At 41.9% G+C, this 144,179-nt stretch overlaps 1 protein-coding gene across 3 annotated transcripts; it reads right to left on the bottom strand.

Annotated features, from left to right (window-relative positions):
- Positions 1–54,528: 54,528 nt before the first annotated feature.
- On the bottom strand, positions 54,529–126,522 carry LOC124596277 (very-long-chain (3R)-3-hydroxyacyl-CoA dehydratase 2). 3 transcript variants are annotated; one of them, XM_047135356.1, is made up of 6 exons: positions 126,378–126,522; positions 125,797–126,005; positions 125,603–125,720; positions 86,219–86,448; positions 81,072–81,250; positions 54,529–54,754 (listed from the first exon to the last, which is right to left on the bottom strand). In XM_047135356.1, exons 2-6 carry the CDS (start codon positions 125,886–125,888, stop codon positions 54,675–54,677), a joined length of 699 nt encoding a protein of 232 aa, XP_046991312.1. In that variant the 5' UTR covers positions 125,889–126,005; positions 126,378–126,522; the 3' UTR covers positions 54,529–54,674. The 3 variants fall into 3 exon arrangements, with proteins under 3 accessions (XP_046991312.1, XP_046991313.1, XP_046991311.1); XM_047135357.1 differs by lacking the exon at positions 126,378–126,522 and adding an exon at positions 126,091–126,320; XM_047135355.1 differs by lacking the exon at positions 126,378–126,522 and having other exon boundaries at positions 125,797–126,320.
- Between the last annotated feature and the right edge of the window lie 17,657 nt (positions 126,523–144,179).

Below are 144,179 nucleotides of genomic sequence, written 5' to 3'. Positions count from 1 at the left end.
TTTCCCACAGTAAATCCTCGTCTATATCCAGGTCATTCCAGAAAAAACCATCCGGCTTTGATCCTAAATCCGGTTTATCTGGCGGCTTTTTCAGCCTCTGTTCACATACAGTTTTAATTTCAACACGTTTGTCCTGAGGCTTAGTCTGTAGCGTCGCCTCCAATACCGAAACCTTTTCCTGTAACTCGTCAACTAGTGAGTGTTGCTTTGCTATCAATTCACTAATTGTCACCTTCGTTGATTCCTCTTTAATCAGATTGATCTCATCTGCCAATCTACCTGGAGACATGTGCCCAGTAGTATCTGCAATTACTTCCTCTGGATCTGCGCAACCCACACTGCTACCGTCTGACCGCATAACGTCAGCTCTAACCTCATACACGCTGAAATCTATGTGCTTTTCTACCAATTGTGTCCGGCTATCACTAAAATTTTCGTAATCTTTCCCCTTAATACTCTCGCAATGTTTAAGCTGGAGGTTTGCGTCGGATGGGTCGGCTACTTCTACCACTATAACTTTCGGTAAAGTCTGCCGGTTAGGGCCAGAACTTTCCGTTACTCCTTCAACATCTAACTCCTGCGGGACGAAACACGACGCATCTTGCTCGTGCTCCCCATTAACATCAACTATTTCTAGTAAAGTCCGCCGGTTAGGGCCAGAACTTTCTATCACTTCACAATCACTATCTTCCTGCGGGACGAGACGCGGCAAATCCTGCCCGCGCTCCCCATAAACACTTCTCCCGTACAGGCCCCTATAATCTCTTAGTTCGTCGTATAAGCGACCGAACTGCCTTAACCAGACCTCATCCCTCTCTTCATCTCCTCGCTCGATGACGGACGTTTTATCCGACATCTGATCTTCTCTCAACAATTGCGAATCATTCTTAAACTCAATCTCCAGTTCCGCTGTGGGTATTACAGCTGGCACCTTATAATCGATTTCCGGAACACTACTTAAATTGTTCTCACTGACAGTGAATGTACCTTCTACTGCCGTGTATACAGCTGATCTACTACTTGTGGGCGCACTCCTTTCTCTTAACACTGGCACACTCTCCCGCCGTTGATTATTCCACACGGAATTTTCATACCGACGACACCTGGGTTTTCTCCTGCTATTGGGCCGCCAAAATTTCTCCACGCCCGGTCGGCCCCTCACCGGCGCGGCTAATGGTTTCCCTGTCTCGTCCCAGCAGATACGCTCCCCGGATGCTGCTGAGGCGGCTGATCACACCCTCTGGCGTTATTACTATTCTGTGAAGCCCGTATCACGTTAGTATGATACTGGTTTCCGTCATTCCTGTTATTATTTGCATTGTACCGATTGTTATTACGGTCCGAACCATTATTGTTATTGCTGCCATGGTTGCGGTATGCATTATTCCCATGGTTATCGTTGGTGTGGTTGCTGTGGTACCCGTTGTTGTTACCACGGCCTCTACCACTGTCGCGATTATTGCGCCAATTGTCCTCGTCCTCCACTCTTTCCAGGAAATCATTTATTGTCCTGTAATTGCTTCCTACGTTGCGTTTCGTATCATCTGGAAGCTTTTTGTAGAGTTCCCAGACTATTTCGGATTCCGTGCGGCGATCACGCAAATATTCCAACTTGCGGATCCAGCCCTCACAAAACTCCCTAATCGAACCGCGCGAATTCGCATGGAAAGGCCTCGATACGACAAATTCGCGCCAGACACTTTGCTGTTTTTGCTCTGACCAGTATTCAGCCAGAAACAAATTTTTAAATTCGTCAAAAGTCAGGTTCGCAATGTTGAGGTTTAGGCCCCAACGCTTGGCATCACCAGCCAACACATCAATAACCGCATTAATTTTTCTCTCATTAGTCCATGATCTGGGTAAAACTCTTTCACAATTTTTAATGAAATCCGTCGGGTGTATACCGCCTTTTTTCAAGGGGTCGAACCGCTCCTCTTTCGTCAACAACTCCGAACTATGTGCACAGATTGGCACATAGCTCCGTTTTTCGTCAAGTTTCCTTTCTAATTCCGACACCCTCGTAATCACTTGGCAAGTGGTTGTCGCAAGCGTTTCCACTTCCCTCTTTTTCTCTTCGCAGGTGTTAGCCTGCTTCGTCACTTTGGTATCTACTTCGGATACTAAAGCCTTTAAAGTTTCCACCTTCTGTTGATCCTCTTTTCTCACTAACTGAATTAGTTCCGTCACCTTATTCTCGATGATCGGAGCAACTGCGTCTCCTACACTTTTCTCGATTCTGCTAATTTCGGAATCAAAACGAGTATTTATGCTCGCAATTTCCGCCTGAACGCCTATCATTTCCTGTTTAAGGTTACCGATTTCGGTATTAATCACGACAATATCGTCTTTGATTTTATCAACTTTTGTGTTAACAACTTCAACATTGTTGTTAACAACATTAATAGCTTTGTTCTGATTGTCTAGCATTCGTTCAATTTTTTCAGACTGAGCTACTTGCTTGGCAGCCTGAGCTGCTTGCTCGGCAGCCTGAGCTTTTTGCTTGGCAGCCTGATCTTTAATTTCTGCCGATTGACTCTTGATTTCGTTAATCAAAACATTCAATAAATCAGTTAAATTCCCGGAAACCACCGGTTTTACTTCCGTAGCGGCTTCCTCTTTCATTGTCCCCCCGTATTCGTCATCAAGGGATTCAGATTTGATTTTCACTTCCGATTTCGAAACATTTTCTAAAGTCTGGAATTCCATTTCTGCTCTTTGTTGCGTTTCGGCGGTCGCATCTTTCATGCTAGCCGCCTGCCCCGGAACAATGGGTACCGCTGTGCGCGTTTCCCACTGTTCGACCGATTGTTCCGTATCCAAGTCTACCAAATTTTTGCAATTGTTGCCTTCACTCATTTTAATATTTTTCAATATAAATGCAAAATCTCAACTCTAATTAGGATTCCTTACACGAATATTGTCGCTGACGTATCGACCATTTCGTAACCAGTACTTTGTTACGAGATTTGCACAATGCAAAATTCGTGTCCAGAACAACCTCAAATTTGAAGATTGTCCTGTCAACTAGCCACACGACATTTCCATTTACCAGGTCGCCACGTGTAACCTCCCCCCTCACTTATCGACCTTAATGACAGTGAAAAATTAAACCGCGTGTACCTAATGGAAATTTGGGAAAAGCAATCGTCACCGAAGTTAATCTATCGGTAAAGAGGGAGGAAAGGGTTACATCTAAATGAAAGGAAAAATGCAAATGAAACTGGTGGAAATTAATTTTGAAAAGGGGTAAAGTTAATAAAGAAAGTAAATGTGCGGCCGTTACGTTAACAATTAACTAGCGGTAATTAGATATTTGAGATTTGGGGGAAATCACGGTCGCCAGTCCTAAGGACAATTACTGAAAAAGAAAGGTTATTACACATATAATTAACACTAGAAGCGTGGCAACTGAAGGTTGACACGTGTAGTGTGAAAACTGAAAGTTTGTCAGAAGTAATAAATTTCGCTACACTCTGACTTAATTTAGCAAAAGAATTAATAAAACCGGAAAATCGAAAGTTAATTTAGTGACTGAAGTTGATAGTGAGCTTTCTTTCTGAAGCACATCGAAATCCAGTAAAATACGGTTAGTCTTGGACTACCTCAACAATCATTTCAAAAGCAACTTGACTCTACGCAATTTAGAAACAAGAGATTTAACTTTGAACTTGAATTAAATGATTCTGAACTATTAACAATAGTAAAATTTAGTACGTACCAAGCTGAGCTGCAGTCACAGGTAAGCTAAAATATGCTAACAAAACTCGCACTCTAAATTTGTGCTCGTGTAACCTAAATATTGTAGCCAGCTACTGAACTTTGAAATTAAAGCAGTGAAATCTAATTATATTATTTTAATGCTGGCGTTTGAATTTCAACGACACTCGGGTTCATTTCGGAAAAGGAAGGGACCCTGCTTGGCAATGCAATTGGGACAATGAGCAACAAAGGTTCATGCTAAGTTGCTGTAATTTTGCGAGGCAAATGGAACAATTTGAAAAGCTGAGGTCTGCCATACAGTTCTGAAACTTTACGTGCTTTTAGTCTTCCTTGTTGGTTGATTGAAGGTTTGAAGCCGTCGATCGAGGAGGTGGCGACAGTCACTCATTGTCGGCCGTCGCTGTTGCAGAAGCTGGATGTTGGCGCGCCTTCTTCTCGACACGGTCACCAGGCGAAACGGGCTCTTGATGTGCGCCAGCTAATGCTTCCCGTCCGCGACACCATGTCAGAAACTATCATCGCGAGTCGAGCGCAATTGCATGCTGCCAAACCCCGAAAGCGCGGCAACTCGCGGGAGCGTCACACAACACCTGCTCCACTCGCTACTCCCGCCAGACTCTCTCTGTTCTCGCCCGCGCTTCACGCGGCAGAGTTAACACTACCAAAGATCCTACACACTTTGATTCGTCACACGACCTATCGACGTAATCGTTCGATAGCAGTTTTCCCTAGGCAAGACCCAGCGTAAAAATACAAATAATATTTACGAAACAAACCAATTATACATCGACATGAGTGCATAAATATATATATACAAACAGTAAAACAATTACAATATATAAAGAGACAGAAATGTCATATCTTGAGGTAACAAAACAAGGAAAAAAAATAATAGTACAATAGATGGAAATAGGAGTATATGCATTTCCGGCGTTACAGGCTCCATCGGTCGATTGGTCACCCTGCTCTGTATGTGGATGATTTCTGCATTTGGGTTAGTTCCTCTTCGATGGCCTCTGCAGAGCGGCAGCTCCAGGGTGCTTTATGGTGTGCCTCTGCGTGGACCCTCTCCCACAGATTTCAATTCTCTCCTTTAAAATCACAGGTGGTCCACTTCTGTCGCCCTAATATGGTCCACCACAATCTGGAGCTCTACATCAATGCACAACGATTACCTGTGATCCCACAGTTTCATTTCCTGGGTCTTCTTTTTGACAACAAGCTCACTTGGCGCCTCATATCAGACTTCTGAAGATAGGATGTCTCTGTAAAGTCAATGACCTTCGCTTCCTTGCCCTCACCTCTTGGGGTGCAGATCGTTCCACTCTTCTCTGCCTTTAACAGGCTTTAGTGCTGTCTCACCTTGGACTATGGTTGTCAAGTTTATGGTTCAGCTGCTCCTTCCACAGTGCGCCTCCTAAATCCGGTCCACCATCGTGGTATCCGTTTGGCCACCAGTGCCTTCCCTACTAGCCCTGTCGATAGTCTCCTGGTTGAAGCTGGGATCCCCTCTTTCTGTTCTGCGGTCCCAGCTTTTGGTTTCTTATGCAATTGCTATCCGCTCCTCTCCCACTCATCCTTCCTGTTCTCTCCTGTTCCCAGACTAAGGATGTTGTCCACCTGATTCCTGCCCTCGGGCAGATTTACCAGTCGGACTCCACCTTGCGTGTCTTCACCATGATTTTCAGCTTCCTCCTTTGTCCTGTCTTCCACATTACCTCCCCCCCCTCCCCCTTCCGCCCTCCCGCCCCACCCCCTGTTGGTTAGTTCCTCGGCCCCAGATTTGGATGGATCTCTGTTGAGGTCCGAAAGATTCCGTTCCCCCGATGGTGTTCCATTGTTTTTTCTGCAGAATTTTACAGGAGTTTCAGGATGCTGTTGTTTTTTACACCGGTGGCTCTAAATCTGCTGTTCATGTGGTCTATGCCTTCACGTCCTTTGTTGGTATGGAAAATCATCTCCTGCCAACTGCATGTGGGGTGTTTACTGCAGAATTGATGGCAATTTCCCAGGCCCTTACCTTTACTAAACAGTGCCAACTCAACCGCATTTTGTTATGTACAGACTCAATGAGTGGCCTTCAGGCTATTGACCGGTGTTTTTCCCGCCATTCCTTGGTCTCGGCCATCCATGACCATCTTGCTGATCTTCACCATGCTGCTTGCTCTGTTGACTTCCGTTGGGTCCCTGGCCATGTTGGTATCCCAGGTAATGAGCTTGCTGATCGTTTGGCTGGGGGAGCAGTCACTTACCCCCACCCCCTTTCTCTGTAACCCCTCCTGCAGTTGATTTACGGCTTCATATAAAATCCCACTTCACACAATCATAGGCCAACTCTTGGGGGCTACCTCCCTGTCTAATAAACTTCGTGTGATTAAGGTGACATCTGTCCTGTGGTGTTCTTCCTTCTGCCTCTCCTGAAAGGACTCGACCACCCTGTGTCGCCTCCGCATCAGCCATACCAAGCTGACCCATGGTTTTCTTTTGTGTAATGACCCACCCCCACATTGTGGTTGTGAAGCCTTCCAGTCAGTAGCCCACATTTTGGTGGAATGTCCCCTTCTTTTGGCTCTGCGTACTAAATACAGACTTCCCCGCACTTTACCTTTAATGTTGGCAGATGATTCCCAGATGGTTGAACTGGTTCTCTGTTTCCTCTCTGAAAGTGGTTTTTATTTTCAGTTCTAAGGTTTTTAATCTTCCTCTGGAGTAGGGACAGGGCGGTGAGGGTTGTGGTATCTCCCACTGCAAGCTGTGTTTGGAGATTCCTGACTCCCCTACCTGACCAAGATCCTTTTTTCTCTCCCTTTTACTCTGTTTTTATCGCTTTTTAGATTTGGTTAGTCTCCTTTTATAATATGCACTGTTACATTCTAGCAGTTGCATTCTTTTGAATAGCAGGTGGTCTTGCCTGTACTGCATCAGAAGTGGGATATTTACTGCCTTGGGGGTGCCTACTTGCTGACTTCCCTCCTTTTGTTTTCACCATTCACAACATGGCTGCACTTTTATGTTTTTTAGCCTTTTACCTTTTATTGTTATGACTCTTCTGAGATGTAACTCTGTCCGAATGGACCACCTTTGAAACAAGGGATTGATGACCTTTCTGTTTGGTCCCTTCAACCCCAATCAACCAACCAACCCTTCACCACCTTGGCTTCCTGAATCGGCCCATGTTAACCATGGCCTCCATTCACTTCCTAAGGACACTACTCAAGCCTCTCTATCGCCTTCGGTTTCACGACCTTTGCATGGAACTTTGCAATAGTACCTTTGTGTACACTGATGGGTCTTGGACTGACCGTGGTGTCGGGTGTCCTTCAATGATGGTGCCCGTGTCTTTTGATATCGGCTTCCAGCATACTCCTCAGTATTTACAGCCGAGCTCTTTGCCTTGTATCAGGACACAAAGTACATCCAACAACACAGCCTTTTCAGTTGTGTCCTCTGCTTAGATACTCTCAGCGCCCTTTAAAGTCTTATGTGTGCTGTACACCACCCATTCCCTTTGTGCAATGGGTCCAGGAAAACTGTCACTTGCTCACTCTTGGTGGAGCCACTGTGATGTTTCTGTGGGTTCCTGGTCATTTCGGTCTACCAGGAAATGAGGCTGCAGTCCTCGTACCTCAGCCCACTCTTTCCTATATTCCCTCCAGTGATCTGCGTGTTCCCATCTGCCAGGAGGTGGTGTCCCTTTGGCATCAAGACTGGTCATCCCTTCATGGGAATTAGCTCTGGCTTATTAAGCCTCTCCCAGTGGCTTGGATGACCACCTCTCAGCCCTCCCTCTGGAAGGAGATTGGGTATTGGGCATTGCCTTTTTAGCCATCGTAACTTGCTAAGTGGCACATCCCCACCAGTTTGTACACATTGCGCCCAAGTTTTAACTCCTGATGGAATGAACATTTTTTTAACAATTTACGTTCCCAATTGAGTTTGCTGTCTGAGCTATTGGCGGTTTTAGCAAATGATGCACGGGCTGTAGACAGTGTTTTACTTTTTATCCACCAAAGCAATATGGTGAAGACCATATAATTTTTAGTCTTCGACCTCCTTTTCTGTATGGTATCTTTATTAACCCCTTCTCCGCATCCCTGTTTTTTGCTGTCTTCTCTTCTGTCAATTGGGACTGACGTACAGTCGTTTTTTGACTCCTTCCTGTTTCGCGTCTGATAGTTTTGCTTGGCCATGTATGACCCCAGTTGTTCTTGTGCCCCAAAGCAAAGAAAAACAAAACCAACCACTACTACCACCACCACCACCACCACCACCAGCAAAACAAAACAAAACAAAACAACCACCACCACCACCACCACCACCACCACCTACTCCAGTCTGGTCACAAACATCACCTATCCCACCAAAGAGAGGGCTACCTATGAAACCAGTCATATGATCTATAAGCTAAGCTGCTACCACTGTGCTGAATTCTACATGGGCATGACAACCAGCAAGCTGTCTGTCCGCACGAATGGCCACTGACAAACTGTTGCCAAAGAACAAGTGGACCACCCTGTTGCTGAGCACACTGCCCAACACAGTGTTCATTTTAGTGACTGCTTCACAGCCTGGGCCATCTGGATCCTTCCCACCAACACCAGCTTTTCAGATGGGAACTCTCCCTGCAATATATCCTGTAAATCTCCTAGCCTCAACTTCCGTTAGTCATTGTCCTTACTCAAAGCCCCTTCCCTGTCCCTATTCCAGCACGGCACAGTCCTCTATTGCACAAATGCACCCAGTCTGTTCACTTCTGTTTTTATGCTAGCCCCCTCCCCCCTTTCTCTCCCCTGCCCTCTGTCTAACCTTCTGACTGCACCTAGCTAGCCTACCCTCTTTCCACCTCATCCATCAAGCTCCCACTAGTATCGCTTCACTGTTCACACCCGTACCTTGCTATCACTCCCCCACCTCACCCCCCGCCTTACCCACAACTGGTTGCCTTTCCCATCATGTGTTGCTCCTCATAGTCTGCCGCCCGCAGCTCGTGGTCTCGTGATCGCGTTCTTGCCTCCCAAGCATTGGGTCCTGGGTTCGATTCTCAGCAGGGTCAGGGATTTTCACCTGCCTCGAGATGACTGGGTGTTTGTATTGTCCTCATCATTCATGAAAGTGGCAAAATTGGACCAAGCAAAGGTTGGGAAACTGTACAGGCACTGATGACCACGAATAATAATAATAATAAAAATAATAATAATAATCGTTGTCGTCGTAGTAGTAGTAGTAGTAGTAGTAGTCTGGCTTCAGTTGCTAGATTACGCCTAAAAAAAATTCCTTGAAAGTGGGTATAACATCTGACAGTTGGCAACACAAACCAAAATATTCCATTAAAACAACTGCTCAGTTCCTAGTGCTGTAAAACGTGGAAAACAAAGACCCCAAGTGGCAAGTATAAGAAGAGGAACAGCACCAAAAATGGAACAGAATCATGGCATGTAGAAAATCGTCTACGCAACCTGTAAGTATGATTTAAAATTTTATTTATTTATTTATATCCCATAAATCCAATACTGCGAGGCATTTGCGTGGATGTAGGATGTGTCAGAGTTCTTACAAATAATACAAAGGAATACATAAAAGTACCTCTTGCAAGAGGATATCTGGTATAAGAGAAAATACACATTAATAGGTATAGAAAAAATTACATAAATACATGGTAGATCTTAATAGCTAAATGAAAGACACAGTAATGTTAGCAGTGATTGTGTGTATCGTAATGTACAATAGCACATCAAATTAGTGAATGAAAAAATCAATTACAGTTTACTCTACTGAAATATTCTTCTACTGAATAGAAGGAATTGTCTAACAAATACTGTTTGAGCTGTTGTTTGGGAAGCTCGTGGATAAGTAATTTCAGTGATAGTGGGAGAACACTGAACACCTTGCAGCTCATGTAATGGACTTCTTTTTGTACAATAGTAAGGTTTTTTGATTCATAATGGAGGTCCATCTTCCTCCTGGTATTGGGGGTATAGTATGAATCATTGGTTTTGTACAATTCTCCATTTTTACCAATGAAAAATAACAGGGAGTAGATATATTGGCATGCAGTTGTCAGTATCCCTAATTTTCTGAAAAGGTTCCTTCAAAAATGCCTAGGCTGGACTCCACTCATTATCCTAATAACTCTCTTTTGGGCAATGAATATTTTTTTGGATAGTGGCTGATTACCCCAGAAAACTATGCCATACAGCAATAATGCATGGAAATAGCTAAAATAAGCAGTTTTTGTGGTGTCTCAGTCACATACAGTGGAAATAATACAAACAGCGAATGTTGCTGAGCTGAGTTTTTTGTGGAGATGTAAAATATATTCAGACCATTTTAGACTGTTGTCAATGTGTACACCCAGAAAATTGGTTGATTCAACTTGTAGTACCTCACTACCATTCAATGTAATACTTAATTGATCCTCAACTTTTTTCCTTACTTGGAAATGCACAAACTTGGTCTTATTAACATTTAGTGATAGCCCATTATTTACAAACCAATTACATATTTCACTAAGGACAATATTGGCCGATTCCTCAAGATTGAGGTTGGGAGTTTTGTTGATGAGGATAGAGGTGTCATCAGAAAAAAGAGTAAAGTGAGTTTTAAAGCTAGTATGCAAGGGAAGGTCATTGATCAAGATGAGGAAGAGAAGGGGGCCAAGTACAGAGCCCTGAGGAACACCACAACCAATAGAGCCCCAGTTAGATGACACAGAGTACCCCTCAGAGTCATTCAAAATGACCTTCTGCTTTCTTCCAGCTAGGTAGTATTTAATCCATGAGCCAACTGAGCCACTTATACCATAATATTCAGCATTTGCTAAGAGGATTTCATGATTAACACTATCAAAGGCCTTAGAAAGGTCACAGAAGATACCAACAGGAGATAATTTATTATTAAAAGACTCTAACATTTGATGGGTGAAGGAAAAAATAGCTTGTTCTGTTGATACACCCTGTTGAAATCCGAACTGGCTACTGTTTAATACCTCATAATGCATGAGGTGTTCAATAAGTCTTTTCTGAACCAATTTCTCAAGAATTTTAGAAAAGGTTGTTAAAAGGGAGATAGGCCGATAGTTGGTAACATCGGTTTTATCACCTTTTTTAGAGAGAGGTTTGACAATAGCATACTTTAGCTCTCAGGAACAATCCCATGCTGGATGGATTCATTGAATATGTTGCACAGTATTTTGCTTATCGGCTTATAGCACTCCTTCAGTAATCTTGAAGAGATACCATCTATGCCAACAGAATTCTTGCTCTTCATCTCTCTAATTATATTCTCAATTTCATGTACTGTGACAGGAGACACTTTAATCAGCTTGTTTTTTTTTTTTTTATTTTATTAATTGCTTTTTGAAGGAATAACATGGCTTCATTAACAGAACATGTTTTTCCAGTTTGTACTGTTGATGCCAGAAAGTGGTTGTTAAAAATATCAGTGATTATTTCAACAGTGTCATGAATGGTATCATTTGTTTTAATTTCTATTGTGTTTTCTGCAGCAGGGATTTTACCTATTTCCTTCTTGTTATGCCCCACATGGTTTTAATTTTGTTATTAGAGACATCAATTTCTGCTTTTATAGAAATACTCTTTGCCCATCTTAGAACTTTTTATTACTACATCATAGAAAAAAAAACAACCACCAGAACTGTTAATAACCTATAGGTAAACTGTCCCAAAATGAGAACTAAACAGGAAAAAAAATTTAACATATTCCAGGCCACTGAAAATGTCTTACAGAGAATAAAGACGAAACGTGTATGGCATGAAAATTGTTTCATTCATTTGTAGTTGGACAATTCAGAATTATCAATATACTGTAACATTACACGTAACTGAGTAAGACAGGACTAAAAAAGTTGAAGATGTTAAGTTTAGTGGTTTCCTAGTAAGACCAGAGAAAAAAATTTGTAATTGTATGCAGCTTCAGTTCACTATATTTTGAGATAAAATTTACACAAACATCAATTTTACATCTACTAAGGGCAAGAACAAGGGGTTTTCATATTTAATGAGGCTTTTAGTCAAAACTGCACAAATACTGCAGTTCTGGTGGCTTTTGTAGTCTACTTAAAGGCTGTTTACCTGCTTTATGGACCACAGATGCACCTTGTATCAATGTTTCCATCTTAACTTAATCTATATTGATGTGGTCCATTGTAAACATTTATTGTTTCACTGTGGATAGAAATACTATCATAAATGCAGACAAGACTTTTGATGGGATTCAAAGACCTCTCAGAACAATGATAACAATGTATATGTTTCAGCAGTTATTTACAGCTGCATTTGTCATCTATTGCAACCCACTTTCTTTTCCATCTAAGTATTTTATGAGAGCTTTCTTGCATGGCCTCTGCAAATTCTCCTCTCCATAGCGTTCCATCTACATTACATGCATACTCTACAACATGGTGACCATAAGGTTCGTGGGCAAGGGTACCTTGTACCAACTAGTCATTTCCTTTCCGCTCGCAAATGGACTGAATGCCTATGTATAAGCCCTAATTTCTCTTACTTTGTCTTCACATCCTTGACAGCAGTAGAAACATTCTGCAAATGCCAGTATCTAAATTTTCTTCATAGTATCGTCTTTCCTCTAGGGAGTCCCACTTGAGTTCATGTAGTATTGTACTAGTGTTCTATACCTAATCTCCTCTGTGGATTAGCCACACATTTCTAAAATTCTCCCAACAAACCAAAGTTGGTCATTTGTATTCCCTACTACTGTCCTTAAACACTCCTTCCATTTCATTTTGCTCTGCAATGATACACCTAAATATTTAACCAGTGTAACTGTGTTGTGCAGCACACCACTAATACTGTAGTAGAACATTATGGGATTGTTTTTCATATTCATCTGCATTAACTTACATTTTGGGCAAAATGTCATTCATCACAGCAAATAGTTCTAAGTCATCCTATATACTTCTGCAGTCACTCTATCCCACCAAGGAAGTTCACCACTCTTCGGTGGGTTCATGCTTGGATACCACAGGGCCCCAGCCTTTGCAGCATCTTTTCCCTTCCATGCTGCATGTCTATCCTCTTGCTATCCACTTCCCCCTCACTTGGGGAACATGTCTGGGATGTTATTGGGAATGTTCTGCATTGTCTGTTGCTGATGTAAGAACAGCCTCACCTTTGTTTTTCACTCCCTTTTCCTTTCCTGTTTCCCTTTTCCTCTCATTCCTCTGCTTGGGTGTTTGAGGTTCCTCTTTTTCATCTTCCTCTCTGTGTGCTCGTGAAGGCTGACCCACACATCTGCCGCATAACAGGTGACTGGGTAATGGGTACTTCCCAGCCTGAGGTTGACAGGTAGGTTTCGTACATACCCACAGTACAGGCCATGCCCAGGAATGGGTGATTGTCTGAGCTGCAACCTTCCCAAATTGTCGATTGGTCCCTCTGTCAGGTGTCTGGCAGGTGTGACCTGAGGTGTGAACAATCACATAAGGCCGATGCACACCCTTGTGAAGGGCTCCCCCGGTTGGAAGGAGCGTGCCATCAGAGATGCTGGCAATCATGGGGGATTTCCTCGCAATGAGTCACTCATCTTCACAATAAACATCTACAAAACATAAACATAATGAGGCTAATGGTTCAAAGACCCTTCCTCCTGCACCATGGTTCCTCATGTCTCACATACTAAGGGCAAGAACAAGGGGTTTTCATATTTAATGAGGCTTTTAGTCAAAACTGCACAAATACTGCAGTTCTGGTGGCTTTTGTAGTCTACTTAAAGGCTGTTTACCTGCTTTATGGACCACAGCCATGGTAAATCCGTTTATTATTCAGAAAGGTGTTGATGCAATTGTCGGCCCTGTGAAAGCCTGCTCTTGTTTACAGAATGGCACTTTGCTTTTGGAGACTACTTCTGATTCTTAAGCACAACAACTGCTTGCTGCCTTGCTTCTCCATGGCTACCCTGTTCGTGTTGAGGCTCATAGAACTTTGAATTCTTCCCTTGGTGTAATTTACACCAGTCTGCCCGATGGTCTAACAGACGCCAAAATCCAATCTTACTTCTCTGATCAGGATGTCATTGCCGTCCATTATGTAATGAAAAAGGTAGATTCCTCCTTAGTGCCCACCCGCAATCTTTTCCTTGCCTTTGATAAAGTGGTGCTGCCGTCAAATATCAAAGCAGGCTTCGAAATTACCACAATCTGGCCGTACATTCTGAACCCAGAGTGCTGCTGCCATTCTCATTGTTTCAACCACACCCAGCCAAATGTGTAACCTATGGTAGGGATGCACTCAAGGGTGATTGTCTGCCTCCTCCTCCCCACTGTATGAACTGTAATGGCAGCCATGCCTCTGCCTCTTGGGATTGTCCCATGTATCTTGATGAGCGGGCTGTCCAATAGATCCAGGTAAAAGAAAAAGTGTCTTACCCAGTCGCTCACAAGTTGCTGGCTAGTGACAAACCCTGTGTTCTACCATCTGGCACCTATAGGTCTGTTCTTGTTACCCTCACTCCTGGAAGGACATGGCCATGTAGACATGTAACCTCAAATTCAGTTCTGAGGTTGTGAAACCAACCCGTGTCAAGGTAGCATCACCAACCCCCTGTCCAGCTATGCAACAACTCATCACTCTCGCCTCAAGGGGCGAAGCCACAACCTACACAACTGATAGGCTGGAAAGGATGGAAGGAGTACTCCCGTGTACACTTCTTCTGTCTCTCCAGCCAAACAACACCCAAGTCTTCCTCTAACAGAAAAGGCTTGAAGAAGTCCACTAAAGGCAAATGGTCTTATCCTTTGCCAATTCGAAGATCCTCTTCAATGGTGTCACCACATGGTACCTTAGCCTGGCCGGCCTCTGTATCACCAATGCGCACCACCAACAGTTTTTCAGCGTTGGACTCCACAGACCAACCACACAAGCAAGCCGATGCTTCTGTGGAACCCATGGAGCACGATCCTCCTGCTTCTATGCCCTGTAGCAGCAAGTCTTCACATTCTGTCACTCGACAGCTGCCGAGGTGACATACCTTCATCTCTTCCTCATCACAACCCTCCTCGAATGGAATGTTTGTGGCCTTCTGTTCCACAAAGAGGATTTATGGCTGCTTTTAGCATCACAGCATCCCCTTGTACTCTGCCATCAGGAAACAAAATGGCACTCTCATGACTGCTTTGAGCTTTCACATTACTTAGTGACTCGTTTTGACCTTCCCCTTGAGGTTAGCATGCTGCTCATATGGAATGACATTCATAGTAAACCCATCTCCCTGCCTACCTATCTTCAAGCTGTTGCAGTTTGCCTTTTCCTTCTCCACCTGACATTTCCCTCTGTTATTCCATGTCACCAGGGCAGACTTCCTTCAACTTATTGGTCAGCTAACTCCCCCCAGTTTTGCTACTCGGTGACTTCAATGTGCATCATCTCTTTTGGGGTTCTTCCAGGACCTTTCAGAGAGGTGCCCTCTTGGCTTACCTTCATAACCAACTGAACCTCTTCTGCCTTAACACTGGAGCACCCACTTTCCTTTCCGACTCCTCACACACCTATTCCCATTTGGACCTATCCTTTTGCACTGTCCAGCATCTTGAGTGGTCTGTTCTTTCAGGCACCTACTCAAGTGACCATTCCCAGTTTGCAGACACCTACCTGATCCTCATGCATGCCCAAATGGTAACTTACTAATGCTGGCTGGCAGCTTTACTCCTCCCTGGCAACCTTCAAACAACAAGATATCCGCAGTTGTGATGTCCAGGTGGAATATCTCACCAACGTTATCCTTACTGCTGCAGAATGTTCCATTCCTCATACTTTCTTTTCACTATGTCATGTCCTATCCCCTTGGTGGACTGCGGCACACCAAGATGCAATTTGCCCATGGAGACGTGCTCTCCGCGTTTTTAACTGTCAACCTACGATGGAAAACTGCATTAATTATGAACAGATGGGTGCAAAGTGTCGTCGCGTTCTTCGGGATAGCAAAAGAGCTAGTTGGATTTCATTCACTAGTTATTTCAACAGTTCCACCCCTTCCTTTGTCGTGTGGGCCAACCTCCGGTGGCTCTCTGGGACCATGATCCATTCCCCAATTTCCGGCCATACAGTAGCAGACAATGTTATCTTGGATCCTATTGCTATCTCCAACACCTTGGGCCACCATTTTGGGGAAGTTTCAAACTCTTCCAAATATCACTCTGCCTTCCTCTATTGGAAATGAGTGGAGGAGGCTCAGGTGATACCCTTCTTTTCTCCAAATCGTGAATGCTACAATGCCATCTTTACTAAGAGGGAGCTCAATCATGCTCTCAGTTAATCCCGATCCTCTACCCCAGCACCAGACACAATCTACATTCAGATGTTGCAGCACCTTTCTCTTGCGGGCAAGCACTTTCCACTTAACCCATACAACCACATCTGGGCTGAGGGCACATTTCCCGGACACTGGTGTGAAGCCACTGTCACACCCATACCTAAGCCTGGTAAGGACAAAACATTCCTTCTAGCTACCGCCCCATCTCTCTCACCAGCTGCATTTGCAAGGTGATGGAATGTATGATTCATGCTCGGCTGGCATGGTGGCTCAAGTCTCACAATTTACTGATGAATGCAGACTGTGGTTTTCAAGTATGACGTTCTGCAGTTTATCATCTCGTTACTTTGTCCACCCATGTCATGAATGGTTTTCTGTGGAAATCCCAGACAGTGGCCGTGTTTTTCGACTCAGAGAAGGCCTAAGACACCTGCTGGATAACAGGTATCCTCCATTCTCTTTACACATGGGACTTCCGTGACCTTCTGCCCTGTTTCCTTGAGGCATTTTTAAAAGATCGAGTTTTCAAGGTGCATGTGGGTTCTGCCTTGTCAGACACCTTTATCCAGGAAAACGGTGTGCCTCAGGGTTCCATCCTGAGTGTCGTCCTCTCTGCTATCACCATTAACCCTATCATGGCCTGTTTTCAGCCAGGCATCTCCGGCTTTCTTTTTGTTGATGATTTTGCCATTTATTGCAGTTCTCCATGGACCTGTATCACTGAGCGGCAGCTTTAGTGATGTCTTGATCACTTTTACTCCTGGAGCATCATCAGTGGCTTCAGTTTTTCCACTCACAAAACCGTCACTATGAATTTATGACTATGCAGTTTGTTGAAACTATGAAATTCCTGGGGCTCATGCTTGATAGGAAACACACTTGGTCCTCCCTTGTATCTTACCTGGCAGCCCGTTGTATGCAGTTCTGCTACGTCCTACGTGTCGTTAATGGTACTTCCTGGGATGCCAATTGAACCACCCTCCTCCATTTGTACCAGTCGCTTGTCTGTTCGAAACTCCGCTATGGGTGTTTTGTATATGCATCTGCACACCCATCCCTCTTGTGCCGTCTCAACACCATCCACCATCATGCATCCGTTTGGCCACTGGTGCATTTTACACCAGCCCAGTTGACATTCTGTATGCTGAATCTGCTGAACAACCATTGTCCTACCACCCTGACTTTCTCCTCAGCAGGTATGCATGCTGTTTGTCTGCCATGTGTGGCCACCCATCCTATGCCTCCTTCTTTGATGATTCATTTGATCATCGGTATGGGGCTCTTCACTCTTCTCTGTTATCTCCTGGAGTCCACTTTTGGCACTTGCTACAGTGGCTTACCTTCACACTACGTGCAGCTTTCCCAGTGGGTGTGAAGTCTTCACCACCTTGGCTTTGTGAGGCAGCACAAGTTAACCTTGGCCTTCATTCACTTCCTTCGCATGGAACTTCGTGATAGTACCTCTGTATACACTGATGGCTCTTGGACTGACCATGGGGTAAGGTGTGCCTTTTTCATTGGGACCCGTGTCTCTCAATATTGGCTTCCAGAACATTCCTCAGTATTTGCAGCTGAGCTCTTCGCCTTGTATCAGGCCACAAAGTACATCCAACAACATAGCCTTTTCAGATGTATCTTCTGGTCAGACTCAATCAGTGCCCTTCAAAGTCTGTGTGTGCTGTACTCCGCCCATCCCTTAGTGCAGCAGGTCCAGGAAAACTGTCACTTGCTCACTCTTGGTGGAGCTAGTGTGATGTTTCTGTGGGTTCCTGGTCAAGTCGGTCTGCCAGACAATGAGGCTGCTGACGCTGCTGCCAAGGCTGATGTCCTCTTACCTCAGCCCACAAGTATGTATATTCCCTCTGATGATGTGTTGTAGTCTGTCAGGAGGTGGTGCCATTTGGCATCACCAATGGTCCTCCCTTCATGGGAATAAGCTCCAGCTTATTAAGCCTGTCCCAGCAGCTTGGATGACCTCCTCTTGGTCCTCCCAGTTGGAGGAGGTTATTTTAACTCGGTTTTGCATTGGACACTATCTTTTTAGCCACTTTTATTTGCCAAGTGGCAGTACCCCACCACTTTGTACACATTGTGCTCAAGTTTTAACTGTCCACCACTTCCTGGTGAAATGCCCATTTTTTAACCCTTTATGTTCCCACTTGAATTTGCCGTCTGATTTGTCTGCCGTCTGATTTGTCTGCCGTCTGATTTGTCTGCCGTCTGATTTGTCTGCCGTCTGATTTGTCTGCCGTCTGATTTGTCTGCCATTTTAGCAAATGATGTGTGGGCTGTCGACCGCATTTTACTTTTTATCCGCCAAAGAAATATGGTGAAGGCCATTTAATTTTTAGTTTTGGACCTCTGTTTCTGTATGGTGTCTTTTTTAGCCGTTTTTCCATGTGCCTGTTTTTGGCTGTCTTCTATTATTTCATCTGGGACTGACGTCTAGTCATTCTCTGTCTCCTATTTGTCTTCGTGTTCTATAGTTTTGACTTGGGCATGTATGACCCCAGTTGTTTTTTGTGCCCTATAGCAAAACAAAAACAAAAACAAACTGTAACTCTATGATGATGCTTTCCCATTTCCTATGGTGTCATTACCAAACAGTTGCAGACTGTTGCTCACCCCATCTGTTAGAGCATTTATGTATACAGAGGAGAATGAAATCAGGAATTATCAGGATCAGTGAAATGACATGGAAGGACTAGAGTGCTTTGACCAACATCATTTATTGTTTCTACAGAAAACATTAATGTTTTTAAATAACAGGCCCCCTTCAAGGAAAAAAGTAAGAAAATTCAGAGTTAATTTGCCATCTTCAGTTTATAGTTATGGAGGTGTTCAAAATGGTCAGTGACACAGTCATTGAATTACAATAATAATGGTGTCAAACAAAGTTCAAGAAAATAAGACTTTAATATTGGCCTTTAAAAAAATTGAGTAAACCAGCCCATAAAAATGATTAAAACTGAGTTCTAGATAAATTTCTTCAGGCAAGCTCAAATCAGACATTAGGATGACTCCAAAAGGATAAATATTAACTAGTTAACAAGAGATAACAATTGGCCTGTATGGCTTACCTATAATGTTTATACCTAATAATTTACACAACATAGAACAATAATAACATTAAGGGAAAATTTCCTATATGAAACCTGTTAATCAAAGGCCTCTTGTCTGACAGCAAAATTTCATTTACAGTGCAAGTCAGATAACATAAGATGCTCAGCTTGGGCCCAGTCAGTCAGGAGACATGATTGCAAACAAATAGCAAGCCACACTAGCAAATGCTCGAGAGCCAGGCCCACATGGCAGCTTAGTAGGTGCTGTTAATGGACACCGAACATATACGTTTCACTGTATTACACTGCAAGTGAAAGTTATTGTTTAACCATGATTGCACTTACAGAGCCTTTCTAATAAGTTTGTACACCATAGGAAATAAGCTTCACTAAAAATGTAAGGTGTAAATGAGAACTACTTAAAGGGAGCTGTAAATTATTCCAGGAAGGAATATAAATCAAAACTTGGCTGGATAACAGTAATACCAGAGAGCCCACCAGCTTCTAAAATATAATGAAGACAAATATTAGAATTCAGAAACATTTTGTTCTCTTGCATAAAACAGTTCAAAAATACAAAATTAAAAAAAAAACACACACAGGTAATTCGTAGGCCCCTGGTATAATTATGCGTGAAAGCTGGACACATTACATAACTTTACCTACATTAACCATGCCAGATTTTTAGCGAGAGAACTGCCCACAACATTAACACAAGTTACTTCAAAATCGCAGGGCACTAAACTGGTCCTAGAATCGCATGGTCAAATAACAAAGGAGTGCATGACAACTCAATGAATATAAATACCAAGATCTGCTCAAACAGCCTGCGAAGTGGGAAATCTGTGCACACAGCTGAACAACTAGCAAGGCATAAGCATACCAAGATTTTTGTTGCCTACCCAGTCCTGACAAAGAAGAGTGAGTGATGACCAGGGAAAGATGTCATACCCATTAGCACCAGGTGTCTGTTGCACCAAGCATTGCTGCTGGCCCCAGCTCCACACTGCACAAAGACTCTATAAACACCTGCACTGCGCTGTTCGAAGTCACCCCCTGATACCACTCCAGTAGTCATTTGTGAACCCTAGCTGGGGCAGCGATAACTGAACAAGGGAGTAATCCATGCCGCCTGGTGAGATCAGATGCCAGCAGAGGCTACTGAAAGGAGAGGGTGAAATGAGCTGCCACAGCTCAGAAGAGTGGTCCTATCACACTTCCTTGGAGCACTACTGATGATACTCTTCTCTCTTACTTATACCACTGATGACAACTTGGTTACTGTCGTTGTGGTCTTCAGTCCAGAGACTGGTTTGAAGCAGCTCTCCATGCTACTCTATCCTGTGCAAGCTTCTTCATCTCCAAGTACCTACTGCAACCTACATTCTTCTGAATCTACTTCGTGTATTCAGCTCTTAGTCTCCCTCTACTATTTTTAACCTCCACACTGCCCTCCAATACAATATTGGCAATCTCTTGACACCTCAGAACATGTCCTATCAACTGATCCCTTCTTCGAGTCAAGTTGTGCCACAAATTTTTCTTCTCCTCACATCCATTCAGTACCTCCTCATTAGTTACGTGATCTACCCATCACCTGCATAGCCTACCCGATTACAGAGAGAAAAAGAACGAATTCTGTGTACATTTACATTCACCAATTTACGATGTCAATGGCACAATTCCATCCAGTTCTCCTTCACTATAATCAGAATCGGCACCAAAACTGACGACGACGACGACGACGACGACGACGACGACGACGACGCACTTCGTCGTCGTCGTCGTCGTCGTCGTCGTCATCATCAAAAGAAATCATTAATTGTTGATTTTCATTTATAATGCTATCTATAGTCTGTGCTTCTCTTATCAGTCTAGCAAAATGGTCTACTTTTTTCCTCCATGAAGTAGCGTCTACAGTAGCAAGACCTTCACGTAGCGGTCTTTCTACTTCTGTTATAGTAAAAGTCTTGTTGTTACTTCTAATGTATGCCTTGACTTCACTCCAAACCAATTCAGTGATAAGGTGGTAGCCTAATTACCAAGTGACCCTGTTCACTTGCAATTTCATCTACAATGTATTTAGGTGTCACAGGCTTATTTTGTTTCATGAGCGAGTATAACAGCAGCTTTATCATGCTCATGCCCGCAACAATGTCTCTTGCCTGCAACCACTGCATCATAGTTTTTTTTATGGTCACTAGTGGTCAGAGTTTTATTTAAAATCACAGAATGGTATGGTGCATTGTCCATCACAAAAACTGTCAGAACCCTAATCTGGAGCAATAAATTTTTAAACCACTGTAGAAACCATGGGTGGTCCATATCCTCATGATAGTCACCAGTTTTTTTCGATCAAAAAACTAGAAGTCCTTCAGGTACAAAGCTGTTTGAAGATCCTGCATGGGCAACAATCGGGGTCCTCTTCCTGTTGGCTGATGACTGCTGCTATTCGGAGTATCATCTGTCCAACATTTCTCAACTGATTCTCCAGCATTGACCCAGTTTTCGTCTAACCATATGACTGAGTGTATGACCTTTCCTTAAATTTTGTGTAAGAAAAAGGTACAACCTGCAACGACATGAGCTTTTTCTAGTAGCAGTTTTCGTTCATCTAACTTTTTAAAATGGAAACTCATGCTTTTTAATAACATCTTAGATGAAGTTCCCCCCCCCCCCCCCCCCTCTCCCGAGAAAAGTTCACTTTCTTTTAAAGAAATTAGCAACTTTGCTATTGCGGGGTATTGTTTCCTTTTATAGTATCCGTATATGTGCTGACGAATTGCATCAGACTGGAAAAAATGAATATCTGTAACAGGATGAGGCTGCTTTTTTTTTTCTTGCCTGGAGTACTTATTAAAAATACACTGTTTCTTCCCAGGGCTTCTTCCACACTGTTTACTTCACTGTCTTTTAAGTCTTGAAGTAGCACCCCTTTCCTTATAATTGTTCTTTCACAGAGTCCTAGAGTTTTCGAGGTACACTCTAAAACTTTACCAGCAGGAATCAATGCATGCCCATGAAAAGAAACAAATTCTTTTTCTTGCTCATAAAACTCTCACATCCTCTGAAGCAATTCCAAAACCTGACTATTTCATGGCACTCCACGGTGCAACGGATTGTTGCTTCATGAATGACATTGTTTTGGTGACATTGTCGAGGCGGCAACACAACAGGCAGCGTTCGCGCACTAACATACAATGTTTGCATGGAAGCCGGCAACGTGGTAGCATCGACGCCGGAACCAGCTTTTGTTCAGTGCTGTTATTGGTTCAGAAGATGCGGTGCCTCCCACTCCTCACTTGTTTGTTAGTTATACTACCAGCTCTATGGCGCTTGTGGAGTGACCTGGAAGTGACATGCTTCAGTGGCCCAGGTATAGTGAAAGAAAGTTCAATCACTCAATCTGCTGTTTTGACACAAAAGGCAGGTTGATAGTTATCAGTGCAGAGGCTTGGGCATAACGCAGAGCAAAATGTTTGGCTGCAGCATCTCAGTTAGTGAAAACAGCATTGTTCGATATACCAAGAACACCTGCAGAGGACTGGTACCCACAGAGGTGTTTGATCTTCACTCAAATCTACGAAGGAGGCGTACGTGGTCGAATGGTTGAAACATACCATTCCCAGCCTCTTGATCCCATAATTTTAAGCAGCACACCTATGCACAGAGCCATTTGAAGGCAGTTAGGTGCTAAATTAATGGGTGCCACTTAGGGCATTGGAGAGCTCGCCTAAGATCTCTAATGGCCTTGGTGATTTCCAACATCCACCACAGTGTTGTCTTCCGATGGAGGGATCACGAAGAATAGGGGACTGCTAAGTCAATGCCAATAGAATGGCGCTGTTGCATTCTGGACAGCCTTGTCAATGCCTTCATTTAGTGGGGAGCTCAGATCGCAGTGCAGGTGAAAGTGTTCCAGTCGGCATTGTGGAGAGCCCATGTAGGCACGTGTCCTGGGGAGTGTGACTGAGGGAGGGACAGGAAGATTGGGAACTGATCGCTACCACACGGGTCATCATGGTCCCTCTGGTGGATGTATGAGAGAAGACCAGTGCTGCAAATGGAAAGGTCAATGGCTGAATAAGTTACATGTGCCACACCAAAGTGTGCAGAGGCCCCAGTATTCAAGAGACAGAGGTCGAGATCTGTCAGTAAGTTTTCAATGTCTACCACGGCAGTGCTTGTGGTTCCAGCCCACTAAGGGTTATGGGCATTGAAGCTGCCGTACATTAGGAATGGTAGCATGAGCTGAGAATCCGATGCAGGCAATAAGTTCTGAGGCACTTCACCATCAGGAGGAAGATAAACATTACAGATGGTAAAATCCTGAAATTCTGTTACCTGAACAGCCACAGCTGTTGTTCAGGGAAACCCTCTCAGTTATCCAAACCCCTAAAGAAAAGAAAGATAACAAGAAGTCTTCCAAGACAAAGGAAAGTTGTAGTTAGTTATACACAAGTTCGGGACATATGTGAAAACTCCACCTGATACCCTATTATAAATAGTATGATTCTTAAAATATCCCTACTAGCCACAAAAGCAGGGGTCTGCGTTGCTGGAAACCAAGTTTCCTGAAGGGCAATGCAGAAAGCAGGGGAGGAGCTTAAGAGACATCATAGCCCAGGCTGGAGGTAGAAAAAACCACAACTGCACTGGAGGATCGTGGTGTTGGTATATTGTGAGGGCGTTAAGGGACAAAGGAGGCAGGTTACATCCCAGGGTCACCTGCTGCCTCTTGTTGAGAGAGTACAGCATGAAGACGCACAGGTTCTGAGACATGTATGCTGCGATCTGGAGCCTCAGGGACCACCAGGATCACCGCCATGGCCACAGAAGCAGAACACATGTGGGTCACAGGAATTTCCTTTGTCTTGGAAGACTTCTTATTATCTTTCTTTTCTTTAGGGGTTTGGATAACTGAGAGGGTTTCCCTGAACAAGTTCAGGGACTGAACCCCTACAACCAGCAGCCTGTGGCTCCTGGTATCCAGTTGCTGACTGGCAGAAACCTTGGAGAGGTGTGTCCCGAGGGACACTGTACTGGCATGAGAAGCCGGATGGTGGTGATGCATCTCTGGCTGCAGGATGGTGATTGGTGACCCCTGTGGGTGGGTAGCCATTGCCCACAAAGTGGGTTGGTTGGGTTGTTTGGGGGAAGAGACCAAACAGCGAGGTCTTCGGTCTCATCGGATTAGGGAAGGATGGGGAAGGAAGTCGGCCATGTCCTTTCAGAGGAACCATCCCAGCATTTGCCTGGAGAGATTTAGGGAAATCATGGAAAAACCTGAATCAGGGTGGCCGGACGCAGGATTGAACCGTCGTCCTCCCGAATGCGAGTCCACCCAAAATGGGCACGGAGGGAGAGCCCTCAACCATCATGGGAACAGGCATGGTTGAGCAGCTCTGAGGCCTCACTGTAGGGTGAATAATGGAGCAGCACCAACAGCACAGGGGGCAACATCATCATAGCTGCATCGTACAACATTGTCATGTGTGCAATATGTTGATGCTTGTACTAGTTCTTGGCCCTTTAGTGTGTCAATCTGTCAGAAGTCTTGTACTTATTTCTCCTTCTGAGAGAAAGTGTAATCTGATGAGCAAGGAGGATGGTGCTCTCTACATTTGATGCAGAAGTGGGGAGGAGCCCAAGGAATGTTTGGGTGCAACAGTCAACTGCAATCCCTACGAACTGAGCTGGCATTGCAAGGAAATGACATGTGCCTGAATTTCACACAAATTGAAGGAGGAGGCAGACGACGACAAAATATGATTTACAGTTTCACATCACATCGGTATACGATCACCTTGACCCTTCCAGTCCACGAATTGCTCTCAGTGGCCAAGATGAAGGCCCCAGTAGCAAACCTATTGTTCTTTGGCCCTCTTGTGGACAAGACAGATGAAGTGTACACTCCAAGTTGGATTGTAGCTCATCATCAGACTGCAAGAGGAAGTCACAAGGGAAAAATGATGCCCTGAACCATGTTTAGACTATTAAGTGGAGTGACGTTCACTGGAATGTTGTCTAGCTTGTCACCAGCAAGCAACAACTGTAACTGGGCAGGGGATGCTGTTTTAATCAAAACTGACCCGCTCTTCATTTTGGATATGGCTGCAACTTTCCCAAACTTGAGGCCTCTATTGTCTCTACAATTGTGGCTAAAAAAAGAATCCCCATCTGCCCTTATACAAACCAGGTATTTGGGAGACTATTTCTCTGCTTGTTGCTTAGCCTGACATTCCTCCCACAGTGTAACCAGGGAAGGAAACATTTTGGGGTTGTATCTCTGCATTGAACAAGTTCTTTCCTTCTTAAGAGACTGCTGGAGCCATATGACCACCAGCGGGAGAAAGCTTCATCTGTTTCATATGCAAGTCATCCGCCACAGTGCCATCCACTCTGAATGACGGCTCTCCGCATGGGCACCATCCAGCCTCAGCAACAGCTACCTGGCCAGTAATCCATTGCTTGGAGTCCCCATGCCCAGTCACAATGGGCACACATGGGGAGGAATCAGCTCATCCCTGCATGGTCAGGGTCTACTATCGTGCAGGTACTTTATGACCACCCCACAATGGGGTGGCTACTGTGCTGGGTTATGGGTGCATTATCTTACTGGAAAGGCACAAAGGTGGAACAAACAGCACACTGAATGACCTTCCCTGTGTGATCCACACTTCTGAAAAATTTAGAAAAGTGATGACAAGTCAAACCCAGCAATGGGGACCATGTATTTATTAATGAAAAGGTGTAAAGAGCACTGAAAATTAAATGGAAATCCAGGATCCTTAATCAAATCCAGGTCCATGCAGGTACTACACCAGAAGACCATTCACTAGAAAGGCAGAAAGGAAAGGGATGGTGGAAGTATGGGCTTGCAGCACAGAGATGGGGCCCTGTGGTAGCCAAGCATGCACTCACAAAACAGTTGAGCCCCCTGGGGGCTAATAGGCAGATTTAGCTGCAATAAAATACAGTGCACTTAGTTTCATATGTGGAATCCTGTTAATAGCAACATTTAATGTTCTTCCAATAGTAGCATGATTAGTGGAGCTAAACAAACTCAATGGGGGTGAAGGGAATGGTAAGCTCTCACATAAGGCACAAATTCACAACCTCCTGTAGCAGATGACAGTAGTTATCTTTACTATTAGAATATTGTCCAGTCAGTACTTGGGACAAACTTTCATTTTTTACATCAAACAGGACACTTTTTGGACAGTTTGGTACTAGCAGGGGACATTTTAAGCATACAAATTAATGTGAGAGTTGCAACTGATGCAATGTTTGCTCATCATTCTAAGAAAAATGATCATATTTTGTGTTTTTTTCAGAATATCAGATTCATGGACTCGTTTCAGTCACAGGATGTGACCATGTTTCTGATCCTTTGTATATGGTGGCTTTGTACTGTAACAATTAAAAGTACCACCTTTTGGCAAGAACTCGCTGAATTTCAACTCTGAACAGCCCTTCTTTCTGCTGAGATTTGTCACTAAACATGACTTAGGCACATTCACTACTTCCAATACTGCAGTGAGATTTTATCAGATATTACAGGTGAGCTGCAACAACAGTTATATAAAAGACAAAAAATTAATAACAGGGAGGACTTAGTTTTAAACCTTGCCTTACTTACGAGAAGTAGCTACAGTACTGTCAGTATATGAGAATGTATTCGGTCAGTTGTTCCTGTAGCAGAAGGCATTTCATATTAACTGAGAAAATGGTGACAAGATGAGAGTAAAGAAGCTCTCTGTACTTGCCAAAAAGCAGAGGGGCCCAAAAGAACTACTAAGCATGACTTTGGACAGGAAGAATTTTGCAGTGTGGGAGAGTATTAGTGGATGTTAGCATATTCATGGCTCTGCCACCTCCTTCTGTCAAAGTCTTGATAAAGTTTTGAAGAGGCATAGCAAAGCCTGTTTTATTTTAAATTTTGTCATTTCTTTAAGATTTTTTTGTCCACAAATAATGGTGTGGTTCCCACACCTCTCAAGCCATGACAATTCTGGACATGGATTTGTGGCCCTCATCTAAATAAGAAAAAGGCCAAATTTTCATTTTTCTTTCAATTTTAAAAAAAAATAGCACAAGAAGATTGCAGAGAATGAGGTACAGAAAAAATGTTGGAAAAAAGTATATGATCATAGGAGTTGAAAAGAAAGAATTAAAAACCAAGATGGAAATAATTAAAAAGACAGCCTCTTAATTGGGTGTCACATACAGAGCTGATGCAAGGGCTGTTCAAACTAAAATATGGAAAGAAAATGTCGTAACCAAGCAGCTGCATTAAGTATTCTGAAATGACAAAACCTCAAGTTACAATGAAGGAAACTGTGTGAGATTTTTGTAGAAAACACTGTGCTACATGTGGCACAACACTGCCAAAGAAAATATGTTTGTTTGCATGGCCATCTTCTGCAGCAGCTGTTAACATAGGTTATCTGTCTTTAGCTGACTGCAGTGTGATTAAAAAGAATTACACCAGATGCATTTTGCTTGTATTGACAAAGCACCTTCCGTGGTTATTGGTGTTTCTTTACATACTCTGCTCCTTCCCTTCTTAATAGCAGTGGCTGGTGTTAGTGCAGAATGAAAAACAGTTAAGAAATTCAATTGTAAATAATGCAGCACAGGAAATACTGCAGAATGTCAGAAACTGTCAAGAGCAGATGTGAAATGAAGCCTGTCAACATCAACCACTGCTAGCAAGAAGGGAAGGAGCAGATTATGTAAAGAAAGACCAATAACCACAGAAGATGCTTTGCAAATAAAAGCGAAATGCATCTGGTGTAATTCTTTTTAATTAGAATACAGTCAGCTAAAGACAATTAACCTGTAGTAACAACTGAGGAAAATTTTGGAAAACCACAGTCATGGGCAGGGAGAGGAATGAAGACATCAAATGAAGGATGCAAATAGATTCAGTATTTCTGCAGTGGAGAGAACAGAATTGATAAGAATGGTACGGTTATACATGATGTGTATGTGGTAACACAATACTTCGTATAATGTGGACATGGTGGCTTCATGGAAAGCAGAACAGAGGTACACCTCAAGTAAAGGAACCTATTAATTTGTCCTCAAATGGAAACAAAAGAAAAATTGGGAGTAGGAATTAAAATTCATGGAGAAGAAATAAACACTGAGATTTGCCGATGAAATTGTAATTTTGTCAGATAGCAGAGGACCTGGAAGAGCAGTTCAATGGAATGGACAGTTTCTTGAAATGAGGATATAAGATGAACATCAAGAAGATCAAAATGAGGATAATGGAATGTAGTCACATTAAATCAGATAATGCTGTGGGAATTAGATTAGGAAATGAGACACTTAAATTACTAGATGAGTTTTGCTATTTGTGGAGCAAAAAACTGATGATGGTCGAAGTAGAGAGGATTTAAAATGCAGACTGGCAATGGCAAGGAAAGCATTTCTGAAAAAGAGAAATTTGTTAACATCGAGTGTAGATTTAAGTGTCAGGAAGTATTTTCTGAAAGTATTTGTATGGAGTGTAGCCCTCTGTGAAAGTGAAACACGGATGATAAATTTCTTTCTATGAGTGTGGATAGTGTGCTATTTGGTATGCTTACATTTACATTATTATACGACATTTTACATGCAGCTATTACTGTAACAATTTGGAACGACTTTTCATAGATATTGTCATCAACTTCAGGTGTTTTTATTTCCCTGTTTCACATACTATCAAATGCTTAGTCTCTGTCGTTGTTCTCTCCATTGTTAGAAAAACTTACCTTGGTGCGGTTACGTATAAACATTGATTGTGGCTTACATTTATAAAATGTATTTCGGAATTGTGGGCGTGTGTGGTAGCAGCTATTGCAACCTCGCAATCGCAATGTAGCCAACGACACGTGAGCTGTCAAGTGACATGTTTCACTGGCCTGGGTAACACACCACCTTATCATCTGTAACTGTATCTGGAATGAGGGTGAGCTCCCATGTTGATGGTATGAGAGCATCCCCTAGAGACAGACAGCTGTCAACGAAGTAGTCTCACCAATGTTCTCTATAAGTTGCTTGAATGCATGGTGAGCCAGTGGCTGTGTTGGCTCCTTCTGGCTCTGACCCAGGACAGATTTTGTCAAGGCCATTCCACTGCTGATAATTTGGTTTGCTGGAGTCTGCCAACTTATTGCTGTCTTCTTTGGCCTACAAAAGACTTGTGACATCACATAGCAACAGCACATCCTCGCTAACTTACATGAGTGTGGTCGCCAGGGCCCACTTCTGGTTTTTTATCCAGAACTTCTTGTCCCACTGTGCTTTTCGCATTAGAGTTGGTCCTTCCCACAAGTATCCCCCCATATCCAAGAGTATGGGGTACTGCAAGGCTCTGTATTAACAGTAGCTGTGAGGTCTTCAGTGTCAGCTTCCTTGTCTGTCAATGGTTTTAGCTTTTACTATTGCTCCTGGAGTGTGGGTGTTGCTGAATTCTAACTGTAGGGCGCCATTCATAAGGCACAGTCATGGGCCCTCACTCATGGCTTTCAATTTTTGCTGACAAGACTCACATCGTGCACTTCTGTCACTGTCATACTGTTCATTCACAACCAGAACTTTACCTTGAAGAACAATTACTTAACACTTTGGGCCCTGAGCCATAGTGCATGAAGCTCTACCACATGTCCTAGCTGTTTTTAGTGAATTTTAATTTACTATAGCTCTTAAATGGTTTTTGTTATAGTAATGACATTGCTCTTATTGTAAAGCCTGAACTTTCTAGTTTGAAGTTACGTATAATACTTTGTTCTTTTAATTAATATTCGCTTTCATGAAACTTTCAATTATAGCATTGTTTTTGAAAAGAGGAAAAATTGATCAAGGATATATGCACTTAATGCTCAGAAGGAAAACTACATTATTTTAAACAAGAATTTTAATAATTATTTATAACCGAGCAAGGTGGCGCAGTGGTTAGCACACTGGACTCGCATTCGGGAGGATGACGGTTCAATCCCGTGTCTGGCCATCCTGATTTAGGTTTTCCGTGATTTCCCTAAATCGCTTCAGACAAATGCCGGGATGGTTCCTTTGAAAGGGCACGGCTGATTTCCTTCCCAATCCTTCCCTTACCCGAGCTTGCGCTCCGTCTCTAATGACCTCGTTGTTGATGGGATGTTAAACACTAATCTCCTCCTCCTCCTCTCCTCCTCTAATTATTTATACTGCTTGTTTTATACACAGTTACCTCCTTTGGCTTTATTTTAAGATGCAATTTTGGTCTTTGTGTGATAAATTTTGAAACACGGTAGTTTGCATAATGCCACTTTGTATTCACTACATTGGTAGCTTGTGTCTTTGCACCACATTTTCCCAGTAAGCTTTTTGCCTCTCAGAGAACACACAACACACTGTTTTTGCTTCTGTTTCTTGTCTATTTCTGTCTCAGTCTTTTCCAGGAAATGGTTTCGAGTTGATAGTCTGTGGAGTCCTGATGTACCAGGTTGTGGTTCAAGATCTCTGCTGTCTGCAAGACCTGCACAGATAGTTGTCATAAACTGTGATGTTGTGAGGCATTTTCCAGTTACCTTGCTGTACAATATACCTGAATTTATTACTATCATTAGTATTATGCGGAATGACAACTTTCTCCACTACTTCAAAGTTCGATGCTCAAAAGCCCCGTATGATAGTCGTTGGTCTGATGAGTCAACACCCAACTTGTTTTTATTATAGTCCACCACACAGGCTGGTTTTGACCTCTCTGCCTCTTATCAATAAATGTCACAATCGCAGCAGTGTGTCTTATACTTATCATGTGCACATTTCTTTTGTCCTTCCAACAGAATGCCAAGATATTTCCTTCACGCCTAAAAATTAGTTCACCTCGTTGAAGTTTTGGATCTTCTGTAGAAGAAGGTAATTCCTGTCTAGAGTTTCTTGTAGTTCCCACAAGAACAGTTTTTGCAGCTTCCAATTCTGAAGCAAGGACTGGACTGGTGTAGAATCCATCTGTAAACTAAGTGTAAGCTTTTACTGACAGACTCCCAAGCAATGTCTTTACAAGTGTCACTGTGTCAGACATCTCACCTACATAAACACAAAATTTCCAGACATAACCTGTCTCTGCCTCTGACAACATGTACAGTTTTATAACATATTTATTTGGCTTCTGTGGCATGTACTGTTTGAAATACACATGGCCACCAAATTTGCACATGCCTTCATCAATAGTAATGTTTTGAGAGGGTGTATATGCTTGCTGGAAATTAGCACACACCATATCCAGGAGGGGTCTCACCTTGTGCAGTGAGTCATAGCAAGCTTCTCCTTTTTTCTTAGCAACTGAATTGTCACTGATGTGTGCAAGTTTCACAAAACAGAAAGAAACCTGTCATGGCTCAGGATGTTTGGACAGAAATAACATGACACAACAGGATTCTTAGACCAGTGCTCTCATATACGTGGTCTCTCACTTTTTTTTTTAATATGTAAAAATCAGCCAAGTAGTTGGCTGATTTTCACATATTTTTCAAATTTGTGTATGCGGTTGCTGCAAATGTCAGTCATGTTCAAAGTTGGTCTCACACTTACACACATATGGACTACAATTGCCAGAAACTTTCTTATTTCTATGAGAGTAACTCCTTTCCACTTTGATAGCGAGCAGGTAGGGGAAAGGGAATTTGTGCTTCATAATTTTCTTATGCTTTGTTGTGCATACAGATGAGTTTTCTGCTTTATATGATTCACCATACTGTCTTCTGTAAGTAAAAACAAAGAGTCTAGAGGTGTGCTGTTCTGGTCTAAACTGGTAAGGCTGCACTTTCCAGAGTGTCCTGAGAATGGATATATATTTGGCACATGATCAGTGGTCATCCAGCCTTCCTGAGAATCAGTACGGTGCGTAGTTCTTGGTCTCTCACTCACCGTTGGTCGCCCACGCACTTCAGGTATGGTATCAGCAGCAACAATGGCAATACATGCTTCTGAAGAACTTGGACACTCCCTCTCCTTGTCTGGATCTACCATAAAAGTACTATTTGCAAATAAAATCACTTACTACAGTAGTTTTGTATTGAAAGCTCTTTCAATTGAAATCTGAATAAAAGTATTGTGTATTTTGTTATCTGCATTCCTTACCTGAAGACTCAGAATCTTCTTCTTGAATATAGTCTACGTCATCATCAGAATCGAGCAAATCGTCATCCTCTGAAAAATCAACATTACTTTCTTAAAACTCACGCCATAACTCACGAGCAATTTCATCATCTATCAAACATGGTTCAAGATGATGACGAGACTGAGCGCGCGTGTGCGTGGCAGAATATTTCCGCTTGCAAAGCCTCACAAAGAAAAGGACTGGTTCTCCCTTCTACAGCATGCCCGCACCATCTTGTGTCAAATACTTTAACTATAGCCTCTGTCATGCCTCCCAGACCATTGGGAGCTTTATGAACACATAAAGGAAGGAAGGGGAAGATCGAGCACACGCGCCCATAAAATTACGGGCATCGGATTTTCGGGGTGGTCAGGCATGCCCTTATTTTTATGGGCATCAGCTCTTAAGCGTTAATTTCATGGAGACTTATCACATTTTGGGACAGGTCTTCGATACCAGGCTGACGTGGCTTCCCAATCTTTATCAACTTATGCAGGCTACACCTTAATACAAGTTCACTGCCTCAGTAACACCAGCTGCAGAGCAGACCTCACTACCCTTCTGCAGCTTTATGAAGCCCAGTGCCTGTCCTGTCTTGATTATGGGAATATGGTTCACCATCGCCCTCAACATTGTAGTCATTGGACCCGATACACCAGTCATCTGCAGATTGTGGCGCACGTTGGAACAAATGATGCCTGTCGTCTGGGCTCTGAGATCATACGTGGGACAGGTAAGGTACAGAAGATCAGCTTTGTGCATGAAGTTACAACTATGCTCACAATTTGCAGTATTTTCCCAAAGAAGTGATTGTGACCCTTTGTATTTGAGTCAAGTGGAAGGATTAAACCAGAGACTTCAAAGGTTCTGTGGAAAGCTAGGCTGCAACTTCCTGGACGTGCACAACATATGGATGAGAACTGTAGGATCCCCCTAAATGGTTCAGGTGTGCAGTACCTGTCAGATGCTCCTACACAGCTAGCTGACTGTGTGTGGAGTGCACACAACAGTTTTTTTTTTTAGATAGGCAACTCTTCATCCAGTCCAGATAACAATATCTGAAACCAAGAAGTATCAGTGTAAGGTCGAAAGCAATGTGTGTCACAGGTGAGAGTATTAAAATTTTAATAGATGACTGCTCTGAAGCATTTGCAACAAAGTGCCCGAGTTGGAAGCTCTCCTGAAAAGCAGAGCAGCTCACAGAAAGCTGCCCAAAATTCATAGCAGCGAGATTCTTGGGGAAAATTTAAGTGTATATCAAAAGAATAGGCAAACAGGAAATGGAGGTGGTGTATTTGTCACAGTAGACAAGAAACTCAAATCCACCAACATAAAAATTGAAGCTGTGTATGAGATTGTTTCGGCAAGACTCGGTATCAGAGGTGGGCATAAAATGATGACTGGATTCTTCTATCACACACCAGTCTTATCTCCTGATGTCGTAGCAGCTCTGCCTGCTTTATTTATTTCATTTGGTGTCCTCAGTGTCGACGTATTGCGCTGCTACACTGGCTGAAAAGGCAGATGTCAAAACAAGAGGGGAAGTAAAAATATCCCAGCTTACTTCATTACAATGTAACTGGAAACTTTTACATAAGTTCCCCAATCATACTATAATCACCGAAGGAGACTTTAATCATTCAACAGTCAATTGGGAAAATTACAGTTTTGTTACGGGTGGGCATAATAAGAAACCCTGTGAAGCGTCAGTAAATGCCTTCTCTGAAAACTACATAGAACAGATCGTTAGAGACCTGAATCTTGATGGAAATATATTGCATCTAATGGCAACAAATAGATTTGACTACTTTGAGGATGTCCATATTGCAGCTGGTATCGAAGACAGTGATGCGGTTGTAACAGCAATGATTACCAAAGTACAAAGGATAACTAAAACAAGCAGAAAGGCATATGAGTTCAGTAAACTAGATAAAGAATCAGTAGTGTCATATCTCAATGAGGAACTTGAAATTTTCAGCAAAGGGCAGGAGCATGTAGAGGAACTGTGGCACAAGTTTAAAATAATAATGGACCATGCACATAGATATGTACCCAGCAGAACAGTCTATAATGGGAACCTCCATGGTACACAGTCACTGTGAAGAAACTTCTAAAGAAACAGAGATTACTGCATGATAGGTCTGAAACAAAATGAAGGGCTATGGACAGAGACTGAATGAAATGTGTTTAGCTGTCAGCAGAGCAATGCATGATGCCCTCAGTGACTACCAAAGCACAATATTGTGATCTTTCACAAAACCTAAACAAATTCTGGTCATGTGTAAAGGCTGTTATTAGCACCAAATTTAGTGGCCAGATCCTAGTGAATGAGACAGGTGCTGAAACTGAAGGTACCAAAGCAAAAGCTGAAATGATTAACTCTATTTTGAAATGTTCCTTTACATAGGAAAACCCAGGAAAATTTCCCCAATTTCATCACTGTCCCCCCGAAAGGATGAAATCTGTATTAGTGTCAGTGGCATTGGGAAACAGCTGAAATCGTTAAATTTAACAAAGCTCCGGGGTCCGATGGAATACCCTATCAAGAGTTAGCCCCTATTCCAACTACAACCTATTGTAGAGCCCTCAAAGAAAAAACTGTGCCCAGTTCTTGGGAAAAAAAGCACCGATCACGCACTTCTACGAGAATGTAGTAGGAGTGATCCACAAAACTACCACTCAATGTCCTTGACACTGATTTGTTATATAATCTTACAACATATTCTGAGCTCAAAGATAATGAGGTATCTCAAACAGAATGACCCCTCCATGCCAACCAGCATAGATTCCGAGAACATTGATCATATGACATACTGAAAGGTTTGGACCCAGGCAGTCAGGTAGATGTGGTATTTCTTGTTTTCTGAAAAGCATTTGTCTTGGTACCACATCTATTGTTATTGGTAAAGTGTGATCATATGGGGTATCAAGTGAAATTTATGACTGGATTGAGGACTTTCTGGTAGGGAGGATGCAGCATGTTATCTTGGATGGAGAGTCATCATAAGATGTAGAAATAACTTCTGGTGTGCCCCACATAAATATGTTGGGACACTTGGTGTTCACATTGTTTATTAATGGCCTTGCAAAATATTAATAGTAACCTCAGACTTTTTGCACATGATGCAGGTATCTATGATGAAGTACTGAGTGAAAGGTGGTCCATAAATATTAACTCGGATCTTGGGAAGATTTCAGAGTAATGCAAAGATTGGCAGCTTGCTTTAAATGTTCAGAAAAGTAAAATTGTGCGCTTCACAAAATGAAAATACAGTCTCCAATGACTATAACATCAATGAATCACTGTTGGAATTGTCCAACTCATATAAATAGCTGGGTGTATCACTTAGTAGGGATATGAAATGGAATGATTACATAGGCTCAGTCATGGGTAAACAGGTGGTAGACTTTGGTTTATGGTAGACTACTAGGGAAGTGCAGTCGGTCCACAAAGGAGATTGCTTACAAATCACCCGTGTGACTCATTCTAGAATATTGCTCAAGTGCTTGGGACCTGTACCAAATAGGAAGAACAGGGGATATTGAATATATACAGATGAGGTCAGCATGAATGGTCACAGGTTTGTTTGATGCATGGGAGAGTGTCACAGAGATACTGAAGAAACTGCTGGCACTCTCTTGAAGATAGGCAAAAACTATCCCAAGAAAGCATAGTAACAAAGTTTCAAGAACCAGCTTTAAATTACGACTGGAGATAGAAACTGTTGTGCAGTCCTGCTGTACCCTGCGCAGCTAAGTTCCACAAGAAACTAAGTCCTTTCCTTGAAGCAGAATAATATAGGTCCAGCATCTGAGGCAGACTGAGTTTGGAATTCCTAGCATGCCAGCAATGCTGCTTATAATGACTCTCATGATGCAGCTCCCACGCAATCATATGCCATCATCCTGATATCTGGTCATTCTAGAAGCTGCTTCTACAGCTAGTCATGTAGGCTGACATTAGGTTATTCCTTTACATGCATACATCATGCAACATTTCCAGTCTGGCTACTCACTCGTCATTTTTCATGCAACTTGTTTGAGCCACCTCCCTCGATGAGGGAAAATTTAGTAGTTTCTGTCCTCAGAGACTGCAACTTCTGTGTCAGCTGTGTTAGTATGTGCCTCATGAATTCATTACTTTGTTTGCAATTTCCCATACATTAATCTTTTAAAAGTAAATCTTTTTCTCCATTTACACGTACATTTTCTAAACACTTTCACTTTTGCAACCATTCATCAATCTTGAAACACTTATGTTTTCTATACACACCATTAATCATATATCTTTCTCAAGTAAAACATCTACTACACAGAATAATTTCACATTTTCTGTCACAGTACTTATATTCTGCACGCAGCAGTATTAACTTTGTATCTTGAATTACACACTTTCTTTACAATGCATGCTTTTGCACAAAGCAGCTTCTTTAACAAAAACACATTATAACCTTTCACTTATCTAGGGCAACATACATTACCACTTCATCATAAATTCACAAGTCGCAGTATACATATTTACACAAAGAAACTTTTTAACATAAACATATTATGATCTATTTTCTTTTCAATGGTACAAAACAATTGTCCTTTCTGGCTACACACTCATTACAATTACAACAGAAGTGAACTGTTTCATTCTCTTACTACTTCAGCTCTTCAGTTTCACTTTTGTCTCTTCTTGACACTAGCACTAAGGGCTCTCTACATCTTACAAATATCTTGTTAGTACAAGACTTTGTTCATATGTCCCATTACCACTATTTCTAGCTTCATATTGAATAGATATTCTCTCGACATCAACTTCTTCATTTGCTCTTAAATCTCTTCGAGCAGGCTGGTAGCATCTGACCAGTTATCTACGGGCTACTGGTTCACTATATTATTTCTTGCAACAGTTGTCACCCGTGATTCTAAACATGACCTGAAAACAATCCCTACAACATTTACACTGTTTGGTAAATACACAGAATTACAATTATAATCACTATACATGATCTCATATAACTCCAAGTAGGTATAATACTAAATGAAAATCCACTAAAAGCTGCTCTTTGCTGATATAAAATTCCATTCTTTAAGTCATCCAGTTTGTGACCTACTATATTTAAATCACCCTACTGTCTAACCACATGATCAACAGGTAAATTCAAAGCAAGTTCTGTTACACCCCTTTTTCTTGGTTAATATTGCATTGCTCTACATCCATATTCAAGTTTGGAACTATATCATTATTTGTTATGTTTGTTCTAACAATATGCTCTATCAGTTTTTGAGCTCCGTATCCTCTATATTTATCGAGAAATTTCAATTTACCTTTACAATGAGTAACTACATCACTCGGTTCATTATCACTGCATAACACTGTAAGACCTCCATATTTCAGAGTAACAAATAACCATTCATTACCACATATGTGTCCAAAGACTTTTATTTAATACTATATACTTTGGGGTCCACCCCTCGTGGTCTCGCGGTAGCGTTCTCGCTTCCCAAGCACAGGGGTCCCGGGTTCGATTCCCAGCGGAGTCAGGGATTTTTCCTGCCTCGAGATGACTGGATGTTGTTGTGTCATCTTCATCGTCATCATTCATCCCCATTACGGTCGGAGGAAGGCAACGGCAAACCACCTCCATTAGGACCTTGCCTATTAAGGCGGTGCGGGTCTCTCGCATCGTTCCCCTACGCTCTGTAAAGAAGCATGGGACTTCATTTTCATTTCATATACTTTGGGATACAGTCTTTGGGTATCTTTGTAACAGGTTGTAACATTATTACTTCACTCATCTTATGATCATATGTTGAAAATAGAAAAAGTGTCTGTTTACACACTCTGTGACTTTGATCTACCTTTTACATAATAACTGATCGTTACTCAGCACATACGTTGGCTTTTAGAATAATCTATGAACAGCATTTCTTTCTCTGGAGCAATATAGTTTTCTTCCATTAACTTCTACAGGAAAAGGCCAAATTTTGTACATATCAAACACATCTTACCTACAAAGGGAATATTTAATATGTGGATTAAGATATTTTCAGTAATGAATATACCAAGATCTGTATTACTTCAAGCAGTGGATAATCATTATCCCCTGTAAGAGCTATTGGAAATGTCTTATCTTTAATATCATCTTTTGTCAGCTCTAGATAATTTCACTACTTGCACAGTGCTCACCAAGTGCAGTTCCAAAATACCTTTCTGTACATTTACAATTGCTGTAATTAGCAATTCATGTTCCTGTTCAATCTCATTAAAGATATGCAGCAGCTGAATGAGTCACATATTAATGGTTATCAACATAACAGCTCTCTGTACCCTTCTCTCAGTGCTGTTCTAGAACTCTATGATGATGTACTGACTGAGCCCTTTCATCCTTTGTGTAATGACCTGTTCGTTTCTCTTGATGGAACATACTGTTTGATTAAAACTTGTTAACATGGCTTTTACTGTTGTAACTGACTCTATGGTTAATCATAACAGCTGTTTTTTTTTTGCCTGTAGCACAAAATTTTTTTCCATAAAATGAGACGCAATAAAATTCAGTACTCCACATTTTGTTATTCTTCGTTCATGGCGAGCTGATTGTCCAATTCAACTGAGATTTCTCAGTTTTACGAATGTGCCATTGTAATGCCTGTTTTGCACCTTCACACTCTAAAGCACTCATGTTAAGTAGAGTGATTCTTCTCTGGCAGAATTCTGCAGCTCTGGCAGCTATTATTATGGTGTTTTCAAATTTATTCTTTAATTCTACTTAATTGAAACAACTTTCGATTTCCCGTGTTACACTGTAAAGACTGACTTTCCTCATGTTGTCCTGGGAAGGACTGGAGTTTCATAAGCTGTAGATCTGAATACTGTAACATTGTTTGGACTGAAGTAATCCTGAAAGCTAGAATGGTAATTCCCACTACCAGACGTGTCACTGTCTGAGTCATTGAAAGAACTCTTTCAGGCAATTGGTGTGTACTGTGATACTTATTCCCTCTTAAATGTATGACCACATTTGATCCTTTACCTTGATTTGCAATACATGGGCCCTGCCATTGACTATCTAATTTCTTTGACTTCCGCTGTGTACACTTTTGCCAAATAACAAAACTTTATCTCCTGATTGGAACTCTGTGGATGTTGGCCTCTAGTATAATATTCCTTGTTCTTCAATTTAGTCTGAGTGTCAAAAGTTTGTGCATACTGATACCTCGTTCTCATTCACTCTTTTAACTTAAGTACATAATCAGCATGATTGTAAATTATTTTTGCTGGATTCTTTTGTAAAACGTCAGTACATTACTCTCTCTTCCAAAGAATAACTCATGAGGTGTGTACCCAGTTGCATCATGCAGCATTGAGTTGAATACAAAAAACGCATATTGGACCCAGATATCTCTGTCAGTCTGTGCTCATTCTACATAGTGGCTGAGCATTTCTGTTGGAGTTCCGTGTGTTCTTTCTAATGCTCCATTACTCTGTAGCTGGTAACACATGGTTTGGACTTTCTCTGTACCCCAGTAGTGTACATGCTCATCACATTGTTTCACTGGTAAAATTACTACCCCTATCATTCAGTAGTATCAATGGTATTCCAAACTTTAAAATAACCTTTTCTGCTAGAACTCTTGCTACCATTTCTGAGTCTTGTTTCTCAATGGGTTCTGCAACTAAAAATTTTATCAGTGTTTTCTGGAAGGTAAAGACGTACTTGTTAACGTTATCTGTTCGAAAAAGTGGACCTACAATATCTGTATCATAACTTTCAAAGACTTGCTCAGGGGTTGTCATTATTTCCATTGGCATTTTCATTTTATTTTCAGTAGTTTTGTTGTTCTATGGCTTTCACAGCAGCACATACACTGTTTTGTAACAGCTTTCGTGCCTTCCCACTTAAAATATTTCATTATCCCATTGACGGTTCTCTCTGTTCCTTGATGACTCAGTTGGTGAATCATGGAACTGCTTCAGGATCGCTCTCTTTTCTTCTGGAGTCAAACTAGCAGCTGGTCCCTGCTCACCTTTGTTCGCTGTTAAGGCCTGTGTGTCACCCACACCTACATGGCATGGGTCACTGCCCTCGTTTAGCTTTCCTTCTCCAGGAGGCCCATTAGCTCCACCACATGTGACCTCAGGGACAGCCTTTAAACTTCCACTCCCCACAGCTGTCTTGGCTGTTTTGGTTATCTTTCTTGAGTCTTCAGTTTCATTTCTAATTCTCCTCAAGTTTCTGATTCTAGAGAGAGCATCTATGACTTGATTTTACTTACCACGTTTACAAAATTTGATAATCATATTCTTCTAGTTTCAATCTAAATTTCCAACAATCTTGATGATGGATCTAAAATTCTAGTTCACCATGTCTGTTTGTGAAATGTGCATACTATGAATTTCTGGCCAAACAAACATGGTCGTAAATGCTTAATTGCCCAATATCTGCCTAAATCTTCCTCTCAATAGTTCCATATGCTTTGCTTTATTTAATGTTCTAGCTGCATATGCAACAGGTAAGTCACTGCTCACATTTCCTTGGCTCAAAACAATGCCAATTGAGCTCTGGCTTGTGTCAGCCACAACAGTAAGCCCATGGGTAGAATCCGAATACTGAAAAATCAGAGGACTTAAAAGTTTCTCCATCAACTGTTGAAATGTCTCTTGTTCTATTCCTCAATTTATGCCACTCCTTTCTTCAGCATGTTAGATAGAAGTTTTGCAATTTTACTATAATTGCTTATGAAATGAAGATAGTACCCACTTAGCCCCAAAAATGATTTTAACTGAATGGTAGTCTTTGGCTGTGGCTACTGTTTCACTGCCTCGACCTTCTTTGGATCAGGCTTTAATCCATCATTGTAAAAAAAAAAAAAAAAAAAAAAAAAAAAAAAAAAGAGATCCCAAAAGTGTAACCTCTTTGTGCAGGAATTCACATTTATCCACCTGTAATCTCAAATTATAGCTTCTAAGTCTCTCAAAGACCACCTCAAGATTGCTATTTACCGAGGAGTCAAATGTTACTACACCAGCTAGATATATGAGTACCTCCTCTTCTTGCAACCAAATTAAAACTGAAGTCATTCATTAACTTTTGAGACCTACTGGGAGCTGTCTTCAAACCCATTGGCATTCTTTTATATTTATAATGCCCATGATCTTTCTCATCTAATAGCACTTGGTAATACCCTTTGGCTAAATCAAGAGTTGAGAAATACTTTGCTTTTCCTTGCCCATTCAGAATTTCATCTATTCTAGGGAGGGGATACACATTGTCAATAGACACTTCATTTAGGCACCTAGTGTCTGCTACAGTCCACTGTATTTGTTTCCCACGAGCATCCATTTTCTTTGGAATCATAATTGGGGGAAAATTCCATGGACTGTTACTTGGAACTATAATGTTGTCATGCAACATTTTATCAATTTCCTCTTGCAAGACCTTTTTAGTGCATGTGGTATTTGATATGGTCTTGAACATGCTACCAGACCTTCCGCTTCCGGTATCAACTTGATTTCACGTCTTTTAACATCAGTACGCTTCAACTGATTGCCTGGCAAGTGAAATATGTTGTTGTGTACCATACAAAAGTCCATAATGGTATCTCTTTCTTTGCACTTCAAATGTATGAGTATTAAGATTTTTTTTAACTTACTTGGCCTGTCTGCAGTCTTCTCACTTGCCGTAATTGAAATGCCACCTCTGGTGGTACTTCTTCAGCCACCAGTAACAGGACAATTCATTGACACACTCTCTTCTGTCACATTTAGCACACTCATTACACATGTTCCTTCTCTTACCATTACCAGTGTTTCTGGTATGTAGACTCCTGGCTTATTTCTTGCTTAGGAATGATTGCTTCCAACACATTCCGTATATGTACTAGCACTCTCAAAATTTGTTCCTCTCTGGGACCCGTGATCAATTTTTGCCCTGTTCTTACCTCTTCTATTGCGGGTTCTTTCCTGCACTGGCATTTCCTTGTTTTTGCCACTCCGACAGAATTGAGTTTAACTTTTCTCTACCTTGGAGCTCCAAGTGCTACCAAACCTACACTTTGGTGTCTCATGGCTTTTACCGCGATTGAACCAGCAGCTACCATGTTTGATACAACTCTTCTAGATTTCACAGCTCCAGCAACAATCAAACCTACATTTTGCCATTTCATGGCTTCTACTGCCAGGACTGGCACCCTCAGCATTCCACACAACTCTTCTCAGTTTTGTGGCTCCAACCACAACTGAATAAACATGTTGTTTCCTCAGGGCTCCTACCACTTCCACATTAACATTTGACTTTACCATGGCTCCTACTGCCACCTGACCAGCTCTTCCCATGTTTGACATAACGTGCCATTGTTTCAGGTTCCTACTGCTACTGAACCAATACATTACTGTCTCTCGGCTCCTCCCACACCTGCTCTAATGTAATTACTTTCCGCAGCCTCTGCTGCTCTGTCATTAACTTCTTTTTCACAAAGTTCTCTCTCTTGGAGCTGATGTTCCCACACTGTTTGCAACTCAATTTGCTTCTCATGAATCCATACACTTTTTGCACCGTAATCTTTCACAGCATCTTGTCTAATTAGGAAACCCCTTCCTAATAGACCCTTGAATGGTAAATCTACTTTTGTCTTAATAACATGAACTTTGCACCTTATTAACATATCTGTTGTGACAAGCAATTCCATATCTACAGCACCTTGTGTCTTGGCAACAGTCTTAGCGATCCCCCTGGTCATAAAACTCTCACCTGGATCACACATTTCAGCACCCCATAAACTTTCCCTTTTAACTAAACTTATTTGTGTGCCACTATATATCTAAAACCTCACTGGATACCATTTTAATTTTTTACACCAAAATTCTATAAATTCACTTCTTTTTGTGCAGTCAACAGTAAATATTTAGCCTGCAAAGGTGCAATGTTATTGAATCACTGTGCCTCCTTTTAGTTTTCCAGCCTCTTATTCTTTCTTTTCTCTAACCACACTCATATGTACATTGTTCCTTACAGCGGTCTCTCTGATAGCACTTAAAAACGTATTACGTCACTTGACTCTGCACATTGTGCACTGCGACCAAATAACTTACACTGTGAACACTTCACTGGCCTTAACCTGGCCATTTCTCTGCAGTACCCCTTAAATCCAAGGTTTATTTCTGCGAGCCTTTCCTCATTTCTGTGCTCCAATTTTGCTAGCCAAACTGCCTTTTCTCTTCCCTCCTTGAGGTTTCTTTCTGATTGTGTCTCGTGTAATCACACCCATCTATGTGCACAACAGTCTTTTGCCACGTGTCCTAGCTTACCACAGGTATAACATTTTAGGCTTTTTGGTCAATCAGTCCTCAACATTCCAAATACTTTTTTGCCACTGGCTTTTCTTTTGCTGATGCAATAGCACTCTCCTCTGTACTGACAGCATCACAGTGTTACTGTATCTTCTCTAGCCCTTACTATTATTTTAATGCAGTCATCATGGAGACCCTGTATGAATAATGCTCTGCCCAATTTCAGAAGTAGAGCAATACTCCCAGTAACTCAGGTTCTGTCATTACACCCCTAATGGCTTCTCTAAAATGATGTTGCAAGTCACCAATGTGTGAACCACACTATGCTATACTTTCATTGTGTTCTCATCTACTTGCAAACATCTTACAAACATAGCAGTATAATGTGCAAGCATGATTTTTCACTAAACTAGCATGTGCACCAGACCAGGTGGTTGTCAGACCCCTGACTAACAATTTAATCCTAGCAGCTCCAAGTGTTCGCACCTTAACGCTGTTCTGGGGCCACTAACTGAAATGCATTATTACAATTGTCTTCAAACTCATTCAACTGTGCTTTGTTACCACAAAAGGTTGTGGTAATAACTTCAATACACCACTTAAAGTAATGTACTGCATGATTGGTGACAATTGCACAATACTGAAGTTTTCTCTCCTAATTTGGCGCTCGTCTCCAGTCTGTGGTGCCTTCTGTCCCATCTGTCTCTGCACTCATCACTTTCCAGCCTTGTGCCCTCACTAGCAGCCATGCACCTCCTGTTAAGTTTTCTGCTTCCTCGCAGCTGGAATGGCGTGCTCCCACACCTCGCCTCGCACGTATTGGACTCACACCATGGACCTTCCTGACCCAGCAGAAACTCTTGTGCCATGTCCCTTTGGATCAGTGTGCTGTCATGCTTCATTGTCAACCTGCCCCTCACGTAGTCGAACCTCTGCTGTAATGGACCTTCCCAACAACCCATCAAAACCATCATCTTCTCTCTTCGCCTCAGGGCACCCACCACCTGTCATCTCAGTCTTGGCTCTCAAAGCTGTCAGTTCTTTCCTGATTTCGAGCTGAGTACCGTCAGAAGTTCACTACATCCTACATCTATTTCTCAAAACTGGCCTCAGTACTGTGTAGAGACATAGTAAGGCTGTGGCTTCCTGATAGCCAAAACCTGACAAAAAGGATGCCTAATTTTTGCCAACCACACAGAATAGGAGTGTGTACTTTTAGCCACCCCATCATTTGGCACCAAAAATTTCACGTCTTTAGTGCCCTGTAAGCAGAGCAGGATGGGGCCTGATGCTCTCTCCAGCTGTGAAGTGTCTCATCCAACTCGTAGACCAGGTGTCAAGCAGAAATATTTGCAGGTATTGAAACTAAGAGGGGAAGAGATGAGGAACTCTAACAAAGGCTTCAGGCTCAACAACAAAGTAGAAAACTTGCATGTAACTCTTGAAGCTATGTACAACAAGAAACTAAGTCCCATCCCTGAACAGAGTAATGCAGGTCCAGCATTAAGGCAGACTGAGTTTGGAATCTCTAGCAGCGCTGGCAGCATTGTGTATAAAGCTTCACATGATGCAATCACACGTCATCCTCCTGACCTCTGTTTCTCCCAGAAGCTGCTTCTACAGCTGATCACATAGGCTTCTGCTTCTTAGCATTCCTCCTGACTTTAGGTTACCCTTCTACATGCACACATTGTGCAACATTAAAATTCTGACTACTCACTCTTAGTATCTCCCACAACTTGTTTGCAACAATAGTAATATGTAATTTATATGTATGTAGTCCTGTTCCGAAACACACTTGTTTTTAAAAATTGATGTTTGTGACAAATCTCATTACACTCTTGCAGCTGCACTCCCAACCCTTTCTATAATATGCTAATGCTGCACTCAAGTACAAATTAAAATATTGTAATTAATAAATACCAAAAGTCGACCACTCTAAAGTTTATGTGAGAATCCTAGTCTGTACCATTATTTTAAGTCCATGGCACTTTTTGTAATGAGTTTTTGCTGACAGTTGATACTGACACTCCTCCATAGTGAACACGCCACACAGCAACTACCTTTGGCACGTGTTATGCACCAAATAGTACGATTTCATCATATGGTGCCAGTGTGAAATCCATGTGAATCAGATGTATATTATTGAGAACATATGAAACCACACCATGTTTTCTGCCTTGCTGTCACTTGTAACTTGGCTCTGAGACTGGTAGCCATCTGTACAGTACACAATTGCTGTCAGCAAGGTTGGTATCCAGTGGACGATCAGGACCATGTAAGTTACATCACATAGCACTGCTACTGTTTTATTACTTCCAGTTAATGAAATAGACACTTAAAATGTTTCCAGTGTTTCTATAACAACAAAGTGACACTACTGGATGATATCATGCACAGATCTCATGAACAGAAGATGGATGGAAGGTATTGTGAGGAGGAAGAAATGGGAAAGTAGACAAAAATTCAGTGTCACTTTTGTGATACAGAAAGACAATTTCAGGAGCTTACATAGGCCATCATCATGGAATGAGTTATTGGGGACAACTGTCAGTACAATCGAATGGTAGTTGTGGACCTAAAGCTAATTTTGAAATGCTAGAACATAATTCACACATGATATTCTGTAAAACACATCATAAAAGAAACCCTTCATGGATGTGGAACAAGTAAGTTACTCATTAACAGCACAAGCAGCCACTGCAGATAGTTCTGTAAAGTAGGCTAACCACAACTTCTCTTTCTCACCATGGTAATCACAGTACTTGCTTCTAGAGTACTTCATATATGATTATTAGGAGAAATCAGGTACTTTGGATTTTTTTTTTTTTTTTTTTTTTTTTTTTTTTGAAAAAATATCACTGTTTCCTCTCTTATACTATTCAGCTACTGTTTTAATATAATACTTCAAACAATATTTATGTAACATTACAGTGCTTATTTCAGCCTATAAGGGGGTTAGTCTGTGTTGTTGCCCCGGATGATGATTACACGAATATTTTGACAGGATTTGTAAGTGGTGGGTCCTTGAGGTACAGCAATACACGAACATGAGAAGTAAGTTTAAACAGTTTTATTAACAAAGGTGGATTATAAAACATGCACGCTATGCGCACCCACCATCACTGTGTCCGACATCCTAACACCAGCTAATTACAGTCGTATCGAAAGGCTCCATGGTGAGCTAAGGAAAGAGACATATTCGCGCCCGAGGCCGCGCTAGTTAATACTGCCTGCAGACAGTGGCCAGTCGCGTACTCCCTGTCGCAGTGAGGCTGGACGTGAGTCTACTGACCAAGCAAATCGTCAGCATTCCAGACAGGTTGGCTGGTGAGCACGTGTTAATACACAGTACGGCTGCGAGCAATCCGTAGACCCTTACATCACTCTCCTCAGATAAAAAGAGCAACCATAGGTGACTCAAAATGACCTCCTGGGCATTATGACTCTATTTCGCCATTTGTGGCATCAGAAGGCATTGCAACATGTATTTCATTTGCAGGCACAGTAACGTTCAGTACAGAAAAGCGTGCCTTCAAGATGACAATTTCATACATGACAAATGCTGTTGACAAAAGACAAATTAATAAAAGCAATAAAAACACAATATTGACAATCAAGTATTTATTAACATTACTGGATGGATCGAAGGACTCAATTCTATTTGCTGCTTCAATGAAATTTAACTCATTATTTGAAGAGATTACATTTTCATGGATGTCCTTAATCAAATTATTGTCTTCAGAAAAACTTGATAAGGAATGCTTTCCATATGTTAATATGTATGAATCATTGTAATAAACAGATAACATTCTACTTAATGGCAAATGTAGTTGGCAATGCACTAGATATATCAAATAGTTCACATGATAAATCACAATGTGTGACATTCAAGATTAACCCACTATTGTTCAATTTTAGTGTAAAGGGTAGCTGAAGTGTATCATAGTTTTTACATGTAAATGTGACATCAAGGGTGGAATTAAATGAGAAAATTATACCTTCAGAACATCGTTTAAGAAATGGATGATAAAGATACGTTCAGTCATCTGTTGGGGGATGATTCATAAACAATTCTTTCTCACAGCTGTACACTCTACTGTCTAAGAATACTGCTGATTCAGGGCAAATTAAATTATGACTATATTTACACATATGCAAATCATTTTCATTTAGGGACACAAAATATCTTCGATCCTTGCTTATCAGTAGATAATCATTCAGTACATACTTTACATGAATACCTGCCTGTCTCCATTTCACAGGGTAAGTATAAATCTTATACATTTCAAAATTATGCTTTGATCTAGCAATGGGAATAGAAACAATAACAGTTAATTCATCTTCAATCATTAGGAAGTGTGTGGTGGTTAACTTACAATAAGCATATAAATTGTAAGAGTTAACAGGGTAAATCATGGTATGTGTTACATCTAGCTTTTGTTCAATTGATAGTAGGATCTGTAACAATTGTTCTGGATGTAGTAGTACGCTGCTCAGACAATCATTTGAACTACTTTCTATGGCTGTTCTTAAGTTAAGGGCATCAATTCTAGCAGTGGACACACAGAAGGAATTAATTTAGTTTTTTTAAGTACGTATGTCCTGTATCTTGACACTGTTCAACACAATGTAGTGATTCATTTAGGAATTCATCACAATAAGCACATTTCAATCATGGCACTGTTAATCACACACGTGTCCGTAGCGTGCTTTGTGTATACTCGGAGAATGTGATTACACTTTCTCTTTTGCAAGCGCTGCGAAGCCAACATTGCATTGTTTTTGTGTGGCGCGGCTGGCTCTACAGTCAGTCACATATTTTACCCGCAAAGATGCTCCAAATCAAATTATTAGAGGTCACGAGTTCCTTTTAACTGCCAATATTGGCAACAGAATTTAACGTACATAGCATTGCTGTTACCTTCGACACTACATGATTGTTCTTAAGGTTTCTTGATCACAGTTTATCACTGTTCACATTTTTCGCTAAATAAATCAGTGTCCACTAGACTTTTGTGCAGTTCTTGTAAGACACAGATCAACTTTCTGATTGCTGTCAGTACATGTCCATAGTACTTATACACAGTCTATATGCGCACGACACCTTTCATGAAAAGAGGTCCGGTACATTTGCACATATTTTCGCATTACAATAACTGAATAACAAGATCAAAATTTTATCCAGTTATGTAAACATAATACAGTATAAAACTTTAGGAATCTCCTACATTGTTGTGATCATTAGATCATTCTCGAACAATTGAGATAACAGTACATTTCCATGATCTTACAGCCCACACATGACCAACACTCTTTGCATGTATGGGACTATATGACTCAATCTCATTTAAAATATTTTATGCATTTCATTGATATGTATGCTACATAAAAATAAAAATAAAATTTATTACATCTAATACAATAATATTTAAGTGAACTTTTATGAAGATACTGATTTCTTTTATTAAAATGTGTTTATCAAGGAGATTCTTTACTTCTTGCACAAATAATTCTCCCCAATCCAGCATTTTGCGTATTGCTTTCATGACTTCGTTCTTCTTAGTCCAGGGAACCGAGTAAGCTGCTCTACAATAGGTCTTGTGCGGGAATACATTCATTTTATATTGATAATCTTTTATGATACCAGTTTGTTCAACGAATACTTCATGATATTCAGACAATAATTTGGTCAATTGCTTAGCCTCAGAAGTATTAATGCAAGTTGTCTCCTTTATTTTTTCTTGTATTGTTGCCACGATGTCATTCGCATTGCTGGGTACATCGTTATTTTGGTTTTGACTACATATCTGCGGGTGTTCTTGGTTCAACATTAACATCTTCTGTTTACTGACAGAAAGATGTACCTTTTGCATTAATGGAAGGTTTGCACCGAACTCCCGATTCAACATCAAAGTTTTCGGTCGCTGTTGGTGATTAAGATCACACGTGCCCCAGGCGAGATTAATTATACCTTCCTTTTCCCGAAGGAACTCGAGTCCAAGTAGCACTGGTATGGATAAGTTATCTATCAATAGGAACAAGCATGTCAAGCGATCATTTCCTAAGGTAACTTCCACCTGTGTCTGGAATTTTATGGTTTGTGTCTTATTTCCCAATGCTCCAATAACCTTGCAATTTGCGATGGGTAAGATTGGTTATTTTCCTAGTTGCGAAACCTTCTTGAAAAATTGCATATTCATCATGGATACATTTGCACCTTTATCGAACAGAATTGTAGTTGGTATCCCATTTATACTCCCGGTGACACTTGCTTGAATTATTTCCTTTTCTATCTTATCAGAAATGACAAGTTCTTGATATAGCTCATCTTCTAATTTATTTCCATCCTGATATCGAATCATGTTTACATTGTGCTGCTTTGACCTATTGCCTTCCTTGTTGCCCTCGGTTGCCTGGCGAAGGCCTACAGGGACCGCAATTAGTTTGTCGGCTTCTGTGAATTTTGTTTGGTATCAGAAGGTACCTCTGTTATTTTCACATTTTGTGAATTTTCCTGGCCTGTATGAAGAGAAGAGAACCTTGCGACGGTTGCCAATGGCTTGGTCCTGGTTGATGTCAATATGTCTACGCTACAATATGTCTACAAAAGATTCAAGGCCACCAACAGATGGCACTCCAGTACCACCTCATACAATGGCTACAGTGAGCCAACCATTACCATGAGTAAAAGAATCGTTAATGTCAATGCTAAAATTAAGTCTACATCCACAGAAAACACATGGTCCATCGACAATTGCAGTAGCAGCAGTATTCTTCACTGTATTCTTCTTCTTGTCTGCAGCAGATGTAGAGAATTCGATGTTCTCAATTGTTTTGTAAATTGTCTGCTTAGCACGTCGATGATGCCGTACAGGAGGATTCGTCGACGTGCTAAGCAGACAATTTACAAAACAATTGAGAACATCGAATTCTCTACATCTGCTGCAGACAAGAAGAAGAATACAGTGAAGAATACTGTTGCTAATGCAATTGTCGATGGACCATGTGTTTTCTGTGGATGTAGACTTAATTTTAGCATTGACATTAACGATTCTTTTACTCATGGTAATGATTGGCTCACTGTAGCCATTGTACGAGGTGGTACTGGAGTGCCGTCTGTTGGTGGCCTTGAATCTTTTGTAGACAGAGACATTATTGCTTACCGTACCTATCATATTGGAGAACTGGCTAATAAAGACTTTGGTAAATCTGTGTATATGTCCCCTTACCCATTGTCTTTGTATACCGTAGTAAGAGAAAAATATCTGTAAATGAGTCTATTTATTTGGGTTAAAGGTAAAGGAGTATGTGAATATGTAAAATTTGTTGGTGATTGTACTTTGTATTTTCATAAATAAAGTGATCTGTAGCGTAGCTGAGAACCGGACAAGGGTAATTGACATTAACGATACTTTTACTCATGGTAATGGTTGGCTTACTGTAGCAATTGTACAAGGCGGTACAGGAGTTCCTTCCATTGGTGGCCTTGAAAGTTTTGTTGACAGAGACATCATTGCCTACCGTACCTATCATATTGGAGAACTTGCAAATAAAGACTTTGGTAAATCTGTGTATATGTCACCTTCTGCATTGTCATTGTATACTCGTAGTAAGTACTGTGTATTTTCACAAATAAAGTGATCTGCAGCGCGAGAGAGAGAGAGAGAGAGAGAGAGAGAGAGAGAGAGAGAGAGAGAGAGAGAGAGATTGAAATTTTCTGGTCATAGCTCTGAGAGCCCTCTTTATCACCTGTCAGGTGATTTGGCATTGTGATTTGATTGGCAAGGTGGCTTTAGTGATGGCAATTCGACCTATAACACTGTGGATTGGTCATCTGTTGATGCATCGGCTGAAAGGCGACAGACATTACAGGCAGGCTCTTTGTACAGTTTATATAACAAAAATTACTTGCATTCGGAGCCTGGGGTACCTTGTACACAAACGGTTGTGGCAACTGTAATATCCAGAAAAAACTGTTTGAATGAATCCAACTTTAGATGATGTGTAAAATATTGTACCAGCAACAAGCAAGATTGCAGGGAAGGAGGGAAGATTGAGATTTAATAATCCATTGACAACAAGGACATTATGAAGGAAATTGGCCTGTCCTTCTCATGACAACAATCCCATTATTACCCTTAGTCAATTTAAGGAAGCCATGGAAAACCTAATACTGGATGGGGGATTGAACTGCTATCCTTCTGAATGTGAGTCAGCTCTGTTAACCACTGTGCTACCTTTACTCGGTTAAGATAGCTGAGAGATTACATGCATGTTCACCCAGAAGCAATATCTCTTGCGGTGTTGCACCTACTTTATGAAATTAAGTGCAGTCGAGAAGTAGGAATGTGAAATTAAGTCCCAATACGTGTTGTTGACACCTAAGGGTATAATATTAAATCTGACTGAGTTCAAAGGGACATAACAATTGATTTACAGAAAATGGATTTGTCATACTGTGACATTTTTGTGCATACATAATATGCTGATACAGCACTTATATGGTTGTAAAGCCAGTGGATAGATGAGAATTGTATGCAATGATAAACGTGCTGGCCCAGGAAATTAACTGTAGCATGTGATCATTATAATCTCATCCATATGGCTGTAACAGATCATACAGCTTCATCCACAGCACCATCTCAGTAATTAAGAACTGCAATTGGTTTGAATCAGTATACATTCATGGTACGGTGATGTCTCCTGCAAGGTGGACTGCTCATGTGAATACCACTGCATTGGCTTCCATTATACAGAAAACCCGAACACCAAATACTGCAATTGCTGCATTTAAATCAATGGTGTGCTGGGCAGCAAAATGAAACATTTTCGAAAGAGCCCCGCTACAATATGTCCTATAGTGATGACCATCTATGTCTTGGACACCAGCATGGTGACCACACTCTGGCATTCTGCATTTTCTTGCAATGTGGTGAAGAGCCCCCCATGTGTGATTAGTTTGGTCATCACAAGATACAACAAAAAAGCAAGGAAGGAAGATTGGGATTTAACATCTCATTGATATGGTCATCATAGGCTGTGCAAACTTAGGTAGCACAAGGATAGGGAAGGATATCAACTACGTCTTTTTCAAAGGAACCATTGTGACATTCATCTTAAATGATTTAGTACAACTCCCGTGCCTTAACCCCTGTCACCTTGTAACACTTATATCAATTAGGAGCAGGTTTATTTTATTTGACTGAGTATCTGAAATTATGAAGTGTGTATTCTTTGTTGTTTAAACTCCTTGATGTATGGGGAGAAAATTAGTTTTTTTGTAATGTATAGATGAAAAACAAAAGAATACGTTGAAGTTTTAAATTATTATAATATGAATATGTTTATATAATATAATATGTTTATTGAAAGCTGGTTCATGCTTATGGCAATTGTATTTGTAACGTTTGAAAGCTGTAGGGAAGTCCCTCTGCAGTGGAAGTGGCATGGTGCAATGTAAACTGTGCGGCTCCTTTGTGCGAATGGCACGCAGTATGTGGCTAGCCTTAGCACGATACACTTCGACGGTGCTAAGAGAGGCAATTGGAAGCTGCATTATAAAGGATTTGCCACTCACTGACTGTACCCAGCCTGCAATGCCAGAATGAGGTGTGACTGCCTCTCAGTGTAAATGGAGAAATGTAATTAAAAGCAAGAATGTGTCTTTTCAACAACCAGTCTGTCACTGAGCCCCACCATTCAGCATCACACTTGACCAGCTGGAAACTACATACTGAAGGCAGTCTGGACAGGAGGTATCACCTACAAGAGGTTCTAGGGCCCCAGGTACAGTTCTTCCATTAAGTAATTTCACAATTCATATTTCAGTAGGACAATGTACTACCACAAGTGACACAGAAACTATTGTTTACATGGTCTGTAAATGTGCCTATCATGTTGCCATTCCAAGATGCTTAGGGAATGGTTGGCTGGCAATTTGGATGTCATGGCCCTCCAGTAAGCACTGTTGATGCTTTGTAGACTAAAGTGTGGGGATAATGTTCTGTTCTGGCATAACCACAAGCACCGGAATGAAGATGAAGAATGCAAGAGCAGAGAAGGTGGTGAGATGTCGTCGACCAAAGGTGCACTGACTAGGACCACACCATGCCAGGAACGCCCTCCAGCCAAAGAGAATTAAGTGCTGCTCCTGCTAGCCTCAGCTGGCCATATTAGCACAGTACTAGGAGAGCACTACAATAGCAGTGACGTGTGGTCCATGGACCTTGTATACAGCAAAGGACTTTGATTGTTTGAATGTCACCCATCACTTGCAACACCACTGTAAGTTCAAAGTTAAGTATTATCAATCTTCTTATTCATAATGAAGCCTATTAACATGATTTGCTTGAATTGTTCTATAGCATTCTGAGAATGCAGATCCTTTAGGCACCCTATATGAGACGAGTGGGCAGGACCCCACATGTTCCCCAGGATCATGAACAGGTCCTATTTGATTCCATGCCATGTTGTTTAAAGGCTCTAATTGTTGCATGTGGGGCTTCACACACCACACCAAATTCTGAGACTCTGGCATCTTAATCATTTGGGTGTTGTTACAAACTTGATGTATGGCATAAAGTTCAGTTCAGCCCATGACTCCTCCTTGGTGTTACAGTTTTTTTTAAATGTTAGTCTATAATGCATTGATAACATATTCGAACATGTCTTTATGCAGCGTCATTACAATCTGTTCTTGTCATTGTGTATATTATACATGTCTGAAGAAAAGGATACACATGGGCATGCTAGAATGTGATCTGGCATGGAAATACATGAAAAATATCAATGTTTCTCCAAACATGGCAGCAATGAAAAACTTGGAACTGCCATATATTAAATTTAAACTCATAAATGCCATGAATGAGTCTACACTGTCTCCTTATATTATTTCAAAAATGGAAAATATTGCATTGCTATACAAATGAAGTAGGCAAACGATATCTAAAAGCACAACTTTAGAGTGGTATTATGGTATAGTGTGTGTTCAGACTGAAGAGGGCTTTAAAAGTACTGTGTGAATAATTCAGCCACAAAAACAAAGATTATAGTTTTACAACAGTTTTTATTTTTAGAACATCAATATAAAATATGTATAAAACAAGATTCTCTTACAAACCATACATATATATATTCCTTTGCCTTCAACACAATTATTGTCTTATTCAAACACCCTTTTCTCTCCCTTTATTTATTTTTCCTTCTTGGTGGAAGGACTTCCTAAAAACTTCCTTCTTTGAGAAACCATATGCAGGAACAATTGTGGGAATACTGCAAGCAAATGAAACTTTATGTTAAAGTGCTTATAAAATGTCATAAACTAAATGACACAAACATGTAAGTTTTATAATTTTTAATTCTATTAAAAAGTCTGTAAGAAGTAAAGTAGAAATCCACCCCAATGTTGCTTTTAGTGTGTGTGCACTTCTGAATTTCTAATGTGATACCTATGTCACCTCACAGACAAAGTGTTAAAATAAATAAATAAAGGTTCAGAGGTACAATAGGTAGTCTTGGTGACATGGGAATAGCCTTGAGTTATGGACAATATGCTGTGTATGAGGTAGCAACCAAAGTAAGGAATTGCAACTGTCAAATTGCACAAATCATGTGAAGGATGATTTGGCCTGAACAAATATATAATAAGTATGAGAACAAATATGCGGTATGCTGTGAGGGTATTCATCTCAGTTCTTAGAATTGTCTCATTTTAACTGTATATCTGGCCTAGAACAAGAGTTGGTTAGGAAGACACACAAGGTGATAGTAAGTCAAGTGGAGTCAGTTTCACTTTGGCCTATTCATAATCAAAAGCACATTTAGGGTGTCTTTACTAATACAAACTAGAATTGTTATGAAATATACAGCAAATGTTCAGTGCATCATATATTAAGTGTTTCCATTTGTGGATGGCATGTGGATAGGAAAGCATTTATTTAATTTTAGTATCCCCCCCCCCCCAACAGTGTCAGCTTTTTTCTCCCAAGTGTCTGCCAATACTGATTTATAAGAAACGATAAGTTAAACAAACACATGATCATCTGTGCTGTCAACGTACGTGTGTGTGTGTGTGTGTGTGTGTGTGTGTGTGTGTGTGTGTTAGTCTAATCTTACGTCAATTTCACAATCTGAGCAATATTCCACTCTGAAAACTTTGTTAGCCTTCAGACAAATTCTTTTTCTGTATTGTAACTTGAAACAGATATGTCCTTAAGCTAACCACATTTCCAGTCTCTTTTGTGTGTCTATCTGTGACTCAATATTTCTATTATTCTACATCTACATCGATACTCCGCAAGCCACCCAACGGTGTGTGGCGGAGGGCACTTTACGTGCCACTGTCATTACCTCCCTTTCCTGTTCCAGTCGCGTATGGTTCGCGGGAAGAACGACTGTCTGAAAGCCTCCGTGCGCGCTCTAATCTCTCTAATTTTACATTCGTGATCTCCTCGGGAGGTATAAGTAGGGGGAAGCAATCATCCAGAAACGCACCCTCTCGAAACCTGGCGAGCAAGCTACACCGCGATGCAGAGCGCCTCTCTTACAGAGTCTGCCACTTGAGTTTATTAAACATCTCCGTAACGCTATCACGGTTACCAAATAACCCTGTGACGAAACGCGCCGCTCTTCTTTGGATCTTCTCTATCTCCTCCGTCAGATCGATCTGGTACGGATCCCACACTGATGAGCAATACTCAAGTATAGGTCGAACAAGTGTTTTGTAAGCCACCTCCTTTGTTGATGGACTACATTTTCTAAGCACTCTCCCAATGAATCTCAACCTGGTACCCGCCTTACCAACAATGAGTTGTTACTTTTTCTCCCAAATTATTTACATTCTTCTCACATCTTCCATGCCATATTAATACTCTGTTATGCAACACACAACCATTTCATAAGCAGTCTTGTTCAGAGATGAACTGCACTTTTCGATCTAATACATCTGCTGTGTGCGTAACCCAATATATGTTCATTCTCTTTTGCATGCTGAGGCATTCCCATTTGAATTGAACTTTGTGCCCAATATTTAACTTTCTTTAATCTTGCTGTCATGCCACAAAATGTGTATTTACTTCAGTTCAAAATCATATCATTCTATACATTTACAGCTGTTTACCAGTCTTTACACAATGCTGAAATATTGTAAAAGCCAGGTTAATAGTGCACTTTTCCTCAGAATAGTCTCCCATAAACAATTATGTGGTCTTCAAAAATTCTGACAACTGTTTAATAGTAGATATAAACAGTAATGCAGACTGGTCTGAGTCACACTCAAAATTGAGGAGCATTTTTTCAAATCTCAATAAATACAACAGGTACAGTTTTGCATAAAATGAGTTTTCCTGTTTTTGCCTAGATAGATATGTTTGAGCATTTGAATTTTTACACAACTACTACATCTCACTGACATTATTAAAAGTGTTGTAATGAAATACAAACAATAATGATAGAAATACAGTGGCATAATAAAATAACAGCAGTGATAACTATCTTCAGGTAGTTGTTTAGCTTGTCAATACTACATGAAGTATGAAATAAATTACACAAAAGTATTGCATGTTACAGTCACAGTGTTATTGTCAAGTTTTCCCTCTTACATTTATATGTTCCCTGTGTAGGACATCTTTGTAAAATTCCTTTGCATCCTCTGGAATTTCAAAATACTTTAGCAAGGCAGAAACATCTTTCTTCTTTTCTTTGCTTACCATATTTTGTTTTGGTAAAAGGGTGGAGGGTGGATGGTAGTACTGTTTTATGCATGATTTCTTTCATTTCAGGATGTCAACTTGTACTGGATCTCCGAAGAATGTAGCACTTAGTGACACATTAACAATTTTCTTTGTTTTCCTGTATGAGATGACATGCTGGCTGTTCATTTAGAATAACAGTTTGGCTTTTAGTACTCTCTGTGCACTATCTTTAAGATTTTTAACACAGTCCAGTCTGTATTTAGAACTTTGATGGTACCATGCTCTTCTAAAATACTGTAATATTCTTTAGAAGACCAGATGCTTTCTTTTTTTCTGTAAGACTTCTCAATTCTACCAAACACACTGTCTGTAGACATGTAGCTAAAGCCATGAACCAGGAAGAAGAGATGAATGTTATTGAATTTTGAGCTGTTTTCCAAAAATTCTGTAAGCATCACTATCACACAGCTGTTTTTACTTTGGCTGCTGCAAGAATCTGAGAACAGGTGTATAGTATTGGTGCCATCAACTGGTATTTTTCATCTAAGTCAGAAAGAAAGTCCAGCAAAGCCAAAGCAACTTCACTGCATCCTTTTGAAGATTCTGTCTCCAGCCAGGTGTAGAAAATAATGATTTCACTTTTTTGCTTCTTAGTATGGATTGTGTAACTGTACTTGTCCAACATAGAAAACCTCACTAATTAATAGTCTTGGAATAGCTTTTGTTGCACATCAAAGCATATCTTAATGAAACTATCATCATCTTCCTTCTTTATATCAAAAAATGGTTTTGCACAAATTTTATGTAATCTATGTCTAGTTTGTAGTTGATTCTTCTTCTGCAGACATGTTTCAGCTTTTATTTTCATTAAACCAAACTAACAAGTGGAACAAGTATTGGAATGAGGTGTCCTGAATAGTGGGTTGAAATGTTTGTCAAATATATGCTCGTATTTTGAAAAGGAACACTGTTTCAGTCCAAATTTTTTCAGAACCTCTTGAACATTTTATTGACTGTGAGATCTGAAGGCAAATAACCTCTCATAGACTTCCCCCTTTCATGGTGGCTGTCTCTGCATTTATATATTTTTTTCATATCATTCTCAAAGGCAATAGTTACCTCCTTATGATCCTTTCCTGTTCTATAGCTCCCCGTCCTTTGTTGGCAATATTCTTTCTTCATGGAACCTGATTATTGGATAGTATAACCTATCCTCTGACAAGCCAGGTACTCCTTGGAATATGGCACCACCAACAGGCACTACTTCACTCCTCCTTTCTCTGACGGTATACTTGAGTGTCACTGCTTTTTTTCCTTTCTGGGAGTCCACTACTCTGCACTGAGGTGGAGAAATATTAATAAATCTTAACAGAAACTTATCTTGATCCATTTTATTCAATGATGTTATGTGACAATGAAAGTGGAAAATATCTTCATAGCAGAGTTCAGAAGCTTTGTATTCTTTCATTTCTGTAGCTTTAGAAGGCAAAACATGAAGTCCATGATCACATTTAATAATAAGTTCATTTTTACATTCTTCTTTGCATTTTAGGTTGATGTAAGCTTTTCTTGAATTGGGATTTTCTCGCATCAGAACATTCTTTAACCTGTATGTCATTTTCAGAATCATCCACTCTACCTGCTATACTTCTTTGGAGGTGTACACGTGAGCATTGAGTGGACACTTGTGTAAAAGTAAGCTACAGGTGTTCTAATGGCAATGAAATCTGGTTGCAACACTATTCTCGCCAGTAAATATTGTTACAACAATGAGTAACGTCAATTAATGCAACCAATATATGCCATTATTGTTCACTGTTTTCTGCGGAAACAGAGCCAAGACAAGAGAGAGTAATTATTTTGCATTTCTTGACTGTTGCTGTAACTGTAAGAATGCATATATCATGTTTTGCTAAAAACTTGTTATTTGAAGTGTTCATATACACGGCAGTAGTCGACTTTTGCAAAAACTTGGTTCAGGAGTTGATGTGAAAGGTCAATATCATACCTAACTCAACTTTAAAATTTTTTTTTGCATAAATCAAGTTCTGAAAAAATGCTCCTCAGTTTATTTGCAAATAAGCATTTTTTTAGTCGTATCTGCCAAGAAATCTTCTTTCCAACAAGCCATTTACTTTTGTCTGTTTTTCAATAACAAGTCTTTCTAGATCGACAATGTGAACATTTTTTCCCTCTACACATATGTACTTAAGCACTGAATGAAAAACTTTTCAAAATTTGAGAGCATAGGGCCAACCTTGTTATCTTAAGTGTGCAATACATATGAAATTATATGTAAATATCATTCACTCAATATTTTTTGGAACCTTTCCTCGGAGCTGTGCAGAAGAAAAGCAATAAAGAAATACCTCCTGTCATTTATGTCCATATTATTTTAGTACTACGGCAACATTCATTTGTGTACTTCTACACTCATTTCTTTTTGAAAATTCAATTTTCCAATAGTATTTGTGATTATTTTTTAAATCTTGTAACAGTAATTTGTTATGATAATTAGTAGATTAGAATTTTTTGCAGTAGGACAGTTTCTGAGCTGTAATTCTCTAGTAAATATATACTGTTATTTCAAGGCATTATGCTTTACCAAAAACTGTGATAATCTTTTTAATTCGAGGTAGAGGAAAGTATTTTACTGTACCACACATCTTTACTTTCCCTTTTGCCAACAAAAAATTGTTTCTAAAACCAAGACAACTTAATATAAACAAAAAAGTAAAAATAATTTTCTGCTGCTGCTGGAAGCAATTTCCATTCTCTCATACCACAACCCTTTTCCACAAACACTACAGACCCACTTTGTCAAAATTGTGCTGCACACAGTGAAAAACTGATAAAGTTTTTACCTCCATGACTTCATAGTTGGTGTTTCTTAGTCAGCAACACACATTATTTCTCAATATTCCTTGGGTGACAGAAAATCACTACATACAGCTACATGTGTAAAGGAGGTAAAACTAAAACTGTATTCAGCGTAGTTCAGTGGAACAAGCTACGTCTCCTATCATGAATGGAGCAATGCACCATGAGGACTCACTTCAATCTGTCAACATGGATCCAACGGTCATCTAAGTTTCAAGTGTGAGCATTGTCACTTAACAGCAAGAAGGACTGCCAATATGGAAAGTTGTCAGTGAACTGGTGTACACTGCAGTGATGTCATGCCAACATTCAACCACAACTGTGAGACATAAAACATTGAAAATCTGCCTCTTAGTGGTCACCAGCAGTCAGAAACAACCAGGCAATAACCACTACCTACAAATTGTGGCTCTTACATAACCTGATGAGAATGCAACAGAACTGCAGGTGGTCTTTTTGGAGGCAACTAGAAGGGATGTGTCTATCCAAACAGTACACAACCATCTACACAAAGCGATTTCACTTCTTGAGTATACACTGCAAACAACAGAAGAAACTACGCAGCAGCATCATGTGTTAAAAATGTAGGCAAGGGAACAACTGAAATAAAGCCAGGTTCTATGGTGTTGGGTTCTCTTTACTGATAAGTGCAGGATTTATCCAATGATCATCAAAGACTGTGGAAGCAGCTAGGTACCAACATATGTTTCAGGTACGCAGTCCCTTAGCTATGTATGAGTACTATCTTAAATTAGCATCACACACACACACACACACACACACACACGGCTACTGTTTAGGGTCTCTCTGACCCAACTGCGAGCTCTGTTCATTCGTCTGATGCGGACAGCAATCTGGGGTGGGTAATGAGTTTAACAAGGAGGCATGGGTCAGGTGAGGGACGATTATCAGAGTAGCAAACAGGAAAGATGATGTGCTGCTATGGAGTGACATGATAGAAATGCTTGGTGCAGTGCCGGGAGGTTGTACTATAGAAGGGGATAGGAGAGACATAGAAAAGGGGAAAGACTAGTAAGTGCAAGGAGGAAAGGAAGGCATTTGTAGTTCTGGAGCAGGAGCAGGGAAGGGGGTGAAGGACAGGCACTAGTGAAAGTTGAGGCCAGGGGGTTTATGAGAATGAAGTTCCCACCTACGCAGTTCAGAAAAGCTGGTGTTGGTAGGAAGGATCCCGATGGCACAGGCTGTGATGCAGTCACTGAAGTGAAACACATCATGCTTGGCAGCATGTTCAGCAACTGGATGGTCCAGCTGTCACTTGACCACAGTTTGGTTGTGGCCATTCACGCAGACAGAGAGCCTGTTAGCTGTTATCTCCAAATAGAAAGTGGCACAGTGGGTGCAGCTTAGTTTTTGTACATCACATGGCTGCTTTCACAGGTAGCCTTGCATTGAATGGGGTAAGAGATGCCTCTGACAGGATTGGAGTATGTGGTGGTGGGAGGACGTATTGGACAGGTTCTACTTTTAGGTCCATTTCAGGGATATGAGCGATGAGGCTAGGGGCTGGGACCAGGGTTAGTGTAGGGATGGACATTCCTCATTTCAGGAAACAATGAGAGGTAGCCAAAACCCTGCTGGAGAATGTGATTCAGTTGCTCCAGTCTTGAGTGGTTCTGAGTCTACATCTACATGTATACTCTGCAAACCATGATGAGGTGCATAGCAGAGGGTACACCACTTTGTACAAGTTATTAGGGTTTCTTCCCATTCCATTCAAGTATGGAGCGGGGGGAAGACTGACAGACAGACTGTCTCTGCACAAGCAATAATTGTTTTAATCTTATCCTTAAAAATCCTATGCGAGTGCCCCATAGGGGGTTGTAGTAATTCGTAATGTCATCATTTGAAGCTGGTTCTTGAAACTTTGTTAATAGACTTTCTCAGGACATTTTATGTCTATATTCGAGAGTATGCCAGTTCAGTTCCTTCAGTATCTCTATGACACTCTCCCACGGATCAAACATACCTGTAACCATTTGTGCTGCCCTTCTGTATATACATTCAACATCACCTGTTTATCCTATCTGGTACAGGTCCACCCAGATACTTGAGCGATATTCTAAAGCAAGTGCACAAGTGATTTGTAAGCAATCTCCTTTGTAGACTGACTGCACTTCCCCAGTATTCTAGCAATAAACCAATGTCTACCACCCACTTTACCTACAACTGAGACTATGTGATTGTTCCATTTCATATCTCACCCAGGTATTTGAATGAGCTGGTTGTTTCCAACAGTGACTGGTGTTATAGGATACTATGTTTTTTTTTTTAAATTTTTTTTTAAGTGCACAATTTTACATTTCTGAACATTTAAAGCAAGTTACCAATCTTTGCACCACTTTGAAATCTTAAGTTCTGACTCAATATTTATGTAGCTTCTTTCAGACAGTACTTCATCATCAGTTACAAAAAGTCAGTTACTACCAGTACTGCCTGCAACGTCATTAATATATAACATGAACAACAAGAGCCTCAACACACTTCCCTGGACAACACCTGCAGTCACTTCTACATCTGATGATAACTCTCCAACCAAGATAACATGCTGTGTCCTCCCTACCACAAAAGTCCTCAATCCAGTCACAAATTTCACTTGATACCCCATATGATAATATTTTTGACAGTAAGCTTATGTGTGTATTGAGTCTAATGCTTTTCAGAAATCAAGAAATTCTGCATCTGCCTGACTGCCTTGATCCAAAGCTTTCAGTATATCTTGTGAGAAAGGTGCGAGCTGGGTTTCACATGACCAATGTTTTCGGAATCCATGCTGTTTGGAATTGAGAAGATTAGTCTGTCCAAGGTACCTCATTATGTTTGAGCTCAGAATATGTTCTAAAATTCTACAACAAATAAATGTCAACAATACTGGATGGTAGTTTTATGAATCACTTCTACTACCCTTCTTGTAGAAAAGTGTGACCTGTGCTTTTAAGAACTGGGCACAGTTTTTTGTTCAAGGTATATATGATAGATTATAGTTGGAAAAGGGGATAACTCAGCTGCAAATTCTGTACAGAATCTGATAGGGATTCCTTTGGGCTGTGGAGCTTAATTCAATTTTAACGATTTCAGCTGTTTCTCAACACTACTCAGTTCATTCACCTTTTCAGATGGGACAGATCTCTTGCTGAGTCACAAATATGCACAACAAAAAGACTGTCACAGATAAGCTTTCAGCCAGCAAGGCCTTTGAGAAAAAAAAAACCACACACACACACACACACACAGACTGCAGTCTCTGGCAACTGAAGCCATAATGTGAGCAGCAGCACCAGTGCATGATAGGAGTGGTGACTGGGTGGGGGTAAGGAGGAGGCTGGGGTGGGGAGGGGGAAGGGGGAGAGGGGTAGTAGGGTAAGGGTGGGGGACAGTGAAATGCTGCTGGGGAGGTGTAAGACTTTTAATTTTACTGATGAGTCGCAGGATTTTGCCCACTGGACTTAGAATAGCTTTCTGTTGCCCTCCCAATCTCTGCAATATTCTTGTCAAACCCTATGCTTCTTCTGCACCTATCTCCCTAACCTATGGCTTCAATCCCTGTGACTATCCGCACTGCAAGACTTGCCCTATGCAACCTCCTACCACCACCTACAATAGCCCTATAACTGGCAAAACACATACTATCAAAGGGAGAGCCACCTGCAAAACGACATGTCATGTAAACACTGTTCACAGCCTTCTACATCTGCATGACTACCACCAAATTATCAATTATGATGAATGGGCACAGGCAGAGGGTATATACTGGCAACGCACAATATCCTGTTGCGGAGCATGCTCTACAACGTGACATTCATGACCTTGGCGCCTGTTTCACCACACGTGCCATCTGGGTTCTTTCCCCAGACACCAGTTTCTCAGAACTCCGCAGGTGGGAACTAGCACTATGACATGTCTTTGGTTCTCGCCACCCACCAGATCTTAATTTACATTAATTTCTTCCATCTCAACTTATCTTCATTGTAACTACTCTTTGCTTCGCCCCATTTTAGTTTTCTACGTCTTTTATTGTCTTTCCTTCTATTTTTCACCATCCCCTCCCACCTCTATTACGTACAATGCACTTAGCTTCTGACTCTTATTAAGTTGTGCATGATGTTTTAGTAGTAATCTCTGTCTTGTGTATTATCCTGTCGTCCACCTTTAAGCTCTCAGGTTTTCAAATATCATCCGATGCAGTTCCCAACAATCAGTCTTTCCTTCTCATCCCGTATGGTAAGTCTCCCCTGATCTGCAGTTCTGGGTGACTTTCCCAAAATCTACGCTTTTTCCTAGACCTCTGCAGTCCTTTTCCTTCACCCTTCTTCCTTCCCCTTCAACCCTTCTGCCTGAAGAAGGAGCCACTGGCTCCGAAAGCTTCCCAATCACAACAGTCTTTTTTTGTGTGTTCTGACACCACTTGGTGAGTAGATTCTTTATCTACTCAATCAAATAATTTGACTGAATATAAAGATTTTTCTCCTTTTTTTAGTTGTCCTTTGTACTTTCATAATCATTGTTGCCACAACCACGTCCTGGTCACTGATACCAGTTTCAATGTAGAAATCCAAAGAGGTAAGGTCTATTTGTGGCCATTAGATCCAATATATTCTCATTATGAGTGGTGTTACTATCTATTCTAGGCAGTTTCCAGAGAAGGCATTTAGTAATATTCCACAGGATGTCTTATAATGCCCACCAATAACAAAATTGTAATTTTCCCAATTAATTGTTGGATGATTAAAGTCTCCTCCGATGATTACAGTATGACTGCGGCACTTATGTACAAGTTAACTGAGGTTACCCCTGAAGTTTTCTGTTACATCAGGAGATGAGCTGGTGAGCAATAGAAGGATCCAATTATCACTTTATGCCCACCTCTGATACTGAATCTTGCCCCAAACAATCTCTAATGTTGCTTCAATTTCTGTCTTGGTGGAGTTGAGTTTCTTCTTGTCTACTGCAACAAATACACCATCACCGTTTCTCATTTGTATACCCTTTCGAAATGCACTCAAAAGTCTCACTGTTATCAATTTCAGGTTTCAATGAATCATATGTGGTGTGCTCCTCGGTGTCTGACAATGGGTATGTGGGAGATGGTAGATGACTGAACAGACAAGAGACAGGAGATCTGTTTCTGGATCAAGGTTGGGAGGGTAATTTCACCCTGTTAAGGCCTCAGTGAGACTTTTGGCAAATTTGGACATGGACTGCCCTTCACTATAGATGTGATAATCATGGGTGGCTGAAACGGGTTGCAGCTGTGGAGGTACTGTTGGTGGTTGGCAGGTTAGGTGTGGACAGAGGTACTGATGTAGCCATTTTTGAGATGAGGTCAATATTGAGGAAGGTGGCTTGTAGAGGTTGAGCAGGACCAGATGAAGTGAATGGGGGAGAAGGTGTTGAGGTTCTGGAGGAATGCAGTGCTTTCACCCTCAGTCCAAATCATGTAGAAGCCATAAATGAATCTGAACCAGGTGAGGAGTTTGGGATACTATGTGGTTAAGGATTCCTCTAGATTACCCATGAATAGGGTGGTGCCACATAGGTGCCCATTGCTGTATCATGAATTTGTCTGTACAGTGTACCATTAAAGGATAAGTAATTGTTTTTAAATATGTAGGAGTTGTTGGTTTGGAGTCAGCTGGGCCACTGGGAAAGGTAGTGTTCAATAGTGGCAAGGCCATGGGCATTGGGAATGTTGGTGTAAAGGGATGTGGTGTCAACAGTGATGAGTAGGGCGTCAGGTATTAAAGGAACAGGAACTATGGAGAGCTGATGGGGAAATGATTGGTATATTTTATATGGGAGGTAATAGGCGAAGGTGCTGGTCCACGAAACAGATATTCTGTAAGTAAGGGGCCACAATGGGGTGTCCTGGGTAGTTGAGATTATGGATTTGAGGATCCATGCAGAAGGTAGGAGTTTGGGAATCAGTGGGAGTGAGAGAGAGAGAGAGAGAGAGAGAGAGAGAGAGAGAGAGAGAGAGAGAGAGAGAGAGAGAGGTGATGAGGCCTTTGTTGGCATGTAGGATTATAAGTTCGTGTTCAGTTTTTAGGCTGGAGGTGCAGATGTAAGGCTAGTGTTCATGTTCAGGGATTTGGGTAACGATAGTAAGGCAAGGTTCAATGTTAAAAAAATCTGGAAAGTTAACAAGGGATGATTTGGGGGCAATGGGGATGGATCATGGTTTGATGGAGGAATGAACTGAGTCAGGCAAGTTTCAATATTGGTTTTGGATTGAAACTGACTGGCTGCATTGGTGAGAAAACGTGTTACCATAGTAGGGACCGGGAGAAGGAGAGAAGGTCTTTAAGTCCAGGATGTCTGAATTTGGTATTGGGGCAAAGGGCAAGGCCTTTGGAAAGGACTGACACATCTGTAGGACTGAGGCTTTTGCAGGATTGGTTCATGACAGTGTTTTGCGTTTGTTTAGGTTCGGATACTGTATGGTGGTGGGAGGGAGTTTCTGAGGGTGTGGTAAATGGACTAAGTCTGTAAGACAGGATATCGGGGGTTGGGGGGGGGGGGGGGGAGGGGAGAGGCAGTGGGAGTTTTTGTAGAGCTGGTGGACATAGGTAATGCAAGTTGGGAAACTCATCAGGTTGGAGAGTTTTTACAGGCTGCATTGTGCATGCTGCTCTAGTTCCTGGAGAATGAAAGTTTCAATCTGGAAGATGGGATGTAGGAATTTGGGAGTGTAGAATAGGAGAATTTTATGGATGGAGAAGAAATACTGCAAGGAGGTTAGGGCCTGATACATATGGTTTTGCAGGACTATTGTGGTGAGGGCTACAGACTGACTGAATCTAACTGATAGAGGTCATTGTGGGAGGAGTGTTCTCAGCCAGCAACTGATAATTTGATTGTCAGGCCATTTGTGGGGATTCCGTGAGCTAGGAAACAATACAAGAACAGAATGTGGGACTGTATTCTAGCTGGGAATAGGGAAACTTTTCTGTATTGGTGCACATGCAACGACCAAGGATCCATAATTAAGGATTAAAAAATACATAAAAATGCGAGGAAAGACAAGAGCATAAAAAGCTGAAATGGATCAAATATGGGTGAAAAAAGGTGAGATCTGAGGGGGCAGAGCCGATGGCGAAAGATGAAAATGAACAAAATCAACAAGAAAACACAACACATCAACATGAAAAATAAATAAAATGACTACAATAGTGGGCTGTAGATCGTACAACTGATATATGTGAAGAAAGGGGGCATCAGGTGTAACTGGAGTGAGTGTGGTGGGTATTTTCTCCTTCTGAGGAAAGACTTTTTGTCCAAAAGCTGTAAGTTTAGCAGTCTTTTCATTGTGTCTGTCTGTGACTCAATGCGTCCTCTATGGTTAGTAGCAATCTATCCGTAAATTAATTTTGTCTTGCATTAGGTGGAAATTCTCTTACAAGTAGTGAGTGAAGTATAGGGCTGGTATCTCTGATGCCTCTCACACTATCAGGGGTAATTTGAGGGCTATGCTGTATTGTGACTGGATCCTCCAGCTTGCTGTCCAGCACATCAGACAACATTTCGGAGTGCATTTGTCATTCAAGATGATAATTCTCAAGACTATATCTCCCACATTATGAACACCTGCCTCCAGGAGGCAGAAATCAGCCATATGAAAAATCTGCAGTAATAATCCAAGTGTGTTAACAATGGACAAGATGGAGCAACAACGTATGGAACGTAGCCTAGCTGCAGGTTTATATTTGAAAGATGTACACTTTCAAATTGATTGCCTTTCTTCTTATTTCACAGTAAAGTTACTTTTTTCCATAAAACTAAATCTTTAACTCCCTATTCTCCTTGAATTTAAGCCCACACACATTTGTCATATATCCAAGTGATGCAAAACCTTTTGAGTTGTGCACTTAAGTTAATTTATGACAATTGTTTGAAAAGGACAGATCGCTGCTTACCACATAGGGGAGCACTGAGTCACAGACAGCTGTACAATTTAGCTTTTGGTTACAAGGCCTCCTCCTGAACTAAAAAAAAAAAAAAAAAAGAATCCTATACAACACACACACACACACACACAAAAGACACTGTCTCTGACTCACATCTGCACCTGATGGAAGCAGAAAACCATTGGTGGGGGTAGGTAGGCAGCATGGGGTGGTGAAGGCGGGAGAAAGCAGCATTGGGTGGAGGAAGGTGTAACACAGCTTGTGGTAGCATACAAGAATGTGGTGGGGACAGGGTAGGGCTGCTAGGTGTAGTTGGAAGATTTGGGGGGGGGAGGGATAGTGGGAAAGAACAGAAGTAGAGAAGGGGAAAAGGTCTAGGGGATGTGTTGTGATGGAATAGAAGCCTGTGTTGTGCTGGAGTGGGAGCAGGAAGGGGATAGGCAGGTTGAGAACAGGGACTAGCAAAGGTTGAGGCCAAGGGGGTTACGGGAACATAGGATACATTGCAGGGAGAGATCTTACCTGCGCAGTTCATAAAAGCTGGTGTTGATAGCAAGTGCTGAAGTGAAGCACGTGATGTTGGGCACCATATTCACTGACTGGATGGATCAGTTGTCTCTTGGTCACAGTTTGTCAGTGGCCATTCATGCGGACAGACAACTTATTAGTCATCATATCCACGTAGAAAGTAGCGCGTTGGTTGCCGCTTAGTTTATAAATCACATGACTGCTTTTACAGGTAGCTTTGCCTTTGATGGAACAGGAGATGTCTCTGACCAGACTAGAGTAGGTGGTAGTGGGAGGATGTGCAGGACAGATATTGCATCTAGGTCTATTGCAGGGATATGAGCAATGAGATAAGAGTTTGGGGGCAAGAGAGGAGTAGGGATGGACAAAGATATTGTATAGTTTGGTGAGTGGTGGAATACTATTGTGGGAGGGGTGGGAAGGACAGTGAGTAGGCTAGTCCTTGTTTCAGGGCACAACAAGAGGTAGGTGAAACCTTGGGATTATGGGAAGTGGTAGGTGACTGGAGAGACAAAGTGTGAGAGATCTGTTTTTGTGCAAGTTTGGATGGGTGATTTTGTCTGTGAATGTCTCATTAAGACCCTTGGTATATCTGGAGAGGGACTGCTCGTCACTGTAGATGAATAACTTGGCTGTATGGAAGAGACTTCTCAGTATAGAGTGGCTGGCAGATTTCCACAGTTCCTGTTCCTTTACCACACAGTGGCCTGCTCATAATTGTTGATGCCACCTACCTTTAAACTACCATCCCCAATGTCCATGGCCTCACTGCTACTGAATACTACCTTTCTCCATGCCCGACTGACTCCAAACCTAAAACCTTTTTCCTAGTCACCACAATCAGCTATATCTTCACCTGCAATTACTTCTCCTTTGAAAACAACACTTACAAAGAAATCTGTGGTACAGCAAAGTGGACCCCATGACACCACCTATGGTAACCTATTCAAGGGCCTTCCAGAGGAATCCTTCATAACCATCCAAGTCCTCAACTAGTTCAGATTCAATGATGATATCTTTGTCATCTGGATTGAGGGTGAGGATACTGTTGTAACCATGTAGTGAGAGCATGCATTGTAAAACAGTGTGTGATATAAGTGCCTCCATGGTGGCCTAGAGAGGTAGCTCACACTCTGGACAGATGGCACAGTAAGCACTGTACCAAATGCACAATGGCGCAATAAAAGCCCATCAAGCCGGGCCCTCAGCCTCACTTACGTTTATGAAGCTGGTATCTGTAAAGGTAACCTTTGGTGATCTTGCAGCTCTTGAAGAATGAAACTATAATGAATCCAGACCTTTAGCTACTTACAGGCATTGATAATTATCAACAGTGACAGTTGAAAAATGTGTGCCCTGACCAGGACTCAAACCCGGGATCTCCTGCTTCCTTGGTAGATGCTCTATCCAACTGAGCCACTGAGGACACAGATGATAGTGCGACTGCAGGGACTTATCTTGGCCACGCTCCCCGTGAGACCCACACTTTCCAACTTTCTGTCCACACACTACATTTGTAGAGCCCCTGCCCAACATACTACTCGCGGCAGTCAATCTACCAATTCCCGTAAGAGTGAGTGCATCCGCATTGAAGAAGTTCATTGGCCGGCAAGTTTTATCTACATGAAGATGGTATCTGTTCTCTTGGACAGGAGATCCCAGGTTTGAGTCCCGGTCGTGACACACATTTTTCAACTGTCCCCGCTGATATTTATCAAAGCCTGTAAGCAGCTAAAGGTCTGGATTCATTACAATTTCACTTATGTTTACCTGCTTTTTGTAATGCTCACTTATGAGACTGTTTATTGATTTGTTCTATAGTTATGAGACTTTGTACTGTTCCATACTTAATATGGTGTTACTGTGGATCTTTTCATGTGGAAGAAGAATAAAACTTGGTTCGTATTACTTCTCATATTGCGCACGTACAGTGTTACAACATACTTGGCAAAAAGTGCAGTATTATTGGAAGAAATTCTTCATCTCTTGTTGAACAGCAGCAAGCTTTAACCAACCAGTATAAGGCTCTCTCCGTGCCAATAAACAATTTGGCAGCCTCACTGAAGTACCAGGTTCCACTGCCATCAATCCCCCTTATGATGATTCTTCAGAAGATTGAGACACACATTAAAAATGCCTTCAGCAAACATTTTCAAGCTTTTTGAGCTACCAACTCCAATCCATGGGGGCTTTAATATTATCATGGATTTCTCTTCATGTTTATCACCTTTTGTGGCAGCTAGCTCCTATTCATGAACCTGTCAGTATCTCTTTTGATGAAATGTGCCAGTTGCTCTCTAATTATCACTGCAAACATACACATGTTACTGCTGCTCACATTGAGTTCTACCACTGTCAAATCAGCAACATCAGTCATACAGAGCTTGGGCAGTAGAACTTCATGGGCTCAGCTATCATTGCCAGTTTGTTACTGAGGCCCACCAGGACTCATATGCTGATTTGACGGTTTGTGATGCTATAATATGCTTGTCCCCTGATAGGAAAGCTCGTGAACATGCTCGCTCACAGATGTTCTGAACATTGCTCAATATTTTGAAGTATTTAGGGCAGCAAGTAATCAGACACAGAACCATTGTGTGAAGTAGCCACCTTTGTTCCTCTCCCCCTCAGCCGCCGTCAGTTAGCTCATAAGGGCAAGATGATGATGCAGCTGTGTAACTGCAATGTCCATGCTGCATAGGGTCGCACCATTCTAAGCAGCAGCAGCAGATAGTATCACAACAATAGCTGCATGCTCCTCTACCATCATGCTCTTACGTTTTGTTCAATATTAATGGACAGTGTGCCCAAAGCTTTGGATGACGTACAACCATATTGTGTCTGAGTGCACCTCTCATCCTCCCTTCACCAAACATGAATATGGAGGTTAACACTGAAATGAGTGTGACGGATAAGGTATTAGAAATGCAAGGGGACACACGTCCCTCAGTCACTGTTGAATTCTCAAACTTATGTGGATCTGGGATTACTGGTATTGTCCCCCGTATCGTGTCGGTTGATGACAAATACCCATACAGGGACCGGTTTCTACTTTTGTAGTGTACAATGCAGCTGTTTGGCCTTTGACTTTTTCTAGTAGTGGATGATACCAACACTGGAAACTTATTTAGGTTAGCCACCTTCAAAATTTTTGGGTTCTCTATTTCCAATGAAGTGCATCTGGTATCGGATCAGGTTCCAAACCAACAACTGGATGTGCTCTGCTTAGACCTCCCTGTTTTTGGAGTGTTTAGATGTGCTACTGACTTCAAAGCTCACATTACAATGAAACCAGTGGAATGCCCCCCCCCCCTTTTTTTTTTTTTTTTTTTTTGCCACTCAGTCCCAGTAATGTTAGATGTGCAAGTCAAATTGGAACTAGATCAACTTAAGTCTTTGGGTGTTATCACTCCTGTCTCCTCTATCCAATGGTCTACTCCTTTGGAAATTGTCAAAAAATCGATGGCAAACTTAAGCTCTGTGGTGATTTTAAAGTGTCTGCAACTTCATATCTATTACTGACACCTATACCTTACCCCGTCCGGATGAGCTCTTAGCATGGCTTTCCAGTGGCCAATATTTTTCTGAAACAGACTTGTCAGAAGGCTACTTACAACTGCCTCTAGATGATGATTCCAAATGTGTCCTTGTAATGAATACCCCGTCAAGTTATATCAGTACCAGCAGCTGCCACTCAGCATGGCCAGCGCCCCTGCCATTTTCCCACGATTTTTGGAGCAGTTCATGGCCTCCACGTCTGGGTGTATTAAATACCTGGATAGTATTGTGGTCCCAGGTTTCTCAACAGCTGAACATTAGCAATACCTTCATGCCTTGTTCGCAGGCCACCGCTTTGAGGTGTAACTTGGACAAATCACAATGTTTTCAGCCATCTATCATCTGGCCTCAAACGTGTGCACCAGCATGTCAATGTCATTACAGCTTTGCTATGTCCTACCAGCAGTGTCAAAGAGTTGCAAGCCTTTCTTGGAAAGACTGTTTACTACCATGAATTTCTTCCTGGTGCAGCCATACTGGCCCAGCCACTTCACACTCTCTTACATAAAGATGTTCCTTTTCATTGGTATCCCACCTGCGAGTATGTTTCCCTTTTAAGGTCAAAATTACACTCGGCACCTTGCTTGGCTCCCTTCCAACCAGCCAACATCTTATTTTGGTCACAGATGCCTCGCACCGTGGACTTGGGGACATTCTCACCCACATGTGTGTGGACAATTCCGAACGCCCTACTGCATATGATTTCAAAACTCTGAATCATTCCCAAGAGCATTACTCCCATATAGAAAAAGAAGCCCTTGCCATTGTGTGCACACACCAAATATTTCTTGTTTTCCTATACAGTTTTAAGTTACATTTGATTACTCATCATAAACCTCTGTTTCTCCTTCCAGTGCTTCAGCATCTTTACCCGACAAAGCACCCCATTGCCTACAATACTGGGATCTGTTTTTGTCATGTTATAACTATGAGATCCATCTCCAATTCACAGCACAACACGCTAATGCAGAGGCCCTTTCTCAGATGCCAATTGGCCCTAAGCCAGTTTTGATCAGGATGAACTGTTGTGCTTCCATTTTGATGTCAAAGCCCAAAACACCGCGGATGGTTTTTCCATTACCAGTTCTCGGATTTCGTTGGCTACTGTGGCCAGTCCATCAGGGTGTCCAATTTGAGGGGGTGGGGGGGGGGGGGGAGGAGAAGGGCCAAACTGCGAGGTCATCGGTCCCTTGCTCACAGTAACATAATTACACAATGCACAATGGAAAGAAGAAAAGGAAGGAAATGTAGAGCACAATAACAAGAGAAAGGAAGAACTAGAAGAACGACAGAAGAACAACCAACACAACTATGGACAAAAACAGGAAAAGGAAACGGTAGAGAGAAGCAAGAAAAAGGTAGAAGGGAGAGTGGAGAACACAAAGAGACAAAGGACATGCTCTAAAACTTATATAGAATGATAAAACCCACAGTCGCATATAAAACGTAAAACTAAGTTAGAGCCCGTAGTAGGGTAGCCAAAGGAGGACAGCTCACCAAGATATGGGCCACGGTCAGCCAGGCACTGCACCAACACTTGGGTGGGTCATTATGGCGCAGGAGGTACCCGTGTGTCACCCAAGAATGGCCAATGTGGAACCACTAGAGAGCCACAGAGATCCTGCGAGAGGCCCGCATGGAGGACTGCCACACATTTGTAGTCTCCTTCATGGCACGCAGTTTGTTGTGCGTGCTGAGGATATGCCATTTCATCTCCCAAAGCTGCAAAACCTTGTGGCATAGTACTGAATGCAGATCAGCTGCAGAGAAGCCGATCTCCATAAGCAGTTTCCGAGTAGCCTGTTTGGCCAGCCAGTCGGCAAGTCCTTTGCCTGGGATTCTGACGTGACCTGAGGTCCAGACAAACACTACTGAACGACCGGACCATTCAAGGGCACAGATGGACTCCTGGATGGTCACTATCAAAAGATGGCGAGGGTAGCACTGGTCAAGAGCTTGTAGGCAGCTCAATGAGTCAGTACACAGAAGAAACACCTCCCCAGGGCATGAACAGATGTGCTCAAGAGCCCAAGATATAGCCACCAATTTAGCAGTGAAAACACTGCAGCCATCAGGCAAGGAACGCTGTTCAATATATCCTTCATGGACATACACGAAGACAACGTGAGCATCAGCCATCAAGTCGTCGACGTAAACCACTTCGTGGCCTCGGTACTTGACAAGAATCGAGAGGAAGTGGCAGCAGAGAGCCGCGGCATTAACTGAGTCCTTAGGGCCATGTGATACGTCCAGGCGAAGCTGCACCCTAAGTTTACGCTGTGGAGTTGTACGTGAATGGACCTCAAGTGTAGATGGTAAAGGCAAGGACTCCAGTTCAGAAAGAAGGGATCAGACATGAACTGCAATTGGAAGCCCTGACGTGGGCTGCCGATGTGGGAGATGAACCACCTTGTGTGGGAGAAGGAGACAATGAATCGGATGTGCAGGAGAACTACAAATGTGTGCTACATAACTGGCCAGCAGTTGTGCATGCCTAATCTTCAATGGAGGGACTTCGGCTTCCACAATGACGCTGGCCACTGCCCTCGTCCTAAGAGCTCCTGTCACTAGGCTAACACCACAATGGTGGACTGGGTCGGGTAAACACAATGCTGAGGGCATCGCCAACCATAAACCAGATTTCCATAGTCAAGGCGGGATTGAACAAGGGCTCTGTAGAGCTGCAGCAGCATAGAGTGATCTACACCCCAGTTGGTGTGGCTCAGGCAGTGGAGGGTATTGAGGTGCTGCCAGCACTTCTGCTTAAGCTGACGAAGGTGAGGAAGCCAAGTCAATTGGGCATCAAAAACCAGTCCTAAGAATCGATGTCTCCACTACAGTGAGTGGATTGTCATTAACATAAAGTTCTGGTTCTAGATGAACGGTACGACACCGACAGAAGTGAAAAACACCTGACTTCGCAGCCAAAAACTGGAAACCGTGGGCTAGAGCCCATGACTGCACCTTGTGGATTGCTCACTGTAGGCGCTACTCAACAATACCAGTACTGGTGGAGCAGTATGAAATGCAGAAGTCGTCTGCATACAGAGAAGGTGAGACAGACGGCCCTAAAGCTGCTGCTAGACCATTAATGACCACTAAAACTAGAGAGACATCAATACAGATCCCTGCGGGACCCCATTCTCCTGGATATTGGGGGAACTATGGGAGGCACCAACTTGTATGCGGAAAATATGAAGCGACAGGAAATTCTGGATAAAAATCAGGAGTGAGCCTTTGAGACCCCACTTGTATAATGTGGCAAGGATACGATGTCGCCAGGTCATGTCATATGCTTTTTGTACATAAAAAAGAGACGGCAACCAGGTGTTGGTATCTGGAAAAGGCTGTTCGGATGGCAGACTCTAGGGAGACAAGATTATCAGTGGCAGAGCAACCCTGGCACAAGCTGCCCAACACATGGAGCCAGTGGGCCACGTGACTCCAGGACCCAACCCAACTGCCGACACACCATATGTTGCAGCAGCTTACAAAGAATGTTGGTGAGGCTGGTGGGCCAATAGCTATCCACATCAAGTTGGTTTTTAGCGGGTTTGTGCGAAAGGCTGGGGGTAATTCTCCAATGCAGAGGCTCGAGCATAATGCTCAGTAAAGTGCTCAGCAATCGCGTTTGCATCGGTAGATAACACATCATTTATGTCAACACCGGGAACACCTGTTGGGGTCTGGTACCTGAAAACACATTTGATCTTTGCCCGGACTTGGAAAGGTGATGTATGGCACCCAACACTCCTGCTTCCGTCGTTTGATAAGTTGGCAAATGCGAGCATGGAGGTGTTTAAAGGCTATGAGGTGCTCCACGGAAGGGTGCCGCTTATGCCTCTGTAGAGCTCGCTGATGCTCCTTAATTGCTTCAGCAACTTCCAGCAACCACCAATGGACTGTCTTTCGCCAGGGGCACCCTAAATAGAGAGGGATCATGTTTTCTGCCACAGAAATGATTGTTGTTGTCACTTGCTCAACCATGATATCGATGTTCCTGTGTGGGGGGAGATTCAACGGTGACAGCAGAGGTGAAAGTTACCCAGTCCACCTTGTTTAAAGCCCATGTGGGCAGGCGTCTATGGGCTTGACGCTGGGGCAATGACAGGAAGATGGGGAAGTGGTTACTACCACACAGGTCATCATGTGCTCTCCAGTGGGTAGATGGGAGAAGTCCAGGGCAGCAGACTGAGAGATCAATGGCCGAATATGTGCCATGTGTGGGGGCCCCCGTATTTAAGAGGTAGAGGTCGAGTTGTGACAGTAAATTTTCGACATCTCTGCCTCAGCCAGTAAACACAATGCCACCCCACAAGGGGTTATGAGCATTAAAATCTCCCAAAAGTAGGAAAGGTTTAGGGAGTTGATCAATCAGTGCAGTTAATACATTCAGGTATATTACACCATCTGGAGGAAGATATACATTGCAGACAGTTATTTCCTGCGTTGTCCTTATTCTGACAGCCACAGCTTCACTACAGACTGAGTTTAGGACATAAACGCAAACTCCACCTGAAACTCGATTACAGTCGCTACAGTTCCTGTAGTATCCCTAATGACCGCAGAGGGCAGGGGTCTGCATTGCCGGGAACCAGGTTTCCTGGAGGGCAATGCAGAAAGCAGGTGTAAAGCTTACCAGTTGCTGTAGCTCAGCCAGGCAATGGAAAAAACCGCCGCAATTCCACTGGAGGATGATATCATCTTGAGACTGGGAAGGCATGAACCATTCAATGAAGCAGTTTGCACCTCAGGGTCACCTGCTGCCACCGACTTTTTGCCTGTGCAATCTATATCCATTTTGTCTGAGGGTCTGGCAAGATCTAGGTCCTCAGCGGACGCCAGAATCTCCACCTAATCTGCAGATGCAGAGCTTGGAGGCAGTGATGGTGTGGGTGCCACCGCAATTTCCTTGGTCTTGGGGGACCTTCTTTTTTGATTTCTCTCATTGTTCCTTGGGTTTCCCTGACTGGGAGGATTTCACTGATTCAGTCTCCAGGAATGAGGATGAGTGTGAAGCCCTGTGACCAGCTGCTTTTGGGCTCTTCAGCCACTGGCAGGTGTCATCTTTCCCACTAGCAGAAACCCGGGAAAGGAGTGGCCCAAAGGACCCCTTCCTAACGAGAGAAGCTGAAGAAGTTTTACGCTTCTCTGGCTTAGAAGTTAGGACAGACATAGGTGGTGCAGGAGCAACACAGACGGAAGTTCCCCCACCATCAAGGGGACAGGTGTAGTCTTCTGGCACAGAAAGGCGACCGGAGTTGGCGGAGCTGATGGGGCTAGAACTGTTGTGGTGGTGGCGTAAGACGATGTCACGCGTACTGGATGTAGGCATTCAAATTTCCTCTTAGCCTCAGTGTAGCTCAGTCGGTCCAAGGTCTTGCACTCCATGATGTTCCTTTCTTTCCGGATAATCCTTCAGTCTGGTGAGCAAGGTGAATGGTGCTCTCCACAGTTGCAACAGAAGGGAGGCGGGGCACAGGGAGTATTGGGATGTGATGGGTATCAGCAGTCTCGACATGTGATGTTGAAAGTACAGTGGGAAGACACATGACCAAACTTCCCACATTTAAAGCACCGCATTGGGGGAGGGATATAGGGTTTTACATCACAGCAGCAGACTATCACCTTGACCTTCTAGGGTAGTGTATTACCTTCGAATGCCAAGATGAATGCACTGGTGGCAACCTGATTATCCCTTGGACCCCAGTGGACATGCCAAATAAATGTACACCTCGCCGTTCTAAATTGGTGCGCAGCTCATCGGACTGCAAAAAGAAGGTCCCTGTGAAATATGATACCCTGGACCATATTTAAGCTTTTATGGGGCGTAATGGTTACAGGAACATCCTCCAGCTTGTCACAAGTGAGTAACACCTGTGACTGGGCAGAGGATGCTGTTTTGATCAAGACTGACCCAGATCTCATTTTGGACAAGCCTTCCGCCTCTGCAAACTTGTCCTCTAAATGCTCCGCAAAAAACTGAGGCTTCTTTGTCATGAAAGATTCCCCATCAGCTCTCGAACATACAAGGTACCAGGGCGAATAAGAGCCACTGCCCTCCTTAGCCTGACTTTTCTCCCATGGTGTGGCCAGGGAGGGGAACAATTTAAGGTCATACTTCCGTGCACTGAATTGAGCCCATGAACACACAGAGACTGCTGGTATTTGACCACCAGCAAGAGATTATGCACTACGCTTCATCGCGTGATGGACACAATGCAATATGTAAGGTGCCCTTCCCCAATTGGCCCGCTCTTCGGGAAAATTTTGAAAAATGCAGGTCAAACCCTACAGGGGACCATCACAAAGGCCGAAATGTGTGAGACTCCTTTTAGTCGCCTCTTACGACAGGCAGGAATACCTCAGGCCTATTCTAACCCCTGGACCCGCTGGGGGGGGGGGGGGGGGGGGGGGGGCTGGATGGAGAAATCACCAAGCAACCGAGCAGAGCATCAAATCTTTTGCTCTCCACCACCATCTTTCAGTTCTCGATGGTGCGTTACTATTGGCTACTGAAGAGTCGGCCCACAGAGTTAGGGTCCCACCTGCACTGTGGCGGGACATCATGTGCTTTCCACACCTGGACGTTTCTCATACAAAATTGCTGGCCCGCCAGAGTTAGCACCTCAGGTGTTGATAATGAGAACATGTGCTCTGTGGAAGCCTGCCTGCAGTGTGCCACCCATCAAGCAGTACCACAGGCCTGTTTCCCTGTGGCCTGCCCTCCAGTACCCCTGGAGGCGTATTGATGCTGATTTTGCAAGTCCATTCCTTAACTCATTTTAGCTTGAAGTAGTTGATGCTTTCTCAAAATTTCCTTACATAGTTCGCAGCCTGTCCATGGTGGCTCTGGCCACGACCCTCTCAAAGATGACGGCTGTGTATGCATGTGATGGACGACAGCCCTCAGTTTGTGTCTCAACATTTGAAGATTTTTGTACAAAGAATGGCATTCAGCATGTTACAGCCCCTCCCCATCATCCGCAGCCCAATGGAGAGATGGAGTGACTTGTCTGTACATTCAAAACCCAGATGAAAAAATATATCACTCAATCTTTTCCCAAGGAAGCCCTTGACAGGTTCTCAAGGAGGTGCTTCATGGCTGCCAGCCCTGTATGCTGCTTCATCTGTTCTAGACAACACCCGGCCACCTGCCAGTGCCCACCTCACAGCGATTGCACTTGGGCCATGGGTTTGATTGGTGCCCTTAGTGGATAGTAGCTAGTGCTACCAGTGAAAGCAGTCATGTGATCTAAAAACCAAGCTGCAACCACTGTGCTGCTTTTTACATGGGCACGAAGACTAACAAGCTATCTGTCTGCATGAGTGGCAACTGACAATCTGTGGCACAGAGACAACTGGACCACATGGTCACTGAACATGCTGCCAAACACAATGTGCTTCACTTCAATTATTGCTTCACAGCCTGTGCCACCTGGATGCTTCCTACCATCACCAGCTTTTCTGAATTGCACAGATGGGAACTTTCTCTGCAAAACATCCTATGTTCTCATAACCCCCTTAGCCTGAACCTTCACTAGCCCCGGTCCTTCACTTACCTATCCCCTCCTTGTTCCCACTTCAGCACCACACAGCCTTCCATTCCACCAACATACCTCCTAGTCCTTTCCCCCTTCTCTACTTCTCTCCTTTCCTGCAACTTTCCCTCTTCCTCATATCTCCCAACTGCACCTAGCAGCTCTACCGTATCCACACCATGTCCCTGCATACTACCACAAGCTTGTTACATCTTCCCCTACTCCACCCTGGTTTCCCCTCCCTCACCACCCCATACTGCCTCATTACCCCCCACCACTGGTTTGCTCTCCTATCAGGCACAGTTATGATTGAGTCTGGCCGCAGCAATGTTTTCCATGCGTGATTAATCAGTGTTTTGCTTTTGTGTTTACAGCTGAGTTGTTAGTTCCATTTCATGCACATTATTTACATGAGCGACCCACACATCATCTTCAGGTGCTGCAAGATGAGATGTTATGCGATTCCAGGCAGCAACTGCATAGAACAACACAGCTTACAGCACCTGAAGAAGATGACTAGGTTGACCATTGAATTACTGGGCATAAAATGGAACTAATAGCTCAACAGTATTCCTGGAAGATCACTATTAAACACACATCTTGGAAATATAAGAATCATTCATCTGAATATGCAAGAGGGAACACCTGTAATGTGCAAATACGCTATGTGACATACAGTGCTTGTTATTCTGATCATCTGATGTGAAATGGGCACATTTCTCCCATTTATGTGAGAAATACTCAAAGCAGTTTATTAACATTACACCTGTGCTGCTAAGTAATGTAACATAATATAGGGCAAATTTACATACAGAATAAACACAGACACCAATAAGTAGCAGTAGATGGGAAACATCCAAGAAGTAGTAGGCATTTTTCTGCTTCATTTACTTTTTAGTCACTACTCAACTGACAATTTCTTCATCAAAATGTTACTACTCCCACTGATATCATGAAATGATGTCACTGTACTATCTGTTGCTGTGTGATATGTATCATTTTAAATGAGATAGTTTTGTTGAAAAGTGTGAGGACATCAGCTGCTAAAATATATTATTTATTTATCCAGTGAACAAAAAGTCCCTGAGCTAGAAAATGTGCTGTTTAATGGATTTGTAAAATACTTGTTCTAAATAAACTACGTTCACAGTGTGGAAAAATAAAAGACATCTATCATCCAATGATTAGACTGTCAAAAAAGAGATTCATTCTTCTTGAAATATTTATGATCAGCACCAACTAATCAAAGTTATTAAAAACACACTGTCATTATTAAAGTTTTCTTATGAAGTATGGCTCCCAAAACATACACACTGGTTACTAGCCCCACAAATAAACATCCTATCAAAACATCCTATCACCAGTCAGGTGATAGAAGATATGTAAAATGGTGGCAAGTACATATTTTCTATGATACATATTATTTGATAAGTATTCATAATTAAAATCAGTCACGATTTTCACTTACTTGGTATGTAAAGCAGCATAATAATAATGACAAAATAGCTGTAACTAAATGTGAAATTAAATGGATTTGGTAAACTGACACTCCACATGTTGGTCTTTGAAATGTATGTTTGGGCAGCATACATGCACAGCAGTTCTCCTGTTATACCAATTGGATATAAAACCATGAAAAAAGTATACCTGGAAAATAAGTGTACAATTATGAAGAAACACATACAAAAGTGTTTGTGCACACATGAAGTCACTCTCACTCTTTCTCTTACTCTCGCTCTCTCTATCCCCTCTCTCATCAGTCAAATAAGCAACAACAATGATACACACCTACTGAAAGTTGTATTTCGAAAAATGTGAAAATGTTGTACATAATATTTTGTCAGTACTAGGATATGATATTTGAGCCTTATGTTTCAGTTTGAAGGCATGCTGTCTGCTTGGGAATATAACTGATTAACTGAAATCTGATTATTCCAGACCACAAAAGCACTATTTGACACATTGAACAATCTTTATGATTCACTGATATTTCAAAACCATACAAACACATCCAGAAACAAATGAATTAATGACATTACTTACCATTGGGCACTGATTTAAATCAATGGAGAATGTTGAAAATTTTCACCAGACCAGGATTTGAACCTGGAGCTCCTGCTTACTAGGTAGATGCACTGACCACTGTGCCATCCAGGTACAGCATAATGAACTCCCAGATTTCAGATTTAAATTCCAGAGTAGTAGTTGCCAGGCATCAGAATTTCATTTCATAGTTTGAAAGAACAATATTGCCCATATTTTTTCCTGCATTTACATTCACTTCATTCTAAATGTAACATCATTCAAGTGTCTCACACTCACTCACACTGAAATTCTACATTACCCTCATCATCATTTCCGCTATTGTTTTCCTGGCTATTTCACATATAGCACATTTCAGTACTTCATTTGTCATCAACCTATCTTTGTGACCCTTGGCCTTCATGTGCTCTCTGAAAGCAACTAAAATCAACTTCTTGAACATCACCTTCTGGAGCTGTTTAAATGCACTCTAAACAGAGGGGAATGGTAAATATTCTACGTGTCATTTTTTCACAAAATGTGTTTTCAGTGCTATTGCGTTCTTGGTATTCTGTTGAATGTTCCTAGACCCACATGCCAAATCATGATGAAAGCCTTTCAAATATGTGTTAGTAAATTATGCATGGACTTTACGCCAAGCTGTGCTTCTGTCTGGAGTTACAAAACTTAAAAGATATGAGAAGTGGTTTTTGTTGGCTACAGTTCTACAACGTAAAAACTTAATGCTGTATTTCTGTATTTTTATATCACAAATAAAATGTTGTGCCTTAGCATTAAGAGCACTTTGAACAAAAACTTTCTTTCTGCTATTTTGTAGAAAACTGACATTTTTGAGACAGTGGCTGTGTACAAATACAAGTTGATTTTTGCAAAGAAGAAAACAGCCAGCCACAGTTAATAATTCTACTTATCTACACAAATTGTGTTGTTACCATTTTTGAACTCCCAAATTCATCTTCAGACAGCTCTTCAAAAATGATATTACATTGGTTGTTGCTTACATTAGTTCTTTAAAAAACTTGTAACAACACTATTTGGGTACATAAACAGCATTATTAACAGTGGCTGGTTGCTGTTTTCTTCTTTGTAAGAACAACTTGTAAAAACTTTCTTATTAGCACCTAGAATCAGTCAGTTTCCTAGTATAGCACTTAGAACATTCTTAATAAAGTATTTCTTTTCTAATTTATCTCATTATTTTTCCAGTAATGCAGTGAGCAACACAATTCTATGGTATCAAAGTACCCCCTTAATTTTTTTTGCATATAAATCAGTTATGTACAAACAGAGATACATTGTTTTTCTCAGTGTCCTAACAAAGATCAGATCTAGCACTTAGAACATTTTCCATTTCCATTCTTATTTTATCGTAGCCATTTTCATCACGGCAAATTATTAAATTCACTAGGTGCTTCTCAGTTATACCTCCCTCTCCACACACACACCAAATTCCTCCCTCAGAATCAATAGCACTTGGCACCAAAACAAACAACAGCAGACAAAACGGAAATGTGTTCAGAATGGAGAAGAAATTAACAATGTCTTCAATGATTTCTTTTGCCCAGTATCTGTTGTGTTTTCTCACACAGCATGACATGAAAACGTGATTCATCACCTGAGATCAGAGCTAAGGTAAATGAACAAGTTTGCTGCAAATCTTCAGATGAACTTTGTTTAGTCCAGTTGTACTCAGTAAGTTACTATGAGAATGGGACCTGATGTTTAAATTTAAAATCCTCCTCAATTGTGGATTAGAATTTTTAACAGCAACTTGCACTTATTTGAAACAGTGTATGTAACCATTAAACAAATGCCTGTCACACAATTTCAACATTTTGTGGCCGCTGCACCCTTAAGTGACTTCTAGACAATGTAGTTTTTGAAGCAAAGTTTCTTCTTCTGCCAGCACAGGCCCTCTAAAACTGCCTTCCTTCCATGAATCTACACAAGTTGAGTAAGTGTTGGATCAGAAATCTCTATGTTGCCATAACAAAATCTTCGTTTCTTGAATATGCTGCTGCTGCTGCTGCTGCAGCAAACACAAAATTCTCATTGCTCCACAACTTTGAGATGATTGAAACCGTAAGGCACCTGCTAATCAATGCCATAGCTGCAGCTCACCTAAACCTACCAACATCGCAACAGCTTTCTTCATAGTCTCCAGTAACAACGAACAGTTCATTATTAAAATTCTGATATTTGAATCAGGGCTTTTATTGCATGGAAAAGCATTACAGCTTTAGTAGATGGCTTCAATATGTAATATGATTACTGGCTAGCTATTTTCTGAGAGCGCTATTGAGACGAATCCAGTGATGTGTAACAGTAAGGTCTTCAAAAGTCAATGAAGGTCACAAAGGTAGCATGAATGTTCATTTAGAGAAGGTGTTCGAAGTGATGACCATTGGTACCAATGCAGTGCTGCAACTTTCTTATTATGGACTGAGTGGTATTCCTTATCATTTCGGCACTTATCGAAGCACATGCTCTGACAATTCTCTCTCATATATCGTGCAAATAGTAAATATTCACCGAATATGGCGTATACATCTGACGTGCCATTGATATGTAAACACCATTCAATGGTTTCACAATATAACACTAATAGGAACAGTAAGACTAGTATCGTCAAATCAAGCGAATGTGAATGATGTATTCCTTTGAAGAACAAGTCAATGTGCTTCTCATTTACGGACAATGCCAACGAAATTCAGTGAGAGCTCAACATACTCACCCTACATGTCATACATTTAAATATGACTATGATAAATTGAGAACGACTGGATCTTTAATGCATCGGAAACATATCTGGCAAAGGAAAGTTACAAACAAGGAAACGGAAATTGGTACTCTTGCCACTGTGATTCGAGAGCCTTGTGTTAGTTTGCATCAAATCGCAAGGGAATCTGGCATGAGCCAGAGTAGTGTTGTTCAAGCTCTGCATCGCCATAAATATCATCTTTACCACATCAGTCTCCACCAAGAATTAACTGGTACAGATTGTATGCATCGCATTGAATTCTGTCGATGGGCTCACTGACAAGGCTACATTCACAAACCAAGGAAATGTTAATTTGCATAACATGAATTACTGGACAACTGAAAATCCATGTTGGCTGTGGCAAGTAGCCCACCAAAAACCATGGTCAATGAATGTATGGTACGGATTCTGGAGGACAGAATTATAGGCCCCTATTTAATCAAAGGAAATCTTACTGGTAGGAAGTACACCACATTCCTGCAAGAAACATTAGGTCTTTTATTGGAAGAAACACCTTTAGGAACAAGGAACTGAATGTATTATCAACACGATGGATGTCCGGCACATTTTTTGCTGATGGCTAGAAATGAGTTGCAGAGACAATTACCAAATTGTTGGATTGGATGCAGAGGAGATGTGTAGTGGCTGACTTGTTAGCCAGACTTGATGTCTCTGAATTTTTTCTTGGGGGGATTCATAAAAGACATTGTTTATAAAGACATTCCAACTACATCTGAAGATATGTGAAAGAGAATTGTCAGAGCATGTGCTTCAATAAATGCCAAAAATCCATGATAAGAAGATTGCAGCATTGCTTTGATACCAATGGTCATCACTTCGAACACCTTCTGTAAACAGACGTTCACGCCACCTTTGTGACCTTGAAAGAAGTTACTCTTACACATCACTTGATTTGTCTCAATAGCTGCTATCAGAAAATAAGTACCAAACTATAGCATCCCATTTAAAAAAACAAAGTTGACCTTCATATCTCTGACGCGAACCCCACCTAGCAACAAAAAACCAACATCATACTATGTGACCCCTTTTGTCCCATGCAACAGTTAGTGACTCATCCTGTGTATCCAAATGTCTTTCTTTAAATAACTACTTAAATCTCATTTTTCATATATCTCACCACAGCATCTCCATACCTTATTTGCATCAGTTCTTTCTATTTAGTGCATTAACTGGCTGCATTTAACCCTTCTCAAATAATATTTCTTTTTATCTCGGAACCATCTTTAGAGAATGATTGCTCCAAAATTAAACTCATACTCCAAAATTAAACTCGTACCACAGAAGTAATGAAATAGCACAAACCCCTCCTCTCCCCACCCCGCACCCCCCAAACTGTGGACCCTGAAGGTGAACGCTAGTTTAAATGCCAACCTGCAATGCTTTGGTTTTGCACCAGCCACTGATAACATTTCCTCTAAATGGTTAGAAGTGGACTGTATCTTTCCTCAGTATTTGAAATTTTGGTTGGTTACATTGTCTTTTGAAACTTCTTCATTATGTAACTCATCTTGGCATTTTTTGTGTAATTTGCTCAAACAAAAGTTTTTGGTTCTCAAGACTTTAATCCTAATTACCTAAAACATCTCTTTGTTTCCCCTTTCTGTAAATAACTGTCCACATACATATCCCTATAGAATGAGTCTACTTCTTGCTACAATTTTAATTGTTCAGCATTGATGCCAAATGCTATTCCCACTCCCCACCCTCTCACCAACTGCACTGAACCAGGAAGTGAATAACTTTTAATTCAAATAAATTAAATAAGGATTTAGTCATATATTCATACATACCTGCACCATATCAAAGCGTATGGCACAAATCCCGCAATGTTGAGTGCATAATATAGGTAACGAGTTATTTCTGATATAGACCAAGCCAACATAGCAAGGGATACACCAATACTAAGTGGTGCTGTAGGAGTTGCAAGAAGAACACCACAAACTGCAAATACTCGTGAAAAGACTTGGAATGTTGTTACCACTACACTGGATGGTACAAGCTTCAAGGCTGCATGAAGTATCTGAAAAATGTATATTACATGTAATTCCAACCATGGCATCACAGTTTCATGGAATAGCAGAAACAAAACTAAAAAACATTCAAAGAAAGCATTGATATTATGAAAACAAAATAATGAAGTAACAGCTTATACCTCAGCCCAAGTGCTCTCTGGCAGTTTTACTCAACAATGTCTTGATTTCTTCTCAGAAATTCCTCACCTGGGTCTCATTTCAGTCCAAGTGACTGTCAGCTGCTGCTGCTGTGGTCTTCAGTCCAAAGCCTTTTTTTTCGGGGGGGGGGGGGGGGGGGGCGGTTAAGGGCGCTCAATTACTGAGGTCATTAGCGCCCAGTCACAATTGTTAGAGCAAATAGAATCTAGTAAAACTCATGGGGGGGTGAGGGGGGTGGGGGGGGGGGGGTGACGACGACACCAGAAAGTTCTTACAAAGATGCAGATAAAATAAGTGAAAGAGTTAGATGTCTTTGGATAAGCCAGTCAAAGTAATAAAACGAAGAACACGAGCAGCTGCTCGAGTGTCATCAGCTAAAATATCCTGTAAAGTAGATGGCAGAGACAGGACAACACGAGATTGACTAAAACTGGGACACGACAATAAAACATGGCGCACTGTTAATACATGACCACAAGGGCACTGCGGGGCTGGGTCACTGGAGAGCATGTAGCAGTGGCTAAACCGGCAATGCCAAATCCGCAACCTGGTCAGAAGGACCTCTTCTCGCCGAGATGGTCGGGAGGAGGTTGTCCAAGCAGTTGGGAATGGTTTTACTGCCCGGAGCTTGTTTCCCTGAAGGGAGGACCAAGCATCCCACCACAACGACACAAGCCTCTTACAAACAACCCCACTAACATCAGATGACGGGACACAATGGGAGGCTGGCCGAGGCAGGAGGACTGCAGCCTTGGCTGCAGCATCAGCAGCCTCATTCCGAGGCACTCCTACATGGCCGGGAACCCACAGAAAGCTGACAGGAGAGCCACCATCAGCAAAAGAATGGAGGGACCGCTGGATCCGTTGCACCAAGGGATGGACCGGATATGGAGCTCCAAGGCTCTGAAGAGCACTGAGTGAATCAGAGCAGAGTACATACGATGAATGGCGGTGGCGGCGGGCATACTGAACGGCCTGATGGAGAGCAAAAAGCTCGGCCGTAAAGCTGGAACATTGGTCGAGGAGCCGGTATTTAAAGGTGACGGCCCCGACGACAAAGGCACAGCCAACACCATCGTCAGTTTTGGAGCCATTAGTGTAAATAAAGGTGTGACTGGCAAGTCGCGCACGAAGTTCGACAAACCGTGAGCAATACACTGCAGCCGGAGTACCCTCCTTCGGGAGCGAGCTGAGGTCGAGATAAATATGAACCAGAGCCTGGAGCCAAGGTGGAGTCGGGCTCTCACCCTCTCTGAAGGTGGTAGGGAGGGCAAAATCCAATTGTCGAAGCAGGCGACGAAAACGGACTCCAGGGGGCAGCGGGGCAGACACATACAACCCATACTGACAGTCGAGAGAATCGGCAAAGAAGGACTGATAAGAGGGGTGGTCGGGCATTGACAACAGCCGGCAGGCATACCGACAAAGCAGTACGTCGCGCCGGTAGGTCAATGGTAATTCGGCAGCTTCAGCATAAAGACTCTCGACGGGACTAGTGTAGAAGGCTCCGGTCGCAAGACGTAACCCCCTATGGTGGATGGAGTTGAGACGGCGTAAGAGGGATGGCCGGGCAGACGAATAGACGAGGCTCCCATAATCCAGCTTCGATCGGACTATGGACCGATACAAGCGAAGCAGGACGGTGCGATCCGCTCCCCAAGATGAACCACTAAGAACTCTGAGGACATTAAGGGAACGTGTACAACGGGCAGCCAAATAAGAGATGTGTGGAGACCAACAAAGTTTCCTGTCCAGTGTGAGCCCTAGAAACTTAGTTGTTTCCACGAATGGGAGAACAACGGGACCGAGATGTAAGGATGGCGGAAGGAACGCTTTATATCACCAAAAGTTGATGCAAACCGTCTTCTCTTCAGAGAACCGGAAGCCATTTGCCACACTCCATGAGTATAGGCTGTCTAGACAACACTGAAGGCAGCGCTCCAGGAGGCATGTTCTCTGGGCACTGCAGTAGATCGCGAAGTCATCGACAAAGAGAGAGCCTGAGACATTAGGTGGAATGCAATCCATAATAGGATTGATCGCTATGGCAAAAAGGGCTACACTCAAGACGGAGCCCTGCGGCACTCCGTTCTCCTGGAGGAAGATGTCGGACAAGGCGGAACCCACACGTACCCTAAACTTTCGGTCTGTTAAAAAGGAATCAATATAAAAGGGGCAGGCGACCGCGTAGACCCCACCTGTGCATAGCGCGGAGGATACCTCCTCTCCAACAGGTATCATAAGCCTTCTCCAAATCGAAGAACACGGCTACCGTTTGGCACTTTAGTAAAAAGTTGTTCATGATGAATGTCGACAAGGTCACAAGGTGGTCAACAGCGGAGCGGCGGCGACGAAAGCCACATTGAACATTGGTAAGTAGCCGTCGAGATTCAAGAATCCAAACTAACCGAGCGTTAACCATGCGCTCCATCACCTTACAGACATAGCTTGTAAGAGAAATGGGGCGGTAACTAGAAGGAAGGTGTCTATCCTTCCCGGGTTTGGGTATAGGAACAACGACAGCATCACGCCAACGCATGGGGACTTGACCTTCGGTCCAGACGCGATTGTAGGTACGAAGAAGGAAGCTTTTGCCTGCCGAAGAAAGGTGTGCCAGCATCTGAACGTGAATGGCATCTGGCCCCGGAGCAGAGGACCGGGACAGTGCAAGTGCACGTTCGAGTTCCCGCATAGTAAAGGGGGCATTATAATGTTCCAGATTCAGCGAGTGGAAGGAAGGTCGCCGAGCCTCTTCTGCCTCTTTCCTGGGAAGGAAGGCAGGGTGGTAACGGGCGGAGCTTGAAACCTCCGTGAAAAAGCGGCCGAAGGCGTTGGAGACATCCACAGGATCAACAAGGACCTCATTACCTGAAGTCAGGCCAGGTACCGAGGAGTGGGCCTTAATGCCCGACAGCTGGCGCAGGCCACCCCGGACGACAGAAGAGGGAGTAAAACTGTTAAAGCAGCTGGTGAAAGAGGCCCAACAAGCTTCTCTGCTGTCTTTGATGACTCTACGGCATTGCGCTCGGAGTCGTTTGTATCCAATACAATTCGCCAACGTAGGATGGCGGCGAAAGGTGCGTAAAGCACGTCGTGGAGCACGGATAGCGTCTCTACAAGCCTCATTCCACCAGGGGACGGAAACGAGACGTGAAGAAGAGGTAGTACGAGGAATGGAACGTTCGGTAGCATTGATGATAACAGCCGTGAGGTATTCGACCTGACTGTCACAACTGAGAAAATCGTGGTCCGGAAAGGTCGCCAGGGAGGAGTAAAGTCCCCAGTCAGCTTTCGGTATGTTCCAGCTCGAAGGACGTGGGGATGGGGTGTGGTGTAGGAGACGAACGACACAGGGGAAGTGGTCGCTCGAATAGGTGTCAGAAAGGACATACCACTCGAAACGACAGGCAAGAGTGGTAGAGCAGATCGAGAGGTCCAAGTGGGAGTAGGTATGAGTGGAGTCCGAGAGGAAAGTCGGGGCGCCAGTATTGAGGCAGACAAGATTGAGATGGTTGAAGACATCCGCCAAGAGGGAGCTTCTCTGACAGGATGCAGGAGAGCCCCAAAGGGGATGACGGGCATTGAAGTTGCCAAATAATAAAAACAGCGGAGGAAGCTGAACAATCAGGTGCATCATGTCAGCCCGACTAACTGCGGATGACGATGGAGTGTAGACGGTACAAACAGAAAAACCAAAGGCAGAAAGAGTAATATGGACAGCTATTGCTTGGAGTGGGGTGGTCAATAGGATGGGATGGTAATAGACATCATCCCGAACGAGCAACATGACCCCACCATGAGCTGGAATACCGTCCGCAGGGGTGAGGTCAGACCACTCCGAGGTATAGTGGGTAAAAGCAATATGGTCAGTTGGGCGCAACTTGGTTTCCTGGAGACCAAGGACGAGCGGACAGTGCAGGCGGAGGAGCAGTTGTAATTCCTCCCGATTAGATCAAATACCTCTGATGTTCCAATGTAACAAAGCCATCGCTAGTCAGAAAAAAGGGGGGAACAAAACGGGTGAAGAGCTGGTCACCTCGACGGCCGCGGAGGGCCAGGTTTCGAGGGAACAACGCTACAACCGGCGGGAGGCGGATCCTGGTCCATCGAGTCGTCGCCAGCTGCGGCGACTTTCCCGGGTTGCGTAGGAGGGCAGCATCATTCGCCGACGAGAGGCCAGCTGAGCGCCTGGCAGCAGAGCGTCCCGGCGAAACTGAGGACGGCCGGGAGCAGCGACTCGCGGATGGAGCGTCAGACGAAACGCGCCGGGGTGGAGAGGAGGATAAAGATTTCTTCTTGGAGGCCTTCTTGGAAGTCCAATGAGGCACGGGGATGGTGGGCTGGACCTGAAGAAGGTCCTCACGCGCGCGGTCCGTTTTGGAACGCCGGACCTCGGAAGCCAGGGTCTGGAACGTTTCCCCGATGGACGCCTGAGAAGAGGATCGCTTCTCAGGCGGCGGCGGAGGAGGAGGAGGAGGAGGAGGAGGAGGAGGAGGAAGGGTGGCCCCTGGGGCAGAGGGGGTAGGGGTCGCGAGGGAGGAGGATTTGGAAGGGAGGGATTTGGGAGGCGGAGGCATAGACCCCAGATGGGGTGAGGAGGTGGAGGGGGGACAGGATAGGGGTGAGGATACTGTGGAAGGAGTGGACACGACTGAGGCAAACGAAGTTGTCAACGTCACGGGATGGAGGCGGTCATACTTCTTCCTGGCCTCAGAATAAGAGAGACGATCCAAAGTTTTTAATTCTTGAATCTTCTTCTCCTTCTGATACGCGGGGCAGTCTAAAGATCTAGGCGAGTGGATGCCAGGACAATTGACGCACCGAGGTGGTGGAGTGCATGTATGTTCCTCACGAAGAGGGCGTCCACAATCGCCACAAAGGGGCTCAGCTTCACACCGTGACGACATGTGCCCAAAGGGCAAACACCGAAAGCAGCGCATAGGAGGCGGGACGTAAGGTCGCACGTCGCACCGGTAGCACATCACCTTTACCTTCTCCGGGAGAACGTCCCCCTCGAAGGTGAGGATAAAGGCTCCGGTGTCGATGCGACGGTCTTTGGGGCCGCACTGAACTCGCCAGACGAAATGCACGCCTCGGCGCTCCAGGTTGGCCCTGAGCTCCTCATCAGATTGCAGCAGGAGGTCCCGATGAAAAATAACCACCTGTGTCCTATTCAGTGCCAGATGCGGGACAATGGACACTGGGATGTCCCGTAGTCGGTGGCACGCCTGGAGCGCCGCCGACTGTGTGGCGGAGGCGGTCTTTATAAGAACAGACCCCGAACGCATTTTACTGAGAGCCTCGATTTCCCCGAAGATGTCCTCGATGTGCTGGACAAAGAACACGGGCTTGGAGGTGGCGAACGTCCCCCCATCGGTCTGAGAACAGACTAAATAGTGGGGGAAGTACTTTGCCCCAAGCCGGCGGGCCTGTCCTTCCTCCCAGGGAGTGGCCAAGGGGGAAAGGGCAGGAGAACCAGAACCAGAGACAGTACCTTTCTTTTTAAAAGACTCGGCCGCAGAGCGACCTGATACATGTTGACGTTTCATCTGCGAAACGTCCACCCTGATACCACCCACTCTGACTAGGGACTCTCCCCACGGGCGCCACCCAGCCTCAGCAAGGGCCACCTGGCAGGATGACGGTTGCCGGGAGTCCTGATGCCCCAAGGAGATGGGCATCTACTCCTTGGCCGACGTGGGGAGGGTGCAGCTCAGGTATCAGCAGTACGATCCCTGTGTTGTCAGGGGGCTACAACCTAGAGGGTACATGACGACCCCACCGTAACGGGCTGGCTACCGTGCTGGATTTCGGGTGCCATGGAAAGTCCATCATGATCGTAGGTGCAGATGGGGACGCACTATGGGCAGAACGTGTGCAACCCATCAGGCGTTTAAGCCCAATTGGAGGAATACTGGGTGTGGTTACAACGCCGTTACAATGCTGAGTGCCAAGGTCTTGGTGCACTGAGGACCAGTGATACACCACGTAAGGCGTCCTTCCCCGAAAGGCTCGTACTTCTGTAGAATTTTGAAAAAAGAAGGTCAAACCCCAAGGGGGACCATCACATGGAATGCCGAAACGGTTGAAACTCCTTTTAGTCGCCTCTTACAACAGGCAGGAATACCTCGGGCCTATTCCTACCCCGGACCCGCAGGGGGGGGGGGGGTCCAAATACTGGATTGGTGTCACTCACCACAGTACTTTATCCTGTGCAAACCTCTTCATCTCTGAATAACTGCTGCAATCTACATCCATTTGTGCCTGTTTACTGTATTCCTCTATTGGTCCCCCTCTACAATTTGTATCCCCCACATTTCTCTCCAGTACTAAACTGGCAAATCCTTGATGCCTCAGAATGTCCCCTAACAACTCACCCCTGCTTTTAGTCAAGTTACGCCACAAATTTCTTTTCTCCCCAGTTCTATTCAGTGGCCCCTTATTAGTTACATGATCTACACATTCAGCATTCTTCTGTAGTACCACATTTCAAAAGCTTCTATTCTCATCTTGTCTGAACTGCTTATCATTGATGTTTCACTTTCATACAAGGCTACACTGTAAACATGTATCTTCAGAAAGACGTCCTAACAGTAAAATTTGTATTCAGTGTTAAGAAATTTCTCTTCCTCAGTAATAATTTTCTAGCTACAGCCAGTCTAGATTTTATATCCTCTCCACTTTGGTCATCATCAGTCATCTTACTGCCCAAATAGCAAAACTCGTCTACTAGTTCAATGCCTCATTTTCTTCCAATACCCTCAGCTACACCTAATTTAATCTGACTACATTCCATTAACTTTCTTTTGCTTTTGTTAATCTTCATCTAATATCCTCCTTCCAAGACACTCTCCATTCCCTTCAACTGTTCTCCCAAGTTCTTTGCTGTCTCTGACAAAATTATAAAGTCATTGGCAAACCTCAAAGTTCTGATTTATTCTCTCTGAACTATAATTCCTTCTCCAAATTTTCTTCAATTTCCTTCACTGCTTGCTCAATGTACAGACTGAATGACATCAAAGATAGGCTACAATCTTGTCTCTCTGACTTCTCAACCACAGCTTCCCTTTCAATGGCCCTTGGCACATAACTGCTGTCTAGTTTCTGTACAAGTTGTAAATAACATTTTGTTTCCTGTGTTTTACCGTTGCTACCTTCAAAATTTCAAAGTGTGTATTCCACTCAAAATTGTCAAAACTTTATCTAAGTCTGCAACACTATAAACACAGGTTTGCCTTTCCTTAACCTAGTCACCAAGACAATTAGTGGGGTCAATATTGCCTTGCCTGAACCTATATTTCTCCAGAACCCAAACTGACCCTCCCTGAAGTAGGCTTTTATCACTTTTTCCATTCTTCTGTAAATAATTTGTGTTGTATTTTGCAACCAAGACTTAAACAGATAGTTCAGTAATATCATAACTGTCAGCACCTGCTTTCTTTGGAATTTAAATTATTACATTCTTCTTGAAGTCAGGTAATTTCACCTGTCTCATACATCTTGCCATCAAATGGAATAGTTTTGTCATGGCTGGCTCTCCTGCAGATATCAGTAGTTCTGACAGAATGTCTACTCCAGCGGCCTTGTTTCAACTTAGATATTTCAATTCTCTGTCAAATTCTTCTCAGAGTATCAAATCTCCTATATCATCTTCATCTACAGCCCTTCACTTTCTATAATATTGCCTTCAAGCTCATTTCCCGTGTACAGTCCATTTACATTCTCCTTCCAACTTTCAGCTTTCTCTTCTTTGCCTAGTACTGGTTTTCCATCTGAGCTCTTGATATTCATACAGCTGCTTCTCTATTTTCCAAATGCCTCTTTAATTTTCCTGTACGCAGTATCTATATTTTCCACAGTTAGACATGCTTCTATAGTCTTGCATTTGTACTTCTTGTAATTCCTGGCTAGCCATTTTTTAGATGTCTGTATTCCCTTTTACGTGCTTCTTTTTTCTATTTTCTCCTTTCATCAATTAAGTTCTGTATCACCAGTAACATCCACAGGTTCCTGCATTCATTATTTTATCTCTCAAAAATGCTAATTCACCTTCTACTGTATTTCTCTCCCATTTTAGACACTCATTTCCTAATGCTCCATCCAAAGCTCTCAACAACTTCCAGACTTTCAAATTATCAAGACTCCATCTTCATAATTTCCTACCTTTTTTGCAATTTGTTCAGTTTTAATAAAAAGTTCATAACCAACATCTGCCCCTGGATATGTCTTACAGTTTAAAATTTCATTCCGAAATCTCTGCCTTACCATTATATAATCTACCTGAAAATCTTCCAGTGTCTCCAGGTCTCTTCCAGATACGCAATCTTCTTTCACGAATCTTAAACCAAGTGTTAGTGATGATTAAATTATGCTCTGTGCAAAACTTTACCAGGTGGCTCCCTCTTCCATTCCTTTCCCTCCATTCACATTCACTTCTAGTTTTTCTTCTCTTCCTTTTCCTACTACTGAATCTCAGCTCCACATCACAGTTGAATTTTTCTATCCATTAACTAGCTGAATAATTTATTTTATCTCAGCACACATTCTTTCAATCTCTTCATCATCAGTGGTGCTAGCTGGCATACAAACTTGTAAAACTGTGGTGGGTGCTAGCTTCATCTATATCTTGGTTATGATGATGCATTCAATATTTTGTTCATAGGAGCTTACTCACATTCCTATTTTCTTCTTCATTATTAAATATACTCCTGCATTATACATATTACGTTTTGTATTTGTAACCCCATATTCATCTGATCAGAAGTTCTGCTTCTCCAGCTAGTGAATGTCACTAATTCCCCACTATAACAAATTTCTCTTTTCAAATTTTCTAACCTACCTGCCCAATTCAGGGTCCTAAAATTCCAAGATGCAGCCCATAGAATATCAGCTTTGATTTTCCTGATGACAAAATCTTCCTGAGTAGTCCCCACCAGGAGATCCAAATGGAAGACTATTTTACCTCTGGATATTCTATCCAAGAGGATTCCATTATTTAACCATACAACAGAGCTGCATGCTCTCCAGAATAATAATGGATGTAGTTTCCCTTGCTTTCAGCCATTTGCAGAACCAGCACAATGTCAGATCAGTCAACCACCCACACTGTTGCCCCTGCAACTACTGAAAAGGCCCTCTTTAGGAACCACAGGTACCCATCTGTTGTGGCTACACCTACAGTAAGGCTGTCCGAATTGGTGAGGCAAGAAAGCCACCACACCAAGGCAAGGTCTAAGGTTCATGGCAGGGTTCAGTCACATATTCTCACAAAAAGTGGGAATAGTGGAAGGAAAGTAGTACAAATTAACAATGAAGTCACCATGATTTGTGGAGTACTCATACACACTTGGCTTGCCCTACCATTATATTATGTGGACAGAGTGCTTTACTGTCAGTCTTTCTGACTCAGTTCAAAATGACTGAACGGCTTATAACCATTAGCAGCAGAGAAAGTCTGATTACTGTACATCCATCTTCTGATGGACAGTGGGACAGCAGCTGTTTTATTTATTTGTAGCAAGAATAACACCATCAGCTAATACTGTTGCTACACGTAAGTTAGAGTATGGCTGAATTCCTACAAATTTATGAATTATTGCTAAAAGTTGGCTTAAGGAACATGAAAGAAGGTTGTACATGTGTAAAATGCCATGTATTTAATTGCTAACAGAAGAAAATATAAAATGTAATAAATGAAGCAGGCAAAAGAGAATAACAGAAACATCTAAAAATGAGATTAACAGAAAGTGCACATTCACTAAGCAAGAATGACTAGACAACAAATGAAAGGCTCCAGAAGCATGTCTGACTAGTGAAACATACTTTAAATTATGATATTTTCTTCATTTGGCTGTAAGTATATTATTGTGCACAATGAAACTATTACACACAAATGTGGAAAGAGACTCATTTGAAGAATTTATAGGGGCTGTGGACTCTTTTTTATAAGAAGCTAGGGGACAGACAGATGCTGCCTATAAGAAAATTATAGAAACCTTTGGAGAAAAGAGAAGCAGCTGTTTGAATATTGGCTGCTCAGAGGGCAAGCTAGTACTAAGCAAAGAAGGGAAGGCTAAGACTGAAAGGCAGAGGGAATACCCATAAGTGCTATACAAGAGAAATGAATTATATGACAATATTATTGAAAAAAAGAGGATACGGATGAAGATGAGAAGGGATATGGTGCAGCAAAATAAATTTATCAGAGTGCTGAAAGACCTAAGACAGAACAAGGCACCAGAAATAGACAACATTACCTCAGAACTTAAGAAAATGCAAGGTAAAGCTGACCCGGTGACTTATCCCAGGAGATAAGTTGACGAAAGGTATACTTATATTTACGGCATTTGTAGACTCGGAGGAAGTTTTTGACAATGAGACTGGAATACACTCTTTGAAATTCTAAAGGTAGCAGGGATAAAATACGGGATGAAAAAGGTTATCGACAACTTGTACAAAAATCAGATTGCAGTTATCAGAGTAAAAGAACATGAATAGGAAGCAGTAGTTGAGAAGGGAGTGAGAAATGGTTATAGTCTGTCACAGATGTTATTCAAGCTGGACGTTAAGAAAACAGTAGAGAATATCCGTGACAACTTTGGAACAGCAGTTAAAGTTCAGGACGAAGACATAAAAATTCTGTGGCCAACTGATGACATTGTAATTTTGCCAGAGACTATGGAGAGCAGATGAATGCAATGGATAGTATCTTGAAAGGAGGCTAGAAGTTGACTATCAACATTAAGTCAAAGAAGGATGATGGACTGTAGTCAAATTATATCAAATAATGGCAAGAGAACTGGATTAGGAAATGAGACACTAAAAGTAGTACACGAGTTTGCTATTTGGCAGCAAAAACTGATGACTGCCAAAGTAGAGAGGATATAATATGCAGATTGCCAACAACAAGCAATGAATTCCTGAAAAAGAGAAATTTATCAACATCAAATATCAAAAAATGAGGAAGAAATTATTTTCTGAAGGTATTTATCTTGAGTGTAGTCTTGTATGGAAGTGAAATGTTTCATTTGCTAAGAAAATACTAGCTTTTGAAATATGGTACTATAGAAAACTGCTGTACATTAGATGGATAGACTGAATAACTAATGAGGAAGCACTGAATCAAACTAGGTGACAATAAATTTATGACTTGAATAGGATAACAGATCAGTAGACATAACACATCCAGAGGCAACAAGGAATTCTCAATTAGGTAACAGAGGATAGTGTTTATTATTATGTCTTCTACTCAAAGGCAAGTCTTCAAACAAATGCTCTTCTCATCCTTCTGTTTTCTGTTGCTCTCTACATTTCCCTGTAGCCCCACTTCCTTTAATGCCATCCACCATCTTACTTCCTTTAATGCCATCTACCATCTTGTATCTTCTCCTTCCTTTCATTCTTCTCTCACACACTATCACCCAATGCATTCACCATCACACAGTCTTGCCACAGCATGTGACCAAGCCAATTCTTCTTTCTTTTTCTTGTAACTTCAAACAGTCTTTCTCTCTATTCTTTCCAGCAAGTTTTCATTAGTCACTCTCTGTACCCAACTATTCCTTCCCATCCGCCACACCCACATCTCAAATGCTTCCAACTACCTTTCATCTTCTACTTGTCCATGTTTCAGCTGTATAGAGTGCCATACTCCAGACAAAACACTTAGCAAGTCCATTCCTGGGCTCTTTATCTAGTTTTTCAAAAAAAGAAGTTTTTCTTTCTACTGAAAGCTTCCTTGGCTACTGCAATTCAAGCTTTGACCTCTGGTGGCACCTCAGATCTCCCATTATTATGCTTCCTAGGTACTTGGAAGCTATCATTAGGATAATTTTAATTTGTCTTTTCTTAACATTAGCCATTTTACCTTCTTCTTTGCCAGTTATAACGAAATTTGTTCTTCTCTCACTGATTTGCATATTATATTCTTCACAGCCTCCCCCATGAACCATGGACCTTGCCGTCGGTGGGAAGGCTTGCGTGCCTCAGCGATACAGATAGCCGTACCGTAGGTGCAACCACAACGAGGGGTATCTGTTGAGAGGTCAGACAAATGTGTGGTTCCTGAAGAGGGGCAGCAGCCTTTTCAGTAGTTGCAGGGGCAACAGTCTGGATGATTGACTGATCTGGCCTTGTAACACTAACCAAAACAGCCTTGCTGTGCTGGTACTGCGAACGGCTGAAAGCAAGGGGAAATTACGGCCGTAATTTTTCCCGAGGGCATGCAGCTTTACTGTATGGTTAAATGATTATGGCGTCCTCTTGGGTAAAATATTCCAGAGGTAAAATAGTCCCCCATTCGGATCTCCGGGCAGGGACTACTCAGGAGGATGTCGTTATCAGGAGAAAGAAAACTGGCGTTCTACGGATCGGAGCGTGGAATGTCAGATCCCTTAATCGGACAGGTAGGTTAGAAAAATTAAAAAGGGAAATGCATAGGTTAAAGTTAGATATAGTGGGAATTAGTGAAGTTCGGTGGCAGGAGGAACAAGACTTTTGGTCAGGCGAATACAGGGTTATAAATACAAAATCAAATAGGGGTAATGCAGGAGTAGGTTTAATAATAAATAAAAAAAATAGGAGTATGGGTAAGCTACTACAAACAGCCAAGATAGACACGAAGCCCACGTCTACCACAGTAGTACAAGTTTATATGCCAACTAGCTCTGCAGATGACAAAGAAATTGAAAAAATGTATGATGAAACAAAAGAAATTATTCAGATAGTGAAGGGAGACAAAAATTTAATAGTCATGGGTGACTGGAATTCGGTAGTAGGAAAAGATAGAGAAGGAAACTTAGTAGGTGAATATGGATTTGGGGGAAGAAATGAAAGAGGAACCCGCCTGGTAGAATTTTGCACAGAGCACAACTTAATCATAGCTAACACTTGGTTCAAGAATCATAAAAGAAGGTTGTATACATGGAAGAATCCTGGAGATACTAAAAGGTATCAGATAGATTATATAATGGTAAGAGAGAGATTTAGGAACCAGGTTTTAAATTGTAGGACATTTCCAGGGGCAGATGTGGACTCTGACCACAATCTATCGGTTATGAACTGTAGATTAAAACTGAAGAAATTGCAGAAAGGTGGGAATTTAAGGAGATGGGATCTGGATAAACTGAAAGAACCAGAGGTTGTACAGAGTTTCAAGGAGAGCATAAGGGAACAATTGACAGGAATGGGGGAAAGAAATACAGTAGAAGAAGAATGGGTAGCTTTGAGGGATGAAGTAGTGAAGGCAGCAGGTAAAAAGACGAGGGCTGCTAGAAATCCTTGGATAACAGAAGAGATAATGAATTTAATTGATGAAAGGAGAAAATACAAAAATGCAGTAAATGAAGCAGGCAAAAAAGAATACAAATGTCTCAAAAATGAGATCGACAGGAAGTGCAAAATGGTTAAGCAGGGATGGCTAGAGGACAAATGTAAGGATGTAGGGGCTTATCTCACTAGGGGTAAGATAGATACTGCCTACAGGAAAATTAAAGAGACCTTTGGAGAAAAGAGAACCACTTGTATGAATATCAAGAGCTCAGATGGAAACCCAGTTCTAAGCAAAGAAGGGAAAGCATAAAGGTGGAAGGAGTATATAGAGGGTCTATACTAGGGCGATGTTCTTGAGGACAATATTATGGAAATGGAAGAGGATGTAGATGAAGATGAAATGGGAGATATGATACTGCATGAAGAGTTTGACAGAGTTCTGAAAGACCTGAGTCGATACAAGGCCCCAGGAGTAGACATCATTCCATTAGAACTACTGACAGCCTTGGGAGAGCCAGTCCTGACAAAACTCTACCATCTGGTGAGCAAGATATATGAGACAGGCGAAATACCCTCAGAATTCAAGAAGAATATAATAATTCCAATCCCAAAGAAAGCAGGTGTTGACAAATGTGAAAATTACCAAACTATCAGTTTAATAAGTCACGGCTGCAAAATATTAACACGAATTCTTTACAGACAAATGGAAAAACTAGTAGAAGCCGACCTCAGGGAAGATCAGTTTGGATTCCGTAGAAATATTGGAACACGTGAGGCAATACTGACCCTACAACTTATCTTAGAAGCTAGATTAAGGAAAGGCAAACCTACGTTTTTAGCATTTGTAGACTTGGAGAAAGCTTTTGACAATGTTGACTGGAATACTCTCTTTCAAATTCTGAAGGTAGCAGGGGTAAAATACAGGGATCGAAAGGCTATTTACATTTTGTACAGAAACCAGATGGCAGTTATAAGAGTCAAGGGACATGAAAGGGAAGCAGTGGTTGGGAAGGGAGTGAGACAGGGTTGTAGCCTCTCCCTGATGTTATTCAATCTGTATATTGAGCAAGCAGTAAAGGAAACAAAAGAAAAATTCGGAGTAGGTATTAAAATCCATGGAGAAGAAACAAAAACTTTGAGGTTTGCCGATGACATTGTAATTCTGTCAGGGACAGCAAAGGACTTGGAAGAGCTGTTGAACGGAATGGATAGTGTCTTGAAAGGAGGATATAAGATGAACATCAACAAAAGCAATACAAGGATAATGGAATGTAGTCAAATTAAGTCGGGTGATGCTGAGGGAATTAGATTATGAAATGAGACACTTAAAGTAATAAAGGAGTTTTGCTATTTGGGGAGCAAAATAACTGATGATGGTCGGAGTAGAGAGTATATAAAATGTAGACTGGCAATGGCAAGGAAAACGTTTCTGAAGAAGAGAAATATATTAACATCGGGTATAGATTTAAGTGTCAGGAAGTCATTTGTATGGAGTGTAGCCATGTATGGAAGTGAAACATGGACGATAAAAAATTTGGATAATAAGAGAATAGAAGCTTCTGAAATGTGGTGCTACAGAAGAATGCTGAAGATTAGATGGGTAGATTACATAACTAATGAGGAGGTATTGAATAGGATTGGGGAGAAGAGAAATTTTTGGCACAAGTTGACTAGAAGAAGGTATTGGTTGGTAGGACATATTCTGAGGCATCACGGGATCACCAATTTAGTATTGGAGGGCAGTGTGGAGGGTAAAAATCATAGAGGGAGACCAAGAGGTGAATACACTAAACAGATTCAGAAGGATGTAGGTTGCAGTAGGTACTGGGAGATGAAGAAGCTTGCACAGGATAGAGAAGCATGGAGAGCTGTATCAAACCAGTCTCAGGACTGAAGACAACAACAACAATTCTTCACAGGACCCATTTAGATCTTTTAACACACTGTTTTCACCACTTTCATTTCTTGCTAGTATAACTACATCATCCACAAATCATATATGTGCTCTTCCCCTAACACAAACTCCTTTTTTCAGCTGAGCATTTCTCAATAATTTCCTCTATATGCATGTTAAGGAGCAATAGTGAAAGACAGCAGCCTCGACTCATTCCACTTCTGATCAAACTTTCCTCAGACATTTCACTTCCAATCTTTACTCATATCTTCTGTTCTCAAATTAATATTCGTACCAATTTCCTCTTCTTACAATCAACTCCTTTATTCCTCAAAATACTTGTCAACTTGCTCTATTGTATTCTGTTGAAAGCCTTTTCTATGTCAACAAATACAATAAAAATTTTCACTTCCTCTCTAAAGATCTCTCTCTCCTACACTTCTTAGTAGTCTGATTTCATCTTTGTTTCTGTATACTTTCTACATCCAAACTGTGTCTTTGCAATGTGCCAGTAGGTTCTTCATAGAACCCTCTGATCACCCTCCTCAATAATATTTTGGCTGCATGTGAAATTAAACTGATAGGCCTATGTTTTTTGACACTTTTTAGTACTATTCTTTTTATCAGTTGGTATCATTACTATTATGATAAATTCCTCCTACCATTCTCCTTTTTTCATATATTTCATTACAAAGGTGGGTTATCTCTCTCCTCCCTCTCTCCCCCAAGCTCTTCTTCATGTCCACTGGCAAATCGTCACTTCCACATGCCTTGTTATTTTTGCACTTCTCTGTCCAAAATACTGTGATCATCATCTGGCACATTTGCCTTTGACACTCTTTACATTGCATGATATTTGATTCATCTCATATAGACACTGTATATACACTCACCATCTGTTTAACACCTCTCGTGTATCTTTGGTCATCGTTCCATCCTTTCTTTCAATTTCCATATTATTCTTCCTTTTCCTAATTTAAAAAACCATCTCACTAGTTAATCTGTACATCTCTTGTACTTTCCCTATTTCTGTATTTCCTTGGATTTCCCTTTCATTCATTTTTCTCTGGCATGTACTGCTTCTCTTCTTAATTCATTATACAATTTCCCATATGTCATTTTTCCTTCTCTATTCTCCATATTCTTCCATTTTCTCCACTTTTCCATCTTTTCACTACATCTTCCATTACCCTTTCCTTCCTGATGTTTTTAGACTTTCTATTTTGTACAATTTGCTTTGCAACTATTATGAGACTGACCCTCATTTTTATCCCTTTCTCATTTATGTTCTCTCCCTCATTATCTCTTCCTGGTTTTTCTATAAATCTTTTTTCCAATTCCAATTCCTTACCTGCCTTCTTTAGAGAATCTATATTTAATTTTTATTTAGCTTTTTATTTTCACACTTTCTTCAACTTTGCTTGTATTTCCCCAGCCAGTAGGCTGTGATCAAAATTTATGTCAGTTCCTTGTTATGCTTCAGCATTCTTATGGCAGTTCCTATATATTTTCTGTATAAATATGTAGCCCAGTTGCTACCTCTCTTCCATAAGACTAGAAACTCATGTGTATCACCTCCTCTCATGGTTCTTAAATGGTGTTGCCAGGAACTAACAAGTCTTCTTTACAGAACTTAATTACCCTTTCACCTCTACCATTCTCTGTGCATAGTCCATCCATCTTCTGTCATTCCATAGATGAAGCCAAGATGAAATAATGATATGAATATGAAAAGGATACACTGTTATTCGCGTGAATATGTACGTGAGGTCTACATGAGAAGGAGGCCTTTTGGCCAAAAGCTCACATGTAGTGTCATCATCATCATCATCATCATCATCATCATCATCATCATCATGTCTTCTTTCTATATATTCTACCTGTTTCACCCATTAAAAAAAAAAAAATTATGCCCTAATAACACTCCCACTCCATTTGCTCCACCTTTTGTTACAGCCTACATTCACCACTTCTATTTTACCATTTCCTCTCCACCTCACCTTGCAGATGCCAAGTACATCCAAACTGACACTTTCTGGCAGATTAAAATAGCATAACAGGCCAGGACTTGAACCTGGGTCCTTCGCCTTTCACAAGCATGTGCGTAACCAACTGAGCTAGCCGAGCACAAAAATGACCCAGCCTCACAGTTTTACATCTGCCAATACCTCATGCCAGATTAAGTCCCAGTGAGATACACAGTTTCAATCTTCCGGGAAGTTTCTTATCAGCACACACTCCACTGCAGAGTGAAAATTCATTCTGGAAACAATTCCCCTGGTTATGGCTAAGCCATGTCTATGCAATATCCTTTTTTCCAGGAGCGCTAATCCCACATGCTACACCGGGAAACTTCCTGTGAAGTGTGGAAGGTAGAGATGAAGTAGTGGTGGACTCAAAGCTCTGAGGAAGGATTGTGGGTCACGCTTAGATAGCTCAGTTGGTAGAGAATTTGCCTGTGAAAGGCAAAGGAACTGGGTTCAAGTCCCAGTCTGGCATAAAGTTTTAATCTGCCATGATGTTTCATATCCACACTGAACAGGGAGAATTCATTCTGGGTACATCCAGGTCGTTCTTTACTGTATATCGTATGGAATTCTGTAATTTCATTCTCTGCAGCGAAGTTAATACATCCCATGTTCCAATTCTGATCATTTCTTAGTTTTGCTTCTCTCTTTTGTGGGTATTCTCTCCTGGAAATCCAAGTGAGGGGAAGGGTTGTCCAAAAAAAATTTTTTTAAAAAAATCCACAAAGACTGCGTTAAACAGATTTAAATGGCTGTAGTTGTGTAGAGATGAAGAGGCTTAAACAGGATAGACTAGCCTTGAGAGATGCATCAAACCACTCTTTGGACAGAGGAATACAAGAACTAGAAAAAGAACAGCAACAACACCACCACCTAGAAGAAATCGTGGAGGTGGAATTTTGCACCACTTGTGATGTGGACTTCAACAGAGCAGGCACTGACTTTATTGCATGCTTACGACCAACAATGATGCATATTTTACTTGTTATCAGATATGGGTGAAGCAAATGGATGTGTTCAGCTTTTAACCATAAATGTGCTTGCTGTGAATGACATCTGCTACAGTAAGGTGGCACTGACTTTGCGACAAACAATCAAAATTATTGCAAATTTCAGATTAAAAAAGTCCAAATTAATGAGGGTATATCTTCTCACAGCCACCACTTATAAACTGTAATCATTTCCATCAACTGTTGGATGATTAAAATCCCCTCCATTGAAGACAGTACAATTAGAGAACATGTGTATTAGAGAGCTGAGGTTTAAAGTATTTGGTTACATCTGTCAGTATGCCCGGTAGTCGAGAGACAGACCCAATTATAAGGTCCTATACACCACTAATACCGAGTCTTGTCCAAACAAACTCACTTGCAAATTTAATTTCTATCTTGATGGAGTTGTGTTTCTTGCCTACTATGACAAATACACCATCACCATTTCCCATTAGCATATTCTTTCAATATGCACTTACCCCAAAAAAATCTCACTACTGTCAATTTCAGGTTTTAAACAGCTTTCTGTACCTACTATTATGTATGATCCAATGCTTTTTACAGGTGCTTCAAACTCTGGAAATTTGTTGCGACTGCTTCTACAGCTGATTTCTAATTTTTTAACTGTCCTGTTTGTAGGGGCATGTATTTATGTCTTACACTAGTGCTCTGGGATCTCCTACAGATGTCACGATCTAGAATGGATGGAGAGTAGCCTATGCTAATGCGATCGATATTCATTGTGAGATCTGTGCAGTTTACAGAGAAAACATTATGAGTGACGGAATGGTAAGAAAGTGGGTGAGAGCATTTAAAGATGGCCGCACAAATGTGCATGATGAAAAACAGAATGGGCATCCTTCAGTCGTTAATGAAAGTTTGGTGCAGGAAGTGGACAATAAGGTGAGAGAAGACAGACACTTTACAATTTCCCCCTTACAGGACAACTTTCCTAATGTTTCTTGTAGTGTTTTGTATGGCATTGTGACCGAGCACTTGAATTACCAAAAATTGTGCGCACATTGGGTACTGAAAATGTTGACAGATGTGCACAAAACCACACGTTTAGACAGTGCATTGACTTCCCTTGAGCAGTACCACAACGACAGTGATGATGTCTTAAGCCAAATTGTTATGGGCGATTAAACATGGATGGGCTACGTCACACCAGAATCAAAGCAACAATCCATGGAATGGCGGCATTCAGATTCACCCAGAAAGGTGAAGTTTAAGCAAACAATTTCTGCGCGGAAAATCATGTGCACAGTTTTTTGGGACAGAAAAGGAGTACGGCTTGTGGAATTTCTGTCTCGTAATGAGACAATCAATGCAGCAGCTTACTGTAAGACATTGCACAATCTGTGCCGTTCAATTCAGAACAAAAGACATGGCAAGTTGAGCAAGGGCATCATTTTGCTGCAAGATAATGCTCGTCCACATGTGGCGAATCAGAACAAAGATCCCATCACATCTTTTCGATGGGAAACTCTACATCATCCTCCATACAGCCATGATCTTGTGACCAGTGACTACCATCTGTTCTTGCACTTGAAGAAACACCTGGGCCGTCAGCGTCTTCAAGATGATGACGAAGTCAAAACAGTGGTTAACAAGTCAGGCAGCAGACTTCTATAAGGAGGGTATTCAAAAACTGGTAGAACAATATGCCAAGTGCCTCAATATTGACGAAAATTATGTAGAAGAGTAGATTAAGGTACAGGCTTTCATGCAAAAATAAAATTATTGAGATATCTTAGCATGTCTTTTTTTTTAATTTCAAAACTTAAAAAACAAGCCTCGTATTTAACTGCTTATGAAATTTGTTATCAACAAGTCATCTGACTACAGGAGTAATAGGGAAAATTCACAAGTACAACATCAGAAGGAAAGTGATCTACATTACTTTTTACTGAACCTAACTTTGGCACAAATTGGTTGAAATAGGCAGCTATAAAAATGTCTGGCAATCTAGTCATGGAAGTAAAACGTCTGAGAGACAGCACAACTATTTTCAAACATAGATGAAAATTCTATAGGTAAAATAAGGGAAAGGCAATTACTCACCTATAGCAGACCAATGTGTGGCCATGGGAGTGTGCATTTGGGTCTCTATGTGATCATGGAGGTGTGCATTTGGGCATCTGTGTGTGGTTGTGTACAAGAATGGGCGTAATTTTGTTAGAAAAGAGCAAGAGCTTGAAAGCTAGAGTGAATGCTTTCTCCTGTTACGTATTTCTGTGCTTGACACATCAGTCTGCGATAAGTTAGTGGTTGCATTTCCCTTATTTTACATACTGCTCCATCCAGGTGTTTCCATTATTGTCTGTTCTATGTTTATTCTGTTGACACATTCCACATCATAGCTTTTATTATGAATATGATCTATGGAACAACTAACTAACAAGGCAATTATTGGAAGCAAATTATATTGTGAATGAATTATAACTGTTTCAGTGTATTAATACACAGACAATCATCAACTACTGTGCTCACTATTGAATAATGGTAGGGGAAGGCAAAGGTTATTTAACATGAATTTTGTTATTGATGAAAATGTTTCTTGTGGATAAGAAATATACAAAAAGAATGAAATCTCAGTAGAAATTAAACAGCGAACTTATTCCGATTTCCTGTCATGTCGTTTACAAATGAGGCCATGATAAACAATTCTATTTTGTAAAATGGAAAAATCTCTATGAAATTTATTTTCAAATCTTGTTTCATAGTCATTTCTATCACAATTCTTTCGAACCTAATATTTTATTTTCCACAAACATCACTAAAGATTAGACAGAGTGATGTGTAAATGTGAGAATCTCAAGATTCTTGGAGAGAAAATTGTCAAGTTTTCATTTCTGCTCATTTTTGCACAATAAATACTCTGACAACTTTAATGACTATATTACAATGGAAGATAACTTTATAAGGTAGTAGATAATAAAAGTATATGGAATACAGCACTATTGTCTGCAGGTTAACAGAACAAGATACATTTATTTGTGTATACAGACTGAATCAGTTTATTTATTGGGTTATGAATTTGTTTCCCATCTGGGTATAAAAGGAAGGAAGTTTAGTGTTCAACATATCACTGATGTCCAATCATTACAAACAGAGCACTAACTATGTTGTAAAAGCATTGTGATGCAAGCATCCGTGACCAGCATCAAGGAGCATCCTTCTCATATGGCAATTAATGGAAAGTACAGAATATCTAAATCACAATAGACAGTTAAACTTACTCATCCTGAAATCAGAACACTACAAAATTCTAAACTTACAGTTTCATCTTGCAAGTAACAGAGCTTTTGGATCTAAATTACTTTCAGTTCTCTAAATTAAGTGAAAATCTTTTTTTCTGACACAAATCACTTTAATCCCACATGTTTAACCAATTATCTCTCCAATTTTGCTCCAAGTTAGCCATAATTTAGTTTTATATTAAACTAAGTGTGTTATAAACATATAAACTAAATTGAATTCACCATAATGAAAGGAATGGAATCAACAAGGATGAAGCAATCTCTCAAGTTTCCTCAGTGCAAATTATTAATAATGAGCTTCCTGGTGTTCTCCCAAGTTGTTGTTTCCATTTTTTGCACAATATTTTGATGACTAACCCAACGACCAAGAGTCAAGAAGAGATGGAAGGAAATGAACTTCAGTGACACACCTGATTAAAACAACCAAGCGAACTGGCTGTCACCGAGCGCTGCCTCTAAGACAATCATGAAATGAAATATGATGAGACTAGTTTCGTGGAGCAAACATCAAATTTCTGGGACAGCAAAATTAAGGAATCTACCAAAATAAAGATGTCAGAAAATCTAATAAAGAGGAATGGAGATTTCAATTTAAATTACATTTTGGGTCTCGCACCCGCTTTATTACAATCTAGTCAGCCATCACTTCCATCAGAGCTGGAAAACAATGAGGGTGTAGTGACCACTACACATGTTGACTGCTGCAGTCACGCGCATTAGCTCCATTCATGCCATCCAGAGATGCAGAGCAAGCTGAGTGACTGTGCAGTGACAAATGAATGGCATCAACCACCAAGTTTGTGTTCATCAGTTGGAGTGCTGAGTTAATGCTTATTACTTACTCCTTGGAATTGTAATTCATATACTTTATGTTTATTCTATTCTGTGCTTGCTGTATACTGACAAATTGCCTGTAGTAACTTATTCTTTCCCTCCTGTTATTTTTTGTTAATAAAACTGTTTGAGACTATTCTCGGTGTGTGATTGAGCAATTCATAAGTATGGGTTGCACTATACGATTTAATATTTCCATCGGTGGTGACCCCAATGTGATCTGGACTGAGAAGACTGGCTCGCAATAATATTGATCACAGGATGGAACCGCCTGCAGTATAGTGACTGGCATTTCATCTCCCACTGTTTTGGCTGAATAATCCAATTCTCTAGTCTGTTCAGGCTAAGACCAGCTTTTACTATGCCACAATTACAGTGGATGCAACTAAATTTGTACTGATTGTGAATCAACTCAATCAACCTAGCTTATGAAGTTCAGGATATAATCATAGCTCCACCGGCAGGAACACCTACGAAAGATGAAAGACTGAACTTATTTAAAGAGTTGCAAAGTCACATGAAGTCCATTCAGATATTTGCTGAATCAGGAAGCAATAGGCAACTTGTACCAGTACATGCGTCACCTACGCAGCAAGGTGAACTTTGGAACAGTGCCTGACATGCACACTCTATGGACTAGTCATCTGCTTTCGCAGGTCAAGGCAACCTTCACGTCACAGACAGAGATGTCTCTGGACACTGTTGCAGAACTGGCTGATGGCATTCAAGAAGTCGTCACTCCAAACCAACAGGTTCGGGTTGTGACAATGTCTGGTAATGGAGTGTCTATGACCCTTCCCATCTTACACATAAATTAGATACTCTGTCTGTCACAGTTGATGCACTGAGCACATAGACTGGCACACTGATGTCACAAAGACATCCTAGTCGCTACAGAGGATGTAGCCACAAGCGATCTAGGAGCTGTTCCTTGACTCAATCTGTGTCAGATGCTGGTCCCTTAACTTGCTGGTACCACAGAAGATATGCAGAGCAGGCAAAAGAAGTCCACTACCCTCTGTGCCTACCCAAATGCAAACTGTGGTCAGTTGTAGGGGCCACCGCTGCCCAACTATGTCCCAGCACCCACTCATTATTGACAGGGTAACAGGCCTGATGACAGGGTAACAGGCCCAGCATATTTAAGACACAGGGTCCCACTGTAGTATCCTGCCCGGATCATCACTGCACTATTGCAGAGCTCCTACTGCATTTTGCTTGTTCGCCACAAATAATTCAGCAATTATGAACTATGGCATGTCGAGTGAAGAGTTTAATTTGGGACTCTGTCACTTCGGATTTTACTGCAGCAGTTGTGGCCAAAGCAATTATAGGTGCTAATTTTCTAACTCACTACCAGTTCCTGCAAAATGCCTGCCTAGTGAACAATATTTCCAGACTTATGGCCACTGTGTACCTTCTTGATACCAGAACGTACGACATCAAGGTCACACAAGTTGCGAATGAGAAGTACTGCTCACTACTGTGGGAGTTCCCAATCTTAACGAGATCTCTATGTGTGCCACAGCAAATTTTTCACGATACAGTCTACCAAATAAAATTCAAGGAAAGACTGCCTATGCCTTGCCAGCTGAGAAGATTGGCTCTAGGTCACGTCAAATTGCTAAAGCGGAATTCCACATTATGTGAAAAGGCAGGGTCCAACCTTTCAGCAGCCCATGGACATCCACACTGCATTGAGTACCCAAAAAGGGAGTAGCCTGATGCCCATGTGGAAATTACAGAGCCTGATCGCTGCCCAGTGCCACAATTAAGAGATTATAACCACATGCTGCACAGAGCCACTACATTCAGTATTATAAACGGCATGAAGGCACAAACCCAGATTCCCACGGCAACACAGGATATTCTGAAGAATACAACTATTACTCTGTTTGGGTTTTATGACAGAAAGTTTATGACCTTCGGCCTACATAATGCAGTACAAACCTGGCAGCGGTTCATCGACTATCTTGTGGGGCTGACCTTTTGTTTGGCCTATTTGGACAATGTGTTACTTTATGTATTGTCCAAGGATCAACATCACCAACACCTGCAAGAAGTTTCTGAATGTTTCAGAAAGTACAGCGTGGTGTTGAACACAGCTAAATGTGTGTTTGGACAACCTGTTGTTGGATTCCTGGTCATTGAATATCTTCAGCAGGCTCTTTACCCCTCACTGAAAAGGCTGAAGCCATATCACAGCTACCTTAGCTCTCTATAATAAAAGAGCTACATAGAAAATTTGGAATGTTCAATTTTTACTGCCAACATTTACCACACACTGCAGAACGACAGGCGCTGCTGAATGCACTACTCGCTGGCCCAAGGTTAATAGCAGTTCTCCCGTGTAGTGGACTGAGGAGATGACTGTGGCTTTTGAAGTGACATAAAAGAAGCTGCACTGCTGACACACACCAAGCTTTAAGCTCCACTGGCATCAGTAGTGGACATCAGTCAGCCAGCCAGCCATTGGTGTAGCTCTCCACAACAGCTGGAAAACGTGTGGCAGCCACTGGCTTATTTTTCGCACAGCCTATCACCTTTCCACCAAAGATGTAGCACATAAATTGAGAACTTTTAGCCATATATTAAGCAATTGAATACTTCCAACCACAGGTTGAGGATAGGGAGTTCATGATGAACGAGGGCTGTTCAAAAACTAAAGTGACTTTTCAAATTGCACGGGCAATGTACATTCGATATCGATCTTTTATGTTTGTTCACATACATATGTTCACAGTTTCAAGCGAACAGCATACTTTGGTTTTGACAGGTAGAGAGGTTAGACGTGTTTTAGTGAGCTCGGAATTTTCAATTATTGTAAAAAATGGAGCAAAGAATTTGCATCTAATTTTGTCTGAAAAATCAAATCAAGTGCTCTAAAACACTTGAAAAGTTGACAGTGGCTTACGGTGAGTCTGCTCTAAGTAAAAAAAAAAAAATATTTACAAGTGGCACAAGTTCTTCCAAGATGGCTGAGAAGATGTCATTGACGAACCTCACTCTGGACGCCCCAGCATATCAACAACAGATGATAATGTCGAAGCTGTGAAGTAAATTGTTTTTGAAAATCATCGACTTATCATAAGAGAAGTTGCTGAGGATGTGGGCATATCGGTTCACTCATGTCATGCAATTTTTTCAGATGTTTTGAGCATGAAATGAGTGTTAGCAAAGTTTGTTCCAAAACTCCTCAACTTTGATCAGAAGAACCATTGCATGAGCATCACTCAGGAGCTCTTGAATGACGTCAATGATGATCCTGATTTGTTCAGAAAGATCATAACTGATGACAAAACATGGGTTTATTGTTATGATGTCAAAACCAAAACCCGATCGTCCCAATGGAAGCATCCTGGAGAGCTAAGACCAAAAAAAGCATGCCAAGTTTGATGAAATGTCAAAGTTTTGCTCACTATTTTTTTTTTTTTTTTTAAATTGCCGTGGCATAGTGCATCATTAATTTTTGCCTGAAAGTCATATGGTCAATAAGAAGTATTACCTTGATGTTTTGTGCCATTTGCGAGAATCAATATGCAATAAAGTCCACAATTGTGGAAAAACAATTCATGGCTTTTGCATCACGACAATGCACCTGCTCACTCACTGCTGTTTGTGAGAAGTTTTTCGGCCAAGAACAACATGACAATCTGTAGTGCCTCGAGAATGTCGGGGTAAATACTAGAGACCCTCATATTTCCACCGTCTCGAACACACATTATTTTAGAGATGAGTGTGCTAAAGTAGAAATGTGTCTACTGCACCACAATTATGTGTGTGCAGGATGGACGTGTATAGGATTGATGATCGGTGCAGGCAGGTAGACGCCGAGCCCGCCTAAGAAGTTACACGTCCAGCACAAGGAGTAACCGAGACGGTGCGATGTCATACATTAATGTGTGGACATTTGAACATTGTTGAAAGAAGAGAAGATACAATTACTTATTCATTCATTCTCTTACTTTTGTAAGATCCGGACAGTTGTCATGTTAAACTTCAGATAATTCTGAAACTTTATTTACTGAAAATGTACGTAATAGTTTCCGATGTTAAGAAGATATACGGGAACTTACTAAATGTCAATATTCATGTGTCAAAGGATTGAGAGAATCTCAGTGTGTATAGTTGCTTTGTCCACTTGAAGTGTACAATAGCTGTTGCATAATTGATTGATTAACTGCTAAAGTAGATCGTCATGTCAAAACCACCAGAACGCGGCAACCAAAGTGAGCAGGCCACAAAAAGGATGAATTTTTTTGAAGAAGACTGAGATGAGAAAAAGTTGAGAGTTGCCATAGCAACATCTAATGACGAGACCAAAAAATTGGTCTGCAAGATTTGATTAAGATGATTTGGTTGTGGGGAGGAAGCAATCCTCACACACGCAGTAACCAGCCAATGCTGACGCAGTAACCAGCCAGTCGCAGTAACCTGCCATCACTGCTGGTTGCTGTTTTGAGTTGCTGACTTTGCACCCGCTGACGTCGACACCAACATTTGATACTGCCGGTGCCCGTGGGGTTAACCGGTCTAGTCTCGATATAAAAGTGAGTTGACAGCATGCTCCGCTGTAGTCATCAAGGATCTCGAATCCGCGTATAGTTAGGTCATATTTTTGCCTAGCCAACCAATGTATAGTTAGATCTGCTTTGGACCTAAACTATTGGAGGATACGATGTAATATGAATAACTATATATTTATGATGATATGATACATAATTTCTACTTATGATGATATGATACATAGTTTCTGCTTATGATGATGTGATACATAATTTCTACATATGATGATATGATACATAGTTTTCTACTTATTATGGAATAATTTATGCCTTTTGTGAAATATGATATTAATGGGGAGGGTTTATATAAATTTTGAAAGGGGTGGGTAGAGTAGGTACAAACATGACTAATACTACACACACACCACAACTTTCAAACGACCCTCACAGACAAGAGTGAGTTTCGTCACCATTGTCATTCCATAGGAGCTGCTAAGACCTTTCTTCAGGGACTTCAAAGGTGAAGGTGAGAATGCCCATTCTGCATGAGATGTTTAACATCATACCTCCTCCGGCTTCTCACTCAAGTACCAGCGAAGTGGGGATCCTGGGGAAGAGGGATGGGAAGGGTTTCCTGCCTTTGGGGCTATCTTCTTTCTATGTTTCGATCTTAGCAATCATTTCTACTTTTTTCTTTCTTACTTCTCTTTTGAGTACCAGTCTATCTTTCCCCCTGTCCATATGCATACACTTCTATCATTGAAGTCTTCTCAATTTCTGTGGTTTTCTATAACCTTCAACTTATTTTCCATAAGCTGGCCAAAGAATCAGGCTACACGACTACCCATATGCATACACACAATGAAACACAAAGACATAAACAGGAAGAGTACAGTTTAAGATAATGTGGGAACCGTCATGTGTTAGAGGGAGAAAAGTGTGCACAGTGATAGGTAAGCGCACCTGGTTATGTGAGGTGATGGTTCCACATGACATAAAGGTATGTACAGGGATATATTTATACAGGGTGAGTCACCTAACGTTACCACTGGATATATTTTGTAAACCACATCAAATACTGATGAACCGATTCCACAGACCGAACGTGAGGAGAGGGGCTAGTGTAACTGTTTAATACAAACCATACAAAAATGCACGGAAGTCTGTTTTTTAACACAAACCTACGTTTTTTTAAATGGAACCACATTCGTTTTGTTAGCACATCTGAACATATAAACGAATACGTAATCAGTGCCATTTGTTGCATTGTAAAATGTTAATTACATCCGGAGATATTGTAACCTAAAGTTGACGCTTGAAACCTCCGACGTTCAGTTGCGTGTTGTAACAAACACGGGCCACGGTCGGCGAGCAGCATCTGCAGGGACATGTTCACGATGATGACCGTGTTTACCAGTGTGGCTGTAGTGCACTGTTGTGGTTTGGTCTAGCTGTCACAGTGTCCGCATGTAGCGCTTGCTGCTATTGTTATTCTGCATTCGTCTCCGCCCGCAGACCAACTGTAGTACACCGTGTTACCAAACGTCTGTGATAGTGTAGTGTTTTAGGAACTGTGAATATGGTGTATCCGAACTCTGAAAAGGCAGAGATGATACTCATCTATGGTGAGTGTCGACGAAATGCAGCTGAAGCCTGCAGGGTGTATGCAGAACGGTACCCGTACAGAGAGCATCCAATGTGCCGCACATTGCAAAACATCTACCGCCAACTGTATGCAACAGGTATGGTCGTAGCACGCAAACGGGTCCATAACAGGCCCGTCACAGGAGAAGCGGGTGCAGTTGGTGTGTTAGCTGCTGTTGCCATGAACCCACACATGAGTACACGGGACATTGCGAGAGCCGGTGGACTGAGTCAAAGTAGTGTCATGCGCATACTGCATTGTCACCGCTTTCACCCGTTTCATGTGTCGCTACATCAGGAATTACATGGTGATGACTTAAATCATCTAGTGCAAAAAATTCAAAGGGGGGAAAAGTGTTGTGACTCGCCGATCTTTCAAAGTGCTGCCGCAGTTACGCGCGCCCTCTACATGCGGCGCTGTCTGCCAGCCATGCAGCAGCCACGCCACCTAAGCGGCCAGCCAGCCAGCGGCTGCTAGACTTGGACTCAGTGGTGATTTGACTGTTACCGTGTACACATGTCTTACTTTGTTTACTTGATCTGTGACTTACATGTATTGTGTCGTCCTTGAAATATATTTGTTCAACTTTATGTTATAACAATACATTTTGTAGAGATTACTCTGGTAAGTTTGAATTCTCATTTCCACTCACATTGTGCAATGCTCACCATATTGCACAATGACCCTTGCAACAGTTAAGCTACACCTAGACAACATGCCTGGCAAGAACATGAAATTGTACTGTGAGGTGTCAAGTGGAAGATCACGCCCTTTCATCTCCATTGCATTTTGCTGGCCATTGTTTGAGGCCTTACATAATCTTTGTCACCCTGGAGTCCGGTCAACATTCAAGCTAGTATCTAAGCGATCCTTGTGGTCAGGGACAGATACTGCTATGACTGGAAAAGAACTTGCCAGTGTTGCTAACTTTACAAAATCACCTTACAGGTTCATTCCCCAATTGAATAGTTCCCGGATGCTGCTTCACATTTCACCCACATTCATCTTGATGTGGTGCACCTGCTAGGGGACTTAGTTGATGCCATCCTACTGTCAGAAACAGATGATCAACGAGAGTTTCTTTGCAAGTTACAGGAACATGTAAACCGCATTAAACCTACAAAGGCATCCTGGCATGGTTATCCAACAACTTTTGTGATTTTCAAGAAGGCACCTACGTTGTGGTCAAGTGCTGCAAAGCAGGCACATACGACCCTGACCTCCAGCCCTGCCGCCACAACAAGTTGCTGCAGAACCTACATGCACCACCCACTCTGGACGACAAATCCGCTTCCTGGCCTGGCTCAGAAAAGACGCCCCATGTTCTGCTTTCACTAAGGGGGCTACACATGTCAACTGCTATGGTCGCACACATTACCTCCATTCGCACTCGTCCAGAGATGCAGTAGTGATGCGGGTTGCATGACTGAGTAGACAGATGAATGGCTTCACCTGCCAAGTTTGTGTCCACTGCTTGGAGCACTGTGTTAATGCTTATTACTTACACCTTGAAGTTTAACTCATTTACTTTATATTTATTCTGTTCTCTACTTGCTTATATTAGCTCATCGCCTATAGCATCTGATTCTTTCCCTTCTGTTATTTTGCATTAATAAAAGTGTTGAAGTTTATTCTCAGCATGTGATTGAGCACTTATTAAGTACGGGTAGCACAACACGATTTATTATTCCTGTCACGAGAATATCAGTGTAAACTCTAGGACCGGAGGGAGGGCGGGGAAGGGGGGGGGGGGGGGGGGGGGGAGAGGTGGAATAATAAGTCATTCGGCTGTAAATAGCAGCATGAGTCCAACAACAGTTCACTGCCGTATTGGTGTCCATGCAGTGAATACACATAACAGCAAAACTCGCAGCACTTTAAGATGACACCTAGGTCAGTTGTCAAAATATTGTGCAGAAAATTTAAACTACTTGCTGTACCACCTGGAAGCTTGTTGATAACAAGAGTGAACTTAATGAAGTGCAATGAGCTGAAACGATATGAGTGAAATCCATTTAGAAATGCTAAACCTGTAACGTTATGAATGCACAGGTATGAATAAAAATCTAAGGCAGACAACAATTTTTAATCAAATCTCCTGCTTATCATCGACAGTCATCTAAAGCAACTGGGCTTTTCTAGCTTATCTGCAGGACCAGCCCAAACTTTCAGTGTCACTATCACTTGTTATCCCTGTGGCAGTGGAAGACCTAGTTCTACACGTCCATTACACGACTTGTGTTATTCCCAATAGGAGAATTTCTGACTCTTTATTCACAAGAATTGGATAAAAACAGAAACAACACTGAATTTTAGGGTTAGACTTAATAGTTTGGATGGCCTATTTGGTTGAGGTGATAACTTGCAATAAGCAGCAGATCTATCATGGTCTGGTGTAAATGTTCCTTTCTCGTGACACACTATGTGAACATATTCAGAGAAGGTTCTAAATTTATCATTTCCAGTGGCTGCTCAGTAGAACTTCTCTCACTAACTGAAATGTAATGACGTGGAGCAAACACTTGTTCTCTCTGTCTCCTACAGTAAATAAAAGCTAATTTTCGTTCTTCCTGCAATTCACTTTCAGTAAGTAATTATCTGGTAAATATCAAACTTACTTCACAATCTATGTTACTCTAGGTCTTATTATTCACAGAGTTTTTATGTTTAGATGATTATAATGGTGTAGTTAGTTTTGTTGACAAATTTTTATTTTACAGGAGTACCATGCACCTTATTTAAGTAGACCCTTACAGACGAATCTCTTGTTGAAACATTGACCTTTACTGATTTGAGGTACTATGTTTCCTGACATAGAAATGTATCCAGGCTTACCTAAGATATTGTATGTAACTGGCACACAGTGTTTTGGGATACAAACCACACCTGTCACTGAGTGAGCTGCCCTATGTTTGGCTTAGTACAAGTCTTTGTAGTATCTCTTCCTAAAATTCTGCATAACTGCATGGCACTAAATTAACGTAGCGCCTGAAAAAAAATGTGAAGCAATCTGGAGACATGATCAGATGACAATGTAATTTCATACACGTACACCCCACTGACAGAGATATACACTTACATTGATTAGAGTTAAAATGCTCTTTGACTGGAAGAACAGACACCAAAGTGTATTAGAGCTGCTCATGTTGAGTATTGTTATCAGACCTGGTAAGGTGAGACATGTAAACAGCTTCAGTTGTTGAGTGATCACTGTGGAGGACATTGAGCATATTTACATAATAGAGCACTATCAGCACAGGGAGCGAAAGGCTGTTTACAATTTGTACAGAAACCAGATGGCAGTTATGAGAGTCGAGGGGCATGAAAGGGAAGCAGTGGTTGGGAAGGGAGTGAGACAGGGTTGCAGCCTCTCCCTGATGTTATTCAATCTGCATATTGAGCAAGCAATAAAGGAAACAAACAAAAAATTCAGAGTAGGTGTTAAAATCCATGGAGAAGAAATAAAAACTTTGAGGTTCGCCGAAGACATTGTAATTCTGTCAGACAGAGCAAAGGACTTGGAAGAGCAGTTGAACGGAATGGACAGTGTCTTGAAAGGAGGATATAATATGAACATCAATAAAAGCAAAACGAGGGTAATGGAATGTAGTCGAATTAAGTCGGGTGATGCTGAGGGAATTAGATTAGGGAATGAGACACTTAAAGTAGTAAAGGAGTTTTGGTCGAAGTAGAGAGGATATAAAATGTAGACTGGCAATGGCAAGGAAAGCGTTTCTGAAGAAGAGAAATTTGTTGACATCGAGTATAGATTTAAGTGTCAGGAAGTCATTTCTGAAAGCATTTGTATGGAGTGTAGTCATGTATGGAAGTGAAACATGGACGATAAATAGTTTGGACAAGAAGAGAATAGAAGCTTTCGAAATGTGGTGCTACAGAAGAATGCTGAAGATTAGATGGGTTGATCACATAACTAATGAGGACTTACTGAATAAAATTGGGGAGAAGAGGAGTTTGTGGCACAACTTGACTAGAAGAAGGGATTGGTTGGTAGGACATGTTCTGAGGCATCAAGGGATCACCAATTTAGCATTGGAGGGCAGCGTCGAGGGTAAAAATCTTAGAGGGAGACCAAGAGATGAATACGCTAAGCAGATTCAGAAGGATGTAGGTTGCAGTAGGTACTGGGAGATGTAGCAGCTTGCACAGGATAGAGTAGCATGGAGAGCTGCATCAAACCAGTTTCAGGACTGAAGACCACAACAACAACAATCAGCACCTGACTGAGTTCGAAAGAGGCCTCATTACTTATCATTTGGCAGGCTGGTCAAATTGTGCAATATCCAGATTTGTAGGTCATTCAGATGTGACAGTGGCTTGGAGTTGCACTGCATAGGAAATGAGGGCAGGTATAATCATCAGTGTTCCAGTCGACGACATCTCACAAGAGAGGATCACCGTACTGTGCACCAAGCTCATCACAGCCCTTCACATCTTTGCCTACCACCTGAATACAAACAACAGATTTCCAGCAACATTCTGTGTCATCCCACACTTGGCCGGAGGTGACTAGCAGCAGCCAGACTAGGGAATTACTGTCCCACACATACACAACCATTAACACAACACCACAAAATACTGCATCTGGAGTGGTGCTGTGACCAGGAAGCATGGACTGATCAACGGCATCGCATCGTTTTAAGTGATGAATCATGATACTGCATTATCCCTGATGAACATTGTTGGTGAGTACTGCAGAGACCTCAGGAGAGGTACCATTCTTTCAACATCTTGGAGACACACAGACTCAATCAAAAAAATAAAAACACAAATACAAAACAAACACAACGTTTCCAGAATACAAGAGAACTCAAAAGCTGAAAACTTACAAACACATTCAAAAAACACACACAATGACAACACCACACAGAAAAAACCAGATCGTACACCATGATCTACACACAGAGTTGCTAACATCGTAAAGAGACAGGGCTTCAAAATAGCATATAAGCCTGGACAAACCCTCCAATCACACCTAAGCCAGCTAGCTACCAAGAGGAACAAATTTCAACAATCAGGAATATATAAACTTTAAAAAAATTATATCACACTAAACACACACACACACACACACACACAAACACACACACACACACACACACACACACACACACACACACACACACACACACACACACACACACACACGCATACATGAATAGATCACAGATACTTCAATAATTACACTCGAAAGTTTGGCAATAACATTTGATCTTTGGCAAAAACATTTGACAGTCCGCAACAGAAACCAAAACATTGCATTGAAACAAGCGTTCAGTTCATAGTGCTATGGAATGTGGGGGAAAAAAAAACGCAAATTTGCATTCATAAGAAGAAGTACAACATCAAAAATGCAACAGGAGCGTAATATGTAAGAAATTGTGCACGCAACCTGTAAGTACAGTTCAAGACAGTACTACTTAATAGGAAATACCAACCACCAGAACTGTTTATAACCTATAGGTACAGTGACAAAAATGTAAATTAAATAGCAAACATATGTACATATTCCAGGCCACTGAAGATGCCTTGCAGAAAATAAAGGCAAAACGCATAAGGCACTAAAATTGTGTTTTACTCAGTTGCTGTCAGACAGTCCATAAGTAAAAATTATCAATATACCGTAATATTACACGCAACTGAAGAAGACAGGACTACAAAAGTTGAAGATGACACACAGCAGTGTTACTCCTGGTGTCACGGTGCAGGGAGCCACTGGGAATGAACTCAGGTTGTAAGATGCCTACTCCATTATTTGTTTCTATCACAGCCAAGTTTCTCTACAAAACCAGCTGTGTTAATTTAACCGTGTGATAGGATTAATGCTTATGCTGTACAGCTTAGAGTGGGCCTCTTACTCCTAAGGAGCATACACTTGAAGACTAAAAATATGCCTACCCATATATGCCCTATCAAAATCACCACACTTGCTACTAAAAATCTTCACACTCAGTTCCAATAGATATGAAAAGGATTCAAAAGGAGACAACAGCTTCACAGAACTGATATGTTTATTGTCTAGTACAAGGCACAGTACACATTCTTAGAGTTCTGCACACACGTACTGACGTTCACTCTTATTTCATCTTTGTTATTACTTTTATGGGGTAACCATTGCTTCTACCGATCTTTGCTCTAATGGCTTGCTTCTAGTATCGATGAGTTCTCTATCTCATCCATGAACACTGCAACATTTAACAGATTTATCAAACTTCTTACGGCACTCAGTCACATATCGTTCAACCAAGCCTGACATTACGCCATGACTCCCCACTACTCTTGCATTCCATACTACCCGTGACAGCTGGTGCCAAACCGAGCTTCTCGAACCCTTTGAGTTCTCCTGGCGATAGTGCTACTGCATAAAGCTGCTAATTGTACGGTTCAGATATCAATACTCAGGGAGTAACTGTATCTGTAACCTTACAAGGTCATGGCTAGTAGAGATTGAGGAAACGTCTCACATGTGTTACCTCTCATGCGATAGCACTATAGTACTATTTTTCAACACATGGTACATGTCTCTGTGAACTGTCTGCATGAAGAGACACCTGAAAGCAGTAAAATTCCCACTATGACCTCTCCCCCCCCCCCCCCCCCCCCCCCTCCAATAGAACATATGTGAGACAAGCTCTGACATCAACTCTGCCCTAGTTCCAGTATACACATGGACCAGTATAATGACTGCTGGGCCAGCTTGCCTCGGCAAAAGATTCAACAACTTTATAATACCCTGCCAATAGAATCAGAGCATGCATCCAGATCAGAGAGGGTGCACCTTCATTCTGATTACTGGGCTCATACTGCCACACTCTTTGTAAATGTGACTTGATATTTTAATCACTTAAAGAACCTCAAATACACTCTCAATGTGTGAATTTTCCCTTCTGGGTGCTTCACTTTTTTCCTCAGGCAGCGTACAATTGTGTCTGTATTTTGGGCTTCAATCAATCACCAACATACTAACTACAGAACAAATCATGGCAAAAGTTGATCCAGTCCTGTATTCGAGGCTGTTTATGAGTTTGCCAGTAATTTTATAATCCCCTGGTTGCATTACAAGCACCGCTGCCATCTCTAGGTATCGCGACATGCCAGATTTTTTGTTGGGGTTGTCTCCCTTATGGAAGCTAATTTCAACGTGCCTCTAGACCCCTGCCTATCCTACGATGTGGGACACTCCGCCTGGCTCCTCAGTCAAGACCACTCCAGCTAGGATTGCCCTGCTAGTAGCTACACTATCCCTGGCCAAGCTCTTGACTTCATCGAAGCACGCGAACCCTGCTGCCTAGCAATGAACATGCTTTCGATAAGGTGGTGTCCTAAATGGAAATGTAAAGTAAACAAAGAAATTAAGGTAAAGAATGAGGAATATCTGGAAGTACTTTTGTTTGCTGATGACATCGTTATTATTCAAAAGAATGAAGATGACCTCCAAACATCAATATACCAGCTGAATGAAATTTGCATGAAGTATAATTTTAAAATTGTAGCATCAAAACAAAAATAATGTCAATCCACGGAAAATATCCAGTCAGGGCAAAAACAGTTTTGGTTCACTCAGTTTTAGAACAAGTGACTCAAATCTCTTATTTAGGATGTGCTATAAGTTTTGATTTGGACCATGATACAGAAAATAAAATACACAAATTACAAGCAGCCTGTAGAACCATTAGTGGAATATTGGGCCATAAAGTACAAAAAGAAACCATCATGAAATTCTATAAAGTAATGGTGGTTCCTATATTATCAAAGGGCTGCACAAGAAGAGATATGATTAGAAACAAAGATATTAGAACAGAACTAAATATATTTTCGTCGTGAATGAAGAAAATTCAAAAATACCCTGAAAATTGGAAACACCACCTCATAATAATACTAAGCCCCAGAATTCCTCAAAAGACCCTGAGCGACAAGCCAAATGAGAAAAGAGGTATTGCAAGACCTAGAAAAAGATGGGAAAGATTTTTTTGTGAGTTCAAAACAGACAAAAGTCTAACCCTTGAAAGGAAGAAGAAGAAGAAGAAAAAGAAAAAGAAGAAGAAGAAAAAGAAGAAGAAGATGATGATGATAGCAGCAGCAAAAGAGAAATTTTATTGAATTTCTTTTTTATTTACACCTTTGAACTTTGAAAATTATTGAGAAAAAAGGAAGGAAGATTGGGGTTTAATGCCCCACAGACAATGCAGTTATTAGAGAAGAAAGAGAAGCTTAGATTGGAAAAGGAAATGATCCATGCACCTTCAAAGGAACCATTCCAGCATATACAGGAAAGCACAAGAAAGCTAAATCTGCATCAGCAAAGGGAATTTGAACTGCCCCCTTACTTGGTGAAACTACAAAATTTCAAGAGTAACTGAACAGTGAACAAAACTGTGCTGGTTGTTTGTTCTTTGTAAACAATTTATATTGTTATTGTTTATTATTTTTACAATGTTTTGTGATTTAATTTTAGCTTATCATTTACTGGTTGCAATAAACTTCTATTGGGAATTTGGCTGCTTCATTTTAAAACTAAAACTATTATTTACAGTTATGCAATCTAATGTCCAAAACAATTTTATTCAAATTGACAATACTGGTCATGGAAGCCTTTGCACATAAAACTAGTTGTTTTAATATCAAATTCAGAGACAATTGTATATGTAAACAAGTTGTGAATGGTAGTGGCAACACGCATTTAATCTTATTGGAAACATTAGTAGGCACAAGTGCACTAAAGCTGGACATATATAAAAATAAGATTGACAGAAAATGCTAACTGCCAAAGCAGGAACTGCTAGAGATGAAATAAAAAACTGTAGAAGCTGCATGATTATTGGAAAGATAGATGCCACTTAAAGGAAAATTAAAGAAGACTTAGGAGAAGTATTTGTATGAATTATCAAGGCCTCAGCTGGAAAGCCAGTCTAATCTGAGAGGAGAATGATGAAAAATGGCAGGAAAGAAACTTTAACACAATAAGCTCTCAATAAAAAATAATATTTAGTCATGCTTTAAAAATGGACACTGGTCATTTTTGAGAGGTGGATCAATGTGACAGAGACACACAAAACACTCTGTGACTTAATGAAAAATGTACTCAACCCAATTCCACACAAGCCAGGACCTAACAGGTATGAATATTACCTAACAACCTGTTTAATGCACTGAAGTCCAAAATACTAACATGAATTACTTACAGAAGATTGGAAATAAGCATATCAAAGAGATGAACAGTTACAGAGATGTAACAACATGAGAGAGAATATTTTCATCAAACAACTTATTTTACAAGATAGACTGAGGAACGGCAGACCTAAATTTGTAGAGTTATTTATTTTTAAGTTTCTGACAATGTTGACGGTAACAAACTTTTTGAAATTCTGAAGGTAACACAGATAAAGTGCAGGAAACAGAAGGTTATATACCACTTATACAGAAATCATACAGCAGTTGTAAGATTGAAAGGACTCAAAAGGGAGGCAGTAATTGAGGTGGTACTCAGACAGGGCTGTAGCCTACCACCAACGTTATTCAATCTGTACAATGAGCAAGCAGTAAAGGAACCCTGAGAGACATTTAGAAAGAATGTTGAAGTTCAGGGAGAAAACATTACAGTTTTAAGTTCTGCTGATGTAATTTTGTCAGTGACTTCTAAGAACTCTGAAGATTAGTTAACCAGAATGTATAGTGCCTTGAAAAGAGGTTACTAGATGAACACTGAGAAAATTTAAATATAAGTAACTGTACGTAATTGACTTAAATTTGTTGCTGCTATGGGAATTACATTAGGAATATGTGATATCGGCAGAAGACATAAAGAGAATATAAAAAAGAAACACTTATAAAACTTATGGGGTATAAAACTTAGGGGAAATATTAGTACAAAACAGAATGTGAATGTGCCTTGCTTTTATGCAGAAAGTAACTGCAGAGATCTCAGTCGGCACTGAGATTTCAATAAATTTGGAATCATATTTTCAATTGAAACTGTGAGTGGGTCGCACTGAGACATAGGCCTATATTATTCTACAATTATATTCCAATCATCAACTACAGACTGCACCTAAAGAGAGTGAATAGACAAGTTTAAACTGCACAAAAGACTTGGTAATAATTTGTAGACACTGAGTTTAGGAAACACCCTCATTGCTCATCCATCAGGGTATTTCCTTGTTGGGATTTACAGACCATCATAAACAATACCGCTAAAACCTTACAAATTTTCATGGGAAATATGTAAATTGCATAATACTAGGAACAGCAACCGCTTCCATTAGTTTTGATTTTCACATTTTCTCAAAATTATCAGTAATATTTATGCTAGTTGTATGGCAACATTTCCATAAAGTTCAGGCCCTAAAGTCAATGTAGCATATACTAAGAGAACAATAATCAGGGGAAAAGCTAATACACAAACAAGTTCTAAGTGCATGTACCCCATCACACTCACTAATATCACAGTGTTACACACTGAGAGTATTGCTGATTCAGCAACCCACTAAAATGAAGAAAATATGCTTTCTTATTAGAATGCTGATAGAAAATTTGCCTCTTAAAGATCACTTTATTACCTCTAGGGCAGCTGCATTCTGGAAGATGCATATAGGAAGTTTAACAACTTCCCACAATATAACACTTTTCGAGGGCTGCAAATGGTGTCTTATAGTAAGGAAGAGAATATACGACCATCTGGAACGCGAGATAAACATTTAAACAACATTTTCATTCATGATTATGAAAAGTACGTTTCACATTATATACTTGCCCCAAGAACTGGACAACGTTATATGCGAAAAGATACGCTGTGCCTAGAGTTCCGGGCCCTTTACGCACGCTCGTTTGTGATTTCTTGGCCATTTCCCTGAGATATTCAAACACCACCCACTTGCTGCTCAGTCAACAAACAAGTATGCATGAAGCGAAGAACCCAAGTGGGAAACTTGTTTAAAAGCTGACTGGCAATATTGTAATATGCTGCCAACACAAAACAGTATATTCAACCACCGAAATACTAGCCCCAACACAAACAATAAACAGGTACAGGGTAATGAGTGCTAACTGGTATATATTCTTTAAAGCAGTTTTCTATTATGACTGTAACACACAGCAATGTACGAATTCAAATCCTGTCGCCTTTTATAAACTCTTTAAGTCTGGGCGTCATAAACAAGTATTGTACGATGCACGCGGCTCTGCGCATGATGGACATTCTCTGCATAAATTAGCCCTACATCTATTGCAAGATTGAAAGTGTCAGAATGAAACCCATAACATTGCTATGCTTTAAAGCCTTTATTACAACGAAAACCAAAACAGTATCTACAGGAAATGTTAACAGAATCGTACATTTACGACAGTGTGAATGTATGTTTATTTTCCTCAAGCTGACACTTATCAAACAAAAACAACCGAATCCGATAAAGGGATAACATGTTTTTCTCTGTATTAAATTATCAGCAAATATCTATTAATTTTGCGAGTAATGTTGGCAGAATGCGCACCGGCATTTCGAACCCAGAGAATACAATGAACTAGGTCCTGTGTGATCGATAGAGAAAAATCGACCTATGAATCTGTATAAATGAAAAATAATCAATTTTTGAAAATGTAACGTAATTGGACAGATAAAAAAATCTGTTCACCAAGCGCTGGGATGAAAGCACACATATAAAGGTATTTACATTTACAAGCTTTTGGGGCCACTGGCTTTTTCTTCAGGCAGAAGGGTTGAAGGGGAAGACAAAGGAGTGAAGGAAAAGAGCTGGTGAGGTTTAGAAAATGGGGAGGGTTCGCATAAGTCGCCCAGAACCCCGAATCAGGAGAGACTTACGGGATGAAATGAGAAGGAAAGATTGATTGTTGGGGATTGAACTGGACTGGTCTGTATCTCTACATCTGGGACACCTTTCTGGTGACCAGTTGTTCTGGACCGAATTATGTGTAAGTCAGCCCGCTGCCTTGTTTCATAGATATTAACAGTTTCATTTAATGTTAATGAGCTGTCTGTGTTTCGTTGGTAGATCTTAATGAACGATGTAACACATGAAATCTAAACAAATAGCAGTGTCATAATGCCAAGTCTCTTAAAACGTTGCGTGCATTATTCATTATATCTCAGATTACATATTATACGTACGAGTATTACTCTTTTTTGCGTTTTGTAGATGGGTGAGTTACCTCGAAATATGATTCCATATGGTAATCTGGAGTAAAAGTAAGAATAATATACTTATATAAGGAATAATTTGATGACTGATTTGCTGAGTACCGTTACAACATAACACACAGTTTACACCTTATTAGAGATATAATTGATATGTGTGTTGCATTTAAGATTTTCTTCAAGCCATATACCAAGAAACTTAACAGAGTTTTCATTGGATAGCTCTTGGCTGTTTAAGAGCGTCCCAGAGATTTGTGTCATCAAAAACTGGTTAGTATGGCCTGAAGTTGGCTTCATATCTATTTCATCCATATGTAGCAGGAACAGTCTGGCCGCAGCATTGAGTCTCGTAGCACACCATATGCAACAGACATAACTTCAGAGGAGTGCATAGTATACCGATGAACATCAGTATTCTTTTTTTTTAAATTTCATTTCAACTTTTTGTACTCTGTCTGACAGATATGATTCTAACCATTGATTTGCAGTTCCTCTTCCACATTTATTAGGTACCTTTCTAAGGAGTATCGTGTGGTTGACAATATCGAAAACGTTAGACAGATTTTAAGAAATATCAGTAGCAATTTCTTTATTATCTGATGATTTTAAAATAACGTTGAGATCTTCATACACCACTGTTATTTTTTTTTCTAACATCATGCTGGTGCTTTGATATTAAACAGAATCTGTTAATAAAACTTTCCAATCTGGTAAAAGACAATTTTTCAAATGTTTCTAGAAATGTGCTGAGTTGTCCTACTGGCTCATAATTAACTACGTATTTTTCAGGATCCTTTCCGTGGAATGGCGTAACTTGGGCAACCTTTAGGAGGTCAGTTTGGATGTTGTCTTAAATATTGAGTTATAAGTTGAAGGAAAGTATAAGGGGCGTTCAATAAGAAACGAACCAGAGGTATAATTACAGAAATCATTACCTGCATGTTAGAAGTATTGACCCTGGCTTTTGAGACACTTATCCCACTGTGACACGAGGCAGTGAATGGCTGTCTCACAAAATTCCCGGGGCTGGTCGTTTTGATTTGATCGCTCAGCGAAGGGTGGTCATGGTTTGCGTGTAACGCTGGGCATTCACTGTTATCCCATGCTGCAGGAAGTGGATCAGTGGGGCCATCTTGGTTAAAGAAGAACGTCAACATAACCTTTCCTGCACTCGTGTGGACGACGACGTCCAGCTGTACATGCAAAACTGGTTACCATCACAGCCCTGGGAATTTTATGAGACAGCCATTCACTGCCTTGTGTCACAGTGGGACAAGTGTCTCAACAGCCAGGTCAATGTTTCTAACATACAAGTACTGGTTTCTATAATAATGCTTCCAGCTCGTTTCTTTTTGAATGCCCCTTGTATACTATGTCTCTGTGTGTACCGCTACTTTCACAAAAGATACAAAAAAGCAATATTTCAAACTATTTTTTTTCAGACTAAGTTTTCATTCTACGGCAGCAAAGCAAAAAGCAAAACTCTGCGTTCTAGCCCAGCTGGGTCAATCGGAAGCGATCGATGGCCATGTCAGCCTTTGCAGATTAAAGCTGTGTGCAGTCTGGGATCCAGGCAAATGCTCTATCAACTGAGCTATCCAGGCATGACTCAATAGCGCCTCAAAGCCTTACTGTGGCAAGCACCTCTCTCCTACTTTCCTAACTTCAGATAAGTTCTTCTGTGTGCTCTGTCAGACTAGCATTCCTGGAAGAAAGGATGTGGAGGAGAAATGGCTTATTCACAACTTAGGGTATGTTTCCATGCTGAATTCGCCTCCCGCCCTCCAGCACTAAAGTGTGTTCTGGTTTGAGACTTCCTGCTAGATTAAAGGCCAATTCACATTGGCTGTCACATCACGTCATGTCAAAACATTCCTCAGTGCATCCCAAATGGCGGAACTGACGTTTTCTGTCGTCTCGTTGCCACTGTACGCTTGTACCATGGGAAGCAAGGAGAGGATGTTGTTTGGTGGTTGGTAACCTCTTTCTATAACCCAACGGCGCGCATGTATTAACCGTGTTCTTTATTCATCAGAATAAGAAAGCTACCTAACTTAAGCTAGTTGTGGTGGTACAAGCTCTTCCTCAATAGTCCACTTTAGCCTCACTGCTGGTGAAGGACTCGTCCCACTGTGCACACTACTCTGGTCGCTATGTGCTGCCTGAGACAGAGACTCTGATTGCAGTTGCTACCGTCTGGGGTACGACTTCAAACTGACTGGGCCCTCCTGTCTGTGGCGGCGATCTAAATACTGTTGGTTGAGAGGGTGTAGGCAGCGCATTGCCTGCAAGTCTGTTTTTGGCCTCTATCGAATTTCTCACAATCTGAAACTTCCTGGCAGATTAAAACTGTGTGCCCGACCGAGACTCGAACTCGGGACCTTTGCCTTACGTGGGCAAGTGCTCTACCATCTGAGCTACCGAAGCACGACTCACGCCCGGTACTCACAGCTTTACTTCTGCCAGTATCTCGTCTCCTACCTTCCAAACTTTACAGAAGCTCTCCTGCGAACCTTGCAGAGCTAGCACTCCTGAAAGAAAGGATATAGCGGAGACATGGCTTAACCACAGCCTGGGGGCCATTTCCAGAACGATATTTTCACTCTGCAGCGGAGTGTGCGCTGATATGAAACTTCCTGGCAGATTAAAACTGTGTGCCCGACCGAGACTCGAACTCGGGACGTTTGCCTTCCATGGGCTAGTGCTCTACCATCTGAGCTACCGAAGCACGACTCACGCCCGGTACTCCCGAGTTCGAGTCTCGGTCGGGCACACAGTTTTAATCTGCCAGGAAGTTTCATATCAGCGAACACTCCGCTGCAGAGTGAAAATCTCATTCTTCTCACAATCTCTTTGCCACCCGATGTGCTGATGACAGCTTATTCCAGTGCATTCCTCCGACCTTGAAATGCCACACAGTTGTAGTGTAGCGAGGCTGTGAACGACAACAGGGAGGGAGGCAGGACGCTGGATGTAGAGATGAGCTGGGAGCTGTAGCTGTGGAGGACAACATACTCCCAACCATACCCCACCATCTGGTTGTGAGGCAACAAGAACATCCTCTGGAAAACTGCTGCCATCGCACATGTCTAGGCCTGAGGGCATTTTCTGGGGCAATGACGGCAACGGCGACGGCGAGGGCGGGTCCAGGTCCACCGAGTCAGCGACTAGGGATTGGGGGTCGAGGGCGCTTCGTCCATCCGCTCCTCCTGGGGTGCCCTGGTGGCACCAGTAGGCGGCTGCGAAGGCTGCCCCGTCCTGTGAGCCCTTGAATCTGGGGGAAGAAAAGCATCAGAATCAGGGGCAATTTGGTTCTGATGGTGGCAGTGCAAACCATCGGGACATGTAATCAAATACATAGAAGAGCCTATGCGTTTCTGGATTACACCTCTTTCCCAGCACCCACAGTTGCCATAAACCATGAAAAGAAGAAGATCGTGCAGCACAAATCGATACTCATGGATCATGGGCGGCGCCAGATGCTGTGATGGGTGTAGCAGCGTCAGATTGTAGTGGCCATGCAGAAGTTCCGCCGTTGATGGTCTGTCTCGTGGGTCCGAGTGATAGGAGGCGAGAAAGAGTTGCAGCGCTTGTCCGTGTGTGTGGGTGGTGCGAAGCTTGGCCATATGTTGCTTAAAAGAAAGCATTCTGCTTCTCCATTGGACTGTGGGTGAAACGGAGAACTTGTGAGATGACGAAAGCCGTTTCATTCACAAAATTGTTCAAAATCACATGAAGTAAACTGTGGTCCATTGCCCAACACAAGTACTTCTGGCAAACTTTCGACGAAAAATATTGAGGTCAACGCTTGAATGGTGCTACATGATGTGGTATAGTTCGTAGGCACCACAAATGGGAACTCGGTAAAAGAGTCTACGGCTATGAGCCACCTAGTCCTGTAAAGTCTATGGGCACTCGTTGCCGTGGCGATTGAGTCTTAGGCCAAGCTGAGAACCTCTGCGGCGGATCGGATTGGTTTTCCGCGCACTGTGGCGTCATCTGTTCAGTGTGGGCGCACTAACTGTTTAGTACGAACAATTCTCCAATGTCCTTGGTGGATCAATCGCATGCAACCTTTTTACAACACTTTGGGAATAAGCACAAGTGACTGTTCACTGTCATTTTGAACTAGAATCACACCCTGTTGAACTGAAAGGTTATGGTGACATACAAAATATCGGCGGACAACTGAGTTCTGGATACTGTTCAATGAACGCGGCCAAAACATGCGAATGTAATGCAACAAAATCTTGAGATCGGGGTCAGCTTCCGTGGCCTGTGCAATTTTTCTGCAGTGTAAGGGGAAAGATTCCAATAGTTCAGAGTCCTGCGCATCGATTTGGCAAGAAGATGTGGCAGATGCATCAAAATCAGAGTCTGGGCCAATTGGAAGGCGAGACAGAGTGTCTGCATTGCGATGCTTTGCTCTAGGTCTGTACACAGTTTCATACTAATACTGTGAAAGCAACAAAGCCCAGCATTGCAATTTTTGAGCAGTGCGTGTAGGAACCAGCTTTGATGGATGAAACAAGGATTGCAAAGGCTTGTGATCTGTCACTATATAGAACTTGTGACCATACAAATAGTGATGGAATTTGGTCACAGAGTAGCGAGAGCCTCTTTTTCAATTTGAGAATAGTTGCACTGAGTTTGAGTGAGCAGCTTTGAGGCAAAAGCAATATGTCTGTCTTGTGCACCAATTCTGGGCGAAAGTACAGCGCCGATTCCGTAGGAAGAAGTGTCGACTTGCAAAACTACTGGCCTGCCAGGGTCAAAATGCACTAAACATCTGTCATTAAGCAAAGCATTTTTGAGTTTCTGAAAGACGTATTGACAGTTTCAGTCAACATAAAAGATACATTTTCGCGACGCAAGCGATGGAATGGAGCCGCGATCTGAACGGCATTCGGTATGAATCGAATGTAGTATGTCATCTTGCCTAGTGCTGACTGCAGTTCAGACACATTGCGAGTAACAGGCAGGTCACGGATTGCAAGCAAATGAGATTGAAGAGGGTGCACACCCTGACTGTTTATCACGTGACCTAAGTACTGTAGTTCAGTTTGAAAAAAGTCACACATTTAGAGACAGCATTTCTGTCTTGCTTCTGACAACACTCGAAAAAGAGTATGCAAATTGGCAATGTGTTTCTCTGGTGCACAGCCTGAGACCACAGTATCGTAGTTTGAACAAAATGGCACTTTTGCCCTCAGCTGTTCCAAATAATTTTGAAAAATAGCGGGTCGGAAGCACTGCCGAAAGGCAAACGCATGTACTTGAACAGTCCTAATGTGTATTTACAACGAACACGTTCTGTGATTCTTCTTCCAACGGAATTTCCAAGTAGGCATCACGCAAATCTATCTTAGAAAAGTACCGCCCTGCACCAAGCCTGTCCATGAGCTCCTCAGGGCGAGGTAATGGATAAATGTTAACTATTGTTTGTTGGTTGACTGTAGACTTTAAGTCAATAGAAATGTTAATACGACCAGAAGGCTTAGGCAACAAAACGAGAGGACTTGGCCATTGACTAGCTTGAATGGGAACAATTACAACATTATCTTGTAATTCTTTCAATTCACTGGCTACTTTGTCTCTTAAACCAGTTGGAACAGGGCAGGTCCAGACAAACTAGGGCTGTGCATTGTCTCTCAAAGTTAACATGCGCTACGAAGTTATTAGCTTTTCTGAAAATAGTTCAGCAAATTCTTTAAGCAAACTATCTACACTGTCTTTTGGTACAAATCTCGATACGGACAGTACATTGCCGTTGATGCTAAGGCCAAACAATTCAAAGGCATCTAAAACAAAAATGTTCTAACTGTCTCTTGATTTTTGCACAACAAAATTCACTGTCCCAATGTGAGATTTGTAAGTGGCAGGCAAACTGCACTACCCAAGCACTCGAATTTCCTATCTATTTAAGCAGTGAGGTGCTTGCTAGATTTAGAAAGCCATGGTGAGCCTAACTGTTCGTACGTGACACGATTAAGCAAAGTTACTGAGGCACCTGTGTCTAATTGAAAGTTCACACAACAGCCAGCAGTTCGTAAGGAGACAAATAGTTTGTTGGAATATCGTTGCACAGCACTAGAGCGAGAAGGAAGAACAAGCTTAATCTTACTTTATAGGTATAGAAAACTCAACATTCACTGCATGTGCACGAGTTTGTTTTTTTCTGGGAGCAGGCGAAATTGGCGTTTTTGTGGCATTGCTTACAAACTGCTTGGACATGGCCTTGTTTTCTACACATGGAACACGTTGTGTTATGTGATGGGCACTCCTGTTTTTTATGGCGAGAAAAACATCTAGGGTAAGAATTCACGAAGTTCACAGGTCTGTTTGCCTGTCTACTTGACTGTCCACACAGCTGTGTATGTGGTCGTTGTTGTGACTGTTTGTGGTGGTCGCGAGCAAGGGGAGACTCAATCTGACAATTCAGGGCCTGGTCAAACTTATCGGCTGCTATGGCATCCGAATCATATCGCTCTAATATTTGCAATACCTAGGGAAGTGATGGATCAGAGTACTTTAGGATCTGTTACAGTATTCTACTATCTGGGACTTTGAATGTTATTGCATCTCTAATCATTAAATCACTGTAAAAGTTGCCACAACTACACTTAAATTTACACTTCCTAGTCACGCCTGTTCATTCTGTGTACCACTGATGATACTGCTGTTCCGGCTTTTTCTGCAAGCGAAAGAATTGATATCTGGATGGAGCTGCTTGGACTTGGTGGTCATAATGTTGAGTTAATGCGTCGATTATTTCACCATAACTGAGTTATCGAGAGACACAGTTGGTAACAGTTTTTGTTTTAACCTGAACACTGGGGAACCGGCAATCGAAAGAAAGCATTTTAGCTCAAGAGTACTTTCAACTCGATGAACTTCATAATGTGCTTGGAACAGTGTCAGGTATTCGAGCCATTCCTCTTCGGAGTCGTTAAATTGCCGGAATGTTGGTATGCCGGTCAGCAGCACTTGTTGAGCTGCTCGGTCGATCGATTGTTATTGTGCAGCCGACATGGCTTGTACAACCAGAAGCTGTTGTACTGTCGTTAGTAGGGCAGCAATTTTTTGTTCTGAAACTGAAAAGCTTGTGTTAGATCCATTACATTGGCCATCTGCAGCGAGGCCAGGGCCAGGGGGTGGAGGGGGTGGGGTAGCCATGGTTTACACAAATATGTTATAGCTAAAAAGCAAGCAAGGGCTCTGAAAAGAGATTTTTGTGTCGCCCCATTGTCACTGTAGACTTGTACCATGAGAAGCATGGAGAGGATGTTGTTTGGTGGACGATATCCTATTTCTATAACACAACTGCACTCATGTATTAACAGGGTTTTTTATTCATCAGAATAAGAAAGATACTTAACTGAAGCTCGTTGTGGTGGTACAAGCTCTTCCTTAACAATCCATTTTAGCCCCACTGCAGGTGAAGTACGCGGCCCACTATGCACACCACTCTGATCGCTGTGTGCTGCCTGAGACAGAGGCTCTGATAGTGATTGCGGCTGTCAGGGCTGTGACTGAAGACTCAACTTGACTCACTGGATGACAGACTGGGGTTGACTGGACCCTCCAGACCGCAGCGGCGACCGAGGTACTGGCGGTCGAGAGGATATCGTCGGAGCGTTGCCTGCGAGTCTGCTTTTACCCTCTATCCATCTTCTTGCAACCTCTTTGCACCCAGTGTACTGGCAACAGCTTACGTCAGCACAGACAGTAGCCGTTAGCAGACTGCCAATACAAGGTTTCTCGGGAGAAAAGGTTTTGACAGTGATGTAGTCTGCTAACATTGGAAGTTAACCTATTTTCACCACGCTCACTCACGTTATAGTAGTGGAGTTTGTGCATTGCGTCTTCTTAATATTACCTTATATTGTGCTTTGTTTTCGTGGCAAATATTAAATGACGACTTGAATATTTTTTTGATATCTGAAAGCTAATAATTATTTAGGTTCTAAAATAACAGAACAGAGGCTGTATATAAATACTAACATAAGTTGCTGAAACAGTTTTCATTAAACAACACTTTAAGTGAGAAAGGCCAATTTCCAATGGCCATCACGTCATGTCACAGCACATTAAAGCAATCCACAATGTATTTCAAATGGTGACATACACACTGGCTGTCACTTCACATCACGTCAAGTCATGGCGCCATCAACATTTCTCAGGAACAAAGTTTTGACAGCTGACATCATCGTCCATTGTTGATAACGTTACGGCGTTAAGTCAAGCGCTGGCACGCCAGTCGAGAACGACAAAGAAGTGAAGGCTGTGAGAAGAAGTCAGCCAATGACACACTGACCAGACCTCCCTCCAGGACAACAACGCGACAGCAGCGGTCCATATGTAAAGAGGACATAAGTGCCACGATCGAATGGTGATGGCCGAGTTGAATAGCAGCTTCAAGATTAGCGAGTTCTATAGAACCGTCAACGCTTGTTACTTCGCTTGTACGTTCTTTGTAGCACAGACTAGGAATTGCCTATACTGAAGAAGATTGCTTGTTTCGTACGTCGCCCTTTGCTTGCGACACACCTGTGCAATTGCAAAGTTAGGTATTGTTAACTTCTTTTTGTACTAAAACTATTTAATACGATTTGTTTGAATGTTTTTCTAGCGAACCGAGCATGCAGGCTAGACACCACAGATCGTATAACCCCCAACCTTATTTCCCCCCAATACGCAGCCATACTCTCATCCTCAATACTTCGTTTCATCAAACTCTCCGGAGATCGTGATTTTCGTGATTGGTATCATTGTTATTCTACATCTATTCGTTTCTTGTTATTTTTCGATATTTATTATAAATTGAAAGAAGTTGAGGACAGCCATGTAAGTTCAGTTCACACGACTTGAACTGACTTGTGGTAATGTGACATGACAGAAACTGTGAATGCACCATGACAAGGTGGTGTAGTGATGGCCAGTGCGAACTGGCCTTAATGAATAGAAAAGCCCAGTTGTTTATGATGTTATTAGTTATATAAGAAAAACATGGGTAAAGTAAATAGGTTCTGTTTATTCGATTGTAACTATTGTTTGATGTGTATGCATGTACAAATTTTCGCTAGCAACACACAAAATTGATAAAGTACACATGCTATGTAGTTGACATTTAATAAACTGTGTTGTTACGAGTTCCTCAATTCTGGTACTCCAACATTTTGTATCTCTGATGGTAACTCATAACCTCACTTTCACCTTTTGTTAGTGGACTAAGCGAACTGATGTAACATGATGTGGCAGACAGTGTGAATACACTCTGATGTGACAGTGCAATGAGATGATGGCCAGGCTAAATTGGCCTTAGTATTGTGTGTCATGCAGAGATTAGAACCTGAAACGTTTGTCTTTAGTTCAATTCACAAACATTTCAACAATGCTGAAAATGTTCAATGTACTACACTCATGCAGTGTCTCTGATTGTCTGGAATTATAAACAAGTAACCTTTTACGTTGCTAATGAACAAAGGCAAATAATGATTCATAATGTCAAGCCAAAAATGAACCCGAGAAAAAAAGCCTCCTTAACTGGTGTCACGAATGTGCTCATGCTCGAGCTGTTCTGCTGCTATGATTGATCTCATTCTGGCAGTGTTATACTGCATGTTAATTTGGAGTGGAAAAGGCATTAATTACTGCTGACTGGGGCTACATTTTATGGCACCAGTTATGACTACTGTATGATGGGGTTTCACTAGGCATGGCATTTACCTCAGTAGGTTGGGAAGGTAAGAATTAATAGGAGTGTGGAGTGTAAGAATGGAGTCACACAAGGTCAAAGTCCTGTTGTCATAGGTAGGAGAACGAGACAATTCTTTTTTTGAACAGAACATAACAAAAGATTTCACTGTCTAAAAAGAGTTTCACTTGAGTTTCATTTGACATACATTTCTAAAACAGCTACACACAAGTACAGTGTACCAGACTGTACTACTGTGCACCACTAACAACTACAATAATAATAATAATAATAATAATAATAATAACAGCATATTAACCCAGTAATATGTTGCCCCCACATATAAACTACGCACCTAAATTTCAAGGAAGAAATAAAAGAAAATATTTTGTGCAAAAATAGTCGTGTGTTATCCTGCTGAAATGTAGGGTTTCACAGGGATCGAATGAAGGGTAGAGCCACGGGTCGTAACACATCTGAAACGTAACATCCACTGTTCAAAGTGCTGTCAATGCGAACAAGAGGTGACCGAGACGTGTAACCAATGGCACCCCATAACATCACGCCATGTGATACGCCAGTATGGCGATGACGCATACACGCTTCCAATGTGCATTCACCGCGATGTCGCCAAACACGGATGCGACCATCATGATGCTGTAAACAGAACCTGGATTCATCCGAAAAAATGACGTCTTGCCATTCGTGCACCCAGGTTCGTCATTGAGTACACTATCGCTGGCGCTCCTGTATGTGATGCAGCGTCAAGGGTAAGCACAGCCATGGTCTCCAAGCTGACAGTCCATGCTATTGCAAACGTCGTCGAACCGTTCGTGCAAATGGTTGTTGTCTTGCAAACGTCCCTATCTGTTGACTCAGGGATCGAGACGTGGCTGCACGATCCGTTACAGCCATGCGGATAAGATGCCTGTCATCTCGACTGCTAGTGATACGAGGCCATTGGGATCCAGCACGGCGTTCCGTGTTACCCTCATGATCCCACTGATTCCATATTCTGCTAACAGTTATTGGATCTCGACCAACGCGAGCAGCAATGTCGCGATACGATAAACCGCAATCGCGATAGGCTACAATCCGACCTTTATCAAAGTCGGAAACGTGATGGTACGCATTTCTCCTCCTTACACGAGGCATCATAACAATGTTTCACCAGGCAACGCCGGTCAACTGCTGTTTGTGTATGAGAAATCGGTTGGAAACTTTCCTCATGTCAGCACGTTATAGGTGTCGCAGCCGGCGCCAGCCTTGTGTGAATGCTCTGAAAAGCTCTCGTCACCAGCTGTGCATCCGCCGACAAAGAAGTTTCTTGCCGCTTCTACGACGTTGTCGAACACAGAAAATTCCTGTTTTTATGACATTGTCGAGCACAGGAAATTCATGTCACACTAAGTATTGTCATTCTTAGTTCATCATGCGCACACCCACCTATCTCACACGCGCACTTAACACTTTGCAGGCAGGATTCGTATGTTTTTGAGCTTTGTTTTTGAGCGCTTTTCATACCATTGCATTACACAAAATATCTGTAGCGTCCTTTCCACATTCTATACACAGGACAAAAAAATAAAGATAAGAGTAATATTTTGGTGCCAGGTGTGGGGTTGTTTTGGGTGGAATTGCTTTTTGAGATAGGTAGAGATACTTCGTTCCTACTCAGCCTGAGGCCTTGACTGGACTGACGGCTTTGAGACTCTGTTAGACGCAGCATTGGCAGTCCAGTGAGAGCAGACGGAGCGAGAAGAACAGAAGAAAGAAGAGGAGGCCGGACGTTGAAGCTGGACGCCGAGAGATGGGGCCAGAGCAGCCCGTCTTCACGGCTACCGACACAGCGGATGTCGCGGTGGCAGCGGAGCGCCAACGAGACGGGGCCTTATCGCGGTCCTGGGAGGACTGCCAGGGCATCGCACCCACGACACCGAGCCAGGACAGCGCAGAGACACGTCCTTCAGGCGTCAGCAGGCGTCTAGCGCAGCGCCAGTTTGCTTCTACTCAGCACGTCGCATCACAAACACAGCGATTCATGAGGACCCTTAACCCTGCCGATACCGAGAGCGGACTGGCTATGGCTAGTATTTCAATAAGCGATGCGTTAAACTCGATCCCTCAGGCCTTTGATGGCACTAAGTCAACATTAAATGAAATTATAAATAATGTGGACATAGGCTTTGAACTAGTAAGTGAAGCAGATCATCCTATCCTTTCAAAATTTGTCAAATCAAGAATCTAGAGTCCTGCACGAATCAAATTGCTCGTACACGAACTATCTTCCACATGGGTGGAAGTAAGAGCCACTATGTTAAAAAATTATGCATCCAAATGCACGTTAGATTTTTATGCCTCTTCTATGTTTTCGAGTAGGCAATCAAAGGGAAAATCAATTGCAGATTGGGCTAGTAAAGTAGATTCCCTTCAACATCAATTTCTTGAAGCTGTGCACGGTGCCATGCCAGCGTCAGAACTGGCGGGATCTGTGGCGTTAAAGTGCGCGTCATTTACGACGGCGGCCGAGTTTAGGTTCGTTCTGCGCATCTGACGTCACAAAACACAGTCAGCCAATGAACAGAGAACGACATTGCCAAAGCTCGACTGTGGTGCAGAGCACGGACGAGTGTCTTCAGTTTTAGAAACGTCCAGTCATAAATAAAGTAATTGAACAAAACAATATCTTGATAGCAGACTTTCTACAAAAGAAAGTTTGGAAAAAGCATTCTTTATACCAATTGTTTCATATTCTATTAATTAATTAAACCAAACAAGCAATAAGCCTCCTAATACAGGCGATAGCAAGGAAATTCGTTCTCAATAATCGCTTTTCGCAATAAAGAACAGCGGTCATTGTTTATTTCCTGTTGTACTTCGACGAAACGTGAGTAATTCATAGTCGTACTAACAGTGTTTGTCGAGATTTTGCGTGATTGTTTAAAATCCTCCAGGAATTCTGTTGAATCATGAGCTGCATTAGCGTAATGGTTAAGCCATTTTTGTTACTGTTTTTGGTGAATAAAAAAAAAAAGGTGTTTGGCTGCTAAGGAAAACGTTCTGAGTTCAAACCCCGTATAGTGCTTAATATTTTCTTTATTTATCGAAGTGTCTTACTTCATGAATTTTATTCGTTTGAATGTAATTTTTTGAAATTTCTAGTAGCAACTAAAATCGACCATACGGAAAGTATACGTGCGGACTTTTACCTCTGCAAACTCTTCAAAATTTCGCGCAATGGTTTACTACATTTAATGCTGCACAATAACTGCATTGAACATCAAAACAAAATTAAGTCATTTATGGGGGGAAAGATATCAGTCAAGAAGATGTGTAAAAATCAAGTTTTTGGGCCAAATAGTTTTTGTGAAATTGAATGATAAGTGTGTCGAAGCAGTCGGAACACCATGTGTCTGCAGAGGCGAGCAGTGCAGTGATGACAAAATCGCACACAGCGCCGAATGCGGGGAGCACGTCTCTGTACCAGCGAAAGGGTTACTGCGGCCGTGGTGGCTTTACTTCATAAACTGCGCGCTCCCCCCTAAACGGAAGTTTGCGAACTATAGTATTCTATGGCGCTGCTTCTCTTGGCGCGTGCAACTGGCAACGCAACAATCTCCCGCGTCTGGGCGGCCATGCGCGAGCCGCCAAGATAAAAGAACTGAACTATGGTAGGAAAATCAAGCAGAGCAGTATTCATTCAGGGGATCTATGATGAGCGTATACAGACAATTGTGCGTGCAAAGGGCAAAAACATTACTCTGACTGAAGCGGTCGAGGTCCCTTTGACGGAAGAGTCAGCAGTTAGGTCCACCAAGGAGAAAGGATTTAATGGCAGAAGTCAGCAGGGCAAAATGGGGAAAGCTACTCCAAGTGTTTTACCTGTGGTCGGGTAGGGAATACCTCAAAGGATTGCAGGAGTAATATCAGATGCAAGACTTGTGGGAAATTGGGCCATTTAACGCGAGACTGCGGACTTGAGAAACGGATTCGCAAACTCGAATCGGCGCAAGCGTGTCGAGAATCAGAGACGTCAAAAACAGTTAAATGTGAAAGTTGCAATTTATTAGGACATCGAGGTCCCTGCAAGAATGCTAACTCAGTTGTGTGTTAAGCGTGTCATAGGCCAAGACACATGGCTAGAGAATGTACTGAGAACATGTTTCATCTGGTAGGAGGCGAATTGCATATTCCCTATGCTGGTTTAATTGGAAGACACTTCTTTACGAAGTATGGCGTAGTGATTGACTACGCAAAAGGAACATTGTGGATTAGGGGCAGATCAGTTAAACTGCGTATGGGGGTGGAGACACCAAGCCCACGTACACAAGAGCCGGGGCTTAAGGGGCTGCCGATGGAATATGAAACTGCAGAGAGAGAATGCAGTACACAGGATACCGGTAGACAGACATGTCGCCTACAAGAAAAAGTTGCTACCGAGCCTAGCACAGGCCACGTGGCAAAAATAGAGTTAGGTCCTCGCGAGGAGAGGTTTTGAGGATAGATGTTGCAGATGCTAGCCTAGAGGAAGGCATTGTGGAAAAGCAAGAATTGCTACAAGGAGTGTACCTCCCAGAAGCGTTGGTGAGAATAAGAAACTACTCTTGTTTAATTAGTGTGTTAAATACACGAGACGAGGCGATTTCTCTTGAGATGACTCGGATTAAAGTGGAGGGAGTTCCACAGTTCAGCACTAGGCCGCAGCGGACCGTGCATAACGTAGAAGTCTCGAGCAATAAAAAGTCTAGAATCAGTTTACTTCAGGAGAATTTACGATTGGATCATTTAAATGATGTAGAAAAACAGTCCATAATAGAGGTGTGTTCTGCGTATAATGACATTTTCCATCTGCCTGGAGACAAGTTGACATGTACAGAGACGCTTCGTCATGGGATACAATTGATTCCTGAGGCACAGGGGCGAATTATTTGTTCGCGCGCATGCCGAATCCCGGAAGCGCAGAAAGAAGCGTTGCAACAAGAGAGAAATCAAATGTTAGAGGACGATATAATCGTTCCTTCCGCCAGTCCTTTCAGCTTTCCTTTAATTATGATTACAAAAATGATGGATGCATCAGGTAAAAAGAAATGGCGAGTAGTTGCCGACTTGAGGAAGCTAAATGACATTAGTGTCAACACAGTCTTTCCACTTCCGCGAATTGATGAAATTCTGGATGGCTTAGGCAAGGCGAAATATTTTTCAACACTTGATTTGGCAAAAGGATATTATCAGGTGTTATTAGAAGAAAAAGATAGAGAAATTACAGCTTTTAGTACGCCATATGCTCATTATATGTATAAAAGGATGCCCATGGGAGTTCGTTCAACACCTTCCACCTTCCAAAAATTGATTAATGCCGTATTAACTGGGTTGCAGGGTGACAAGATGTTTATTTATTTAGATGACATAGTAGTTTTTGGTCCATCTTTGGAAGAGCACAACTCCCGATTGGGTGAAGCCTTCGAGAGACTAAGACAACATAATTTGAAGTTGCAGGTTCATAAATGCGAATTCTAAGGAGGAAAGTCACATATTTGGGGCATGTTTTGACTGTAGATGGGTTAAAACTGGATCCCAACAAGTTGAAAGCAGTGGTGGAGTTTCCGAAGCCACAAACAACAAAAGAATTGAAGCCTTTTATTGGATTAATAGGATATTATCGGCGTTTCTTGAGTGACCTCAGCGAAGTGGCAAAACCACTCCATGAATTATTAAAAAAGGGTGTTAAGTATGAATGGAGCGCAGAGCAAGAAAATGCGTTCCGAATGCTGAAGGAGAAGCTACTTAACCCCTTGATATTACAGTATCCAGATTTTTCAAAAAGGTCTATCATTACAACTGACGCGAGTTCATTTGCGATAGTGTCTGTCCTATCACAAGGAGAAATAGACAAAGACCTCCCCGTGGCCTTTGCATCCAGAACCCTAAACAATGCAGAGCGAAATTATAGTGCAATTGAACGGGAATTATTGGCCGTGGTTTGGGCCGTCAAACATTTCAGACCGTATGTCTTTGGTCGCAAGTTCACCATCTGTACTGATTATAAGCCATTACAGTGGATCGGATAGCGATCCGTCCTCACGTTTAATGAAGATGAGACTGAAATTAGAAGAATACGATTACGAAATTGTGTATAAAAAGGGGCAAAATAATCTGGTTGCTGACGCGCTCTCGAGAGTGAGAGAGTTCAGGGCGTCTGATAACAGCCCGGACGGCGACAGTAGCCTAGGTCAGGGCACGGCCGAAGAGGCAGCCACAGAGCAGCTCCCGGACTCTCGAGGAGACCGTGCACCAGCGGAGCCAATTACGGCGGAAGGTATAAACAAAAGTGAGGAAACACCGGTAGGTCAGGTAAATGAACAACAGGAAATAACTGACGCAGAAAAGGCGAAAATTTTGCGAGAATTCCATGACGCACCCATAGGTGGCCATCAAGGGATCGTGAGAACCTACGATCGTATACGAAAACACTGAACGTGGCCCGGTATGAAGGAGGACATTGAGGACTATACTAGAAAATGCCCCAGTTGTCAGAAAAACAAAATAACACAGAATAAGACAAAAATGCCTTTGGTTATAACACCAACGCCGCAAGGCGTATTTGATCGGTGTGATATTGACATTGTCGGCCCATTAAAGGTAACCGAGAAAAACTACAGGTATATACTGACATTTCAAGACGCGCTAACGAAGTTCATTGCGGCCGAACCCACAGAAAAAACAGGACGCAGGCTGTGTGGCTCGCGTCCTCGTGGAAAAAATAATTATGAAGTTTGGAATGCTTTTGGTAATAGTGATAATGGCAGCAACTTCGTGAGTGACACGCTAAAGAGAGTGTGCAAAATGTTAAGGATTGGCAGAGTACAAGCTGTTGTTATAATCCGCAGTCGAACGGCGCATTGGAAAGGTCGCACTGCACCATAACAGAATTCCTAAGACACTATATCAACAGACAGCAAACAGACTGGGACGACTGGCTTCAATTCGCTGTCTTCGTGTTCGATACCACACCTCATAGTGCAACCAATTATACACCCCATGAGTTGTTTTTCGGTAGAGAATGCAAAATAACTGGAACACTGCAAAGATATACCACTGGTGTTACGTATAATTTCGATGATTATGTTCTTGAATTGAAAGAGAAAATGAGGCAAAGGCACCAGTGCGCAAGAGATCATAACAAACAGTGTAAACAAAAATAAGGAATACTATGATATTACGAAGAACCCAAAGGACTTCAAAACAGGTGATCAGTTTCTGTTGTACGATGCAAGTGTCAGAAGAGGTA

Source organism: Schistocerca americana, chromosome 2 (genome assembly GCF_021461395.2).
Source record: "Schistocerca americana isolate TAMUIC-IGC-003095 chromosome 2, iqSchAmer2.1, whole genome shotgun sequence".
Lineage (NCBI taxonomy): Eukaryota > Metazoa > Arthropoda > Insecta > Orthoptera > Acrididae > Schistocerca > Schistocerca americana.
Note: the sequence above shows the minus strand (reverse complement) of the source record. Positions and strands in the feature narration are given on the sequence as shown.

Bases quoted from the DNA above. Each gene is read 5' to 3' on its own strand.
- LOC124596277 (XM_047135356.1), bottom strand. From the start codon at position 125,888: ATGGCCAAGAAATCACAAACGAGCGTGCGTAAAGGGCCCGGAACTCTA. The intron at 86,449-125,602 runs GTAATAAAGTGA...TACATTTTTCAG, and splicing joins AGAATGCAGCTGCCCTAGAG to ATACTTCATGCAGCCTTGAA. The intron at 81,251-86,218 runs GTATGTATGAAT...CTTATTTTCCAG, and splicing joins TACGCTTTGATATGGTGCAG to GTATACTTTTTTCATGGTTT.